The 144179-nt window shown below is 31.3% G+C and overlaps 1 long non-coding RNA gene across 1 annotated transcript; it reads right to left on the bottom strand.

The window, feature by feature from the left end:
- Positions 1–24289: 24289 nt before the first annotated feature.
- On the bottom strand, positions 24290–121774 carry LOC129908728 (uncharacterized). The gene is made up of 3 exons (XR_008771319.1): positions 120793–121774; positions 71810–72649; positions 24290–24424 (listed from the first exon to the last, which is right to left on the bottom strand). It is a non-coding gene; the product is annotated as an uncharacterized LOC129908728 (long non-coding RNA).
- Between the last annotated feature and the right edge of the window lie 22405 nt (positions 121775–144179).

Here is a 144179-nt window from a genome sequence, read left to right as displayed (position 1 = left end):
TCAGCATAAATGTGGATTGAAAATGGTAGATACGTTCCACAAGCAATAAAGGGTGGTATTCAGTTTTTTTTTTCTTCTTCAAATATGAATCATTATGTGAATCGGTGCAATAAAAATGATTTATACGTTTCACAATTCAATGATTTCCAGATTTTATGTAACAAAAATGTTAGATACGTTCCATAATGAATAAAAATTAAAATTTTTTCTTTCTCGAAAAATTAATTAATTTGTTAAATCTTAAAGACTTTTTCACTATTATATAAAATGTTCGTCCAAAGCGAATGCGTTTCATTAATATTTTTTTTTGTTTTGTAGAAGGATAGGAAATTCTCATAAAAAATCATAATTTTTACACCAATTTTAGATTTCATTGGTCGTATTTCAAAAACATAGTAAATGTGGAATGTATTTACTTATATGTGTCGTTAAGTTAAACAAGAACAAGAAGCAGATGTTTGAGTTGGTTTCTAAGAATTTTGTTGTAATAAGTAATATTAGATTTAAGACCCTGATAAAATGGTATGAGGTTTAAATAATAGTAAGAAGTTGTTCAAGATTTCACCTTTGCTGTGGAACGTAAATTTCAAAATTTCACTTTGGCTAATTTCTTTGAATTATTTACTTCAATTTGAACATTATCTGTCGGTCTTAGAAATGAGCTTAAATATTGACGCCTCCAATACGGACTGGAACAAAAAATGTGGAACCTATTGTATGATTTATTACGCGAGAAAGATATTAAAGATTTCTTAAGAAAAGTTTGAAAAAAAACTAAACATATTAAAAGTATAATTCAAAATTATTAATGTCTCTTGAAATAAAAACAAATACGTTCCACAGACCGTTAAATCTCATAAAAATATTTTTTTTTTTTTTTCAAATTCAATTCGTAGTTAGATAGGCAATAATGAAGTGAAAAGAACTTACTGTTTCTCAATCAAACAGTTTCAAACAAATCATTTTTTATAAACCTATCGAAAGTAAAAATTGATGGTGTTTCTTTTGGTATGAAAAACTATAAACAGATTTCTGATTTTTTTGACTGGCATTAGTCAGATACTAAAAACTACAAATTTACTGCCAATATCCAAGTTTATTCAATTCCAGATGCATGCGTCAATTTCTAGGAAATCATTTGCTATGATCGCTGATCAGAAGCCATTACAAGCACGGTGACCATCTCTTATGAAATTTGTTTACTCAATATAAAAATGTACCTATACTGCATATAATTGTAAATTCAAAAAATGGGTAAAAATAAAAAAGTCGATACACTCTAATCGACCTAAAACTAAATTTTGCCTACAAAAAAATCTATTCAAATTCTAAACATTCCAATCATGTACTTACTGATATTTTGAAAAGCCCACACTGTGTGTTTTTTTTTAAATGGTAACCTTAATAATAATTATAAATCTATAAATTGGCAATACCTTCCTTCATCTATGCGAGTCTAGTCATCATTTTTACGAAATTAAACTGAATCACGAGTTGCCCTTCCTGGCCATTAAAATTCCCAGGCAATTAAAAGAAAATATAACACAAAGGTAAAAAAAACATTTACTCTCCAGAGTTCAGACCAGCGTTGTGCAAATGTGCCCAATTGGGCCATTTGGCCCAAGAATTTATATTTTGACCCCGTGCTCAGGGCCAACAGCAAATGGCCCCATTTAATGAAATTCTTTACTTAATACATGCATTTTTACAAAATAAATTAGTTGAGTTAACAACTTGATGATTTTTTAAGTCGTTATCGACTAAAGATCGATTGTCAAAATATTTTGCGAATGCATTCACTGAAGAGAAAGGACGACAAATGATATTTCTTTTCCTTTATCTTTATATCTAGTTTAAACCTGATTGATAAAGGCTTCTGAAGTATTCAGTATTTTTATTTCATTGGGAAAAAGACTAAAATGATTTATAAAAGTTTATGGCCAAAAAAAAAACAAAAATATTTAATAAAATCCAAAATAAATTAGATATATTAGATTTTTAAGAACCAATTTTTCTGGCCTTGTTCGGTAGTTCGGAAGCCCCGGTTGTTCGATCTTCATTAAAAAAAATTTGGGGACTTTATTTATAAAGTTATATCTAACATAGAAGAAACAGTTTGGATTTGGATCAAATAACTTATTCGGTCAAACCAATAGACTGCGAGGTATAGATCAATTACAGTTTTCGAACATTGCGGGATTCGCCATTTGGTGATGAAATGATCCAAAGACCAGGGCTTAAGTTTTTCTATTACCTTCTTTTTATTAGACTATTATTATTTAGTGACCCTTTTTTGCGACCGTTTTGAGTTTCCCAACGGCAACACTGCTTATTTGTATCTATAGACTATAGTACCTACTTATGTATATCTTTAGTTTGTGTTTAACTTATCAGAAAAAATAATTAAATAAACAAAATATACCTAGTTTATGTGTTTTGGTATGTGTTTTAAAAAAAAAATTTTACATGAAAAATGAAATGGCCCCTAAAATGTTGAAATGGCCCCGAAAATGGCCCCTTATATTTATTTTCCAGGAACAACGCTGGTTCAGACATATCTTTTTCCTGGATGGAATATTTCAAGGTATTCGTAGGTACACATGCATGTTTCTACGTTCTTCAGTCCTGAGTCTCATCGTCGTCGTTGTCGTTGTTGCCGTCATCGAAGTCGTTCGATTGGAAATTAATTGACGCTTGTCTTTGTTTTTCACCTTTATTTTTCCTGTTTTAACAATTTTTTTTTATTTTATTATTTTGACTTGTGGTTGTTGAGGCCAATCGTTGGTTAACTCTTCTTTCCCAAGTAAAAGAAGAAGAATTTCAACAAAAACAGACAGACAAAATAAAAAAAAAAAAAATACTTCATGTTTCATTTCTGTTGAAGAACAGGGAGGTTCTCGAAATGTCATAAAACTCTTCAATAAGAAATGTGAAACGATTAATTTCGCACGAATGATGAAATTAAAATTGCACTCTCTCGATCGAAAGGTGTTGAGTAGTGAAAAGGATTTTTCTGCAAGTTTTATATCCTTTTTTTTCAATTTTTTCTTTCGATTTTCAACTCAAATGAAAATCGTTAAAAAAAGAAGAAATTAAAATAAATTGTGTCTGGAGGGGTTTTAAAAGGTCGATAATAAATTTTCAGTTTTATATCAATGATTACAGACATAACGCCGAGTATAGGTACTCTCATACGAAGATATCGGAAATTGGTTTTTAATATGGTGGTAATTTTCAGCACGTTTCTCGAAGGGAAATAATTATTGTTTTTTTTTCGATCCTTTAAATTTTTAAACGTTTTTATGGGGGAATGATATATTTGTAGGAAATCGTTAGAGTAAAATTTTCTTCTAACATTCTACAATCTTATTAATACCTATTTAAGTCTATTTTATTTTGGTTCAGATCGTCAGAAAAGGATTTTAAGGTCTTGTGGAACGTTCTTTGAATTCAGGAAAAGTTAGTTGAAAAATAACTTTTTATTATGTTTTAAAAAAATACATACGTTCCACATTTTTTCCATTCTCTGTTTGATGGTGTTAAAATTTAGAAAAGAAATCCAAGGATTAATAAATTGAATCATCTTTTGTGAAATGGAAATTGAATGAGTACCACAAAACGTATTGAGCCAAGAAAAAATATAATAAAGTGACGAAGAAATGTTAAAAAATACGTTCCACAAATAACTTTCATAAAACAAAACTGTGGAACACAAAATGTTTCTACATTTTTCGAAAACTTTGAATGAAACAGTGTGGAATGTATTCATTGAATTCATTCCACAATGTTTCATTCATTGTTCTCTTAACTTTTCACCTATAAATTAGTGTGTTGCTGACAACCGATTGATTCTATATTTTTTTCGAAAAAAAAATGAGCTGTGAAGCATAAAATTGGGTATGCTGACAATATTCTATGCAAATTTCAATTTCATTGCAACTGTTTTTATAAATTTCTCCAAAAAAAAGAAATTTTAATTTCTTCCAGCAAGTTCAAATCCATCGTTTTTCGATTTGATTAACCTTTTAAGTCATCTTTATACATTTTTCTTTGTCTTTGAACAACGACCCACCTTCCTTTTTAAAACTCAACATCAAATTGTAGTTTCTTTTTTTTTTGTAGCAAATTATACACAAATATTGAAATGTTCACAACCTGTTCGATCAGACCATGTGCGGCGGGAAATAAAACATTCAAAATGCAATAAAAAAAAGGAAACAAATCAAACAAACCAAATGTTAAACATATTTCCAACAAGACAACTAGAGAGAGAGAGAAATGAAGACGACGACGATGATGATGATGGAAGAAAAAAAATGAAAAAAAAAAAACTTAAAATTAAATAAAAAAGAAATAAAAATTTTTGCAATGAAGAGAATTTCTTGGTGGCAAAGGGTGAGCACCCAGAAGCCACATAGCTGATTGTGTGCGATGACGATGTGATGGTGCTTGTTGGGTTGTTGTTGGTGTTGTTGTCTCTTAAGTTTTTCTTATAACCAAATACACCCTTCAAAATTTTTATTTTAAGCAAGAACAGCAGCAGCTACATTCGTTGAATGCAAATGCAGCCTCCGCACCGTTTTGATTATGATAATGCAGGGGCGGATTTATTAATCTTTAAAAAATTAAGTTTTACTTTGCAAACCATGTTTTGAGATCATAATTTTGTATTCAAAGAACGAATATATACCATTGCTTCTACATAAAAGTTCAAATCGAATTTTAATCGAAAGTTTTGGAAACCAATAGTTTGGCAATGGAATTTCAAGAAGAAAAGTTTTGGAATACAGAAATTTAAAATTCAGTTATTAAAAGTTCATTAATTTTGCATAATGTGATTTTAACACACAAATATGGCTCTTTCTTGGCGGGGCCCTCTACAAAGTTGCGCCTTTCTTACCGGAACTATCCGTAACTCATTAACTCCGCCCCTGGAAAATGAAACTTTTATTACCAGGCCCGTGAAAACATTCTGCTGTAAATTGGACTGCAGCCAAGGCAAATACAAGGCAGGACATGTGTGTGCTGCTCGTCCTACAGACCCTACACATCCTTCTCTCCCATCCTCTCTCCTCTATATTTCTCTTCCATAAGAAAACGGATGCCAATGAAAAGCAAATACAAAAATAATAATAACAATGGGGATGCAGTTGTACACCACCTCTTTCCTGCATCTTTTAAGCGCGTGGAGTTGCATCATTTGGATAGTGGTATTTGGCTGCACCGCTGCTGCTGCTGTCGCCCATCACCGCCCGCCACCACAACACTGTTCAGGCCGCATCATCGCGTTCTTTTGTTTGTCTTTAGCTGCTGCTGCTGGTGTTGTGTATGGTTTGGTTGTGCGAATTCGCGGGAGAGGCGGCATCTTTTTTGTGCGCTGTTACAGTCATCGTCTTCGTTGCATGCAATTTCGGCTCTTGGGTTCCAAAGTTTCGCATCCATGAGGTACTCGTTGCCAGCCTACTCTTTCGCGCCAATCGAGGAATCGCATCCTCCTTCACTATAAAGGGAAATCCTTTGATGTCGTTTGTGTATTGCACAACTCAAAGTGATTAAAGTCGTTCGCGTTCTTTGGCAAGAATTTTATTTTCGATTTTTTTTTTTTGGTAAGTCTCAAGGGCAGGGTTGCCAATGTACAGAGTCTATTAAAAAATTATAGAATTTTAGTTTCTTTGAGTTTTTCTAAAATTTTAAGTATCTGGAATCTTTTGAAGGTTTAAAGTATTTAGTTCAAGGTGGCAACACTTTTGTTTAGTTTTGTCGTTCATACATCGTGTTTTCTTTTATTGTCGCTCAGCAACCAAGCAACGGTGCAATTGAAGACGTTTTATGTACGAACTAGTTTTGGTCTTCTTCGTGTCGTTTAACCAGTCCAAAGGGTTTCTTCGTTTCGTTTGGTTTCTTTCAAGAAAGGATGCATCCCATTACAGTATGCAATTGTTGTCGTCGTCGTCCCTTTTATTTTGTGTCCATCCATTCGGTGCAGTGGTGATGACAAAAATCTAAAAAAAAAATGTAAAACTAAGCACACCAAAAATCCAAAGGGACTTAACAAATCGATGACTCTTTTGTTTCACATATATAAATGTGCCAGAGTACAGAGTGTGTTGAGTTTGAAAAGATGCAATTTTATATATGCAACCAAGTGGCAAGGTTTTTTGCTGTGCAAACCACTTTGTGTGTCCTCACCTTGGGATTTCTTCAATTGCCAATTCGATTGCTCTCAAAAGTAGTTTTGTACTGCTGCTACTGGGACTGATGTACAGTACAATGAATGCACATAGTAAGCCAGAAGCATTTTTTTTTTTTTGGTGATTTTATTATATTTGAGCTTACTTTGGGGATTTTTGGAAATGGCCAAAAACGAGATCGTTATTATGTGTAATGTGAAGTTGGGCAGGCTCAAGGGAGACATGAAATAAAACTAAGAACCGTGTTATTAAATGGTAAATTTGGACCAAAAATTTTGCCGTCTTAAGTTGTCATTTAAAAATAGTGTTTTCTTGTTTTGCTTTTATTGGGAATTAGAAATAGATTGAATGAGAATTCAAAATTTGGGAATGGTAAGTAGGTAGCACATATAAAATAAAATTCAGGTTTGGAAATATTTATGTTTCAATACTGAAAGTTTTTTGTCCTTTAAATTTTCTGAAATGTGAGGTTTTTTTGTGTTTTATAATATCAATAATTTTATTATTTCATGATTATATACAAATTTTATTTTTTTTCGAAAATTATTCAATTTCGTACAAATCATAATATTTGGGGATTAGGTAATTTCGGTTTCAAAATTTAAATTTGTTGATTTTTTACGGTGTATATTTTTTTTTTTAAATATGAGTGCCGTTAGCACAAAAATTATTATTTTTTTAATGGATTTCTGGGATTTAGGGTTTTTGGAATTAAGTTTTGAGGACTCTAACAATCAGCTAAATTTATTGGACTTTTTTCCAAAAAATCTGACAAAATTTTTATTTTAACCAATTTTTCAAGAACCCAACACGTCAAATAGCTACTTGAACTACGGATTTTATGATTCTTACCTTAATCCCGTAATTTATTAAAATTAACACAAATTGATTAAATCGGTATTTTCGGGAAATTTGGGTTTCGGATTTTAGCTTTGCCACGTTTTGTAAAGAATTTTATTTATTGTTTGAACATAGACCCCAAATCCATTCTGGTTGCAAAGTTTTGTTTCCAAAAAGTTTGAAAGGTGAAAAATTAGATTTTTACCGTTTTTCAGGATGCTAATTTTGGCACTTTTATTTTAGATACTTTGGATTTTCTTGTTTACAAAAAAGTGCTTTCTAGATTTTGCGAATGAAATATTTCGTAATTATTGTTTTCGGAATTATTATCTGACAAGTAGTTAGTATTAATCGGAAGTATGCGTTTTCGTAATTTTGGTTTTCTGAATTTTCGATTGTTTTTATCAAAAGTTGATGTTTGGGTTTCTTTTCAAGTTTAAGAGTTATAGAAATTAAGGAACTATTTGTCAGCATTATTATTTTTGTTTTCCTCTTAAATATGAGATTTCGATACCTAAATATTCAAATGTCTGCATTTTACACATACTAATTATTCGAAATATTTAGTTTTTACGGTTTTGAATACAAACTTGTGTGAAATATCCAAGGATATTTGGTAGTTGGGTGTCTTGGGTTTTCAGTTTTTTTAATAATTTAATTTTTGTGATCCTAGAATTTTCAGAATGGTTTTGATAAAGTTTAATTTTGTTAAAATTTGCTACTTTTTCAAACTTTAAATTTAAGCAGTTTGGAATTTTTGTGTTTTTAAGATTTTTGGTAAAATTCATTTTTTGGTGTGAATGGCTCAAAATTATGAAACTATTATCGAAAATTTAGATCTTTGGGTACAGTACATAACGCTTATAAGAAACTCAAAAATTGCACAATATTTGTTTCTTATAACCGAGTGTTTCTTATATTCTTAGAACGGATATAAGAAACAAGTTTCTTATACGGATATAAGAAACAAGTTTCTTATACACATCTACTACCCAGTAGCATGGTATAAAAAGACAAGGTATGATCATTAGAGCCGCCATCTTACAAAATGGGGTAATAAGGTTTTGACGTTTTATACTTGGCAAAGTCAAAAGCAACAAATAATTTCCAAGACAAATTTGATTACAACAACAATTTCAATAGGCAGCTGTCAAAACCTTAAGTAGCCATTTTTAAGTTTTGACAGTTCTCGATACAGAGTTTGTTCTAATGATCATACCGTCTCTTTTTATACCATGACCCAGTAGTATTACAAACTTATCTTCGCCTAAATATTCAATCCAATTATATAACTACATAATTATGTAGCTATTTTATATTTTTCACAGATTTCTTTTCTATTTTTTCCCGATTTAATTTATTCAAGGATTATGTATCAATTTAGTTTTAAGTGAAATATTAGCTGTGTTCCTTTGGCCTGAAGTATCTACTGCTAAGTTGTTCTGCTTGTATTCAACTCCATTTCTTCAATAGAAAAAAATGTCTTTGAATGGATTCAGATGCACTAAAAAGTACTTTGCTGAGCAACATTTTTAGCAAAGGTAAACACAGCAGGGATATAAAGAACACAAACACAACAAATAACAAATTAACCACTGAACTGAAATTCTCTTCAAATAATGTCAAACGCAAATGACAGTTGCACAGGTTGCTTTGAAGTTTTCTTTAGGGCTCATGTTTTTTTAGTTTCGTAATTTTTTTGAAAGTTTCTTAAATCCAACCAACTTTATGTGTGTGCAAGAAAGTCCGTGGTTTGAAAATGTTTCTTTTATCAGTGTTTTTCTTATAAACGTGTTTCTTATAAACATATAATTCAACATTAAAATATATGGTAAAGTACACGGTGATTTTGTTCGAGTTTCTTTTAAGCGAGGTTTTCTTATAAGCGTGTTTCTTATAAGCGATAAATACTGTATTAAGTTTTCGGGATTCTGAATTTTCGATTTTTGACGCTTCTGATTTTCGAAATTCTAGATTGTTTGTTTCTTTATATAATGGGTTAAAGTATTTTTTTAATACTTTAATAATAAAAGAATAGTTCAAGCAAACAATTAACTTAATTGACTTAATAGACCACGCAAATAAGTTAATCATAATCCAAACGAACTCCACCTCTTCATTAACACCTCTATAAAGCACCCCAACAACACAACGCAACGCAATGATTTAATGAATACAACAAAGTATCTTTCTCATAGTTTTTTTTCCAAATGATAAATGCAAATAAATGATTCACTATGAATATGCGGCGCGCAAATATTATTAACTGCGAATGCTCAAACTCATCTTTACAAAAACCATCATCATTAATCATCAATTCGCATCGCTACTAGCAAAAAAAATTCCCTCAATATACCTACGAAAGCTTCTGTTGTTTATTTTTTGTTTTGTCTTCTTCCACTACAAATCGTCTTTACCAAATATTGTTTCTTTTTCTGTGCAAAGATTTTGAATTAATTTTACGAACTAAATTCGTTTTATCCTTGAATGTCCGCATCGAACGAATCGAAAAATCCAAGAGTATCTCTAAATTCGATATTCCAATTATGTTTATGGCATCATAAACCAAGCGAATAACATTCCAATGCAATTATCGCCTTTTGCCCAGTGTTAAGCTTTAGCACTTTAGCCTTTAACTGCCTCTTCGAGCCGAGCCCTTAAGCAATTGAGAGTGTTTTTGTAATTCATTGACTCCCGAGAAAAGTCGTTAAAAGTCCCTAAGCCAATAATAGTTTTTGGTTATTGTTGTTTTTTTTTGTTTCTTTGGTTCTTACAGAATTCAATGGAGTATTAATATTTTTTAAGTTGATGGCGATGGGCAATATATTTATATATTTCCAGTTCGAGAATTCGTTCAGTATCTCCACTTCATATTATGAATGTAATTTGCAATGAAATTCAATTTACAATCGCAAATACATCTTTTTAGTTTCGCATCTTCTCGGAGTAAAGATAAAGTATCTCTGCCATATGCCGTTTAAGTAGATATTTCACACCAAGAAAAAAAGATTATATTGGTTTTTTAACTGTGACTTTATAAAATTCTATTAAAGATGCCGTCTTAGAAATTTAATTAATTGCCGGACAGAACTTCTTTTTTTTTTTTTATTTAAAGAATATTTCACTTTGGATAAATTAGTTAGTTCATTTAAGTACATATAAGTATAAAATGCACGATGCAAACGCATGTAAAATTCTCATTTTTATCCAATGAGAGTCACGTCTTTCAATTTCACCAAATGGCTATCATAACAACAACACTGAAAATAATAAATTTCGTAAAATTACGAAAATAGTTTCATACACTACATTTTCGTTGGCCCAACGAAACTTTCGTTGGCTCAACGAAAATATGTAATTTTTCGTAATATGAAAACCTTCATCAATTAATGAAAACGTTTCATACACTTTTTCTCCCTTTTTAGTGCCAAAAAATCCAATTCAATGAAAAGATTCATCAATTAACGAAAAATTTCATACTCATTTTAAAGAACAAAAATACGATTTTTTTCCTTACTTAATCAAAGTTTTAATTAAGTAACGAAAAAATTCATTAACTTATGAAATTCAACATTAACTAACGAAAATCTTCATAAGCTTATGAAAATTCTTCATATACTAATGAAATATTACATTGGCTTATGAAAAAATACATCAGTTAACGAAAAAAATCGTTGCCTTGGGTGCATTTCTGTTTTAATGGTTAAAAATTGAATCTTGCTGGATATAGTTCACATTAGGTTTTTGTTTAAAAATCTATGTAAGTTGAGCTGAATATAAAAAATATTTGCATATTGACAAGGTGTCTCACGGATAAGTCAACTGATGAGTCCAAGTGAGCTCCACCGGGTCGAAACGCCATTTTTTTGTTTGGACTCTATTAAATTAATAATAATTTAATAAGTCCAATAAATAATTAACAATAAATCTACTAAAAAAAAATTAATACAACGAAAAGTTTCGTTAGCTAACGAATATTTTTTTCGTAATTTAATATTAAAATATTCATTAAATTTACGAAAAAATTCGTTAGCTAACGAAAGTTCTTTCATAAATTAATCAAAAAGTACATTGACTAACGAAAAATATGACCGTGGTTAATTAAATTTTACGTTAATCAATGAAAAAGTTTCGTAAAGTGATGTAAATATTCATTGATTCGCGATCAAAAATGTTTATGAAAAATTTCATTAAAATACGACAGTTTTCGTTAGTTGATGAAGTTCTTCATTAACGTATGAAAGCGATTTCGTTGAGCCAATTAAATTTTTCATCGGCTGAAAATTAATTAAATTTTCGTTGGCTCAACGAATTTTTTCGTTGTATTTACGTAAGGATTTGGTTCAGTGAAAATTAAGAGTTCCTTATGGCCAAGTTAGTTCAGTAATTTGGAGCACCTTACTTTGTATGATGGTTGCAGTTTAACGTGTCGGCAAAATTGACTTTTAAAATGTGTTCTTGTTAGAAAACAATCATATTAACTTGAATGGAAATTGCTTCCAAAAATCGTTTACTTTCAAATTGTCTATAATGATGGGAATAATGCAATGGAAGTGTATTTTGTTTCACTGTTATCTTGAGCGTGTGAATTCAATCATCAGTATCTTGCTTAGATACATCTTTCGTATACGATTTTCCAATGTTTAACTGAAGTAAAAACAAGTATAAACCAATTTCTATAACATAGCTAATAGACTGATTCAAAAAAATTTTTTTTTTTTTTGTTCAAAGCATTGTTGAAAATATTGTTGGAAATGACGAAAAAAAAAAATACTGTAAAAGTTTCAGCCCTTAATGTTAACATTTAGTACACCCGCATCGCAAATTTCTATTTCCCATACGATTTGTATGGGAAAGATTGTGTATTTGTGTTTAGAATTTTTTATCTATTTAATGGTTCATCCAAAAGGCTTGACAAAATCATTTTCTTTTATAAAATTGTCCGCTCTACAAAAAAGCTCTTATTAATTTTTTTTATTTACCCTCTCGTTTCGAAGTTATTCAACTTTAAAATATTAAAAGTAATTTTTTCTCATTTTTTTCCGATTTTTTGACGAAATATTTAAGTTTTTCAAAAAATTTGGCAAAATTTCCAAATATTTGTATTCTATGTTGTGTTTTGGTTTCACAGATCCTTTTATATAACTCTCAAACCCCTAATACTATCATATTAGATTTCTTCAGTAAATTCGAATTATTCATTTTTTCAACTAAAAATTATTTTAATTAATTTTTCGCGTCCGTTTTTTTTTTTAATTTTATAAATGCAATTTTGTAGAGCGTTCGATTTTATACAAGAAAATGATTAAATCTAGCCTTTTTTAAAAACCATTAAAAAGATAAAAAATTCTAAACACAAATACACAATCTTTCAAATACAAATCGTATGGGAAATAGAAATTTGCGATGCGGCGGTACTAAATGTTAACATTAAGGGCTGAAACTTTTACAGTATTTTTTTTTCGTCATTTCCAACAATATTTTCAACAATGCTTTGAACAAAAAAAAATTTTTTTTTTTAATCAGTCTAATAGCTAATCTTCCCAAGTATCGAATTTAAATTTGACTGCCTAATGCTTAATTTTTCGTAATAGATGCAAAATCATGTTCTTTGAAACCCTATTCAATCAGGGTTGTAAAAATATCAATTGAAAAAAATGTATTTAAAATTTAAAAAAAATATTCATTGCAAATACAAAAAATTGCACTAAGAAAAAATATTTATTGCAACTAAAAAATATTTGCATTGCAAAAAAAAATATTTATTTTACATTAAAAAAAATCGTATTGCAAATGAAAAAATTTGCATTGCAAATTAAATTTTCATTGCAAATAAAAAAATTTTGCATTAAAAAAAAAATTGTATAGCCAATAAAAAAATCTTTGCATGAAAAAAAAAAATCAATGCAAAGTGTGTGCTGTGCATTAAATATTTTTTTTAATATTCGTCGAATTTCCAATTTTGCATATATTACGGTAAAAGTTATAGTTGAAATAGCTAATAAATATATCGCACCCTCAGTACAAAAGAGCGATATGTCAAACAATGACATTTTTGAGATAATGATGAGGAAATGTTGCTTTTCAAATTACCTTTCTTTCGAAGGGCTTGTTGCTAACGTAAACGAAAAATTCGAAAGATTATGACTGTTTTTATCCAATTCCTACTATATTAAAAGTCAAACTCTTTCCTAATTTAAACAATTTTAAAAATAAATTTATTAAAACTACAAAATAAACATAATGGTTCTTGTAATAGAGCTTTGACATTATGGAAATTGCTGTCCCATGGAAAGTTATAAGGGAAAGTTTAGAGTCAGTATGTATTTTGCAGAAGCGTTTTCTCGAAATGAACTTTTTTGAGTTCTCGCTCTTTTGCACTGAGGGTGCGATATAGTCAAATATTCAAAATTGTAAGAAATTCGACGAATATTTAAAAAAAAATATTTAATGCACATATTTTGCATTGAATTTTTTTTCAATGCAGAAAATTTTTTATTTGCAATAAAATTTTTGTTTTTAATGCAAAATATTTTTAGTTGCAATAAATACTTTTTTTCAATGGAAATTTTTTTATTTGCAATAAACATTTTTTTTTTTTTAATTGTAAAGGAGAGCAAATGCATTAATAATAAAATGATTTTTGACAATTTTGAGTCAAAATAAAGTTTTTCTATGTTATTTTAACAAAATAGTAATAATTCGTAGTTTGATTAAATTTCTTCAACAATTGTTCGCATATAAAATATTCGTTCTTGTTGATTCTTATCAATGACCAAAATGATTTAATAAAATTATATATCATTTAACATTTACATATTTATTTTAAAAATGTACATATACATATTTGAACAAAAAAGTTGAGAATATAATTTTTATTTTTTTTTTGAAAATACAAAAAATTAGTTTCTACAAAACAAAAGCTTGTTATATTAGTTAATATGGAGAAACGAAGACACGATTGTAGGACTTACTCATCGAAAAGGAAATATGATCATAAAATCTCAAATTTTTTGTATTTTTTTAAGTTTGGAGGACATACTTGTATGTAATGTTACTGAACTACACTCCTGCTCAAATTTAACGCACATCATATTTATTTTACAAAAAAGTCCTACTATTACTTTATCTCACAGTATCGTGGTTATTTTCTCAAATAAGACAGGAATTAGCTTAAATTGAAGGTATTGAATAAAATGTTTGTGGGGAAGATTTGGAGAGGTATGCTGAAGTCTATCTGTCAACCCGCGAACCTTTTAGAGATGAGTCATAAATTTTCATGGAGTAAACTCTGCCTCACAACACCTACGGAGTTAGTGAGATCTCCTAGACCTAATTTAAGTACCCAAAGATACTTGGCTGATATTCTGGAACAGCATGCGGTTCCAATCACCCCTAGATTTGGTCCACAAATCAGTCTGATGCACGATAATGCATGCTAGAGTGGTTTGAGAATATCTTCATGATTAAAATGTGCCACCTTTGAATTGACCACACAGATATCCGGATGTAAATTCAATAGAACATGTCTAGGAAATGTTGAAAAAAATGCATTTGCTGCCGAAATCCACCTCCAAGCATTCTTGATTAACAGAAAACTGCAGTGAAAGAAAAGTTACAACAAAACCTTCAAAACTTAATTCGTGGAATGAATAGACGACTCCAAATTACCATATGCGCTAGAGGAGACAATGCCAAGTATTGAAAAAAATTATTGGAAAGAACTGTCACGCGTTTCCATTTTTTTAAATTTTTTTTCTTAAAAAACAAAAATTATTTTAATATCAGTTTTCAGACCTTGAATTGCTAAATTTGGTTTATCTTTTTTTTGGTTAATAATACTGTTGCAATTTAGCATTTTTCTGACTTGCTAAACAATAAGCAAACACAAAAAAATACAACAAATAATTTTAAAGCCATTTCAAACAAGATGCAGGGGTATAACTAAAGAAAAAAAAAGTGTGCGTTAATTTTGAGCAGGAGTTTAGTTCTAATTTTCTAGAAAACATTCAAAAAATTTTTAGGTCGAAATTGGAAATTCCATACGAATTAGGTATTTTCTATAGCTCTGAATTTTGAATAATAAAAAACAGCCGTAGTCGTATTGATTGCCAAAATATACAATATGGCAAGATTTTTTTTGACAACTGGACTCAAAAATTACAACATCACAGAGGTGTTTTTTGAATACATTTTTTGGACCAAAAATAACGCAATACCTGTCATATACTTATTTCAGAAAAGTTTAATTTTATCAAAAACGGCTCCAACAATTTTGTTAAAAAAATCAAATGTTAGCTTTTATCTTTTGATGAAATTTTGTTTTTGAAAACCATTATTAACGGTACCTGCCATAGAACAGCTTTTTTCAAATCTGATTTTCTGCCAAATCGCTCATTGTATTTCAACGAAATTTTTTATACCAAAGCATTTATATAATTAAAATATAGGTACCTAAGACAAAAATAATAAAATAATTTTTGGATTTTTAAAAAGATTTTGAATTTTTTTTTTTTTTTTTAAATCAAATTTTCGAAAACGGGACATTGTTCTTTTTTTTAAATTTTGGTTTTAGATGTTAATAAGTGATTTCTACAAAATGGCATACCAATTTTATTTTAAAACTTTTCTAAAAAACGGCTCCAACGATTTTGAACGATTTAATTATATGAAATAAAACTGCTTTAACTCTGTTTTGGAGGGCAATTTGATTTCAGATGTTGTTTTTTCGCTTTGAAAAACGAATTTTTTTTTAAATTTTTTTTTGTTGTTTCAATGCACATATATTACCCAAATTTCTATAAAAAAAAGTCTTAAAAATTTAAGCAGTTTGAACTCTAATAGCAAGTTCGTACGACCCAGTAGTCGTGCATTTTTTTAAATTTTAAATAACATTGTAATTTTCACTAAAGCGCTAATCATTATAAAAATTTGGTAGTTGCCATATTGACAACCGAAATTGTCACTTTAACAACCAAAATTTGTCAAAATTGTAAAATTGACTATGGTGGTTGTTAGTTGAAAATGGACTATTTAACTATCGACCATCAAAATAATTAATATGACAAGACTTTTACATCTATGTGTTATCACACATTTTTGAGCTGTCTGTCATCTTTAAGCACTGTGTTAAAAGCTTGAAAAAAATCCAAGTCTATAAAGGGGTTTGCTTGAAATACGAAATTGTTTCATTCTTCTTTCCAATTATCTAATACTCCATTCAATAATTTCAAAAGCCTCTAAAAATTCCTGCAAATGGAACGGAAGCAAGCTCCAAACTGGATTACAGCCTACCTTCGTTGGATCCCTAATACTAATTAATCAATACATACATTTTCAACCCAATTTATAATCCAATTACATGGAAATTTCTAAGAAAAAAACAAAAAAAAAAACTTCATGGAAGTCAATCAAATGTGCCACATCGTCACCCCGCCCACAAAAATCTCTAATTACGGCAATCATTCGCCAATACACCAATTAATTCCGTCAAACACGCCAAGCGGTCCCACAAAAATAAATAAATAAAAAAAAAAAATAACCTCAACCACTGCCCACATGTCAATAGTGTTCGTTACTTCAATTAAACCGGGCGCGATGTTTGGTGTAAGAAAAACGACACAGAAATTCCGCCTCTTTCTCGCTTTTACCAACTCAGACCGCTGCAGTTCCCAATGCTGTTGCGCCACTTTTATACTTCAAATGTCCAAAAGTCCAAAACATCACAACCTATAGCGACCAGAAGCTTGAAATTGAAAATTTAAATTTTTCTACCGTAGACCTTCGACCATTAGGCATACTTCAAAGTTGATTGATGGGCAACCAACAACAACAACAACAGCAACAGTCGCAACTGGTCGTGTACGTATATTAAGCGGACAAACCTGCTGCAACACCTCAAGGCCTTACACGCACTCTATATGCACTAAGAGCCCCGAAGTTTTGATTTCTTTCTTTTTTTTTTTTTGTATTTTTTTCGGGGGAAAACTGAAAACTGATTGAAGTGCAATCCTATTGTGATTATCTTTTGGGGCGCGCGTGAACAGAAAACAAGTGCGCTCACACGGAGAGAGAGATGACAAGCTGTAGGTCGATGTCGACATGAAACACATTTCTGCGGCAGCCGTGTGCCGTCCAATACGACCACCCAAAATGCTACAGTTTCCATTTCTAAAGTGCACTGCTGACTGACTGACGCTTTTGAAAAAAAAAGAAAAAATCACACAAAAACATCAAAAAAAGAAGAGAGAAGACTGGTGCTGACGCACTTGAGGCGGACCTGCCTGAAGGTTTGAAAAGTTGGAGGCACAACATCAACAAACACAAACAAAATACAAAAAAAAATTTTTCATCTCATCAATGTGAGAGTTTTTGCCTCCATTTGTGCTTCCGACCATGATAATGGATTGTCGGAATGACACTTTAGGAGTTTTTTTTTTTTTTTTTTTTTACTTTTTCGTTCCAATTCTATATTACTCCAGTCAAAGCGTCGGAAAAAAGGGCCTCACCTTGCGCAGAGAGGCACTGTCAGTTTTTATTTCATGGATCGATGGGGGTATATTTAAAAGGCTTAAACCCAATTTCTCACCACCTGATCATTCTTTTTAGCGGAGTTATTCACAAAAATGCATTTTTTGGGATATTTTACTTGAAAGCTAATATCTTTGCTCCAGATTGTCGTAGACCAAAAAATAAACATACATTCTCTTTCTAATAATATTTTCTATTGTTGTATGTAATTTCATTGTATTTGAGTGAGTAAATATAAAATGGCAGCCATTTAAAGTCAAATTCTTGTTGTTAAAAAACACATTTTTGTCATTATTTCGAAAAAAGCTTAAATCATGATTGACATTTTTCTAACCTATTTTGTAGTCCTGTTCATGTCCTGCATTTTAAAGAAAAAATGAGCTCTTTATCACCAAAGATGGCCGAGCTATTGATAAATGAACGCATGCAAAACCGGTGCGAAAACACCCAAAAATATCGTTTTTTGGGAATAACTCGACTTCAGAATGTCCTACGGCAAAAAATAAAGCAATGAATTGTTCGTTACAACATTTTCTATCAATTTAGTGCACAATCTTTCTGTTGAAACAAATAAAAAATAAGTAATATTAAGTCAAAGTCGTTTTTTTGTTTAGCAAACTCTTGCCTTATTATTTTGCAAACGGTGCGAGTATTGGCTAAGAAAATAAAATGTTATAGTAGTCCTTTAAATTATCTACAATTTAAAAAAAAAATTAGCTCTCTACGACCCACACGAGCCGAGAAATTAATTTTTTAAAAAAGGTCAAAATGACCAACGAAAAAACATAAGACAAATTCTCTTATAACAAGAAACAATGAAAACAACCCCTCTCACTGAGAACTAGTATTCGAATCATAAACAATGGAAATTTTTTTGAATTTTCGTACGGATTAATGCTTTCTTAAAATTATAATAACTCAGCTCCCGTGGGTCGTAGAAAGCTAAATTTTTTTTTTAATTGTAGATAATTTAAAGGACTACAATAATATTTTATTTTCTTAGCCAATACTCGCACCGTTTGCAAAATAATAAGGCAAGAGTTTGCTAAACAAAAAAACGACTTTGACTTAATATTACTTATTTTTTATTTGTTTCAACAGAAAGATTGTGCACTAAATTGATAGAAAATGTTGTAACGAACAATTCATTGCTTTATTTTTTGCCGTAGGACATTCTGAAGTCGAGTTATTCCCAAAAAACGATATTTTTGGGTGTTTTCGCACCGGTTTTGCATGCGTTCATTTATCAATAGCTCGGCCATCTTTGGTGATAAAGAGCTCATTTTTTCTTTAAAATGCAGGACATGAACAGGACTACAAAATAGGTTAGAAAAATGTCAATCATGATTTAAGCTTTTTTCGAAATAATGACAAAAATGTGTTTTTTAACAACAAGAATTTGACTTTAAATGGCTGCCATTTTATATTTACTCACTCAAATACAATGAAATTACATACAACAATAGAAAATATTATTAGGAAGAGAATGTATGTTTATTTTTTGGTCTACGACAATCTGGAGCAAAGATATTAGCTTTCAAGTAAAATATCCCAAAAAATGCATTTTTGTGAATAACTCCGCTAAAAAGAATGATCAGGTGGTGAGAAATTGGGTTTAAGCCTTTTAAATATACCCCCATCGATCCATGAAATAAAAACAGACAGTGCCTCTCATCGCAAGGTCAAATGACGCTTTGACTGGAGTATATCTCAATGCGATGATGATGATGATTTTGTAGAAATTCATCGGAAATGAATTAATATGTTGAGTGATGCTTGATGCGAGTAAGGAGATTCGAATAAGAGAGTGGCCATATGTTATTGGGGGGTCTTCAATTCGGTTTTTTTTTTTCGGTTGAAGTTTTTTATGAAGAAGTGTTTTTTTTTTTGAATTTTTTTTTAGGAGGCAGACAAAAAAGAACAAAATGGATATTTATGAAGAGCATTTACTTTAAATATGGATAAGATATGAATGGGTTTCATGAATTTTAAACTTTTTTTTGGACAATAATTTATGGAATTAGATTTACCCTCGAATACAATCAGTTTTTATAGTTAAATGAATTATTTCAAATCGATTCTTTGCTAATCAAAAATTAAAGAATGGGAAATCGGTCGTTTTGTTGAAGTTTTGGTACAAATATTTAATGGGTTAGAAACTTCTCATGAATTTGAATGTATTTCAATATTTTTCTAGGTCAACTTTTTCACCAGGAAAAACATTCCATCAGGAAACCAAGCTGCCTTTCACTCATGGAAACTTATGGATACTAAAGGTTTAGTCTTAGATCAAAGTCTGGTACTGATGTCGCCCAAAAGTGCGAGCAGAAATTCTTTAAATAGTTCTTCGAAATTAATGGTTCTTCGGTTTCCTCGATGCAAGGACATGCCATGGCTAAAGGCATATGAAGTAGGTTAATGATAGCTTAAAAAGATCTAAATGCCAAATCGCATCGAACTTGCAAAGTGGCTAGAGAGAAGGTTACTTTTGAACTAGAATTAAGACAGTACTCCCAGTATCCACTTTTAAACTACTATTAACTTTGAGACGAATTAGAATAGATGAGATTTCGTGGAACCCAGAAGTACGATCTCGAGCAGGTGTGATAAAAAAAAGTGTATCTGTTTTTCAATGTTCTCAAAAACTAGAAACCATTAAATCATACGAATTTCCGTATTTCATAAGTAATCAATTGACTTTGAGACGAATTAGTAATCAATTGTGTAAGTTTATTTTATCAGCCATTTTTGTATTGTAATCCACAATCTTGACAAAAATATTATTTAATGTTTTTTAAACGTTTTTCCACAATTTTTAACTTTTAAATCGATTATTTCAAAAACAATTGATTGAGATAACTTTATTTAAAAATTAGAATTAAGTGTATTTTTATTTATATTAAGTATTTTTTCAATATTTTTTTTTTATCATTTTAAGTAACTTTTTAGAAAATTGCACCTCCCGCCTAAACGAGAGGAGATATACCACCCCTCCGATAATAAAAAATAATTGTATTTAACTGTTCTACAAAATACTGTTATCAAATCTCGGCGCCCAAGATGTAGTATCTACTCTCCCTCGGTTTTCTTTCACTTTGGTTTGGTTAGATATTTAAAAAAAATTATTTTTATTTAATTTAAGAAGAATTGAGCAATATAAAACATCGGTTTTTAAAGTTAATTTAATGAAGAATACGATGAGAATAATTTTAACAGCTATAAAACACAGTAAAAAATAGTTTTAAGGCTTATCCAGCATTTATCACTAATTTCGAGTTCTAACATTTGGGAATAAATCAAAAATATTTTTTTTTTCGAAAAAAGGAAATTGAAATAAGTGGATCTATTTATACTCAAGACTTTTTTCTCAAACAGTTTTTCAATTAAAAAATTATTTAAGCTTTGAATAAATTAAAAACTAAAATACTTTTTTTCAATAAAGGGGTGCTCGCAACCCTTAAACATCATCGAAAAATTCTGAAATAATTATGGTAGCTTTATTTTGTGTCGAGAAAACAAGTTACCGGTAGAGCAAATCAAAATTATGAAAAATAATTTTTTGGTCCACTCTAATACTTCGTGTTTGGGCTATATCTTGAGTAATAAACGATAAATCTGAACAAAAGAACCGGCACACTGTGGGGCAACTTGTATGGGAGACCGGAAAAAACTCAATTAAAACTAAACTACTGAACCAATTTTCATGAAATTTGCAGGAAAGGTAGCTAATAGCAAGACAAATCTACACCAATGACCACCCATTGCCACGCCCACTCAGAAAAAAATTATATTAAAAAATCAGAAATCAAGTTTTTGCAGATGTAAATGACTTACTTCCAATCGCTTTTTTAGAAAAATCTAATTTTTTTGAGTTTATTTGAACATTTTATTAATAAATAACGTTTAAATTTTACCAAAATCAAAAAAAAAAATCAAAAATTTTCAAAAAAGGAAAAATATCCAAAAACGGTAGGTATGGCATTTTTTTCAAAATTTAACTTTCTTGGAAACTTTTTTTTTTTGGTTAGTTCTAAAATTTAAACGGCTACCAAGCCTAAACTTTTCCTTCAATTAGCGGAACATTCCATCAAATCATTCCATCCTTTTTTTGGAAACAAGTGGAACTAAAGATAAGAGAATCTTCAAATAACCAGTTTTACTGTATTCCGATTCCGATAGTTATAAATAAAGTCAAAAAAGTGGCTTAGTGAAAAAAACATTTGTTTTAATAGGTAAATGTGCAATGCAGGTTTCATTAACACAAACTCCTGATCCCAACAGCGACTAAATTGGGAAAAACTTTAAAATTGTGGGTTTAAAATTTTTTTTTGCAATCTTATCAAAAAATTTGGGCTGTTTAGCAAAACGGACTCAACATTCAGATTCAGCATACCAAAATACATTTAGAAAGATTTGTCTGCCGAAAATAGCTGCATATTTCTTTTTTGCCTTATTTTTTTTTTTTGGTTTTTTGAATGACTTTTTCAGATTGAAATTGCTATAAAAACCGAATACGGACGTCTTCGGGTGAGATTTTTTTTTTTAAACTATTGCTGAGATTTAATACTATCTAGGAAAACCTATCCGCCAACAGAGGCAGACGGAGGCAGTAGTTAAAACCTAATTTGAACCTAAAAAGTCACTAAAATTGAATGTTTTTTTGTCAAAAAAATTGTATTCAATTCTTTTTCGCTAAACTAATGTACCATATTGTTTGTCAATTTATTTTAAGCCTATTTACACAAAAAATTGGTTCAAACCTTTAAATTTTAAGGAAAATAGATCATTTTGAAACTACTTGTATTTTTATCAGTTTTCACTGTTTTTCAACTTTGAGCGATAATCTCCAGGACCACAATTTTTTTTTTGAAAAACAGTTTTCATTTTCTGATTCTTCAACTAATTTACTGTTAGAAACACGTGCAGTATCAAAATAAATCGTACTTCCGAAAGTTGGGTTTTTTCCGCCTTTTCCCCACTGTGCGGCACCTGAAAGCTGAATAAATAAGTAAGAAACACTTCAATAACTTTTTTTGGTAACTCCAGATGTTTGAGAGCAATTTATCATAACATTTTTAAAAATATCGATTTTTTAAAGAAAATTTTTAACAAAAAAAAAATTCTTGCTGGAAGAAAAAATCAAAATTTTTCGAGTCCCCATAATTTTAGTTTTTGCATGTGTTGTACACTTTAAGGCAAAGATAACAAGATACTTTTGTTGAAAATCCAAGATAAGTTACAAAGTTAAGTTTTTGTCTACCTATGTAGGTATAACTTGAAAAGCAAGCCGAATTTGAAAATTTTTATTAAGTAATTTTTTGTAGGTAATTAAATATCCTATCGATATGTATCGAAATTTTAAATTAAAATACTGTAAAAAACTTGTGAAAATCTATTCCAAAAAGAGAAAAAAAAACGACATTTTTTGATGTTTTTACTAAATAGTCTACTTTTATCCTTTGAGCATTTATAGATTCAACATTAAAATTTAAATTTTTTTATAGATTTCTCTTATTTCAGCTACGGGGAATATCTTTTTGAAAAGGTCATAGGCCAAATAATTCAGTTTCCTCATAAAACTTCCATTTCTATTGGTTTTTGTACTTTTCTAGATGGTTTACATTTTCCAAATATTTTGTATCCGTTGACACAATACCTTTTTCCTGATAGATTAACCATTCACTGATACCTTCGTGATGACTAAAATTTGATTTATACCCTAAGGCTTTCAAAAACAACAAAGATCATTAGATACCTACTTTTTTTTGTCTCGCACTATTCTCATTTAAAGATCATCGACCACAAACGCCTCGAAAAAATAAAAAAAAAACAATAAATCTACTCTGCAACAGAAGCTGAAAACTGATCAAATTACTTGAATTTTTGCTTTCTATTTTCTTCTTTTCTATTTATTGTTAAACAATAAACTATTTTCGAAGGTATGATTTATCACCAAAAACTGTTTTTGTCATAATTCTCACGAATATATTTGTATTTTTATGAATCTCGCACGCCATAGTTAATGCCACTGGCTACAATAATATAATTTTTTCTATTCACTCGATCGAAATGGAATTCCCTTCCAATTTCTTTTTACTTTCCATTTGATATTCAATTCTTTATAAAAAAACAATGCCTACAAAACAAAAAATCGACAATACCATTTTTGTTTTTGTATTTATTAAAAAAATAAAAAAAAAAATAAGAAATATATATCACCACATCTCTCCACAAGTTCTTTTGTGTTGCAAGTTTATTCGATTTTTTCTTTTATTTTGTTGTTTTTTTTTTTAATCTTTTTTGAAGCTTACTGCACGAAATTGTAATTAATGGCCAACATAATTGACTTCTTAATCATTTGCCTTGAGGGTGATTTATCAAAGCGGGTCAGCCGCAGCTTAACATTTTCGCAATCAATTATAAAATAAACTAAACACCCAACAAGCTTACCAAAGCCAAGCTATATAGAAATAGCCAGCAACAGCAAGCAACAAGCTATAGCAAAAGTAACTGCTGCCGTTGCACGCCACAATAAAGTTATAAACAAATCGATCAAACCGACAATTGAAAAAATGTCAGCGAAACTATCAATCGTCTCGTTGGGAGACGGACGGACTGTTGATGCGGACAGTTCGGTGGAGGGAATAGCTATATAAAGATTTAAACGGTATCCGAAATCTGTCAAATCCTTTCACCGATTAAATTGCTAGACAAAAATACAAAAAAAATATATATGTTTGTGGAATGTTCTACTTACAAAACGTTTCATTAATGTCAAACAATAGGTAAAGACCTAGTAACTGTATATTTATATGAGTGTTTGAAAAGAACCTCGAATTATATTCCAGTGGAATGTTTACCTTCTGAAAAGAAAAAGAAAAAAAAAACTATAGTCAGTACAAATCAGATACAAATTTAGATATGCAAAACATTTTTATAAAAATTTATGAGAAACTTGAAATTAGATAGGAGTTTGTTGAATTCAAGGGAATACAGTCAATCCCGTTTAAGTGGAACCTCTAATATGTACCTAAATTTATTTTTCAAAAATAGTCTGATGCTTTTTTATAAGAATTATTGATTAAGTTAACTATAATTAAAAAATCCTATACAATTTTGCACTTTGTTTGTTATAGTTTACATTCAATTGCACAAAATGTTTTTTTTTTTACTGCCCAAGGTGTGGAAAGAAAATCGATGATAAAGGTTGTTTTATTCAATCCTTTAAATGGTTATAATTAAAAAACCTATACAATTTTAACTTTATTTGTTATTGTTCACATTCAATTGCACAAAATGTCTTTTCACTAGGCACTGGTCAAGCTGTGTGGAGAAAATCGATGATAAAGGGTTTTTTATTCAATCCTCCAAATATGTAGTTGTAATAGGCCATAAAATCCTATACAATTTTAAACTTTATTTTTTATAGTTCACATTCAATTGCACAAAATGTCTTTTTACCGCCTAAGGTGTGTTGAAAAAATTGATGATAAAGGGTTTGTTATTCAATCTTCCAAATATGTAGTTGTAATCAAAAAATCCTATACAATTTTAAACTTTATTCGTTATAGTTCACATTCAATTGTACAAAATGTCTTTTTACTGCCAAAATTTTGTGGAGAAAATCGATGATAGAGGGTTTGTTATTCAATCTTCCAAATATGTAGTTGTAATCAAAAAATCCTATACAATTTTAAACTTTATTCGTTATAGTTCACATTCAATTGTACAAAATGTCTTTTTACTGCCAAAATTTTGTGGAGAAAATCGATGATAGAGGGTTTGTTATTCATTCCTCCAAACTGTTATAATTAAAAAATCCTATAGAATTTTAAACTTTATTTTTTATAGTTCACATTCAATTGCACAAAATGTCTTTTTACTGCTCAAGGTTTGTGGAAAAAATCGATAATAAAGGGTTTATTATTTATTCAATAATCCAAGTAGTTACAGTTTTAAACCTGTGTGTTTTAACTGCTTGAAAAATTTTGAGAGTTTTAAATACTGTTTTGAAAGAAAGTTGGCTTGTTTTTTCAAGCGAAAATCGAAAATATACTACTTCAATATTGTTCTTTAATTAAGGCTCAACAAAAATCTCTCAGACTCTGCAAGCATTTCGAAAAAAAAAAACAATTCATCATCATTCATAACATTGTTTGAGAGTCAGACAGCCAGACAGACAATTTCATTCATTTATTCGCACAAAAAAGTCTAATAATTAAATTTAAAGCTTTTTTTTCCAGAAAAAAAAAACCTTAAATCTCTGTAAACAGATTTAATGCACTGAGAAGTTAAACAAAAAAAAAAAAAAACGAAAATTAAAAAAAAAACTTTGTACAACAATTATCGTCTCTTATCCTTTTTCTCTTATTTTTGTTGCACCCTTAGGTTGCATGTATGTTTATATACAGTTACATTTTTACATATACCTTTGTTGTAGAAAAAAACCTATGCAGCACAGCAAAAGCCTTTATATGCCTTATCCTCGGCTGGCTGGTTGGCACCAACTCTTTTCCAAACGTAATTTTTACTTTATTATTACTTTTTTTTTTTTTGATTTTGTACAAAAAAAAAATTGTTTTTTTTTTTTTGTTGGTTATGTTTGTGTTTTATTATTATTATTTTTTTTGTATTTGTTTAAGTTAACATTTTTCAAACTTCCAGACGATGGCAGTTAACATGGTTACATAAGGATAAATCTGCCAACGACATGGTAAGGATAATATTGTGAGTAGGCAATTTTTTAGTTGCAGTTGTTTTTTGTTGTTGTTCTTGTTGTTATTTGGCTTGGTTGGTTTATTTTTTTCGTCATCCTCATCATCATCATCGTCGTAGTCTCAAATAATAATTGAGGAAAAATAAAATAGCGAGAAACGAACGAAAAATGCAGCCGAGTTGAATGGATTCAGAGAGTACATTTTTACAAAGAAGAATTTAATTTTTCGTAGAGAGAGAGTTCAAATTTCTTTTTGTTTTTATTTTTGTTGTTATTTTTGTGCAAAGAAACGTCAAAAGGACATTGACTGCTTTAAAACAGATTTTGATGCAGTTTAAAAATAACAAAAAAAAAAAGAAGTGAGTGGTTGAAAAATTGTGTTGATAGAGAAGTATACTCGTAGATGAAGTTTCCTCTGTGATTTAATGTTTTTTATTTTTTGTTTGAATGTGCTTTGGGCTATGCAAGATTTTTCTTTAGGCTCGGACAGTTTTGGTATTTAATCTCAAGTACCAAGGACTTTGTACTGGACAACTATTTTCCGGCTGAATAGACTTGTTTTGTGAATTAGGAAAATGACTTTGATGCTAAAATACTTTGAAATGGAACGAAAACAAAAAATGAATTAGAAGAATAATGGGATCCATGGTCTTGGAAAATTAAAATTTTCAATTTAATCAAATTAAAAATTTTGCCGGATTTGATGAGTGCCGTTAGTGAAAGATTCTTGAGAATGGTATCGTAAGGAATTGAAAAGAAGTTCAATTTAAAATTTCAAAATCCTAATCGTTGAAAACAAGGAGACACTTTTAATAGAAATTTTTGAATGAAACTTTGAAAACCATGTATCAATGTGTTCATAATTCTAAAAAAAAGTACAAAGACTAACATTTCAGCTGTTAAACTTCAACAAACCACTTCATTTGTTAATGTCAAAAATAGTCTATCAACTTAAACTGGTTTGCATATTTATCAAGCGGAAGGAAACATTTTCTTCATAAAAAAAAATATATGAAAAAAATGTTCCACATTCGCCACAGTGTCCCTTTAAGTATTAACTTAGAAAATTGTTCTTTTTACTGTTAATTTTTCCAGAATCTAATATCAATCGACAACATTTAACAAATAAACGCCCAAAAAACAAAGATTGTGACCAAATTTATAGGAAATAAGAATTTTGAAAAAAAATCTATTACTAAGTAATTATGGGAAATTCGGAAAAAAGACAGTTTTTTTTTTTCAAAATACCGATGTGAAAACTTATAAAGTGCCATTTTTCTACTATAAAATTACGACAGTTATGAGCAGACTTTTTTTTCGATTTTAAGCTCATATATTAACATTTTCGAAAGGTGCCATCTTGAGTGTCTAGTTAGCACTACCAGGGTTTTTACTTGCGATATAGGTACTATAGGGCAAGTTTAGGATTCCTAAAAAAAATCGAACTCGAGATAACAATTTTACATGACATTACGATGATGGAGAATGCCAAAAAAGTGGGTCCGGCAATTCTGTCTGTCTATCTGTCTGTCTGTCTGTGTGTCTGTCTCTATCTGGAGCTGCAGCCTAAACGAGTGAAGTGATTTTCTTCAAACTTGGTGGTTAGCAGTTTTTGGTGATTCCCTAGAGGGGAAATTGAAATTTTTTTTTTATGACCAAAACTAACGGTACCTGCCATATAACGGAAATAGAAAAGTTAATTTTTTTCAAAAACGGCTCTAACGACTTTGATTAAAATTTTTGTGTGTAGTACTACACATAATAGCCAACTTTTTAAATAAAAAAAATATTTTTTGTACCGTTATTAACGGTACCTGTCATAGAACGGTTTTTTTCGTTTCTGAATATCTCGTACAACATTAACCCGATTTAAATGAAAATTTTTATACAAAAGTGTGTAAGTAAAGATAATATTAAAATTTTAGAAAATTTTCAAAAAACGCATTTTTGGTTTTTTTAAAAATATTTCAAAATTATTTTTTAAAAAATCAATTTTTTGAAAACGAATCAATGAAAAATTTTGAAATTTAGTTTTTATGTGTAAATTAATTATTTCTTCGAAATGGCATACCAACTTTTTTTTTGAAAAATGTTAAAAAATTTTTATATATAAAAAATTATTTTTTTAAAAAACGGCTCCTACAATTTTCGAAAATTTTTTTCTAAAAATACCTTTTTATACAAGAAATAAAATGGCATATTTTTTATTTTTTTTTAAGATAATTTAAAACGGAGTTTAATTAATTATAAAAACAGATTTAATTTTTTTATACTACTTATGAAATTTCTTCAAAATATCAAATTTTAAATTTCTTGAATGAAAAGCTTTAACATTATAGTTACTTTAAGCATAAGAGCAAGTACGTGCGACCCCAGTCGTGCAATTTATTTTTTAATAAAATGCATGACCGCACGTACTTGTTTTTTATGGTAATTTTTTTGTAAATAATAAGGCTTTTTTAAAATTCATAAACGATTTTTTTAATTTAATCTTATAGGTAAGAAATTTACGAAAAACAAAAAAAAGTTTAGTTTTTAAAATTACAAAAAAATCTGTTTGAATAGTGTCTTCCTTCAAAGGAACTAGAGCTGTAGAACGAAAAACATTAATTTTTTTTTTTTTTGAAAATCATATGCCAATATAAATGATATATATGATATCGTCGGTCCCAAGGAAAAACTCACTAACTACATACGATTTCAGTAGCAGTTAGTGAGTTGAACCGACGATATTAAAATTCTGCGTGGAACGAAAAACTTAAATTTTTTTTTTTTGAAATTCTGTAGAACGAAAAACTTTATTATTTTTTTTTTTTTTTTGAAAACCATATGCCAATATAAAGGACATATTAATCCAAACATAAAAATAATGCTTCACAAAAATTTTTTGATAAAAAATTCATTTATAAAAATTATTTATTTAAAAATGTTTCCTAATATTATCAGTAAAGTTACTAAAACATTCTTGTACAAAAATTTTTCAACAAAAAATTTCAAAATAAATTTTAAAGTTCCTCTCAAGGGAATCACTAAAAACTCTTATTTTCGATGTTTTAAGTAATTCGCTTAAGTGGCATATGCTGCAGTTTCAGATATTCACAGGCAGACAATCGGATAGAGAGCCAATTTTCCGCATTTTTCCGCAATTTCCCATTGTTATCTCGAGTTTTTTTTTATAAATCCTTAACATATCCTATATCACAAGTTAAAATTGAAAAAAATGTTCCACATACGCCACAGTGACCATTTAAGTTAAAAATTGCGAAGAATTTCGCTTTCGCTTTAATAAAACTTGTAATCAATTGGGGTTTGTTGTGTCTCCTAGGTTTTTTTAGTGAAAAAAAAATGTTTGTTTGGCTTCAGCAAACTGTCAACTCAATAACTGGAATCTATAATTTGTATATCATTAAAAACAACCAGATTTGATTTTTGCAACTTATCATTTCTAAGAGCTTATCAATCGAGAGAAGTTCTGCTCAATTTTATTCCCCAGCAATATCCTTGTTACAAAAAACCAACAACTTCACAACACACAAAGCACATTCACACAAAAACATTGACCATAATCTTTTGCTTGTTAATATGTCAATCATTACAATTTTACATCTTTTGCTGCTAATTAAATTGTACTTCACGCAACGTTTGCTGCTGATAGTTACGCAAGCAAAACTTATTTGTACCTCCTTGTGTCCATTGGATCGACTTGATGCGTTTCGTTCGCAAAGTAAATGCCTGCTGTTGCTTGCGTTCAATTTCCACAAAACAAAACAAAAAAACAACTCATCGAGTTATGCATATTTTTAGCAAAAACATACACAAACTCTGGACTAAAAAAAAAACTAAAACAAAAACCAAGTTAAACATAAACACAAAATAAAAAAAAAACATCACATAAACTGAAGTCACTCACAATGCGCTGATGTTTTAACTGACATGCATAACATATCGTGCCCATCAAAAGTCGTCAAATGTCAATCAACATGGTTAGCAGCACATTAGCAGACAGCACGAACCCTTCTGAACCCGTCCATCCGTCGTCAGGATGTTGTTTACCTCATATGTTGCAATTTTGTATTCCTGACCTTCCTGTTGATGTTTATATGTTCTTTTTTTTTGTTTTTAATTTTACTTGTCAGACTACTCTCTTTCATTCTTGACATACCTTCTTTCATATATATAAAATTGTAGATATATTTTTTGCGATTGGTTTTGACAACTCTTATCGGCTAATTTACCAGCAGCTGTCATCAACAAGAAAAGTTCTTCCAGTCAACTTGCTTCAAAGTCAAATGAAAGTTGACACATTAAGAGTGATGGCAGAGCAGAATTGTGGGGATATGATATTTAAATTAGTGTAACTTCCTATTAAACATTGAGATCAGAGAGATGCAACTAATAGGGGGCGAAGTTTAAATGCAGATTCTTCATTTTATATAGAAGAAGGGTTCCCAGTGAATTTTCTTTCATTAAAAAAAATGCTTTTTAAAGCATTAAATAAACTTCCTATATCTAGAAGTAACCCAGTCTTCGAGTACCTGAACACGGTTAACTTTGAAGAGAACCTCTTTCTTAGCTTAATTTGTTGTGTTATGGTGGAAAATATTTTCCAGATATCACCTCCTTAAGTTGGATTATGAATATTCAAAACACACCGCTGCATGTAATTTCATTAATTTTCTACTTCCCTTTCCACTAAACCAATAGTATAGTGCATCCTTGGTTATAGGGAAAGTTAGCGCAAGATTTAAGTTGCCATTAACACCCACCTGGAATAGCAAAGGTATATCCTTTATCCTTTGAACTTTTTTTCTTATTCTTTTTTGTGCTTCGGTACACATACTGGAAACAAGCTGTGTGTGAAGTGATTTTATAACGTTGTTGGCGTTTGCTAGACTGTGTTATTTCTTCGTTTTTTTTTTTTTCTTTCTGTGTCGTTGTCAGAAAACGTTGCAGGAAAGCAGAGCAAAATTTTCAAGAAAAGGAAGCGCTCACACGTGTGAGTGAATGCAGTTAAAACATCCGTCAGTAAAAACAACAAAAAACTAACAAGTAATTCCTTGAAAATAAAAACAAGAAAGTAAAATCTAAGAAGACAGATGAGCGAACTCTGCTGGCTACGTCTAGAAAAGTGTCAAAAAGGGTTGTGTTTATAGCTCCAAACGCTATAAGGACTTATGCAATACTAAAGAATCTATATGAAAGTTGTTCGTTGATAAAAAATATAAATATAAACAAGACACAAGAAAAGTGTAAAACAAAATTTTGTTGCAGTTAAATGTTTATTTCTTCATGTGGAAAATTCTCTGCAAGAAGGCCATGTTGAAGGAGCTTTTCTTGACAGCTATAAAACCAACAGCAGCAGCAGTTTTCTTCTTTTATATTAAGAAAAAAAAAAGGGAAATAGTTGTAAATGAAAATCTCCAGCATAAATTAGGGGACTGCAGAAAACAGAAAAATTTTTAAGCAAAGCAAATTGCTTTTGAAACTTAATGAGTATAGAATTGAATTCTGTTATGGACTGGTGCCTTATTTATTCTTATATAATTGACATAAGGACGTTTTATGTTGGTAGCAATTAAGAAACAAAGAAATACGTTCGACACAAACAAAGCAGCACTCCGCTTTGTTTGGAAGAAAAATGTATAAATAAAATAGTTATTTTAAGAAATTAACGACTCGAAAACGATTCTCGAAAATTCTATTTTATTTCTAAAATTTCTTGTGAAAATTATTCTATTTTAACTCATTATACTGGTTTACAGCCAAAATGGACACTCAATCACACTATTTTTCTCTTACAAACTTTCACCTCAGGAACTTCACTTTTAAAAAAATTACGATGGATACGTTTTCAAGATACAACTTTTCAAAAAAAAAGTTAAAGAAAAATGGCTCAAAAATGCCAAAAACAGTAGATTTTGAAAGTCCATATTTTATCCAATTTTAGCCGTATTCAATTTTTGTGACCACAATGTTGAAAGATAAAGTATTTTCTTTTCTCCGTAACATGTTCAATATCTATAAATGCTCAAAGGATAAAAATAGATAATTTAGTAAAAACATCAAAAATGTCTTTTATTTCTGTTTTTTAATAGTTTTTCTCTAGTTTTTTACAATATTTTAATTTTAGAATTATTTAAAGGGATACATATCGATGGGAAATTTAATTATCTACAAAAAAATACTTAATTTTTCAAGTTATAGACCAAAACACAAAAAGTAACAAAAAGAGTTGAAAATATTGATAGTTAGGGGGATGTGGTCACCCTTCGTACAGTGAGCATAAAACAAAAACTAAACGGTATTCAAACACGTGCTTACTAGTGTGCATAGTAGGGCTGTACCCGCATGTATACGTTACTTTTGATACTAGTACCCGCATCAGTAATATCGTTACTCGTTACTTTAGTATGCTTCGTATATTTCGTACGCTTCGTGTGTTTCGTATGTTTCGCATGTTTCGTATGTTTCGTTACTTTCGTTACTTTCGCATGCTTCGTACTTTTCGTATATTTCATGTATTTGATACGTTTCGTATGTTTGGTATTTTAAGTATGTTTCGTACGTTGGTATAAGAGTGAAAAAAATTTTTTTTTTTGAAAAAAACCAAAAACAATTTGTATAATCTAAGCTACATTTTAAAGCCATAAACATAAATTTAAGTTGCGGCGTTCTCATGTTATAAGAGTTTGAAGGTAGCTATACTGATTTTTTTTCGATTTTTTTTTTAATCAAACGTGGAAACTTTTTTTTATTTTTTTCTATTTTTTCGACAAAACTTTGGTAATTTTTTGTTTATATCCGTTCAGTAATCTTATCACAATTCTTAAGAGACCTTTATTTCAAAAGTACATCGCGCAGATCTCGGAATATTAACACTTCAATACAACCATGTCGAACAATTTTTCATTTTTTTTTCTATTGACAGTAACTTTCAAACCGGCTTTTTTTTTAGTTGAAATTTTTGCACTGAAAATTAACAAATTTTTTCAAAAACCAAAACACTTTTGTACATTTTTAAGCTACATTTCAAGACCATTAAGAAAAAGGTCATAAACACATTGGTTTCGGCATGGGTATATTTCGGCCACATAGAGAAAATACAAAAACGTCTCTTTTGATATTTCTGTATAAAAATTATTATCGATAACTCAAATATACCTTGGCACTACTGTTATTATCGAGACAAAAGTAAACTCCAGATAATTATCTGGAGTTAGCATTCCGACTACGGTAATGATATCGATACGAGATGCTAAATACGCCAAATTGAGTGTATCACTTCGTTTCGTATCTCATATATCGGATGATTTAGTATTGAAATTGGAATGGGGTCGTTACTCGTATGTTTCGTATCTCGTATGTTTCGTTACTTCAGTACCCAGTAACGAAACATGCGAGTAACGATACTGTTTAGAAAGTAACGTTTCGTTACTCGTTACTGAAGCAAATACCCGCATTTTAGTAACGAATACATACGATTTGCTACGGCTCTAGTGCATAGACATAGTAGGCGCCGAGCTGCTAGATAAATTTTGAATCCTAAGTGCAACGGATTCGGTCGCCACAAGACTTTTAGTGTTTTTTAGTGCTCTGAGTAATTTTTGTATGTATACATTTAATGTCATGTTGTGTTTAAGTTAAGTATGTTTTTGGCTAAACAGTAATCAAGAATTGTTGATTAAAGTGTTAAATTTGTGTTTTAATTATAAATATTGCAAAATCTCAGTACATTTTTTCAAAAATCGATTTTTCTGCATTATGTACAGCTTGGGGATCATTCGTACAGTCAAACATGGGGCACATTCGTACGCATACGTATGCCCGCCAGTAAATTTTCTTGAGCAGATAACAATCAAAACACGGAGTTACAGTTTTATTGAAATGAAATTTAAACCTCTATAATAAGTTTTTCGCATTCTATAGTTAATTAAGGTTGGTATATTTATATATGTAAATAATAGTTTGTTTCAGAATCGTCGAATCGCGAAAAATTAAGTTTTTTATTTGTTTTTTTTTTCTGAGTCAAGTTCAATTAATTAATAAATTAATAAGTAATTAAATGTTTTAAAACTCATATTTGGCATTTGACAAATCAAAAGTTAATCAAATTAACATTTTAAATATCCTGTACGAATGTACCCCACGGGTGGGGAGGATTCGTACAAAAATCTAATCCCAGTAAAATGGCTATAACTATTTAAGTTTTTGACTTAGAAGTGTCAAATTTTTTTGTAAAGTGTAATAATATAGGTACATATTACAAATAAAGTCCATTTCCTCGAAGCTGGAGTGAGTAAATAAATAACTAAAAAAAAATAAGTAAAAACTGTACGAAGGGTGACCACTTCCCCCTAATATTTTTATAACCTACTCATAGATTTTAAAGAAAATTATCTTGTTACCTAGGAAGTGAACTACACATACAAAATATAATAATATAATATAATGTTGGAGTGACCCAACAAAGTTATTCCAGTGTTGATTTATTTATTCAGATTCAGGTGCCGGTTTTTCGGTTCAGATTGATTATTTATTACTCAAGATATAGCCCGAATATTAAGTATAGTGAAAAAAAAACGACAAAAACTTTGAAAAATTATATCTCGAAAACATATTCATACACATTTTTTAGATAAGATTTTCGAATTTTTTGTTCTCAAATCTATTTGAAAAGTATTGTATAACGGCATTTGGTGTCTAAAAAAATTTTATGTTTTTGTAAACTAGTGTTATTGGACTTCAATCTTTGTCAAGAAAATAAGTAATTTCTTAAATAAATGAACAATGAATACGTTCGTTCTTGTTGATTCTCATAGATTAGTGTGACTAAAATAGTGAGTATTATTCTTCGAAATACAATTTCGTTGTTATGTTATCTTCAAGATTCATGAATGCAAGTGATCAATAATATAAGGAATAAAATCATTTAAATCCACAATTTTCGTATGGTTTTTTTTTTTTTTTTAACCCTCTACTGCATACGAAGCCAAATATGGTTTTGTCAGTTTGAAAGCACTTTTCTCTTCTCTGTCACAAAAAAATGGTAAAGATTCAATACAATCCTCTTCTTTGTGTTTCTGAGAACCCATAGAGATAGTTTTTTTCGTGTGTCCGACACAAAATATAGGTGTATTTTATGATCACAGGTGAGTCGATCAGTCGTGTGCATTGAAATCGAAAGTGCAGAATATATTCATACTTTAAGTGTTAATTACTGCGTTTCTTTGGAAAGTAAAGTGGAATTAAAAATTTATTTAGGATCGATTGTCTAATTGTGTATGCTATGAACCAATTTTTATTGAAAAAAAGTTATTGGCCTGGTCTTGGGAGGGCAAAAAGTAAGGAAGCCATATTTGGCTTCGTATGCATTCAGGGGTTGTAAATCTACACAAAATGTAAAACTTTTTTTTTGGTAAATTTTGTTCCTTTACATTGTTATTTTGCTTGGAAGCTATGTTTTATTCAGAAATGGAGTCCCTTCGCTTTTAGAGACATTTTTCACATGTTAGCCCCATTTCCGGCGGCGTAACCACACAAATTTCAGGGAAAGGGGGGCTCACCTATAATATTTTTCAATAATTTTATTACTTCTTAGCTTTTGTAAGATCTGGGAGTGGGTGAAAATGTTGGAGCAAGACCTACTTCGACAGTGGAAAGAATGTGAACCAGAAAAAAATATATTCAACGGAAAAAACAAATTGCTTTTCTCGGTTCCATGGCTTAAAATGAGCCAAATTTGAATTAATTCTTAACTTTTTGTAATGCAATGTATTTATTTTAAATTATTTTGTTTTTAAATGATAAATATTTATCTTTTGATATTTTTAATTGTATTCTTTACATAATCTGAATAAATAAAATTAGTAAAATTTCTTACCCCTTAATGCATACGAAGCCAAATTTGGCTTATAAACAAATTTTTTAAACAAATTAATTAAAAAAAAAAATTTTAATGAAAACCGTTTTGAAACAACCCAAAGAACCCATGTAAAGCATTTTTTAATTTTTTCGTCCGCTAATATTAATTCATGCAGTAGAGGGTTAACCATGTAACAATCTTAGGAACATACAAATGAGGCTTTAAGTTTTATATACGACGATTATTAAGCAATACTCCAAATCTTGTCTTCTTCTTCTTCTTCTCCATTGTCGACGACAGTCATGATCTCGAATGGGATCACAGCTCTCCCAGTAAAAAAATACTATAAATCTTGTAAGGCTTCTATTCCTGGAAGAAAGGTAAACAGCGTGAAACTACTTTTGTGTGTACCTTTATTTCTCTTCCAATATTTGGGGACTACCTAAAACAGAAGCAGCTTTTATATTGATTTCGGTAGTCGGTATTAATTTTCTACCTCTCTGCACTATTTTGCGAGTTAATTGAGTGCTTATTCTTTTGTAGGTATACAGATTTTTCATGTGTGTGGTTTGTTATGAAAAAGGGCTTTTCGATTGGAAGAAATTCGTAAGAATTAACAAGCAAACAAATTAAAACCATTTACAATATTATGGAATTATTGAACGAAATTTTATTTAACACAATAAAATCAAACAGAATTTCCTTTTTATCACTCAAAAAAGCTACCTTTTAACTCTCAATTCTCGAACTCGACCGAATTTTCCTTTATTTTTATTGTATCCCAATTTCCATATAAAATATAAATCCCCATTTGCCTTTATTTGAAAAGTTGCATCGCTTGGCAAATATTTTGTAGTAGCTTCATTTTGACATCATCTATCGATTTATTATTGCATTGGCCCTCTGCTATAATAAAAAGTTTCTATACTCATATTCTCATCTCTCTTCTATATCTTCTCCAAATAACACAAAAAAACAAAAATAGAAAATTGAACGATGTCCTCCTTCCGCATGGCTTCCCTAGAGTTATCATCGCATTAAATCTATTTATTGTCCATGTCCTTTGAAAGGCATTCAAAATAAATGACAACTCTTCGCCATTACTCTTAACACCAGCGCACCACCATCACACCGCACCATTGTACATATAGATCCAGAAACAAAGAGATGGAGAGAGAGAGACGAAGTGAGAGAGAGATAGGTTGTGTTGGAAATTGGTTGCATCTTTCATTGCAATGCATTGCTCCATAAAATTTCATACATCGTTGAGCAATTGGTATAACATTGAACAAGCAACAACAACAACAATAACATCACACATCCTCACAATATACATTCTCCATAACTTTTATACCTCGTCTATCTCTCATCCCGTTTCATTCTTCCTTGATTTCAGAGTATGTCTGGCTGAATTTCCTGAAGAGATTTCTCGAATAGATCTTCGCATTGCATATGGATATGTATGTTTGTATGTTTATTTGTATGGACGACGACGATGATGACGACAGAGTCCACACACCAGTACTGCTGCACTTGTTATCAATTAGAAGAGCTCTTAAAGAGGATTATATCCTGTCATTCATCATCCTGGTTGCGCCAGTCATCTACCAACCATACCGCACCGCACGACGGACCAGACCAGGAGGCATCAGGAGCAACCAGGAGGACCACGTTTTTGTTAAATGTGTCTGTTTCAAGTGCCACTCTTCATATTTCACGACCCGATCTGAACCAAACCCGATCTGGCCGGGTCATGGTTTAAGGCTCAGACAGGCTAAAGTGCATTCGGTATAGTCCTGAATTTTCTTTGCTTTCTCTATATGTGAACGAGTAGGTACAATATTGTTTGGTTGGTTGGTAGAAGGAAGTCGTCCTCCATCGTCATCGCTCCTGTTATGTCTCGTTTATACTCTATTCTCATCCTAGAATTTTTGTTTTGTTTTATATCGTTTTCGTAACGTCCATGCCAAGGATTAAGCTTTGTCTTTGCTGAGTAATAATAAAACAAGACAAAAAACGAGATGGTAAGAAATTTTTACCCAAAAATACAAAAAAAAAAAAACATTTAAAAAAGGACAATCGTTAGTTTTTGTAAGGGAGTGGCGCAAAAATGGGCAATTTTAAAGACAAGATATTAATGTGGAAACTTGTTCGCTGTGACCCTACATCATTTCCCTAGCTCCCAAGTAAAAGAGTCATGAGTGACGTAGAAGAAGCTACACTTGACCATAGAAAATTATACCTTGCAACAATATAGTTCACAATAAGCCTTGTCGGAAGAAACAATGATTGTTACTAACTAACCTAACCTAACCTAACCTAACCTAACCTAACCTAACCTAACCTAACCTAACCTAACCTAACCTAACCTAACCTAACCTAACCTAACCTAACCTAACCTAACCTAACCTAACCTAACCTAACCTAACCTAACCTAACCTAACCTAACCTAACCTAACCTAACCTAACCTAACCTAACCTAACCTAACCTAACCTAACCTAACCTAACCTAACCTAACCTAACCTAACCTAACCTAACCTAACCTAACCTAACCTAACCTAACCTAACCTAACCTAACCTAACCTAACCTAACCTAACCTAACCTAACCTAACCTAACCTAACCTAACCTAACCTAACCTAACCTAACCTAACCTAACCTAACCTAACCTAACCTAACCTAACCTAACCTAACCTAACCTAACCTAACCTAACCTAACCTAACCTAACCTAACCTAACCTAACCTAACCTAACCTAACCTAACCTAACCTAACCTAACCTAACCTAACCTAACCTAACCTAACCTAACCTAACCTAACCTAACCTAACCTAACCTAACCTAACCTAACCTAACCTAACCTAACCTAACCTAACCTAACCTAACCTAACCTAACCTAACCTAACCTAACCTAACCTAACCTAACCTAACCTAACCTAACCTAACCTAACCTAACCTAACCTAACCTAACCTAACCTAACCTAACCTAACCTAACCTAACCTAACCTAACCTAACCTAACCTAACCTAACCTAACCTAACCTAACCTAACCTAACCTAACCTAACCTAACCTAACCTAACCTAACCTAACCTAACCTAACCTAACCTAACCTAACCTAACCTAACCTAACCTAACCTAACCTAACCAAACTATACGGTGAAGAATCAGTTTGACAATTGGCACCCAAGCATTGCCTTTCTTCATACAAAATTCTTCACAAAATAGTGCTCAAGTTTTATTTTATAAATTTACTTCATAAAATGGCACCCGGACTAGAATCTGCCTAGACGCCTAGTTACTTCAGAATTTAAAAAAATAAGGTATTGCTTGACCTGACACTTTTCAAAAAAAAAAAAATGCCAAAAATTACTAGATTCAGAAAAAAAAATTATTAAATTGGCGCCCAAGTGAGGACATTTTTGTTTAAGATTTCAGAAAAACTCAAAAATATAACAGGCTTCGCATAAGACTTTAAAATCTGCCACCTAGACAACCACTTTTCTTTAGATTTTCTAAAAAGGGCTGGCACGAATATCGTAAACTGGCGCCCAACTGAGGATACAGAATTTAACAAAAAACAAAATAACTGAACAAGGACTATTCATTAAAATCTCAAGAAATAAAAAATATTATTTTTAATTGTACAAAAATCATTAAATAAATCTTCCGCTCAATTATTTTAACAAAAATCTAAGAACAAGAGGCGTCAAAAAAGCTTTCGAATTTCATTCATGCCCCATTTTACTCCCTTTTCCCATACAAATATGTATTATTCTTCAACGAACCGAAATATTTTTTCCACTTGGGATATGGGAATTCCTTTTTTTTTTCCTTGCAATTCCTTTTAACGCCAGACGTATACATGGATTTCATCGTCATCATCATAGTCCTTAATAAAAATAGAAAGACAACTTTGTATAGTGTCTAAGCGTGCATTACCTCCTCCATAATTCGTACGCTTTTTCACACGTTTTCTTTTATATTTTTTATTTTATTTTTTTTTTTTTGTATATTATTTCAAAACTTGGAGTCCCTGGCTCTTTACAAAAAAGGAGTACGGTACTGACGTCTTATTTAGGATCTCACATGGTCCTGTGCATCTCATTTATTTTTTTCTTTAAAAATGTAATTCCTAATGCGAACGAATAGCTTGATGTTCAACCACCATCACCGCCATAATATTACCTACCCTCTTTCCCTCCCCTCCCCTAAACAACATCACTCGTTTCTCCAATTGTTTTTATCTTCAAAACAAAAGACACATGAGTTTTTTTTTCGTATTTTTTTCGGCGGGGCTTTGTTTTTTGTGTGTATTTTTTTGGTTCTTGGCAAATCCTTTGAACCGCATGTAAATTTAACAAGTTAAGGAGCATTTCTTCTTATAAATGTGCACCACAATCATCCTGATCCTCTCTGTGTGAAGCGGTGCGCTGCTGGAGAACACAAAACAGTGTGGTGGTACACCTTGTAAACAAAACTCATACGAAAAATAGACCAGGATTTGCTCAGGAAGAGGATTGTTTACATAGTCTTTTGTACTAACTTTATATAAAACAAAACACAAAAAAAAAAAAAATGGGGACGAAGGGAAGAAGAAAAAAATTATTAAATGTCCGTGGTGTGGAAAAGCAGGATGGATGAGCGCTTGTGTATGCATTACTCTCTCATTGCATTACTGGAATTATTATACTCTGGATGCGAGATGGGGACACAGACAATAATGTGCCAGAAAGCAAACATACATTACACATATACACAACATGTGGGGAGCTATTTTCTTTTTTTTGTATCCTCACAAATGTGTACACATACAGAAACTCACAGGATGAGAATGACTATATGGGTTTCCTTATTACTTGTTTTAGGGATTAGTGAATTGGTGCATGAAATATTCGACATACATGGCAGCGTGTATACTTTGCTTATATCCCTTTGCACTTTCGTCGTTTTGCACAAATTCACAACTTAGCTGTTGTCCAATGTCCATAGGGGATAAAATATGCATCATATAGGTACATTTGTGTATGTTTGATAAAGGTACATGAGAGCGAGATGAAATTGTTAAGCATTAAGTCCTTACTTGTTAGTTTAAAAAAAAAGCTGAGTATTAATTCTTTTTTTTTTTAATATTTTTGTTTAAATATGTTTAGAATTAAGGAGCGTGAAATCGTTGTATGTAAAAGAGTCTTTACAATCATAATCTCTTCACAAAGGGCTAAACCACAAAATTTCGAAGGTATAAGCTTTTCTATAAAACCACCAAAAAATATTTAAATATTTTTTTAGGTCACAGTTAGAAGGTTTAGAGGATTTGTAAGGGAGGACATTATCTTTTTTTTCCAGTTACTTTTTTGGTAAAAGCTTTAGAATTATAAAAAAAAAACAACGTCAAGTTAATGACAAGGTACTTAAGGTAAACCATCAAGTTGTGGTGTGTAGGTAAACATTATTTTGGATTTTTTTTTTATAAAAAGAAAGCTTATAATTTATTTATGACCACTTAAGAGTTTCTTTCAACTTCATAGCTTTGAAGGTTTTAATTTTTTTTTAAGAAGTATCAACCATCTTGTATCCTTTCTACGTTCAGGAGATATTCAAAAAAATCGAGTTGGACAATTGATTGTAAGAATTTTTTTATAGTTCTATCTATAATTTTGAGCGTTTTAGAGGATTTTTAGTGTTTCAGACTTCCATTAAAAAAAAAATATTGTGTCCAATTCGCACTTGGTTGAAGTGAAACCTCAAAAAATTATTTTTCTTGAAAACGAAAATTACTCCATTTAAAAGCTGAAGAATGAAGTCATACTTAAATTTTTACAATTTTACAATGCACAAAAAGTATAAAAATAATTTATTCAAAACAATCATTTTTCAATATTAAATCCTAAGCATGGGCGTAGCTAGAGATTTTATCTAGGGTGGGCCAGATGTTATCATCGACCTGAAGCCATAACCATGAGTGTGCAATTTTTTTTTACTAGGTCTATATAAGGCAAGTATTGGTTTCGTGTCGAAAAAAAAATTTGAGGTGTTAATCAAAATCAACATTACGATGGTGGAGAATTAAGAAAAAGTGGATCTAGGAATTCTGTCCGTGCGTCTGTACTTTCATGTACACATTTCCACAAACATAAACCAGTGATTTTGAAAGTTGTTTTTTTTTTGTTCTTTTTCTACCTTAATTAGAAAGTTTACCCCCATACAAATTCTTCAAGTTATACCAAATAACTGGAAAACGGCTCTAACGATTTTGATTAAACTTTGCAAGCGTAAAACTGCATTTTTAGTTTTTCTCAAAAAGTCTAATAACAAAAATAAATTATTTAACAAAACTTTGCCCTGAATGTCGGCTCTTCCTCAACATCGACAAAATTTCTTTGAAATTTATATAAAGGAAGCCCTTAAAATCTGTAAACTAACATAAGTGTTAGTTTACAGCAACTACGTGACACAGTCGTGCATTTTATTTACTTTGCTCCTTTAATTGGCAAATAATTCGCCACGCTCTGTTGTTTTTAATAACTTAAAATTAGCAAAAAGTTTATTTTTAATAATATATTCGATCGGTATTTTACTTGCGATATAGGTACTATAGGGCAAGTTTAGGATTCGTAAAAAAAATCGAACTCGAGATAACAATTTTACATGACATTACGATGATGGAGAATGCCAAAAAAGTGGGTCCGGCAATTCTGTCTGTCTGTCTGTCTGTCTGTCTCTATCTGGAGCTGCAGCCTAAACGAGTGAAGTGATTTTCTTCAAACTTGGTAGTTAGCAGTTTTTGGTGATTCCCTAGAGGGAAAATTGAAATTTTTTTTTTATGACCAAAACTAACGGTACCTGCCATATAACGGAAATAGAAAAGTTAATTTTTTTCAAAAACGGCTCTAACGATTTTGATTAAAATTTTTGTGTGTAGTACTACACATAAGAGCCAACTTTTTAAATAAAAAAAATATTTTTTGTACCGTTATTAACGGTACCTGTCATAGAACGTTTTTTTTCGTTTCTGAATATCTCGTACAGCATTAACCCGATTTAAATGAAAATTTTTATACAAAAGTGTGTAAGTAAAGATAATATTAAAATTTTAGAAAATTTTCAAAAAACGAATTTTTGGTTTTTTAAAAAATATTTCAAAATTTTTTTTTGAAAAATCAATTTTTTGAAAACGGATCAATGAAAAATTTTGAAATTTAGTTTTTATGTGTAAATTAATTATTTCTTCAATATGGCATACCAACTTTTTTTTTGAAAAATGTTAAAAAAATTTTATATATATAAAACTATTTTTTTAAAAAACGGCTCCTACAATTTTCGAAAATTTTTTTCTAAAAATACCTTTTTTTACGAGAAATAAAATGTTTTTTTTTTTAAGATAATTTAAAACGGAGTTTAATTAATTATAAAAACAGATTTAATTTTTTTATACTACTTATGAAATTTCTTCAAAATATCAAATTTTAAATTTTTTGAATAAAAAGCTTTAACATTATAGTTACATTAAGCATAATATAATAATATATTCGATCGGTAATGTAATCGGCAACTCATTTTTTTTTTTAAATGTGTGTTTTTTGTTCAATGGTATCGTATTTTGTTAATATCTTTCAATATAAAAAGGAATCAACTCCAAATACGCAATATACTTTTGATAGTTACTGGTTTTTCTTTTTATATTGTTTAGTGTTATATGGTATTCCGTTTTTTTAAAGTTTGTTATATCAAAATGCAATTGGATGGAGTTACATCACTTTTATTTTGAGCGACACAAAAGTTGAATTCAGTCGCAATTTATGACAGCGATTGGCTTTAAAAACTGACCTTTCCAAGTTTTCAATTTTATTTGCTTTATTTTTTTTGTTTAAGGTGCTCTTGAAACTTAAGCCAGAAGTGTAGGTACATATAAAAATAAAAATTTGTAATTAAAAGTTGTTGTATGCGGGTGACTATATGACTCTAAAGCCATATTTTAAATATTTAGCAGAGGATACATTTTTGACATTTGAATGTCTGGTGAATAAAACATTATCTTTAGCTCAATTTAGCTGTGTGAATTTGGATACATTTTTAACGTAGATAAATATTTTTTTTCTGCAAATCGAAAGAAATAATGATTTTAAAAAAAAGTATAAATATTAACAATTTACAAACTTCCAACACGCGTTGTCATGTGAATTTTATTTCTGTGTTGCCGTTAATGGGTAACTAACAATTTTTTTCATCATCAATAAAATGAAATATACCTATTGAAAAATATAAATTTTTCCTAATATACACTCATAATTTTGTACTACTTTTTCAATTTTCTTTCTTTATTTTCAGTTTTTGATTAGTTATTGAAAAAAATACTCAAAAAATTTTGCAAAAAATGTATTCTCTGAAAATAAAAATTAAACCGGCTCTTAGAGCAGGATAAATTTTTGACAACTGAAATTATCCTTTCACCTCAAAAGTGTCAAAAATATATTCTCGGCTTAGTATTTAACCCGATTCACACACAATCTAAGGCCCAATAAATTTTTAACAGCTGAAAATTTTTTATTAACCTCAATAGTGTCAAAAATTGTACATGCTGTTAACTATTTAACACAATTCACACATTGAAAAAGCTAATTATTGAATCCGACCTTTTAGACTGCTCATATAAACGGGGTATTTATACATATCGCTGACTAAGAAAAATATACATAAACACAAGGCTGGTTCAAAAAAATCGATTTTTTTTTTGATTTTATACTCCGATAGATTGCCAGACATCTGTAGAATATACTCACCAATTATGAAATCTTTGTATTAACGGAAAGGTCCTTCGCTTCGCAATTTTCCATTTTTTATATTATCCTCCTACTAAAAAAAATCATGTTTTTATAAATCGGCTTTTTAGCAGGTTTCTTTACATATTCTTGTAGGAAATTGAACGCTCTACAAAAAAGGCCTTTGACACCATTTTCGTTTATCTAACCGTTTAAAAGATATTTGACGTCCAAAAATCTTAATTTTGTAAAAAATTAAATTAAATTAAAAAATTAATTTTAGTTAAAAAATTAATTTAATTATTAAACTACATACAGCCCTATAATTCTCAGCAAGCGGTATTAAAAAAAAAAAAGGTAGTGGGAGCTAAAACCAGACTAAAAGTTCCGTAGAACTGTCGGTTTTTCTAGGGTGGGCCATTGATTTTCTAGGGTGGGCCTGGCCCACCCAGGTCCCCCATTTCCTACGCGCATGATCCTAAGCGTTTTTAGGATTTAATATTTTAAGAAAAACGTCACGAAGATAGAAATTTACAATGGTTTTTCATGAAAAAAGCTACTTATAATAAATTTTAAATCATCTGAAAGCTTATTGTTTCAGCTTAAAATATTTATACCGACCATGTCTATACAACATTTACAAAAAGAGGTAGAATTTTTTGAACCCAATCACTTTTCATCAAAAAAAGCAACAAAATCAATCTTTTTTCACTTCAAACACCAATAAATCCATTTTCTTAAATAACAATCTATACAGGGCCGTCTTTAACTATCCTGGGGCCCTTGGGCACACAAGAATTTGGGGCCCTTTGGAAAAGTAAAATAAGTACAATGGTTGGCTAAAAGGCAATAGTTGGTTAAAAAGGGCTGCCAATATATCGTTCCATATAAAGTACCTACTGTCTTTATTATTGGCAGGGGATGCCAATAATACGTGCATTGAGACATCAAACCTTGCCACTGCTAATAATTGTAAGTTTTATACTGCCAATTAAATGAAAATTTTGACATGAAAAGGTTTATAGTGATATTAAAATTAAGAAAACTTTAAAAAAAAATTATTTTTGGATTAAAAAAAAAAATTAATTGTTTTTTTTTTTTACAATTTTTTATTAATGCATTTAATGAATTTTATGAGTCAATCTTTAAATACGATAGCGATTCGAAATTCAAATTAAAAAATGTTTGGGGGTGTCAACCATTGTACCATGGCGGGCGTTTTCCATTGAACCAAAAGCCAAAATATTGATGTACCGTCGCACATAGATTAATTGTCATCAAAAACCTGGCCATAATTATTTTTAGTGGTTTTTGTTATTATTTCTGTTTAAAATGAGTATCCCTACAAGAAAATACAATATAAACCTAGTTTTTGTTATTTTTATTTTTTTTTAACAAAAACTAAAAAAAATGATTAATGGCCTGTACGCCGCGCCGCCTGTCGACATTATTTTTCTCAATTTTTTTTCCTCATCCCTAATACGCAATTCTCAGTTTCTTTTCTCCCTTCCCCAACCTTAACTAAGATCACCCAAAATAAAATACACTAATAACATCAGTAAATTTAAATAAAAAATAAAAAACGTTGCATAAAGTAAGGAGTATTTTCTATCAGAAAGTGAAAAATAATTGACCTTCGATTCTCTAAAGAGCACCTAAGAGCACCCAATTTTTGTTGCATTGTGTTAAAGAATATATAAACTAACTCATAATTTTCAATTCATGGCAGAATAACGGGGTATACTAAAACAAAATCATTAAAGTTCAAATAAAAACTTATCAAAAATAGCAAGTTTTTAGATACTAGTTCTAAGCCCGAATTAAAATAGAAAAAAATATCTAACATTTTCAAAACTTTATTAATATCGTTGATAAATAACTGAAGAAGAATTCTCCATTTTAATTTTTTTAGACTTCTATCACAACACTTCGATATCGCATTTTGAATAACACTTACCAAAATACTTCGCATTCAAATAATTGAGGTAGATGTAACACTTAACTTTGAACTCATTTTTTAACAAGACACGATCGAAAAACAAAAAAATGAGTGCAGCATATTGACACATGTTTATTTTGCACCAACTTTGCCAAACTTTTTGGTGTCAATTTTGACTTTCAGAAAATCGACTTATGACCAGGACAGTGGAAAAAAAAGATATTTTTCTTGTTTTTTGAAAATGTTATTGTCTTATTTTTTGGAAAATTGAATTTGGGTTTGGTTGTTCAGATTTAAAATTTTGTCCGCATACAACGCCACATAATTTGTTTTCATTTTGAAAACATTTATTTTCCGTAAAGGAGTAGAAAAAACTTTATTTGATTGTTTGGTTGTCATATAAAAACTAAAATTTTTTGGTAGATAGTCTGCCCGACAAAAATGTTTTGAGGATAAATATGTGAGAGAAATTTTCGTTCCTTTGGGGCCCCTTGAGAATGGGGGCCCTGGGCACGGGCCCCTTGTGCCCTTATGGTAAAGACGGCATTGAATCTATAATAAATTTTATATCATCTGAAAGCTTATTATTTCACCTTTTATGTGACGCTTCAATCATGTTTCTACGATGCCTACAAAAATGGTCTTATGGAAAAGATCTATACAGGTTTTTTGACGTATTTTTCAAGTTCTTGGGTTTCAATCAAAATATATAACGTGTTTAGAAAAGGAACATCTTTTCACCGTTATCTCAGATTTTTCAGAATGAAATTAATTGAAATTTTGTAGTTTAATCTATTACCTATCTACACTATAAATTTCATTCATTTATCTATTAAAGCATATTTCTTGAGTTTAGAGGGCGTCGCATAAGAGATCGTAATATAGCCCATAACCAGCCGACATTCAAGACGCTTTAAAAAATTTCTCATTTTTCAAATTATGACAATTAGTTTAGAAGTTTTGAGGGAACATACATGCTAACCTACACAAAGTCTGTTGCTACGCTATATTCAAGTAAGAAAAAAGATCAAAATACTGATTGATATGCATATGATGATATACTAAGACTTCAAATCTCTCAAATTTAAACTCAGCAAAAACGACAAAACAATATTATACTTGCCTATACCGTGTCAAATATTGAGTTCATTCATGCAAGTGGCACCAAAAAAAGTTGTGGTTTTCGCTGATTGTAAGTTAAACAATCTACAATAATTGGATTATGAGGTTTTCATTTCTTCTTTTTATTATGCTAACAAAATTATCCAAATTGGCAAGGTGCAAAACATAAAAACCTAATTGCAGAAACTATTCTTGATTCTTTGTATTTTTTTTTTGTGTTTACAATCATTCTTGAACAAATAAAACTTGAAAAACCAACAAAAAAAAGTCTCATAACTTTCCTAAAAAAACCTGAGCTACCTCAGTAAAATATTAAGTACAGAAAACTAGCTACTAACTAATGAGAGAAAAATAAACACACACAAAAAGCCACCTCAAAAAAAAAAAAAGTATGATGATGATGATGCTTAAAAACGCAAAACGCGATTTTTCTCATTTCACAGATGGATAACTTTTCATCTACAATATACACGAAGTGTGTACATATTTTTGTAGAGAATTATAGTTTTTTTTTTCAACCAGATGTATATTTTGTTTCTGTGTATAATCCACATCCATTTTTACCTTTACACAAAAAAAAAAAAAAATATTGTGTGAGGTAAGAAAAGCTAGAAAAATTCCTTTCGACTAAATTCTGCGGTTATTTTTCACCAGTTTTATTCTATTTTTTTTTTTTTTTTTTTTGTTAAATTTATTTCTTCCTCTGTCTCTCTTTCTATATTCTTCCTGAGGTAAGTTTTGTTTCCATTTTCTACTTCCACTTAGAGATTCAGAGTCTTTTGCCTCATTTCCTCATTTACCAAAGTGCTCAGCTTAACAACAAACAAAATACAACAAAAAAAAAAACTCAAACTTGTAAAAAAAAGTGCAAAGAATCCAGCTAAAGACAACTAAATAATGACCAAAGTAAATTGAGTTCTTAAGTTGAGATTTGCATTTTTTGTACTTTTTTTTGTGCATGGAGTTTGTTAAGTTTGTAGGGTTGCCATTATTTTTTTTTTCAGTTGAATAACGTTCAGTTTAATGAGATTCTTGTATTGTGTTTAAATTGCATTCTATTAAGCTAGTCTGATTAGATTTAGACCAGTTTATACCAGTTAAGAGGACATTTATAAATTGTCCCGTTTATTAATTAACTGGTATAATGATGGGTATAAAGGCACACTGAATAGTTTCAAATTGGAATTAGACCAGTTTATACCAATAATCTCCTATATGATTTCTGTAGAAATTCACTCCAAATACAAATTTTCCTTCTGTACACAGCGTTTTAGACTAAATAATTAGTCACGACTTTTAATAATGATAATTTTTTTAAATGGTATAATTATTTGTATAATAACGCATTCAATGGTCTGATATGTGATTGAGACCATTTTATACCAATAAATGAGTGAAATCAAATCTAGGAAATATTTTTCTTATTTTCATAACGTCTTATAATTTAAATGGTATAGTGAAAGGTACATTGATAGGTATAGCAAATGTATGATAAAATGATTGGTATAATTTAAATAGAATTCTTAAAAACATAGTGGAAATGTAATGAGGTTTCAAATTTTACATGCTTCGTATAATTGCGGATGTAATGAATGGTATAATTGCTATAATGACTGGTATAAACACTTAAACCTAGTTTTTATTAATATGTAAATTTGGTTTAAATGTATAATGACTGGTATAAATAAACAAAGTTTTAATGATTAGCCAAATGGCTGAATGACGGAACCCCTAAGTGACTGGTATAATTACAGCTTACTTAGTAAAAGTGTAAATAATGGTAGTCACAAATATATGGTTGGATTGCTTTGAATTTGAAAAAACTGGTATAATTATTATACTGGGGATTTAAAGGGTTCGTATAATATTCGGAAGAATTTATTGGTATAATGACCGATAGCTGGTTACGCTTAGGATACAGAAGTTAAGGAATTTTAAAAATTTTATTCCAGTTTGAAGCTATTTGCATAACGATTGCTGTATTAAAATACATAGGTATAAGGACTGGTATAATAAACGATAAATGATTTTGAATACAAAATTTTACAAAGTTAAGTTTGAAAAGCAAGGATATTTAATGTAGAAAAAAAAAACATTTTGGCAACTCTGTTTTTTCTCATTGAAACTGCTGATTACTACTTCTACTGCTGCTGTTTCTGCCGATGCAGCAGCTATTGCAGAGAGTAGTTGTCAGTTATTTGTTGGTAAACAATCTGTCTGTCTGTGTTGTATCAACGCGTTTTATTGGAATTTCACTTTTTTTCATTCTTTCCATCGATAAATTTAAGTTTTAATTTTCTGCAATGCATTAAAGATGATGGTGGCGATGCTGCTCGTTAGTTACCATGTGACGATGTTGTGGTTTGATGTAATTTTATGCACACCTCGCTAAAAGGAAGTGACCCAAAGAATTCTGACAATTTGAGAAATTCAATTGCTTTTTATCGGGATTTGTTGCGTATAGTGACACATTTTTGCCAATAATGACAATCAGTTTTTTTTTTTCGTTGGAATGTACGTCGCGACGAGATGTACGTATCTACTTTTGGTCTTCCTACGTGTTATGCTTTCGAAAGTAAAAATACAAATAAATAAATTGTACAATGCTCAAGGGATTAATCTCGAGAGCTTGTATATGTTTTTTTAAAAATTTTTTTTTTTTGTATAACAGGAACTTAAGGTTGACATTAAATTAATTAATAGCATTTGTGGTTCGCATTTAAAGGGGAATAATCTTATGAGGGCATTACCAACCAACATTTATTATGCGAGTACGAGTATAATGGAGATGGTGAAAGCTGCTTTGTATCAATTTGTAAAATTAATGATTTGCAGCCAATCAGGCAAAGTGCGGTTGTAATGGTTTATAATTTGATTTAATAATAATTTTCGAATTGGGACAATTTGTGGAAATTGAATGTTGGTATTTAGAGTATTTACAATAAGCTTAGGTTAGTTAATTAATATTATATCACAAAAGATGAAAGATGTCGACTGCATTTTACTTCGACAGAAAAAAAAGTTAAACATTTCACTTGATTTTGTTTCTGTGCTTAAAATGTAAAAATCAAAGCAAATGAGCTATTAGTTTGATAAAAATCGACAATTATTCATAGATTCAGTAAGTACTCAAAATGATGAGAATCAACAAGAACGAACCGTTGAATCTGAATTTTCAATTTTTCCATGGTGAAAAGGCGAATATCAACTTAAACGAGCTATTAATTTGACAAAAACAATCAGATTTTCAAAGATTCAGCAGTCACTCGAAATTGTGAGAATCAACAAGAACGAATGATGAAAGAATAAATAAATAAATAGTTTTAGTTGTAAGGTTGAAAATCATTTTCAAATTTCCTTTATTTATAAAGTTTATTAAAGTTAATTTATCGATAAGTTGTTAAAGGGTGAATTTGGTTTGCAAAGTATTATTAATTTCATTTGTAAAAGAGCAACAAAATCTAAAAATACTGTATTAATCATATTTGAGACACCTGGAAATTTACAAATTTTGCAAAAAATAGATATTTTGTGCTCTGAATATTTTATGCAAATATCTTCTTTTTCATTAAAGATAGCTATGTCCAAAGACTAAAGGTACATGCTCTATTAAAATTTACCAAGCAAAATATTTATATCATGAGTGTGCTTGTGCATGGGCATGTGCTCTTATAGCCTTTTCCACATTTTCAAAAATAAATATAGAAATAGAAATATTTGCATTCTGCCCACCGATATATGATGCAGCAGGCAGGCCGGCATCTACATTGGCATCGGCATATTTGTAGCCATTGAAGCATTACAACATTTCAATATGTATACAATATACTCCTGCAGCATGCATCTTTCCGAATGATAACCTAAAAATAAGCCCAAAGGTTGCCATTTTCATAAATGCTAACCAATTGTTTCAACTCTTAAAGAATTCACTATATATACCCTCATTGCTCATATAAGATAAGCAAAAAAAATAAAATATTGTATTAAATTATATTTCATAACAAAAAAAAAAAAAAAAAAAAACAACCTCATGACTACAAGACTAAAAAAAACTAAAAAGAAGAAAAAAAAAAGATTGAAAAAGCGGAAAATAATAATAGGAGAGGAAATAATATGATGTTATACCAAGCGATAAATTTTCACAATGGAATTCTAATGCAGGAGCAACTCTCTGTGAGCAGAATAGGATGCCGAGATGAAAATATTGAGAAAAAAAGCAAAAAAAATAAAAAACAGCCAGGAGCAGGAGGATCTCTCGCTAGATGTGGTTATTCTTTATTTTTTTTGTCTTCTTATTTTTCTGCTAGGACCCTATGACGTTGCCACTTCTCTTACTTCTTTTTAGAATTTCCATCTTTTTTTTTTCGTTCATTACCTTATAAGAAAGATGCCGACAAAAATAGCGAAAAAGTTTTTTTTAAATTTATCTCTCGTTTTTTTTTTTCTTCATTTTTTTTTAAGTGAAGGAGTTGTCGGGATGAGTTGAGATAAAACACAATTTAAAATGCACACAGATGGTTTTTTGTGTAAAAAGCATTGTTCTAGGGTGTTGTCCTTTTTTTTCTTTCTTTTCTTTTTATTCATTCAATCTGAGAGAGTGTTTTTGTTGCAATAAAGACACAGGAAAAAAGAAATCCCTTGCATTCTTTGTCTTTGGTTTTTTTTTATAATGAATTTTTTACTGCGACATTCAAATCGAATTCAGAATAGGAAATTTAATAAAATAGAAATCAATGATGGCCTTAATTTAACCATCGCTGCTACTTTAAGTAATTTTGAAAAATAAATTGGTCGGGAAAATAGGTAGAAATTTATATTTTTCACAATTTCATTATTTTTGTTTAGGTAAGTTGCAAAATTTTTAGTTTAATTGTATTTTAGATTTTCGAGGTTTAAGATGGCAATGAGTTTTCAAAGTTGTGTCTGTTCCGTTTTTTTTTAATTTACTATGGTATACTTTTTTCAGAGATAGGATATTTTGTATCAGTATTTAAATTTATATGGTCACTGTGGCGTATGTGTAACATTTTTTTTGTTTAATTTAAAATAATTTAGTTAAGTACAAAATAGGCTGAACTAGATGCCTTTGCTATCCATTCGTAAAATTAAAGACCTTGTCAATTAAGGTATTGTGTCTGTTCCACTTAAACTCGTGAACTACTCAAGTGATTAAAAAAAAACTTGGTGAAAAGACGAAATTAACTTTGATGATGAACATAGGCTGAAAATAAAGTTGTACAAATTACTTTTTCATTCGAAAATTCTCAAGCCCAAGGCTTTGGAGATAAAATTGATAACATCTGCTATGGAATCTGACAATTTTATAGGTATTTAACTTCGTTTTGTAAGGCACCACAATAAGCTTCTAATAGCGAAGGCTTCTGACACAAATGGGTCGATCCATAATGAAGAGTCTACGAGTGGGCCATGTTAATGACATATTGTCTTCCATAGATTTGTTTATAACAAACACACTAATTATAATAAAGATGCTTCTATTCTAAAAAGCTGAAAACGTTATGATCTTGAATTCGTTAATTCCTTAGAACTACTAAACCTAACAAGCATAAACAATAGAGGCACGTGCCGTCTTGTAAACATATTATTTAAATAAGCTTAAACGTTTCATCTTATTTTTAATGATAATGATAATTCTCTCAATCACAATAAATTTAAAAAAAATCTCAAAACAAAACCCGATACAGTTATAACCTACTCAACTTTAACTAACATCACATCAAAAATTAGTGGCACTTATTCAAAACTAACTCATTTCCTACGCATCCAACTCCAAAGCATCCCACTGAGTTTCCATGCATATGCATAAATATCATTTTCTACATTTGGATAGCAAATATTGAAAAACAGAAAAAAAAATTGTCCCAATTACATATCATCATATTGAATTGATACAATTAAGTCTCAAAACAAATTGTGCTTCAAATGGAAATTTAAAAATGTTAAAAAAAAAAACAACAAACAAACAAACAGAAAAAAAAATATTAAAATAACCACTTTATTCGAGATGTTTGCATTCGTGTAGCAAAAATCGATTTGCATCACAAAATACCGCCCGCTGATTGCAAGAGTATATGTCTTATAGGTCTGTTTATGCGACCCGCTGTGAGACTTACAACTGTTTGCAAGCTGACATGCGCCTTAATAATATAACTATACGCAAATCCAGTTTGGATTCTGTTTTTTTTTCATCTTATTTTTGGTCTTTCTTCTTCATTCAGCAGGATCCTTTCATATCTTTATAGCTTTCATTTCATTAAAAAATAGTTTATAGAAGTTGTATTTATAGAATTTATATTCTCTATGGTTGTTGCCAATTTCTTTTTGCACAGCAAAAACAAGATACAAAAGTCTAGTAGAATTTCATAACTTTTTTAAAGTTACCAATCTTGACGAGCTTATAACTTTTAAACTATAAAAGATTCATGAAAAATTATTAAGTTCATTTTGATAGGAAATTTAATGGTCTTCAAATTGTCTTGCAAAAGTTTAACTCTAAAGTTAACTGTTTCTGAAATACCAAAGCAAAACATAGAGGTTTTTAAATTTTAATTCCATTCTTCTTATTCCAATCATCATTGATTGTTACGACCATTTTATCGGCTTAATCTAGATTAAAGGTCACAAGACAATGGTTTTCGAATGAGGAAATAAAAGATGGTTTCCAAAATACTGATGAAAGAAAGAAATTTAAACGTTTTTTTTTTATGTGTGATAACTTTTATCCTTTTTTTGATTTCTCTTTCCTTATTTTCACAGCAGACCAGTGAACGCAGACAAAAATACGCTTGCAGGAAAAAGAGGACTTCGATTAAGGTCTATTAAATTTTATGAGACCGCCTTTTTTCTTCATTTTTTTTTTTTATTATTTTCTGTTTTGATGAAGATGCAAGAAGAAGAAGAAAAATAAAAAAAACCTAAATGCATATTCAGAGTGAATTTAATTTTATGAAATTACCATCAACAGCAAGGAGCAAAAAAAAAAAATAAAAACCCTGGCGCTACAAATGGATGGTTTATTCAAAATATCAGAAACAACAAAAAAAAAAAATTAATGCAAGTTTCATGAAGGTATTAAAAAATAAACGATTGTAAATTAAAGAGTCTATATACGCAGATTTTTTTTTTCAAGGTAAAAAAGGAAAAGTAATTAAAATGGTTGCTTCTGGTTGGAAATTTTGTGTTTTAAGGCCTTTTTGATGGTTTAAGGTTTAAAGGGTTCTTTGAGTGAGTTTTTTTTTTGTGGCGAAGGAACGACCATTCATTTTTCTTCACCTGAACTTCACTTAATAATCCAGAAAAATTTCGAGCAGTCAAATTTAAGTTGGTTAAGAAAAGTAGTTTAAAAAAAAAACAAGAATTCATTGCTCCCTTCCTAACGGTACTGTGACTATAAAAAATATTAATACACAAACAGACTTTAAGTTTGAGAGGTTGTTAAAGAAGTATGTATGAATTGTACTTAAAAAATAAATTTTAGATGTCAAAACGCTAACGGAGCCAACTTATGGGTTTCTAAGTCTTTCAACCAGCGTTACCGTTGAAAATTTTTGAAAGATCGCTAAAAAAGCCGCTTTCAGAAAAAAAAGGTCGTTAATCTAAAAAATTGAAAAAAAGTCGCTTTTTTGTCGAAAATGTCGCTATATGAGAAAAAAAAGGTCGCTAAACCGTTTTCATATGTTTTTAAATAGAAAAATAAACACAAGTTGTCTTGAAACAAAGTTTTTATTAACAATAAAAAAATAACAAAATAAGAAACTAAAAAGTGGTTGTCTGTAAAGTTGGTTTACGGACGATGATTTTGCGTGATAACGTCATAAGAAAACAGGTCGTGTGCTTTTGTTAAAAAAATGATCTAAAAATCATTTATTTGTCAACTTTCTTGTAAGAAAAATTATAAGATATAATAAATCTTATAGTAAAGTACCTACTTAAACTAAAAATTAAGACCTAATATATGTGTATAACTGTATGATTTGTGGAAAAACGGAATAACTTTTTGAATCCTATCATAATTTACAAGAAAAAGTTAAATCAAATACCTTTTTTTCTTTTCTCATAATATCAATTTTTGTAACTATGAAAAACTTACAAAAAAATTACGCCATTAAAAAGTTTAATATTTTTTCTAAGGAAAAGGTAAAAAATCCATTTTTATTATATAAATTTTATACCATCTGAAAGCCTATTGTTTCCGCTGTAAATATTCATATCATGTCTGCACGACATCTACGAAAAGAGCTAGAATTTTTTGAACCCAATCAGTTTTCATAAAAAAAAGCAAAAATATCAATCTTTTTTATCTTCTCAAGCCCTTAAATAAATTTTTTAAAATTAAAATAAAAAAACTAGACCGACTACTGCACTCTTGTACCATTATTTTATTTGTTTGAAATTTTTTTCTATTTGCTAAATGCTTGTTCAGCATTCAACTCGGTCTGCTCAGAGAGCGATAACTTATTCTGAGTCCATCGATCGCGCTCTGAACAAGCTCAGAATACGTTCAGAACGAAAAAAGAAATTGAAGCTCTAAATGTTGAGAGGTAAAAAAGAAATACAATTTTTAGAAAAAAAGTCGATATAAAGAAATTGGTGAAAAGGTCGCTTGGAATAAAAAGTCGTCGGTTGGTCGCTAAGGCTTCAAAAAAGTCGCTTAGCGGTAACGCTGCTTTCAACCGTCTAATTTACGACTATCAACAATAAGCTCTATGCATTTAGTAGAAATAAGGTATTTTTTCTGTGTCTTATAATTCACATTCGGTTATAACAGAAATATGTATACGTGATGAGCGTATCAAATTCAGAACAAATTGAGTTGTGCTTGAGTTAGGAAAGTACAAATCTTGAAGTGCTTCTCCACTTTTTATAAAGGACTTAGGTTCCAGAAGTGAAGTCCTACGTTTTAAGGAGGAGTGAGGTCTGCTATCTTAGACTGTGGTTTATAGTGAATCAACCTCAATGATGTCTCTGCTCAGGCGCCATTTTTTTAATTATTTGATAACACTGTTTGACAAAAACAAGGTTGAGGTAGCAGGTTTTGAGAAAATTGAAAAATAAAAAAAAAAATAAATTGGAGAAAGTAAAATCTTTGGAAAAAAAGTAGTTTATTTGTTCGATAAGGATAAGGAATGAGTTGAGGAAGTTTTCTAAAAATCAGTCAATTTTTGTATTAAAATTCACAGTCTGCACAAAAAAATTACCTATTCAATGAGTTTTTCTTAATATTAAATTTATATAATATTAAAAAAAAAAAAACATTAAAAATAAAAATTAAGTGTACAATTCTGCCTTTCGGAGATGGTATCACTTACCTATGTAAGTGTTGCCGTTGTTTTTTAATAATTTTTTTTTATTATATTTTATCTCCCTCCTAAAGGGGGGGGGTGGGAGATAGACCCCTCCCATAGTAAAAAATGATTGTATTAAATTTTTCCACAAAAAAACTATTATCAAATCCTGGCGCCCAAGTAAGCATTATACTGGAAATAAATACTATTTTAAAATATATTTTTAAAAAAGCATGTTGTTTTGAAAACATATACTTTAAATTGATGTCGAAGTTGGGTAAATGACGAAAAAACTTGTATTTTTACTTGCGATATAGGTACTATAGGGCAAGTTTAGGATTCGTAAAAAAAATCGAACTCGAGATAACAATTTTACATGACATTACGATGATGGAGAATGCCAAAAAAGTGGGTCCGGCAATTCTGTCTGTCTGTCTGTCTGTCTGTCCGTCTGTCTGTCTGTAAGAACCTCGAGCTACATCCTAAACTACTGAAGGGATTTTCTTTAAACTTGGTAGTTAACAGTTTTGAGTGATTCCCTAGAGGAGAAATTGAAGTTTTTTTTTTAGGACCAAAACTAACGGTACCTGTCATATAACGGAAACAGAAAAGTTGATTTATTTCAAAAACGGCTCTAACGATTTTGATTAAAATTTTTCTGCTTACTGTTACATATAATAGCCTTCTTTGACAATAAAAAAAATATTTTTTGTACCGTTATCAACGGTACCTGCCATAGAACGGTTTTTTTGATTTATGAATTTCTCATAAACGACATAACAGATTTCGACCAAATTTTTAATACAGAAACGTTTAATCAATCATTATTTAAAAAAATTTAAAATTTTTCAAAAACCACATTTTTGGATTTTTAAAAAATATTTCAAAATTTTTTTTTGAAAAATCAATTTTTTGGAAACGAGTTGGTGAAAAAATTTGAAATTTTGTTTTTATGTGTAAATTAATTATTTATTCAAAATTGCATATCAACTTTTTTTTTGAAAAATGTTAGAAAATTTTTATATATAAAAAATTATTTTTTTAAAAAACGGCTCTAACGATTTTCGAAAATTTTTTTCTAAAAATTCCTTTTTATACTAGAAATAAAATGGCATACTTTGTTTTTTGTAAAAGATCATTTAAAACGGTATTTTATTATTTATAAAAACGGATTTTATTTTTTTTGTACCACTAACGAAATTTCGTGAAAATGTCAAATTTTCCCTAATTTTGTTCAATAAAAAACTTTAACATTAGAGTAACTTTTACCATAAGAGCAAGTACGTGCGACCCCAGTCGTGCAATTTATTTAACTTCGTCTGCTTATAAGTTCTAGGTGCTTTAGCTGAACTAAATGTTTTATATATTGTTGGAAAGGCCTAAATGTCTTCTATCTAAAACTGTCAAGAAAATCTAAAATGGGTACCTACAAATTTGACTAAGTTAGATTTTTTTCAATGGGTGAAGATCAAAAAAAAAAAAACTTTTTTTGTCAATAACTCCAGATTTTGTGGGTGTTACGAAAATTTTAAACAACATTTCGTAATCAGTGAAATTAGCTCTACAAAACGTGATAAGTATCCGCCCTTGTATATTTTGCGTGTAACTCAGTGCAATTAGTACATTCGAGAAGATCAAAATTTTTCTACTGGATAAAAATTAACCTTATCAATTTACTATTGAATCCTTAAAAAAATTTATTCTGTGGATTAAAAAAACCATTTCAGTTCGAAGATTTGAATACTAATACAAAAGTCTATTAAAAAAATGATTGCCCTTTCCCACCATCAACAACGTTTGACTTACCTACTACAAAGTATTAAACTGCATCTATAGGCAGTTGTGTCGTTAAAAAAAAAGTGACACCTAATAAAATCACTTCAAGCGATACAATTACAATTCATTCTGCAACACAAATCCTTTTTCCCCTCCATAAAAACCAACAAAAAATCCTCCTCCAAACCCTTCGCAAAACTTTAAGCCATTTGAATATTCATATAGACGCGAAGCGAGTATGAAATGAAATATTTTTCCATCGATAGTCGCAGACATTTAGTTCTGTTTTCAGAACAGAACCACAGAAAGGGAGCTGTTCTGCTGCTTTTGCTTACCGATTGAATGCAAATGACAGAGTGAAATTTGATACGTTGCTTTTGCTGCGATCCTTGCAATTCACTTCTCTGCATAACATTATAAAATATATATAAGGGCAGCCGTGCGGTGTGGCATCATCACCATGACATCCGTTCTGTCCAGTCCAAGTATCAGCCAAACCAAACCAAACCAAACCAACAGCAGAAGCAACATACAGAACTGTGGTCTAAAACCACGCATTTCATATATGAAATTGTATTCCTCTCTGGGGTATAACATCGTCGTCGTCCTGTCCTCGTCTGTCCTCCGTGTCGTCTGTTGTCGTCAGTGTCATCATCATCACCAACATCATCCTTATTTCGTATTCCATCGTCGTCGTCCTCGTACTCATCGTCGTTGTTGTTTTATATAAGTTCGTTAGGAATTCGTTCGTTTTTCAAGACCATCAGCAACAGAGAATTGGGATTGGACTTAAAAAAACCAACAAAAAACAAAAAAACTTAAAATTTACTCTCGATTGAAAATGTAAGGTTGTAAGGCTTCGCGGTGGTGTTTCCCTTTGCCCTGCCTTGAGAATGCAATGAAGTGCAACGTGCGACAGTCACAGTATAGTGGGGTGTTTTAGTGGTTAGAAGATTAATTACTTACAACTTTCACTACACACCCCTGCTTGTTTGTAATATCGCATTTGCATTTACCATTGCCATTACCATCGACAGTTGTTGTAGAAGTTGCCAGTTGACTGCTACACATTTTTTCGAAAAAATGCAGAGTTTAAGTTATTTTAATTACAAATTCACCTCAGGCAGGTGTCAATGCATCATGATCCTCGTGTCGATGTATAAAGAGGAGAGAATTAGATTTCAAGGTTTTAAAGTCGACTTCTAATTCCCGACGCTCGAGTTATTCGAGGAATTTGCTATATAAAATATTCCTTCGTGACTAATTGAAAGCTCAATCGAGCTTCTATTCACGAAAAATGACAATATGACTGAGTGTCTGTGTGTATTTGGTAAATACAAGTCCAATTTGTTAAGAATACAGTTCACACTTGGTTGCAGCAGCTTCGAACTGCTGCGCTATAGCTGCTGTATCCTGTACTCACCGAGGTGTCAGTTACCATTGCCATTTTTTATGTTTATTTTTTTTTTTTTTAGTTCAACGGTTTGCAACTGAAATTCGTCTATAATATTTCGAAAAATTGAAAAATCGAAGGAATGAGAGGAGGGAATATAACCGTCATGTACATGTGGTTTAAGTTCACACTTCGTCGCCCAATATTTTTCTTCAACAATGCAAATTAAAAAAAAAAAAAAAATAATAAATAAACAGGCGAGGGTTATTTGTCTGCATATATGGAGTCACGTCAGTGAGGAAATTAATCCACACACCTCCAGGGCTTTCCATCACACATCTTGACAATGACATTTCATTGAGTGTTTTGTGTTGGGTTTGAGTTGCGAAGTTGAATTGTGGAGTGGGTTACTCAGAACTGGCATTGGTAATGGATTAATGGGTCTCTCTTTAGATTTGAATTTAACTGACATCAAGTGATTATATTCGATGAACTTATGACTAATACAATTTTTGAGAAATATTTTATTTGACAGGAATTGGAATTATATTAAGTGGACCATGTATGAGAGATTTTGTTTAAAAGTCTGTTCTAAACAAATGGTTCTTAATTGAATGGCGTTGAATAACTTGAAATTGATGGGTTGGTGTGGTTAAAGTGTGATGTGAGGTGAGAAATATTTAGATAAAGTAAATACAAACGGATTTTATTTATTTTCATTGTATAATCTTCATAACGTAACAATGCTTAAATGCCAAAATCTAGCCAGAAACCTTATACCTATTAAAGAGCATACTAATTTTGAATAAAAAAAAATTATGAATTCTGATTAAATTCGGGTATTATGGCCCAGTGAATATTATGACCCATTGAGTATTATGGCTCTATGACGTATGAAAAGGAGTGTCATTATTTATTATTTCAAACACTTCACGAGTCTGCAAAATGTATCTCTTTTTTCTCCTTCAAATAAATTTTTGAAATTATGAAAGATTTAACTTTCCTGAATCTAAATCTGGGTTTTAGATAAATTCTAGAACGTACCATTTTTTAAAAAATGATTTTTGAAAAATATCAGTAGTTTGTAGAAAATCACCCTTTTCGATTCGGTTGACCTTGTACAAAAATAAAACTATTATTCTAAAGTTTTAAGTAAATATCACATGAAGAAAAACACCTTAATTAAGGAAAATTTAAGATCTCAACGCCCGTTATATTTAAAAAGTCAAATATGTAAAGAAAACTATGATATTATGTACTATTTTTCTATTTAGAAATATCTTATTTGTCATAAGCCATTCGATAAACTGCATTGGAAGACTTCAGATTTGTTTCTCCTACACGGAGAAAAAAGTGTCAATTTAAAATAAGATGATGAGCACATTAAATTTCACCACACCTTAAAATAAGGTGATATCCGCTTAAAATAAGGTGATTCCACTTAAACTCAGTTAAATTTAATGTGAACTTAATCTTATTTTAATGTGAATGTTCATCTTAAAAAAACCGACCAAAAATAAAAATTTTAAAATTATAGTCAAACTCTAGCTTTACTAGCAGTTTATCAAACTCATTTCCAACAGTGAGTCGACGGGGCCCCGGGGTAAGACTAAATTTTGGGGCCCCTTTGATATTTGGGGGCCCCTTAGTTACAAAAAAAAAAAAATTACGTATACGCCATACGTTTTTTTTTTGTATGGCTTATTTATTTTTAGGTTTATTTTAATGTTTTAATATGTTCGTAATGCACTTTGCTATACTTACTTAAAATGTCTCTCATAAAAGAAGTAAACACTTGTACTAGGGGCCTGAACATTAAATATTTAGAGACCTCTAAAATAAAAAATTTTTAGCTAAGAATTGATAGTTCTTGGGGCCTCTGTTCTGAAGTAATAAATACATATTTTATTTTCCATCATCAGACATAATTTTTTTTATTTTGGGGCCTCAAAATTAAGTGCTTAGAGGCCCCTAAAATATAATATAATTTTTTTGGAGCCAAGAATTAATAGGTATTGGGCCCTCTGTTCTGAAGTAATATTCGGAATGCCACCAATAACGTAATGTTTTTATTTTGGGCCCTGATGTATTTATGTTGGGGCCCCTGAATTTATATTTAATTTTCCATTTGATTGTTTTGAACCACTTTTGAGGATCCTCAAATAATATTTTTTTGTTTTTTTTGGGGCCCCTAATGTATTATTTGTGGTGGCAAAGATTTTTCAAGTAATATTTATTGGGGCCCTAAGATAAAATTATAATTTTTCTTTTAAAAAAGCAGTTTATTTTTTTTGAGGCCCCTGGGGTAACCTTTTTTTAAAATCAATATACATAAATATTGTGTGGCTACCAATGAATTATACATTACACTGAATGACATAATTTGTCTCCCTGGTTACTTCGTAACTCAATTTATGCTAACAGTTTCCTTCTCTGCATTGTCTCCAGTGGGGGCCCTGGGGTCGGTCGGGGGACCCGGGGCACCGCCCCGCTTGCCCCAAGGGAGTGTACGCCCCTGGGTAAGACACTGGCCTAGTAACCCAACAGTTGTAGGTTTGATCCCCGGTGGCTGCCAGTTTTTTTTTTTAATTTGCGCATTCAAGACTTGTCACCTTTATTTAAGGTGAAAGTTATCTTAGCAAAAAACCATGCAGAAATCCGCTTATATTAAGGTGCGATCCGCTTAATTCTATGTGGTCTGTTTTCTCCGTGTAGGAATGGTTTTTGCTGTGCTGAGTACAAATCCAAAGTCAAATAAATTTTATCTAGTCAGAATTTTGAGATAAACGCGAATCACAAAATCAAGTTTTTTTTAGAAAACTTAAAAAAAAAACTACCATATCTCAAAAACGAGAGCTTGCCGAAATTTTTTGTATTCGGATTCAAAATCAGCGCACTAAAATCTATTAGAAAAGTACACTTTTGTTCTTCGGAGAAAGAAATATGAATTTTTAAAGATCAGTTTCTTTATCGTAAGATATGCCAAACCTACAAAACTTACTTAAATTGAGATAACTCGGAGAAGAAAAAAGTTAAGAAGATTGAAACTGAATTTGAAAGAAAACAATTCATTAACCGCAACAAAATTAGTTGAAAAAGATTACATTATGCCAAAATATTGCTTCGAAAACAGCAAAAAATGGGTTTTTGAGATTTTCTAACAGGATTATCTAAAAAACGTGACGTGCTAGGAACATTCGGGCTTTGGATTCGGAAGAAAAAGATTGCATTATGCCAAAATATTGCTTCGAAAACAGCGAAAAATGGGTTTTTGAGATTTTCTAACAGAATTATCTAAAAAACGTGACGTGCTAGGAAAATTCTGGATTCGGAAGCAGAATACAAAAATCCTGTAGAAAAAAGGGAGAATTTTTTTGCAGACCAGTGAATTATCATAAACGTACAAAAAATCCATTTTACACAAATACAATAAAATTCACCAACATTTAAATAAACATTGTCCATACGAATAACGAAACAATTATTTATTCAGTTTATACAAAAACTTACAAAAAAACTGGCTTATTGTTTAATTTTCTACATAAATTCCCAATTTATTTTAACCTCTAGGACAGTTGGTTTAAGCTTTTTCTGTTATTTTAATTTCATTTACCTTTATTATTTTTTTTTCTTTATAATAAAAAAACCTCTACCAATTTACACGATGTTTGAATTTCAAATTTTAATATTAAATGTACATTCGTTACAAAAAAAAATATATATATAAAAATAAAAAAAAAATCAATTACCACGCAGTTGGTTTACACAGAACAGAGCAGCGGTGGCGATTATTTTAATAAAATAGTTTTATGAAAAACCAACACAAGAGCATCCATTGAATCCGACGGAAACTTTCAAAAGTGCATATATAACGGTCTATACATATAATATTAGGATTTAACTTTTTTACCGGTGGTGCCGGAGGAGGTGAGAGAGTTGCGGCGGCATTTTTGTTAGCATAGTGGCGCCCGAGCCGCATAGCATCGCACCGCACACAGAATATTCTCTAACTAGTGCTAATTTATTAGTTTACTCGGTTTGTTAATTACTTCAGAGGAAAATTGTATTACTTTATGTTTTTTTTTTTGTGTGTGTGTAGTTTCAATATTTATGTATGCAGCTTTTTTTAAATTTTTTGTTTCTCTTTGGATTTTTATTTTAACGTATGCAATTACTAGAAGTGTGTTTTTGAACTTTTTTTTTCCTAGGTAAGGGATGGGTAATAAACATTGGGTTTTTTGTAATATATTCAAGCATACAAACAAACAGATAGAAATTTCATTGAAAGTTTTGTACTTTCAGTTTATTTAACTCAAAAATTAAACTCAACATAAATCTGTAAAGTAAACATTGAATGTAAAACAATATCTCTTAATCGAATAATATAATTAAGTAAGAGTTAAGTTGAGGAGTTTTGAAAATATTTTATGCATTCATAAATAAAATAGATATGACCTTCTATAAGGTATTACAAAAGCAAAATTTCAACTTCTGTAAAGCTTCGCTAGTGTTTCAAAAGCAAAACGAAAGCAGAACATGATGCAATTTATAGACCATTACACATATATCTGCATACAAGTTTTTTAAAGAAGTCCATTTAGAAGTTCATCTCTCATTTAATTTCTATAAGAACTTTTATCGAAGTCTTACCGAAGTTCACTTTGATTTATTGAAATATTTTGAAGCAAATTTAATAAAACTAATGAAGAAGTTTAAACTTCAAGAGAAATTTTATCTTATAGAAGTCTTAAAGAAGAAATTATATGTGATTTAAAGAGATAACTTTTAACCACAAATTTTACTATGCGATCCAAGAACATTTAATTGTGGCCTTAAATCACAAACTCTTTGTCCTATTCTTAAAAATACAAAAACCCTTAAATTTCTATTCAGAATTTCAATGTTGGAAAGAAAAATAACAAAAAAAAATCTTTCTTCCTTCCACAATAACTTCAACAATTTTCATCTAGATTTACTGAATTCTGTTGAAAAACATGTGCTATTCACTAATTGAAAATTCTTTGTTAAGTAAAACTCACATGATTTTGGTAGGAGAGGAGGAAGGTATCTAATATTCCTATTCCTGGTTTGAGGAATATAAAACCGTTGTTTGAGAGTATTTCTCCATTTATAAGCGCGCACTAAGCAGACACAAAAATACTATACTCTCTGGCAGTGGCGTAGATAGCTTTTTGCTAAGGGGGGGGATAGATCTAGTTTGCAATTTTTTTTTTAAGTTTTAATAATGCTTCTTTGTATTGTTTTTATTCTCTTTAAATTGGAGAAAGTTCTTTCGGTAGTTGACGTAGAAACCAGCAGTGTAGCTAATATCTTTAATAAAATATAAATACCAGGACAACTTTTTTCCGTTCAGCTTTCGAGCGCTTTCAATGAGTTCATAGAGGAAGTATTTTTCCTGCTGATCAAATATCTTTTCTGAGTTTATAATTCTTCACACAGAGACAAATATGACCAGGACCACCAACAGATTTCCTTATTGAACTGTTTTATGAAAAAACCTTATTAATATCAACAATTAATAAGGTTTTTCCAAAGAGATTTCTTATTATTTTCATGTACAAAATCTTTCAAAATTTTTTGTAAAAATTTCATATTTTTTCCAACTTGGCACTAGAAAAAAAATTGTGACCAATATTTCTATAGTAAGTTGGAATAGGTGATCCCGTACATGATCGTATTTTTTTTATTAAAAAAACAAAACCGACTTCCATGGATCAAAACTGGGTTTTATGGTTTTTCTAATGGTACTGAACAGGCACCAGCTTTTCAATACCTACAAAAAGAATTATCAAAATTGGTTCACTCGGTCCAAAGTTATGAGGTGACAAACACAAAAAAAAAAGTACAGACGAATTGAATAATTCTTCCTTTTTGGAAGTCGGTAAAACAATTAGGACCCGATTGTTTAAATAATATTTCCTTCTTGGATGAAAACTATAAGGAAATATTATTGTTTTTGTTCTATTTTATGTGGTCTAATTTTTGGTAGAACTCAACAGTTTCATTAAATTTTTTAGCTGCTTTGTCTATTTCAGACGAAGAATCCTTAGAAAGAACCGGAAACCCTTCTAATGTGTTTTCATGGTTTGTACATTTTTCTCTAAGTCTAAATTCACTCTTTGAAATACCGACTTAATGGCAACGAAAGTTGGTAAACCATATTTATAACCTTTAAGCTAATCAAGAACTCGAAATCCATAGCGTTTTTTTCAAAGTGCGCTTCTTCAACTTATTTATTCATGACTGATTATACTGCACAATTATCGATCCCAATGGGGGGGGGATATATCCCCCTGATCCCCCCCCTATCTACGCCACTGCTCTCTGGACTCTGTTTTGCTTTAAAAATCCCAAATCAGAATTATTCACCGGTGAACAAAGGAATTCCTAAATCATGTTGCAAACCAGCACTATATTCCCGGTTGGTCGGTGTGGTTCTAGTCCTGGTGGTTCTCTAGCTAGAGCTAACAAAACCATTTTAAAAATTGAGGACAACTGCACTTATCCATTGTCCATTTAGGGAATACCCACTTGGGGCGAATACATATACAGGAAAAGCAGATCATTTGTATCACGAAATGAAATCTAAAAATCAGTTCGAGCTGATTGTGTGTTCTGTTTGAGGGGGGAAATAGGTACTATATAGAAGCACACGGCACGGAATGGTTCTATACTCTGCACTTAGAACGAATGCATCGCCATTTGAATATGTAACTTTTCTGTGGTCAAGCAAAAGTAATATAATGTACAACCACAGATACAAGTCCAACAAAGATAGCCTAGTCTTCCATATTTGTGGCAGGTTGATTGTATTGCGACGACCCAACGAGTGGTGTAGTTAGTTAGTTTGTAAGCGAATATAAAGGAAATCCAGAAAGCTTATAAGAGCAAAAATGGGAAAAATAGAATTATACAAGTTACACAACCCGACGATCATCATCATCATCATCATATCGTCTTGTTGGGGCTGGCATTGTTAAGAGCTTCATTGTTAACGGACATTTTCCTCATTTTACGTTTATTTTAGTTTTTTTTTATCTTTTTTTTATATGAATAAATTTTGCTTGAAATTTATTCCTGAGTTTACATATAGAATTGTACTCGTTGTACCCCAGCCAGGAATACACTCCACACATGCAATGTCGGATGTATCTTTATGGGAATATAAAATAATTAAAAAGCTGCAGCTCATTAGACATGAAAGACAGAAGAATCATCATAATGCAAAATTTTTGCCTGCGTTTGCTATAAAACGAAAATCCCCAGAATAACGGGGCACAGTAAAATAAAAAATAAAAAAATGAATAAATGTTTCCCAAAAATATAATATGTACGAAGTTTCTCTCTCATAATGAAGACATCAAATCATATTAAATGCATCGTAAATTAATGCTTTCATGCAGAAAAGTGGAACGAAAGACTTTTGGCATTTTGTATGCGCGGTCGGTGCCGTTGGAGATATATGTCGGTCGGTATACTGCAGACATGCTGCTGCAAGGTTCTCTCAAAGATGCGGCATGTAGCATATACAAATGTGATGCATAACGTGATCCATAGCCGTAGCTAGGATTTCATTTCGGGGGGGGTTAGCTCAGACCAAACAACATTTTTTTTTTTTTTTCATACTTTGTATCAATTATAATACGTAACTGCACTCGATTTTCCCGATAATCCCGCTAAAGCAAATGGTCATTAGAACTTTGTCGAAGCGAAAAACTTGCCAATTTCATTTTAAAGTATTTTTTAGGAGAGGAATTCGTAGTTAAAAGTTTAAAATAGCTCTGCTTACCGTTATCGAATTTAAATTGCCAGCGTTAACGAGCAAGAAAATTTTTTTGAAGAAACAAATTTTTACCATTCTTAGGCTTTATACAAAATATTATTTCGTACAATTTTATATATAAAACATTGAAAAATGGACTTTTTTTCGCACCGTAATTTTGTAGCGGAAAATTTTTAGGTACATTCTATCTATTGAGTTCTAAATTAAATTGGCAATATTTAAAAACAAAAATTTTAGGGCCAGTTGTACAAATATTTAATCCGTGATGCAAAAACTTTTATGTTCTGAAATCACTGGTAATGTTCCGGTTTAGCACTGGTACAAGGTCCACATATCGCCGGCGTATAGCAAAATTGTTCTAAATCCACTTTTTACCGATTTACCACTTTCCGGATTTAAAAACCGTTTTTGTCGAGAAAATTTCATTTCGCACATAATATAATTTAATGGGACATAGAACAATAAAAACAGGGAAGTCCCATCATATTTTGTTCTAAGTCCACTTTTTATTTAAGGAAAAAACGTACTTGTATAGGAATTGTTCTATGTCCAATGTTGGGGTTTTTTGTTTCAAAAAATATTTAAAAGTAGTATGCACCTACTAATGAGGTAAACTTATATATTTTATTAAAGAGAGAAGAACAAATTTTATTTAAAACATAACTTGAATGTCAAACGAGCAAAAAATTGTCACTTAAACTAATTTGAAACTTAAAAATCGTCCAATGTAAAATTTTCTTTTTGTGACTTAGAACAATTTTCCTTTACGACGACACGATATGTTAAAACAGCCACATCCATGGTTCAACCGAAGTTGACCCCCTGCTAATCCTCCAAAATCGGTGTGTTAAATTCCTGATCCGAGACTGAACCATGTTTATACAACTGGCCCTTAAATAATCCAAGTTGTTTGGCATGAGCTAGTTGTTCTTCACTTTTAAATTTAACAATAAACTGAAATTGTTTAGTTTTATAATTTGAAACAAAAAAATAACGAAATGTTGTACATAGGTACTACACTCTCTGAAGAAATGGATGTATTTATTTTCGCTTATATACTGGATTTAAGGTACACATAGAACAAAAGTGATGAAAAGATGTCGGAAAGATTTAGGCTAGGCGCACACATGCGATTTTGATCGCCCGATTATTCAGTAGCAAATTCGATGACAAGAATTTCAATGACTGTTCAAATTTTTAATCGCGGGAAGCGTGTGTGTTAACTAGGGTGGTCCTTATTTTACTCTTTTGAGAAAATTGAGTGCGACGCCCCCTAGATCGGTTCCAAATCAGCAAAAAAATACCATATTTTTTTTTTCATATTTTTATCTCTCACCCTTCCTGGCAATATTTTGATAAGAAGTTACTATAGAAGGAGCGATATTCAGTGTCCAATATTGGGTAAATTGCGGATGTTTGATCATTTATACATATAAACTTCTTAATCAAATAGGGTCAGTGGGGGTCAGGAATAAAAATTTGAAAAAATTAGGGCATTTTTTTTCCTGATTTGGAACCATTCTAGGGAGCGTCCCCAATTTTTTTCCCCTAAGGACCACCCTAGTGTTCACAGGCATTGAAATCCTTGTGATTCATTTTTGCGACTGAATAATCGCGCGACTAAAATCGCATGTGTGCGCCTAGCCATAACGGTGATATTTCTTTGGATTCGAGTTTGGCACACCGAAACCCTTTGAAAAAGTATACTTTATTCTCGGCACCAAAAACCATGCATAAATACTTGTGGTGTTTAAAGGGTTCTTAAATGAGCATTTTAAGGTGTTAACATGGTGCTTAAGAAAATAGGCACAGAGGCAAAAACTCATTTTTTAGAAAATCCCTTACCAAACGTTTTAATGGACTAAAATTTTTTTGTTTTCCCTTATAAAAACTTCATCGACAGCTTCTTTAACGATACAAAATTGGTAGAGACTTTAAAGAAGATTTCCAGATAGTTAATCAAATCACTAAAATACAAAAACAAACCATTTAGTGCCACACGTATTAGACTTGTTCTTGTTAATAATATATCATTTGATTTTCTGAAAAAAAATTTCGGGGGGGGTTTAACCCCCAAAACCCCCCCCCCCCCTAAATACGGCTATGACGTGATCCTTAATGACCGAATACAAGGTATTTAAACTCAAAGGAATTGTTTGGCATACTTATTTTTGGAAAAACGAATATTGTTTTTCTCTTCTTTTTTTAACCATAAATTCAAACTTTAGTACCTGAATGCAAAAACAAAAAAAATACGAAATCTACCTCAAAATGATTCATTCAATAACAAAACAACTTTTGCAGATTAAGAGTCTTAATTAACTGCGTCTTAACCTTACCTAACTGCATCTTGCATCTAGAAAACTTAATTTGGTTGCTATTTCTTTGTTGGAAAAGAAATTACCTACTTTTTTATGTTTTTCAATTTCGAAAATTCTTTCACGATCATTCGTAATACGATCGATAGAATTTATTGACAGTAAATAAAGTCTTGTATTGTAGTGGAATAATACCTCTGGAATTTCGAATCAGCCCACAGCACATATCATCATATGACAACTTATCATGGGCAACCCATCATGAGACAGGTCATCACAAATTTTGATTGCAACAAATTTATTTTTAGTTCAATACATTTAAAGAGTTTGGTTTTATTTTTCTTTCATGGAAGATGATTTTTTGGATTTTAATGGTCAGTACTCGCTTGGAAACTTTTCGTTTCTGAATTCCAATGCTTCTGCCTGTCTTTTTTCGGCTCTATCTTATTTCTGTTGACTGGTTAGTTCTTTCTGATTCTCACCATTTTGAGTGCCTATTTGAATTATGAAAATCTGACTATTTTTTCCACAACGGAATACCACGTTCACTTTGATTTTCACATTGATTTCAACATTGAAAATTCAGATTTATTCTTCAATAGTTCGTTCTTGTTGATTCTCATCCATTTGAGTATCCACTGTGCTAAGAAAATCTGGCTGTTTTTATCAAATTAATGGCTTTTGTGCCTTGGATTTCACCCTTTTAAGCCTTGAAACAATGAAAAATCAGATTAAGTCTTCAACAGTTCTCCTTTTTTATTAGCGTTTTCTAAAAAATAAAATAAATGCAATTGTTTCTTACTTCTCATCAATTTTGTTCGGGTTAAAGTCCAATTTGGGTTTTCATGAAAACAATGCCTTTCCTTAAGCACAAATTAATAAAATAAAATAATAAAAACTTTTAAAGTAAAGCTAAAAGACGAATATTTATTCTGCTTTGCTTTTTTATTTCTGTAAACTTGATTGATATTCACACTGGACGATATCGTAAAATTGACCATTTTCGCATTTGTTTTTAGATTAAGATTTATTTTTAGTTTTGCTTATGTTTTATATACAATTGACTTAAAACTAGGCTAATACAAAAAAAAGACAATTTTCTTAAAATATTTGCTTTTTCGTATGATACTTTTGGGTAAGACACAATGTGAATTATAAGAAATTAAAAGTGAAAATAGTTTGGGAATGAAATGTCTGTTTTAAACTATTTAATGTAGTGGTTTTGCATAAGGAAGAGGTAGTTTAAGAAAATACATACCTTTAAGTCCGTTTGCAAGATCTTTAGCTCTCCAAAATCACCAATACTTTTTCGTTAGAAGATTTTATTTAAGATTTTAATTTATTTTTTTTTTTTAACAAAACTAAAACACTATTTTTAACTATTTCCAATTACAAACACAATTTTTCCAATTTCCTGTATAGGCACTTATAATTGTTTACAAAAAAATAAAAGAAGCGATTTTCTTTTCAATTTTATTATTTATACTCTTTTTTTATACATACATCGACGATGATTGCTTTAAAGAAATACACAGAATTTACCCAATCGACCGAAGACGAAACGTAAAACGATGAACAGAGGGACACGCATGTAATATACTCTCACTAACACGGAATTTCAATAAACGTAAAATTCGCATTTAACGTATTTGTGGGCTGTTAAATTTGTCACATAAATTCTGTAGTTGCAACGTCCGGCGTTCTGAATTTTAATTACGTCGCCGAGTTTGTTTTTTTTTTTTTGTATTTTTTGTTAATATTGAAAGGATGATTTTATGACCGACGACGACGAGACGAAAACGTAAGGAAACGACGACAACGAAGTATTAATTGTACAGCACCAATCCCTGGATTAGATCGAGTTTTATTAATAAACGTATTGCGATAAAAATAATAATTATTATTGTTCATCGCATTTGCTGAGAATTTTGCAACATCTTCTGCAAAAAGTGTGACATTTATGTCATAATTAAATTGAGAAGTTGATGTTTTGCTGAAGAACTTGGTTGTTGGTAATTTGGTTTGTTGAAGAAGTGCAGAGATCATAAACTGACCATCGTTTGACATCTTAATTGATGCGATGAGACCGGAAAGTAATCTGCAAAAATGGAAAAAAGAGTTAGTCAATAATTATCAAGACTTAATTGAATTAGACTTTTAAAATAATAGTAAGATAAAAAGTGTTCTTTTAAGGTCATAAAAATTTCTATTTTTAGGTTAAGTAATTCTATTTTCCCAAAAAAAGAACAGGAACCTAAACCGCGGCTGTTGCAATTGAGCCCCTTTTTAAAATTCATTGTTACCACGATTTCAGTATCTTATCCACTTATCTCTCTCGCCTCTTAACTCTTTATTCCGCACAAAACAACCAAAAGCGATCTCATGCTTTAGCTAAATATACAACTTTACCATTATTTTCCGATTTAATTTGCTATAATTCAGACATTTACTTCTATAGAGTTGAGGTTGTTGTTTTTTTTTTTTTACCTTCTTGAGAGCTAACGTGGAAAATTGTTTGCCTTCTTTTGCAAGGGGCGCCCTAAATATGTCTGTCTATCTGTCTGCGGCAGCTATATGTTACCAACGACAACGACGACGCGGCTTTTGGTTTTTGAGCTGAGCTCGCAGTTCGCGCGGTGTTGTGTTGATGTCGGGTGGCGGCGTCAAAATGTTTAATAATATACACTAGATGGTGTTGATCTCAACGTCGACCATTTAAAAAGCCACTTGCATGCATGCGAGGTTCCATGCGCGGTTGTTCAAGATTTATGGTTGATTTTTTGTATAAGAAAAATTATATCCGAACAAATTTTTATATTCCAAGCTTAGCTAGCAGAAAGATAATTCTCAGCTATAGGCTGAATTTTTTTGTTTTTGTAGTTTTTGGTATACAAAGACGATAATGGTGGTTGTTATAGTAGAAATCAAACGATTTATGTTACTTGTTTTTTTTTTACTTTTTTGGTTTTTTTAATCCACAAAAGGTGAACCGATAAAAATCAAAAAGCTTCAATTGGTCTTAAAGATACGTGTATCTTTTGTGTATATCAAGCTACTTTGTGTGTGAACATTTTACAAATCAGATTATACAAGCCCAAAACAACAAGTTCTGTGGGTTGGTTTTAAGCTACTTTTTAATTAAATCCATGTATTTGTCGCATGTTTTCGGTCTGAGGCCTTAATGTTTTTTATGTATTATCTTAAAATTGGAAAGAAGTCTACGTTTAATGAAAGTAAATTATTGACTTATAAACTAAACCAATCAAGTACCTTTAACTAGACAGAAGACTTCTTACAAATGAAAATCGCATCACATTATGTAAAAATAAATAGTAGTGGATTGAAACGGCTCCCTTGAGGGACACCAAAATTTGATGAAAAAGAGACAAACTGACAAGGTGTAGCAAAAAATTTATTTTTTGTTTGATAAAAAGACTTGATTGAAAACAGTTACTTGAGAACTTATAAATATTTTATGTCTGGAAGGGTAAGGAGGCGTTTAATGCACTTTGACTTAGTATTAAGTTGTTGAGTCTTCTAACATCTGGACTAAGTAAGTTTTAAAAACCAAACGCAGACCTACTCACCATTTTCAGATTAAATTTGTTCATTTGCAAATCAAATTCATCCTTTTGTAGTTCTAATTAACCTCCTTAAAGTACAAGGCTTTATCTATTTTTGAGCAAAGACTACCTTTTTGTTAAATTGAGTTCACACGAGTATTTTTTATGAAAAAGAATCACTTTTTTGAAGGTATATACTCGTAAATACATAATTTATAGATTATCTAATTTTTCAAAGAATTGTCCTTTCGGCTTCTCACCCTTTCAAGTGCCTAATAGAATTATAAAAATCTGACTATTTTTATCAAAATAAAATCTGACTATTTTTATCAAAAAATAAAATCTGGTTGTTTTTACGAAATTCATGTCTAATTTGGGTTTTGAGCACAGTATTTTTGTAAATTTAAATTCATTCTTGAATGGTTATTTCTTGTGAAAACCCGACTGTTTTTCTTAAATAGCTCGTTTGCGCTGATATTAACCTTTTAAAAATTAAAAAATTAAAATTTCGGATTTTAATTTTTCAATGGTTCGTTCTTGTTGATTCTCATTCATTTGAGTACCTACCCACTGTGCTAAGAAAATTTTGATGTTTTTATCAAATTAATGGCTAAAAAGCCTTGGATTTCACCCTTTTTAGCCATGAAACAATGAAAAATCTTCTTTTTCACATTTTAATTGCTCGAACTATACAGAATAATAGGGTTTTCGGAAAAACATACATAACTCCAATTGGTCCTTAGTTTGTTTGTTTGTCCAATTTGGGTTTTCACGAAAACAATACCTTTCCTTTAACACAAATATAAATAAAATAAAATAATAAAAAACTTTTAAAGTAGGTACAGCTATTGGCACGAAACAATAAATTAAAAATGCAAATGCGATAAATTTCAATTACACGAATTACACAAAAGTCGCATAGACGACACACCAAAGCTTGTCTCTTAAAAGACGAATATTTATTCTTTTTTTTTTCAAATACTATTTCTTGAATAGGGGGACCCAATGAAAAAAGAAATAAAAAAACTTACAACAAAGATACAGTTACAACTTGCAGGTAGCAGCCAGCAAATCTATTCACAAAAGTCGCACCTGTGTTTTTTTGTTTTCAAGTTTTCACTTCAAGTAAACAAATACAAAGAAAAAAAAGCAAAAAAAAAATATTATCACTTTCTGTGCTTGATTAATATCCTCAGTTGATCATTTTTATTATTCTTTCATCTTTTCAAATAACTTTTATATACCAGAAGCTGCATATACATACTCTAAACAAAAAATCCAGGAATTCAATTAGGTAGTCAGATAACATCATGAATACGAATACGAATAAAACTTGATAGTAATTAATCAAGCTTGTAACCACTTTCGCAGCCAATTACTCAAATGAGTTTGATGATATGCATCGAAGTTGTTATAATATACGAGTAACACTCGGATATGAAAATATATCTTTCTTCAATATGCTTTTTCCTCGTATCCGTACGATTCGTATACGTAAGCTGTGTCTACTCTTATCTAGACAGACAGACAATCTTCACATGATTTCCCCGACAGAAGTCACGATTAGTTGGTTTTAAATCGAGAAGCAAGGAGACGTATATAAACGCACGATAGTTTTCGATTTGTTTTCGATATTGTTGGGGGCGCACAACAACTCAACATGCTCTCAGAAGTAGATACTCAGTCTCTGGTGGAATCGAATGGGCGCACAAACGTCTACTAACCAAACACTCGCCATGTGTATAATGAATTCAAATTTTCCAAATCAATCAATCGCAAGAAGTAATCACAAGCGGCACTTAACAAATATGGAATTGCTGAGTTGTTAAAAAGCTTGTTGATGCTGCCGTACGAGTACGTACGCCGAGACTTACTGTATGGCGGAGAGAAACTAAACGCATTTGTAAGTAGCGTTGGTACACCGCAAAAAAAAGAAACAACATCCATAATGGATATTGAGGCAAATTGAATGATATTTACTTTGACCATTTTGGAAATTGTGAACATTTCTATTGTTGTTGGAGTATTGGGAAAGTTTTTCGCTCTTTGCGACTTCAGATTTTCCTTTTAAATCAGAGAGAAAGAAAAAAATTGCAAGTAAGAAAGAATAACGAAAATTTTTTATTTATTCCTCCATGGTTCGTTCTTGTTGATTCTCATCATTTTGATTGACTACTGAAACTTTGAAAATTTGACTGTTTTTATTAAATTAATGGTTTGTTTGTTTTGATTTTTCTTTTTTAAGCACAGAAACATTGAAAATTCAGATTTATTCTGGAATGCTTCGTTCTTGTTGATTCTCACCATTTCGAGGGCCTACTAGAACCACTGTTTTTATCAAATTAATATATCGTTTTGGGGTACATTGACCTTTTAAGCACAGAAACTTTTAAAATTGAGATTCATTCTTGAATGGTTCGTTCTTGTTGATTCTCATCATTTCGAGGGCCTACTGGAACTATGAAAATCAGACTGTTTTTATCAAATTAATAGCTCGTTTTCGGGTACATTGACCTTTTAAGCACGGAAACATTGAAAATTCATATTTATTCTTCAATAGCTCGTTCTTGTTCATTCTCATCAATTTGAGTGCCTACAGAAACTATGAATATCTGACTTTTTCTCTGAAATAATTAGCTCGTTTGTTTGTTTGATATTTACCTTCTCTTGTCAGTGCATTGTGGAGGAATGAAAATCTGATTGATTTTCAATACATTAGATCAGTTTGGTTCATTTTCACGCTTTTGATTGAGTCGTTTAACAATAAAAATCCGATTATACAAATCGGATATATGTATTTAATGTCAACATTTAAACTTAAACCAAAATATTTGTTGTCTGCATTCAAAATACGTTTCTATCTACGCGACATGTCGTTATTGGCTTCAAATGGCGCCACAATATTATTCATTATAAATCTAAACGAGACATTTCAAAACCTCGGTTCTATGTTCCTTCCTCATGAACTATTCTCTCTCTCTCAATCAATCCTCGTTGTACAAATGTCAAATAATTATCCTTCCGTCTCTATCTCAAATAAAGTGGATTCAAATCGATTTGCGACAACAAACCGAACATGACATAGACAAGCTAATTAATTTACCTCTCCCTTCAACCTTCCTCTCTGTATATCCTTTTGAAACGTATAAAGCAGTTTCTAATAAAAACAAAAGCCCTTTTACTACATACGTACTTATCAACAAAATGAACGTTTCCTTCCTTAATGCAATATTGTATCTCATTTAACATCAACATGCGTATAGGTACTATATGGATTTCAGCACAGTTCAAAAGTACATTAGTCAAAATGAGGTTTAAATAAATTACAAACACTAATGGCTGATAGGTCTCATTTCCTTTAACATATTTGGCTTCGTTCGTCGTCGTCAATGGGCATAGAATGAATGAATGGATTTTTCCCAACTCTTTTCAATCCTCTTACTCCTCCTCCAAACTCTCCTGATCCAATATTTTCCCTAACATTCGTGTCAACATTTTGACAGTAAATGCAAGCAAATACAACATGTCAGGTATATCCTGCTTGCTAATAACACAGCTAACACAGCTTTGCAAAGGCACAAGCACATATATAATAACAAAGTTATACTCTTGCCTCTTTTCTGATTCGAACCGAAGTCGTGTCTCTAATTTTAAATAATTTAAATAAATGCCACAGAGTGTCAAAGTCAAAGTGTGTTTTCATAAAGGGCTGCATCATTCCTGTGGCTAAATGTGCACTTAGTATAGATATGAAGACAAATGGCGCGAGTGCTATTAATTTTAAATGCTCTCTCTCGGATACAACTGTCAAAAAGTTTTTAATATTTGACATTTTGGGGAATATAATGGAAAGTACCTACTTTGCAAGTGTCAAAGCCAAAGTGATTGTTGGAAGATTGCCTCGTGACGAGAGACTATAATTTTTTGGCACATCTCGATGGCTCTCGATGAGTAAGCACACCAGGAAATAGTCCCGATCAATTAGTATATGGGGGAAGCCTCTTTCCACATGCGAAGCACATTTCTGTTTTTGTTTTTACAAAATAAACAAAACAAAAAACAGACAAACGCAGAAAGAACAACTATGAAATGCTATGACAGCAAATAATTAAATTATTCAGAGAAGTTTTGCGCGCAGCAAGACGCTCCCGCAATGTCTTTTTCTCAAGACAAATTCTTAAATAGCCGCATAGCTTTGCGTGCGAATAGCCAGCAGCAGCAAAACCACCAACAACAGTGGCTACTCACTGTCTCGCTCTGTCGTCCAATTTAACTAACGACAAGCGATCCGCGCAAATCTTTTGTTTTTAAATGCGTACACAGTCGGACAGTATTTGCGCTTGGGGATTATCATAGAGGGCTGGCATGTTGTGTGTTGTGTGCCTGCATGTGTCGGGAATGCAATCTACCGCAATTTGACTTATGCCACACGAACGAAGAAGAACTATGTGTTGCGTGCGAATAGTTAGTATAGCTTCTTTCGGGAGCGTGCATGCAATTATGAGACTAATTTAACTGCGCGGAATGTCCATTAGCTTAAGTTTACATCACGGAAATGGTATATATTTGCCTGCGTTAGACAACAAATATGTACATCTGTGGCCTTTGCCTAAGCCGAATGTGTGCGCGACAACCCATATGTGAACTAATTTGACGAATTGAGATGACTTTGTATAAATAATAATATTAAAGCAAATGTCTGGGCTTTTGTGTGATGATGATGACGAGCATCCAATTAATGGATGGCACTCATACATTTTTATGAGTTTTTTGTTTATCTAGTTGATGTAAGGCAACTAAAGATGACAAGGCTTATTTTTAATTCATAAACATTCTTTTGATGATGGCCTATTATATTTTCGTTTTAAACTCAAATAGGGTGAACTAGATAGGGTATCTATACACAATTTTCTAATTTAACAAATTTATGTAAGGTATTTTCTGTCTGATTTTAAAAACATAAAAATGGTACCTATGCAATCGAAATGAAACTTAATTGCAATTAGTAGGTATGAGTCATCGAAGTGAAAAACAATCAAATTTTCAATTTTCAGGTAGGCCCTCAAAATGGTGAGAATCAACAAGAACGAACCATCAAAGGAAATTAAGAATTTTCAATATTTCCGTGCTCAAAAAGTGAAAATCAAAGTAATGAGCCATTAGTTTGATTAAAATAACCAGATTTTCATAGATTTAGTAGTCATTCAAAATGATGAGAATCAACAAGAACGAACCATTAAAGAATAATAAAGAATTTTCAACATTTCCGTGGTGATAAACAAAGTAATGAGCTTAGTAGATATGATTAAAATAACCAGATTTTCATATATTTTTTAGTCATTTAAAATGATGAGAATTAACAAGAACGAACTGTCCAAATTTAAAATAAGGAAAAATCTATTTTTGCATTGAAAACATAGTTCTAGGAAGCATTCAAAATGGTGAGAATCAACAAGAACGAATCATCAAAGAAAATTAAGAATTTTCAATATTTCCGTGCTCACAAAGTGAAAATCAAAGTAATGAGCCATTAGTTTGATTAAAATAACCAGATTTTCATAGATTTAGTAGTCATTAAAAATGATGAGAATCAACAAGAACGAACCATTAAAGAATAATAATGAGCCTAGTAGATACGATTAAAATAACCAGATTTTCATATACTTTTTAGTCATTTAAAATGATGAGAATCAACAAGAACAAACTGTTCAGATTCAAAATCATCAAAAACCTATTTTTGCATTGAAAAACATAGTTCTATTAAGCATTCAAAATGATGAGTAGATATGATTAAAATAACCAGATTTTCATATATTTTTTAGTCATTTAAAAAGATGAGAATCAACAAGAACGAACCATTAAAGAATAATAATGAGCCTAGTAGATATGATTAAAATAACCAGATTTTCATATACTTTTTAGTCATTTAAAATGATGAGAATCAACAAGAACGAACTGTTCAAATTTAAAATAAAGAAAAACCTATTATTGCATTAAAAAACATAGTTCTAGGAAGCATTCAAAATGGTAAGAATCAACAAGAACGAACCATCAAAGAAAATTAAGAATTTTCAATATTTCCGTGCTCACAAAGTGAAAATCAAAGTAATGAGCCATTAGTTTGATTAAAATAACCAGATTTTCATAGATTTAGTAGTCATTCAAAATGATGAGAATCAACAAGAACGAATTGTTCAAATTCAAAATCAGCGAAAACCAATTTTAACATGCAAAAACATTTCCAAAGTTAAAATGTGCATTCAAAATGGTGAAAATGAACAAGAACGAATCATATAAGAATACAATTTTGCGTGCTCAAAAGGTGAAAACCAAAATTCACAAGATCAACATTATAAGAAAAGACGAAATTTGTATCATCGTATTTCTCTGATAAACATTGTTTTTGAATATACAATTTTTAACTTTTACTAATATCTTTGGAGTTCCACAGGGTTCCATTTCAGGTCCATCATTTTTCTTTATTTCTGGTTTTTTTTTATTTTCGCAAACACCTAAGAAAATGTCTGCAACCAACAAACATGTGTGTTTACCAACAAAATCATCATATTAAAATGTATCCCATTTAGTTTCAACTAATATTTACGACATAAGCTTCTATTTGATAGCAATCAACTTAAGTATTTAAAGGAGATTTGAAATTATCAAATCCTAATAGAGTCTTCTGTCTTCCTAATTGATATGTGGAAGCAAAAGAAATAAACTGTATTTTACGATCTACCAATAATATTTAATGTTAAATAGTGTTTCTCTATTTATTTATCATTTATTTCAATGAGCTATAAATTTTCAAAAAAAAACTAAATTCAAATCATTCCAAATTAAGCAAAAATGTTTAAAGTTTCTAAATTAACACAAACTCAACAACAAATTCAAAAAAATAACATAAAATATAAGCTGACATTTTTATTGAAGTCATTTCAAACGATTGATGAGAATCTAGTTGGTATTATTTTCACTCACTCATTCTCCCTGTGATCATGATAATCACTTTGGGATTCCACCATAACCACTTAATCTGGATTTCATTAATTTTTTTTCTAGAGAAATATTGCAGCTATAGCTACTATATACGGCTGCTGCTGCTTATTGGAATGGCTGGCACCCACTTTAAGGAATACCTAATAATAAAAAAGAAAGACGAAAAAAAAACAAAATAAATATTATGTCGAACTAATTTATGAACAAGTCCAGAAATAAAACCGAAACTAATGGCTCTCTAGCGCTGTGAAATTTCTATGGGAGTGCGTCTGCCTTAGAATACAGTGGGGCATTTAAATCTGAAATTGGAATTATCTCACCGAAAAGTGTTTTTAATTTTTTTTATGGATTTATTATAGAAAATTTAAAATTTATATCAAAAAGAATTTTGGACAAAATGTTATAAATATTTCAATTTTAGTAAACTTTTTAACTTCAAAAACACGCATTTTTGCTTGTAGCACCGCGTGCATAATCTTTTTATATTTGATTTAGTTAGTGAAGAATGCAGATGGAAGTTTTTGGATAGATTGACTTCAGTTTCTATAGAATTTGTTAAGTTAAATATTATTTTATCCAATTTTTACACACTATTGTACCACTGTTACGTGATGCTCCTTTTAACCCTATGCTAATTTAATTGCGGAAATTTGTTAATTTGTTTCTGCTTTAAACATTTTTTTTTGTTTTTTTTTTTTATTTTATTTTATTTGGATCAAAAATCGAAACACTATTTTATTTATTCGAATACCTTTAATCGCAGAATGTAAATATTTTATTAATGGATTAGCATTTATAAGATGAATTGAGACGTTTTGACTAAAAAGCCAATCGCGGCAGATTTAGTCTTTGAAGTTTTTAAATGAAATTTGAGGCAATGCGATGGCGTCGTCATCATCATCGTTGGTAGTCATGAATTTTCAGATCGTTTAGTTGAGAATCTTGTCATGGGTATAATATTATAGGGATGTGTCATAAAGCTGATTCTATAGTTTTTGAGATGGGAGATGGAGGAGTTTGGTGGAGGAATGGAAGCAGAGATGAAAGGTATTCACTTTATTATAGAGAGGTTTTTGAAATTTGAATTTCAAATATACATAGTTTTCGATGGAGGAGCAATCAAAATTCCACCGAAAATAATTTTTAACGAAAATCTTATCAAGAAAAATGTAAACGCGTTTGGGGTACTTCTTGTAGTTAGTTACAGATACACCTACTCCCTACTACACAGTCAGTCAAGTTATGAAGATAATAACTATTGTGGATGAACTTTTTAACTTAAAGAATAGAAATGTAAATTTTCAGGTGGATAAGTTAGTGTACTAAAAGTTTTTCCTATACCAACCAAGCACAAGCCAAATCCTAGAAATGCATAAAGATTATTATTATGAAGACAAAGAAAGTGACGCATCGCGCAAAGAAGAAAACTTTTATATTATTCAGAGCGATGGAAATTTATAAGATTTTTTTTTTTTTTTTTGTTACTGAAAAAACTTTTTTTGCCGCAAAATGCAAAAGTAATTCTGTAAATTTTGAATGAAGAAGTTATTATCTAATTTTAATATCAAAAGTTTGACTGAGTTTTTATTTTCTATTTTTATTGTTGCTGGTTTGTTTGAAAATTTTATGAATTGTTTGTGTGTCGAAAGAAAGAAAATGCAGTGATTTTTTTAATGAAGAAGAGTTGAAAGAAAATAAAGTTTAAGAAAATGCCGGTGGCATAATGACTGTTTTTTGAGAGGAACTTTTGTGAGCGAAAAGATTTCTTTAGAATTGCAACTTTAGTGACAAATAAAGATTACTTAACATGGGAAAGAATTTTATGGAAAAAAAATATTTTTACTGCGAAATGTTTGGTTAGGCGAAATTTCTACAAAAAAAAAAAAAAAAGTTTGTCTCCCTAAAAAATTGCATTGAAAAAAAAAAATGAAATGGTTTCAATTGAACCATGCTAATTTTCACATGATGAGTTGTCCTATGATGAGTTGTCTTATGATGAGTTGTTTTATAATGAATTTTACTATGATGATATGTCTGTAAAATGTTGGTTGAACCTTCAAGGCACTTACTTAGATCATTCAAAGTTAGATCGCATTGAATTGAAAAATGATTAAAAGATGAGTGTTCATCAGTGATTACATCAAAACAACTACTCTCAAACATGTCAAGACGACAACTTTAAAATAGACAAATGCAATGACATCATTTAAAAAGTAAAAAAAAAAATATGGGACCTTATATGGAACCCTGTGGAACACTGCTAGATACTGGAAATGCTAATACTTTCCAGAACAACTGATTGCAATTTCACGGAAAGAGAATAGATAAGATTAATTTTTAAAAATGATCATGAAAAAGGTCGAAGTTGTTTATTATTTTTCTTTGATACATTGCAAACTGATGTTGCAAGGTTTCTCTTTTAGCATAATGATTTTTGTAATTAAACATTCCGTGCTCTAAAAATTACACCACTGATACTGTTTTTACGTACGTTTTATTCCAAAAAACAATTAAAAATAGCAAAACCTAACGAGCTAAACATCATATTTCTGTTTGCAGACTTAAAAAATAAGAAAAAAAAAATACAATTCCTTAACGAGCCTCGTTTGCGTTGTAAACATTTTTTGATTCTACAAAAAAAAACTGAAGTTATAACAAAATTCCTTGAGAAAGGACTTTAAGCAAAAAAAAAATACAACATTAAAAACCACACATCACTCTGTGGGTGGGCAGTGCATTTTTATTGATAATGTAATTCAGTCATAATAAATTTGTTCGATCATGCCAAAGCTAGAAAATATACCTTTTGAATGCCAACATTGTGTATAGAATATGTAATGTGTGTTCGCATTCGCCCAGCTGGATGTTGCATATTTTTTTTTTTTCATTCTTCTTCTTTTTCTTCTCTCTTGACTTCAAGACTCTTTAGCAAACGTCATACCTATATTTATCTATACTATACAATTGAGTCTATAGATGGGGCGACTATGGACATGACTTTGTGGCTACCTAATAGGAATTCTTCGACAGTAGGTAACCAAGTATCTATCTATTTGTTTGCAACCTGTAATTATTAAAACTCATCTAATTAAATTACACATAAAGAAAAGAAGCTAAGACTAGACTAAGTCTGCGCACAGCACTCCATAAACTAAGTTAGAAAGAAAGAAAGAAAAAAATGCCATTAGCTGTACACATCTCAAGGCCTACAACGGAGTTACTCGCACGTCTATAACAACATAAAAACACATTAAACTGATGCGATGCCTTGTTGGATTGTTGTTTTGATTTGAATTTTTAATCATAGCTCAGTGTTTTAGTTTTTTATATCTAATTCTGGTGAATTTATTGCCTGGTCAATGCTTAGATTGTTTATAGGGTCGGTTGGGAGGTATTTAATGGGGCGCACATTGCTAGGCCTTTCTCTCAATAAACTTCCAAGCAAATGATCCATTTTCTTGTTGTTGTTGTGTGTTGTTTGTTTTGATTGTTCGTGGCAGGTGTAAAAGGTGTAAAGAAACACGAGTTGGACACGTTCTTGGGAATCTTTTCTCCACATCATGTTGCGAGAACTATACCTGGTCTGGTCATTTGTTTTAATGTTTAGCTGTCAAGTGACCTCTTTTGTGCAGTTTGACCGACAATAACGAAAACGTGTGAGATAGTAGGGAAAGTTTTTTTCTATGACTTGTAATACAACTCATTAACCTTTTAGAGCAATCCCTCCCCCAACGGTCTTCTATATAGAGTTTGATTTTATACCTGCATTCTTTTAAAAGAGGTTTAGATCTGTATCAGGAGACATTAAACCACGTTTTACTTTTTAGAGACCTCAAATTCTGCAAGCGATATTGTGCTTCTTTTTTGAAGCCATCAGCATTGGATCAGATATAATCATCATAACTCTTTAACCACAGCACAGTCGACCTTATTTTTTTTTTTTTTTGTATCAACTTCTCTTGTGGGTAACTGAACGACTGATTTTGTGCGCATTTATTGCCTCTTTGAGCGCGCGCCCTGAGATCAAATTCAATTTCTCCTCCTTAAGAGTTGTAATGCGCCGCGTCGCGTCGCTCTGATCATTGATTTGAGATAGCTATAAGTTTTCATGTTTTACGAGCGCGTTAACAAGAAAACTTGTCTCCGTATACGTAACGCGCGCCTATAATCCATTTTGCGATATCTAAAACGAATTCTCTGATAGATAGAGTTAAAGGTATGTCATAGAAACACACACAGTGAGTCGCGATATTGCCGATATATTTTTGCAAGGAGAGTGGCAACTTGTCAATACGCAATTAATTGTGTGTCCTTACTAGTAGTTTTGGCTGCAGTAAAACGGCCATAAGTGGTGTTTGCGGCTGATGGTGAAAGTGTATCAATATCAATCAAAAGATACATTTCAAAGATTAAGAGGGCTTGTTACGATTATTGTGTTTTGTTAAGAGTTGTTATGGAGGGTGGGGGGAATTTTGTGTTGATGTTTGAAGTTAGGTATATTTTAGCTCAGATGCACTGAACAAAAATAGTTTTCAATTTTGGATTAAAACATGTTTTTAAAGGTTTTAGCTTTATTTACCTAACAGTAGAACATGAGCAATCTGAGTTTTATTATTTTTGAAGTCACGCGAAGCGCATAGCACATTCAGTGCCTTAAAAGGAACGATGTTTCGTTTATTTATATCTTTTTTTTTCAATTGAACGACGAATTGCTTCCACGTTTTTCTCGCTTATTAGCATAATATTTTACAGTAAAAATATAGAACATAACTCCTTAATTCAATAGCAACATTTGAAGACCATAATCTCTAAAATCTATGCAGTAGTTTCGAAATGACAAGAATTTTAACGCCACTACCTCTATTAAAAAAAAATTTTTTAGCTACTTTCTTGTAAGATATATTGATACATATATTGCTACGGAAAAACTCTCAAAATGATATATTATCTCTATAAAAACAAAAAAAAAAAATGGAAAGAACAGCTTCGCCGACGAATCACTACCACAAACTAAAATTTTTATATAATCTTGCCTTGAATCCACCAAAAACTAGAAAAATATTCAAAAATAAACAAAAAGCTTGAGATTGTTAAACGAAGAGTTCATTTTATACAACCTACTTTCCTAGTTTTGTTTAATCATTACCAAAAAAATAAAAACAACCAAACAGTGAAAATAGCGCTGCCTCTTAAAAATAAAATAATAAAAAAAACTTCGTTCTTGTTGATTCTCATGAATTTGTGTCACCTATTTTATGAACAGAAGAAACATTGAAAGTCATGTCGTTTTTATATTTATTTGGCGATATTTCGTACGATAGAGTTTTGTGATGGAGGTTTTTTTTTAACTAAAATTAATAAAAATTTGGAAAAAATAATTCAAAAATTCAAATAAATGTCTCTAAGTTACAATTCCATGGTAAATACTGATAAGACGTCTTATAACTAATAGCTGCGTTCCTTTGGAAATATTTATCTACTTTTTTGTACTTAAAACTACTTTGAACTACTTTGCTATATTGAAAAAGTAGTTCAAAGCAGCTTTAAGTACCAAAAAGTAGATAAATATTTCCAAAGGAAAGCAGCTAATATTTTCCAGGCATCTATAATCTAATATGTATCGTTAATATCGATTATTTAGTTATAGTTTTAATCGATACATAACCCATCACTATTATCAAGTTATCGAAATATCACCCATCACTATTTCGTACAAAATTAAAATTTATCATAAAAAACGTGCACTTTAAAGCGCCTACCTCAATTGCACCATAAAAGGGCAAAGTACTCTCTAAAGACAGAAATCTTTCCCACGATGAGTAAGATCAAATTTTTGTGTAAAACTCAAAAAACAGACATAAAAACCAACAAAAACTAAACATGATTTTGTGAAAAACCAACATAGTGTCATATTTTCTGAACTCATGCCATGTAGCAAACCACTTCACCACCTGAAGCTATTCGAGACTTTATGTTGTTCACAAATTAAAACAAAAAAAAAAATAAAAATTGGGTTCAATTGCATTTGAATGTAAGTTTTTTTCGTTTAACCTAAAGAATATGTAACTTGATCCAAGCGACAAATTTAAAATAAATGCCAATTCAATGTTCAGCAATAAAATAACACACACACAAACATAAGATTCAAGTCAAATAATAAAAACATATTGGCAAAAGTAAAAAACACATTTAATAGAAAATTGCTAACCTATGCGGTCGTCACAAATAAAAGCCTCATATAGCCCCGAGGGGGGTAGGCATGTTGTATAGATATATCGTAAACCGCAGTTTTAAACGCGCGAGCGCTTTGCAACGCACAATAACCTCCTTTCTTGTCCTAACCTCAAAACAGCTTAACAACACATGAAACGAAAAAAAAAAAACATACAAATAAACAGAAAATGCAAACATTGGAGAAATCTGCACAGTCAGAGATCTTTAATTACAGTTACAATGAACTTTACGATTCGCCATTAGTGGGCAATTTCGCAACTCCTCGACTGCGTGCATCAAATGCGCGCAACACCAATATCCGTTCGATAGAAGCTATTTTACCGCGCGATCGGAAAAGAGGAAAACCGCACAACCAAGCCATCTTTTTGTTAGGTTTTAGTCTGTTTTCTTGAATAAATCCACAATGGATTGTCGTCGCAATAGAAGCTGCTGCAGCAGCACTAAAAGATACATTTTGCGAACGCGCATTGCGAATCTCGATCAAATTGTTTCGCATTTCAATCTTGACCTAGACCTGCGAGTCGTCGCCGCGCCGCCGGCTGCGGTGAAGACTCCAACTCCAATAACAAACACTGTCACACAATAGAAGAGATGGAAATAGAAAACACGCTGCTGTGGTCATGGGGTGGAGTACTCGCGCAAGTACTCATAATTAAATTCCAACTTCTTGCGCGAGAGAGCTTGCTCGCGGCGGTAATTTAACTCGCGGTTCGGATCAGGTATCATCATCGTCGTCGTTTTAAGACATATCGAGGTGAATGTCAGTAGCAAGTAGTTGAGGTAATGCAATGCTGCAAGACTAAATTACTGAATTACATAACCAAGAGCAGAGTAATTGCGCGCCAGGTGTGCTCTGGAAGTTGTTGTCTCCTTCTAACATTGATCTAAGCAATTCGATACCCGATACCAAACGGAAACTCCTCATTGCCCAGAACCGAGAGACTGACAATTTGGTGTTTGCCGTTTGGTGTTTTTTTTTTTGTCAAATTGTATTTTATTTAATTGGACACTTTGACATTTGCACACTGAATACCACTTTGCTGCACTGTCACCACTCAATTGCTTGGCAATTCTATATCGCTGAGTATTCAGTCGGCCGTATAAGGTTATGATTTCATTCCATCGTCGAGCTGGTGGCGGCTGTGAGTATTCAAAAATTTCCATTCCACTCGTATCTTTTCCTGGTTTTCATTCATTCATCCCAATGGAATAGAGGAATAGAGTTGGCAAAGTTTTAAGCCATGCCAACGGATGCGAACCGGGCAGTGGTCTTTCTAAAACAACATGCTCCCATTTACGAAGGAATGTTGCGCGATTCCTGAATCCAAGTCCGCAGGTCGTCTGATGATGATGGTCTTCTGGTCTTCTATAGGCTTTTTTCTGAGTTTAGAGCTGTGCCCTGGAATAGTTTAAATTTGATTGGCTTCCAAATTTGGCTACGAGTATAAACTTCTCCTGGACTGAGAGTTGAAACATGTGTGCTTTAGAGAGAGGTCGTGTTGTGTCGTCCTCATCGGTCTTCAGTCTTCTTCTTCATCGATCTTGTCGTATAGTCATCGCTATCGTCATATCGTCAGGTCTACTTATGGAGTTGTACTGATTGGTTTAGTGTCGACGACAATCGACATGGACACAACTCTTCTTCTTCTTTCTAAAAAGTTTTGCACAGAGTTCTCATATAAGAAGAATGACCATCTGCCATTGGGACAGTTTATCGAGTGATGTTCATGACAGAAGAAAATGTTGTGCAACAACATTGCTTACAACTTGAGGCCATTTGACATCAACAAAATACAACAAACGAGTGTGTATATATTTTTCCATCATGACAATCATGTCTGTCTGTCATGATTGGACACATTTTATGCAGAAATATGTTTGTGTAAAATTTTATGATTTTTAAGGTGTGGTTTGGTTTTTTCTTAAATTTTTTTAAAAGACAAATTTTTCGCTTTTTAACAACAGTTAGAAGAAGCTGCTTGAAGTAAGAAGTTTATTTACCCTTAACCCCTAGTTTTATTTTAAGACAAACGATAGGTAAACGGTTGTATGCAGGCAAAAATAATAGAATATTTCAAAGAAACCAGATTTCTAAGAAAAAAATATTCTCGCCCGGGCGCCATTTGGGGATCTTTTTTCAATTTGTTTTTGTTTTATGTGGAAATTTAAATTATTACGATTATTTAAACAATTTAAAAGTCCAGTCTTGGCAAAAGATACGAATTTTTAACTATTTTCTAGTTAAAAATAGCAAAGCAGGAGCTTTTTAACTCTCGCCCGGGCGCCAGTTTTTTTTTTTTTAATGTATTAATTGACAAAAATAGTATACAAACTAAGTTTAAATGATGTATCTTATAAGGAAAGCGGCATAAACGATTCAAAAGGCAGAAAACTAGGATTTGGTCGCTACCCGGGCGCCAGTTTTGTTTGAATTTGTATCAAGAAGCCTTTAAATTGCATCATTCAGCTTTTTTTTCGCAAATTTTAAAAATAGTTATATTCTTACATTACACAACCCGAAAATCCATTTAAATGGATATATGAAAATGGCGCCCGGGCGAAATCCTTAATTTTTTTTTCGGAAAAAAATCTTTCTAACAGCAAAGACTTCTTATTAAGGTGACAAAGAGTGACCTCATTAAGTATCTAGCTTTTCCCTTTTCTAAACTCAATTTGGCTATAATTTCGAAAATGGCGCCCGAGAAGAAACCTACATTTGTTCCATTTTTGACATAAAATTGTTTCTAAACCTAATTTCTTTTGCTTTTAGCATTACTTCCATAAAAAAAACAACCATTCCGCACTTTGTAAGCAAAAAATCGCTATCACCTAAAAAAGTTCGCTTCTGGACAGCAAAACGCCACTAATGACACGAAATCAATACTCCTGCCATGGCTATCGACCATTTAAGATTGTTACTAAATTTATTTGAAATTCTATTGATTCACACACAGAGACACTCATTGCCAATTCTCCAAAACAAACTAAACGTAATATTATCCAGGAAATGGCAAACAAAATGGTCAACCTTAAGGCTCCTATTACATTTATAGCAACTATTTACAATCTTCAGTGTGTACACATTCCAACTTATTATTATTCTTCGTACAAATTAGATGCACCTTTGCATTAAATTCAATTTTATTTCACCATTCTTTTTGTTGATGCAATTTTCTATTAACCAGCACGATGCCGTCGATGACGATGACGACAACGACGCACTACGACACCACCAACGAACGTTGCAATCGCAAGGCTTGTTGCACGAGAAATGCAACACAACAGTGTAAGTTTTGGTTGTTTTGTGGTTGCGTACAAGTGGTCGTACAAGTCTATCTTAATGTCCATCAATTTCTTACGGCCGGCACCGCAAGGAAGAAAGGTCGGATGCATCAGCTGCAGCAGCGTCATCCGGGAATCAGCAGCAAAGAAGAAGTCTAGAGTCTATACTTGGCCATTTAATTGTTTTCATCTATGTGGGATGGAGACGTTAAGAGGAGGCTGAGATTGTCTCCCAAGCGCAACATTTTATATAGGTTTCCAAGCTATGAGCATTCCTTGCCTTTCCGACTATATAGCTGCATGCGCCGTAAGGCTGAACTTAGAAAACAAACGCACAGAGAGGAAGATGCGCCTTTGCGATAAGCCTATTTGTTGCGTTACGATAAAAATCCTTTTTCAATTGGCTATTGAAGTAAAAAACCAACAACAAAAACAGAAAAAAAAAGAAGAAAGGACTATAAAATGCGTAGCTGCCTTGACGGAAACCAGATTTCGCGCAAAATATCGCCTTTGGGACTTTTTCATCGGGACATAATAGTGGTGTAAACCTTAAAGTTTCTATTGCTCTGTGTTTTGTTAACTTTGTATTTGTTGTGTTGTGGCATGCAACATACGGAGTGTTTGTTTATTTTTGTCGTCTCATCGTGCCATGTGAATTAAATACGATTGGGGGATGGGAACACACAAAATAGGGATTCACGTTCTTCATGCAGAGTTGGAAAGTGTTATCTATTGCTTCCTGGGGAGAAGTAGCTTTTAAGTGCATGCAAATTAAATGGTTCTACATGTGTGTTTATAAGGAAATAATGTTGATGCAATATGCTGCTGGTACTTATGATTGTATAAATAAATATAAACGGACTCATAGTTAAAGTTTTGAAACAGAATGGTGAAGTATTAAGAAATGGCGCCCGGGAACAAACCACACTGCTTTTATTTTGTCCAGAAGTGTTGCATGCCTTTTATAAATAACTTCAGCCTTCAGAGTTTCACTTTTTGCTTTTAAATCAAGAAAAAATGGCGCCCGGGTACAAACTAAAAAGACCTCAATTCGATCCTAGATATTTCTCCTCTTAAAATTAACTTTCATCAGAACTAAATTCTCTTCTGTTGCGACTCTATATCATTTTATAGGAGAAATATGAAAAATGGCGCCCGGGAACAGGCTTAACAGTTCTCATTTCGATCTTAGGCGTTTTGAATTTGTATTTTGAGTTAAATAAAATCAATTTTTGAAGAAAATGAACACAAAATGGCGCCCGGGTAGTGACCAACCTTATTGTTTTTACTTCTATAAGGTTGTTCTCTACCCGGGCGCCATTCTGTGTTAATTCTTCTCTCTAATTTTTCCAAATAATTCCCATTTTTACAACATGGGTGTCCTATTTAATAAGAAAAAAAATAAGGCTCTATAACATTAGCAACTCAAAGATCGACCTTTTAACACCTGTTTATCTCATTCTCACACTTAACACCTTTCTATCATTTCATTTTTTTTTATAAATCCGCTATTAAAATCCCATTCACTTAACCGAATAAATAAAATTATCTCCATCGAATGTATCAGTAATTAGCAATATTCTGTTAATTAAGTGATTGGGTAGATATCCCACATCTCACACTCTCTCAACTATAATGACCACAATCCCATTAACACCTTTTGTTGTTGGCCATTCGACACCTTTCCTAAAAGCCTCAATAAAAGTTTTCCATTTCCATTCAAATACAACCGCGGCGAGTTTCTGCGTGATAAAAAAAAAAAAATAATACTGAGAGAGAGAAAGATATGTAAACTTACGCAAAACAGCAAGACCCCTTGCATACCTATTAAACTTTAATCCGATTAGGTGACACTTAAGCTTTATGAATGGCAAAAACGTACAAAAGGAATTTCAAGAATGAAGTCATTATCGCTGCTCACGGAACATTTACTTGATGATGACGACGACGATGTGACACACATTTGTTCTGTTCTGGTGTTCCAGAGTTCCTTACAACTTATATCTGTGAGATATTCAAATAAATGTCGTGGATTTTTGTTTGTATTTTTTGTGGGACTTTTGGAATCTCTCCGACGACAAACACACGATGTGTGGTCAGGAAGACATTGGCGAATTTCATAATCGCAGATCACCATTACGCGAGCACAAAGCGTCATAAATAAGACATGGCGATCCAGAGATTAGAGCCATGCACATGCTGGATGTTGCAAGTTGTGGAATGCGCATTCAAGAAGTGCCATCTGCTGCGCCGCGAAATATGATTAATCTCCTTAGTGAACTTGGACCTTGGCCAGCAATTATTCACCCAGGCCCAGTTTCAGGATTCAAACTTCTCTCTTAAGTGAGAATGTGTGAGAGAGAGATAGTGATAGATAAATAGCCGGAAGAATGACCAACGGATCAGGTGTTCCAGACTGATGGTTTGCGATACACCTTGGTCGTCGTCATCATCATCATCAGGTGTTATTGCCCTCTGGCTGTATTCTGTTATAATCAGGAATTAAACCACGAACATAATTTAACTTTTTTTTTTGTTCCTTCTTTCGTTTTTTTTAATTAAGAAACCAAATTACCATACAGAACTTATGTTTGGGTCATTAAATCATTGGAATCAGTCCGCGCATCTTGCGAGGTCGTTTACATGGTAATAATATTCGAGGCTGCATGGTTGAACATTATTTGGAACATATGTCTCTCACATTCATTATGGGACTATGAATTAATTTATTTGATAGAATTGTGACCGCCAACGGACCGCTGTTGGATGCTAATTGATTTTTTCGAAATGAAAACGCATTTTTAGGCAAATTTAAGTGAGTGATGGTGGGGTGTGTAGATGTGTGTGGTGTGTTTTTTTGGTGTGTTTTGGTGGGGACGACGCGACGTGTAAACGTGATAAGGAGGGTCCCAACCGATAAGTGGAGAAATTTATTAGATAATTTTTGGAATTGGGTGGGGCTTCCCAGACACAATACTAATGTGCTTGTCACAGTTATTTATTTACATAATTTTTCATAAATTTTGTATTTTTTTTATTTAAATAAAAATAAAAAAAAAGGAGGTGAATGAAATAGTAGTTTAAGTTTTTTTTGGGTCTAAGAATTTTATTAAAAATTTAGCTTCATCATAAACTAATATAAGTTAAATTAATTAGAAAAGTCATCTATGTCATAAAAATCAACAAACGGTTTTATTTTAAATTGATTTTTGAAAGATATTGTATCGGCCCACTTTTATTTTTAAATATTTTTTTTTATTATTTATTTATTCGGACGACTTTCATTTTGATTTCTGCTTTGTAAAGATTGGAAGTAAATTCTAATTTTTTAAGAAAATATGTGTTCAGAAACGCCTACTTATTTTAAATTCGATTTTATGTGTTTATGTTGCTTTTGTAAAAATTACTTTCACTTTCGAGATATATCACATACCTATATTTTCAAAAAAAAATTCAACAATAAGTCAAAAAGTTTATACCATTTAGAGGTGATTTAAGAAAATGCTTAATTTCATTCGTGAAAAAATAGAAAAATTACCCAAATGTTATTAAATCGTCGAATTTATGGACTGTTATTCATATTTTATTAAAAACGCATCCACCTTAATTGTATTTTTGAGACATTTTTTAAGTGTTGCTTTTTTCTCTCACAGATGAAAAGCCTATTCCAACTAACACATCCTTAACAATAGAAAAATTGAAATATCACAGTTTATTGCTTCTATAAAGATTGTATAAAGCTTTACCGAATAGCAATTTTCTTATATATAAAGTATGAATTCGTTTAATGTGATCTCTAAAGTTCCTTAGAAGTGATTCAAGTGGTCAAAGCTAATTTGGGTATGATTTCGATAATTGAGCTTAGAGAAGTTAGATAAAGCAGGGATTTTGGAAAAACTACTTTAACAGCTTCCTTGTTGTTTCATAGAGAAATTCCTCCAGAAGCTAGGTCAGTTGAAATTTCAATAAAAAAATAGCATAGATTTTGTTCCTCCTTCGCTAAAAATAATGAAAATTGCTAAACAGTTTTATCTGCAAAAATTTTTCTTCGATGCTTTTCTCTTTTTATTCATATTATGTAATTTTCTTATTTTCAATTTTCTCGAAAACTATAAGGCATAGAAGCATATGGTTTTCAGTATGTGATAAGACATTGATTGAGGCAGTTTATTTTATTGATTAATTTAATATTTAAATTCACAGTCTTGGTAGAAAAAGTATTTAATGTTTTTTTTTTAACTTTTTTCCCCAAATTTTGACTTTAAAGTTGATTATTAATTGAAATAATTTGATTTAAAAACTAGAATTAAGTGTACAATTCTGACTTTTGAAAAAGGTATCATTCATAATTGTAAGTGTTGCCGTTGTTTTTTAATAATTTTTTTTGTATTTTACGTTATATTTTAGAAAATTGCCCCTTCCGCCTAAACGGGGGGAGATAGACCAACCCCCCATAGTAAAAAATACCGTTATCAATTCTTGTCGCCTCAGTCATCGTACTCGTGCCTTGTTCTGTTATGTATTTCACTTTTCTTAGCAAATTTGTAAAAAAAAATAATTTCAATTTAAACAAACTTCTCAAACATTGACCCTTAAGTACATGATTTACAACTTAATACCTACTCCATTTAAAAAGTGTCTTGTCATTTTCCATAACAAAAAAAAATAATAAATATTTTATTGCCAGTCAAAGTTTCATTTTACCATTAAACTTGACACCTAACATCATGTTTTATAAATACAAGTATACTCTGGTTCAGAAAATATAATCTTCTTCCTCAAATAGAGAAGTAGGGATAGATAGGGGATATAAGTGAGGTACTTCCCCCTAAACTAAACGTTCTCGCAATCAGATTTCCACCAAAGCCTAAGAAGTTAAAAACCAATCCACAAAGATATTATGACTGTCAGTTATCAGACAGAATGTGTCATGTTACTTGTCGTCAAGTAGTGACACAAAAGCTGTTCTTTCTACTTACGCCATTAATATCCACAATTTATCTTTTTTTTTTTTATATTTTTTTCTATACTCTACCTACTCCATGTTTAATGTTGACCACGAGTTTTATGTTGTTGTTGTGTTTTTTTTTTTTGTTTTTTTTTTTTTTGTGATGACGACTTTTCCAGCGCAAAACATGTATTTTTTTTTTTGTCTCTGTGTTTGACAAGAATCATTTGCTATGGAATCTCGCGCGCGTTCCAACAAGGATTATCTTCTCTTCCTCATCACTCTATCTAAGGGTGATGGAGTGATAGCTGCCGCTGTTGCTACTGCCACTATGATTTAATGGACAAAGATCTCGCATCAGGCTTCTTATTTAACAGAAACAGAATATGAAACTGCTTAGGTGTAGATATCTTTTCTGCTCAGGATAACGATGAAGATAGAAGATGATGACTCCAAGTTGGAATATTATTTTTATGGAGGTGCTGTGAGAGGTGTAGAATGATGGTGGGGCTGCTGCTGCTGACCAAGCCAGATGATGATAATGAGTTCGATTCGATTCGTTCGGGAATGTTCAAGATGAACATTAGTCGACCACGACTAAGAAGACCAAGACGACAATGACGACGACGACGGATTGCCATTCGAAACCGTAGGAAAAAAAAACACACACATCAACAAAAAGAAAATGAAAAAAAAAACTGGATGAAAAACTAGAACAGAAATAAAGAGCCTTGTTTTCGCCATGCTGTTGCTTTTGTTCATGCCACTGCTTGCGGTTAGTTTAGTTTTCTAGGCTTTTTAGTTGTTGTTACTTTTGGAACAAAAAAATTTCCCTTAAGGAAGAAAAAAAATGTAGAAAAATAGGTGCCTCCTATCTATCCTATTGGCGAACGGACAACCGACCAACATAAAAGTTGACTGATTCCATAAAAAGAAAACAAGGAATCTAGAATTGCTTTTCTGATATGCTGTTGCCTAAGTTAAGATTTTTCTTTGATTTAACTCTTTTTTTACTAACTCTTTTTTTATGTATTGCCAATCTACCTAACCCACTCATTTCTCTAGCTTATATGTTCTAATACTTCTAATCTGAGTTACTTTTTTTGGTTCTTCGCAGTGAAAAAAACTTACAGATTACTAAACTACCCTAAACCAAGCATCAATAAAAGACTCTTCTTGCAAATGGCAATGGTTGCCAAATGAGTACATGTTAGCCCCATAGCTTCATTGAACTTTTTATTTCAAGAAAAATGGTCTTTTTTAATACAAAAACATTATTTTGTAATACTGTCTTATTTTTAAAAGCCATTTCGCAGTTCAACTATCAGTTCGCATTTTTCCTAATAGTCTAAATTCTCAAACTAAATGCAATACAAAATGCAACACTTGAGTTATATTTATATTTTTTTCAAGATATCTTGCAAACGATTATTGGCTATAAAAGAAAAACTGCGCTACAAGATAATTTCGCACTATTCAGTTCTTCTTCTTTTTTCTAGTTTCTGTTCGCAAAGAGCTCCCTTCGCCATAGGTACTTATTTTAATACAAAAATTTAGATGAAAAAAATATTTGCGACCCGTGAGCATATTTTGCAAAATCGCAATGTTAGTTTTAGGTAACTAAAAACTGATGTGTATAATAATTATGAAATATTTTCTCATCGTGTTGAGTATACAAATATAAGTACTTTCTTAAATACTTTCTTAGGGAAAATCTTGCAAAATGAAATAAGCATAAATATGACACCCTTTGCGAAGTGATCGCAATTTCTATATGGCCTTTTGCATTTTAAGCAATTTTTTGTTAGTATAAGTTCGCAATGAGCTCACTTCGCAAAACATTTTGATTGATAAATTTGTATGTAAAACAATAAATAAGCAAGATGTAAACACCATTTGCGAAGTGATCGCAATTTGAATTTTAAGTGAAAATCGTTTTTTTGTATTCTTACTTTGCTAAACTATTGAAAAAGACAGTATTCGTATTATTCTTAGGGTGAAATTTGCAAAATTTAATAATCGCAAAATATCCTAATTTTGCGATTGAATTTTCACTATTTCTATACTTCCTTCTGTTTTTGTTCTATTTTCATGTTTCAGTTAACAATATTATTGCTTCGCAAAATATATTACAAAAAAAAAAAAATTTTTGTAGGAGAATGATTTGCGAATTGTAAACATATTTTGCGAAGTGGTCGCAACACCAAATATAAGCTGAAAATTGGTCTAGAAAATATTTAAGTTTGATTCCAACTTTGATAACGTGTGAAAAAACTAGCTTATAGAAGTGCAAAAGAGATTGCAGATTCATAAATAGGAACAAAAACGTTTGTTTTATATTTATTTAAAACTAAATTAATATTTTTGGTTTTAATCGAACTTGCGATATTCGATATACCAAAAACTTATGTATAATAAGTTCGAAAAAATGAAACAAAAATTTGTAGTTTTGTTTGAAGTTTCCGAAAAAAATCAATTCAATTCCTTGAATACAAGATAAGAGCAAAATGCATTAACAAGTGCAAAATGAAAAAATCGAAATAAAGCTTTCGAAATTGCCAAGTATTAATATTTAACAAAATTCACATTATTTCAAGCCAAATATATCCGTCATCAAATAAACTTTTATATACATAATAATGCGAAATGATCAATTTTGCGAACTAAAATATTTTTGATCAATTTCTGCGAAACGAATTTAACCTGGCAACAATACTTAAAAAAATCCTGATGAAGCAGATGCTTTTTCAGTTAAAAAACATGAACACATACAAAAAATACGAAAAATAAAAGAAAGAAAAAAAGCATTCATTTGTGTCAATTGAAACGTTAGGAAAACTATAGACACCAGACAAAGGCATCAAGGCTAGAGGATGAGAATTGAGAGAATATTCTTCTTCTATCTATTCCAAAGTAGACACTGCAACACACAGGTGCATATACAAAATTAATGCTTAGCTTACAGTTGCAACAGCAATGATGAAGAAGAGTGAAATGAAAAAAAAAAAAAAAACAAAAAAAAAAAAAACGGTACAGACAGCAAGCAACAGTGTAGAAGAGAAGTGGTTCTTATATCATTTTTACACAGACATCATAGCAGCAGCAGAATCATTCCATACAAAAGATTCAAAGATCTAGAAATTCATAGAGATTCAGAGTGATGCTTATGTTAACGGCTTGGCACTACTTGGCTACTTATTGTGCTTACCAGAGTGAAGTTACAAATACAGTTTTCCTGCTTTCTAAGTTTATTTTTTTATTTTAATTTTTTTTTTATGGAAAAAGTCCTTAAAGGGAAGAAGGGAACATTCCGTAACAACAGAACTTGTTTTCTTTTATTTTTTTCTGTTTTTGTTTTATTGCAAAATTGCTAGAAGGTATTTCTCTGTTTGAGATAGAAAAAAGAGTAGAGAAAAATGATGGAAACACCGGTAGGTTAGCATCCTTATAAAAATGTTAATGAAGAACAAGTCTATACAGTGACTGGCTATGATACTGTCTTACTTGAGATGTAATTTGTAAGTAAAGACTTAGATGAGCCAGGCATAATAAATAAGTTTGAGTGGTCTTTTTTCTGTTTGTTGCCTCTTATGTTTTTTGTTTTTTGAAATAAATGAAACCAGAATAATTGAGATCTTGGTATTTTTTTTTGAAACAGAAAAAATGTTAAATATGAATCGTTTTAACCATAAACATAAATATATCAAGTTGACAGATCCGGTTTTTCTAATATTTTTGCTAAGTTGCATATTTATTTTGTGTTGAACTATACAAGGATTGTGAATAACTGACAATTTTTTTTTAATTTTCTGCAACAAGTTAGTTCAATTTTTTAGTTCAAACACCAAAAACAATCTTAGAATATGCAGTAATTCGAAAAATGTATCATAAAATGGCGCCGGGGAATGGATTATTTATGTTTTATACCTTTCTTATTTAAATAAAATTAATTTATGGCACGAAACCCAATGAAGAAGTTAGGCTTAGTAAATAGCAACTCTCAAACGGGAAACCAACGAAGTTACGAATACCAGAGATACGGGTGACAGAGTTACGAGAGTCAAAGTTACGCGAAACCGAAGTTACGAAAAACTAGAGTTACGAATTCTAAAGTTATGTTAAGCTATGACATGTGATTTTTGGGTTGGCAACAGTTGCTAGGAATGATATGGAATTATGGAAATACAAACAAGAGATTAACATTTTTCTCATTGGTCAGAACTAAATAAGTAAAGCGAAAATGGGTGTTATTTAATCTTGTAAAATTTTGATTGGATAGGTATAGATATACATATATGGTTTTGTTTTTGTGAGAAGATCGCAAAAACGTTGAGATAGAAAAAAAACATAAGTATACTTATGTAAGTTTGGGGGACATAATTGAAATTAACTTCTTATTTGTCCAACTAATATTGTAGCTACGTATCGATATTCTCTTATTTATGTTTCCATAATTCCATATCGTTCCTAGCAATTTTTGCCAACCCGAAAATTACATGTCATAGCTTAACATAACCTTAGAATTCGTAACTCTAGTTTTTCGTAACTTCGGTTTCGCGTAACTTTGACGGCCGTAACTCTGTCGCGCGTAACTCTGTTATTCGTAACTCCGTTACCATTTCCTCTCAAACATATTTGTATTCATGTAATTATTCAAAGTCCCCTGAAATTGTAAAACTAATGAACATGACACAAAAGAGAACAAAAATATTCAGAAATGTGTACAGAACTCTTTAGACAAATTTACATGAATTCAAAGGAGTAAAAGTTCTTAAATCCAGGGGCGTACACACCATTGGTGCAAGCGGGGTTGTGCCCCGGGCAGAGCCCCGACTCGAGACAAAGCAAAGAAGAAAACATATCATAAAAAAAGTAGGTACGACGCAAAAAGATAAGATATTTGACATTTATACCTAATATTGGACACAAGCGACAAAAAATTATATTCTTATAGGTTTATTCAAAAAAATACTTTAGGGGCCCAAAAAAAATAAATTACTTTTTTAAAAGAAAAATTAAGTATTATTTTAAGGCCCAAAAACCTATTACTTATTTGAATAGGTAATCCTACCGACCAACAATTAATATATCAGGACCCCGTTCTCAAACAAAAAAGGAGGCTCCGCGAAATTAGGCCCCAGGAAATAAGGCCCCAATAAAAGGATGAAATAAGACCCCCAAAAAAATACACACAAAACAACAACAACGAAATTTCTCAAATTTTGGGGTGTTATTTCATTTTTTGGGGCCTTTTTTAATTTTGTTTTTGGGGCATAATTTCATTACGAAATAAGGCCCCCATGAAATTAGACCCCAACACTTATTTTGGGGCTTACTTTAATTTTATTTTAAAAACAATTTGGGACTTTATTTAATATTTCATAATTTACATAAAAATGCTAGGTACACTAAATTATCTTTCAAAAAAACTGTTGTAAAATTCCGCTTATCAAGGACCCAGAATTGGCAAAGTATCGCATATTGTGGACTCCCTGTTGGTTTGCAGCAATATCTTTACATTGAAAAGCATTAGTAAGTAGCAGAAAAGCTGAAAAAATCGCGCGATTTTTTAGCTATTCTGTTACCTACTAATGCTTTACAATGTAAAGTTTTGCTGCAAACCAACAGGGAGTAACAGAAAAGCAGCAAGAAATTGAAAGGCATTAGTTTGCAGCACGATCTTAACATTGAAAAGCATTATTAAATAACAGAATAGCTGAAAAAATCGCGCGATTTTTTCAGCTATTCTGTTACTTTCTAATGATTTTCAATGTAAACATTGTGCTGCACTACAAGCAAATGCCTTTCAATGTAAAAAACCATCAGGGATCATTGAAAAAAGCATTAATAAGTAACAGAATAACCGAAAAAAACCACAACAACAGTTTAAAACATCCTTGAGGAACAATTTTAAAAGTTCCGTCCATAAAGATGGTTCTGTTGGTTTGGGGTGATATTTCATTACCAAAAATAAATTAATTATGAAAAAGAAAAATTGGGGCCTTATTTCATTTTTCTAAAAAAGTTCAAAACAAGTTGGGGCTTTATTTCACTTATTTTTGGGGCATTTTTTCATTTCGATGGGGCCTTGCTTCACTGGAGCATATTTTCATTATGAAAAAATACCCCAATTTGGGGCCTTATTTCATTTTTTCTTTTGGGGCGTTATTTCCTGGGGCAAAATTTCGCGGAGCCAAAAAAGAATGGCGTAAACGTACTTTTTTTTATTTTTTCTTATTTTCAAAGGGCCCATAAAAATCATTTTGGGCACCAAAATTTATTCTTGCCCCGGGGCCCCGGCAATTCAACGTACGCATCTGCTTCAAAGCTTTAAATACATAAATCAAAAGGTCACATATTTTTGGTAACTTCGTTAAAATAAACTAATAAACCTCCACGCACAATTTTAATGTATCAAGGCTAAATTTGTGCTTTATTTGTTTTGTTTCAAACTTATTGATATGATTTCTTGTTGATTACATTTAACTTGTAAAATTCCGACACCTTTGTATTTACATAATATCTATCATTTATCTAATTTTTTTTTTTATTTTTTATTTCAAATTACAAACCGCACCAAAAAATTCAATAAAAAAAAAACCTGCTCCGCTTAGAGCAATAGATAATGTTCATCATAATCATCATCAAAGTCCCAAGTCTATTGAAATGAAATAGAGAGACCCGAGATGATGTAAATAAGAAAAAAAAAAAAAGTCAAGGCTATATACAATTAATATGTTGGACATCATTTTCCATGTTTGGATTTCTTGTACTGGCTCATTTAATTTCGTATAATTATTCATTGAGGATTCCTAATCATGATTAATTCAGTCTCTCAATCATTAAAAAAAACGAAAAAAAAAGTATCTACTCGTATCTACAACCAAACTAACGATATGTCTACTTAACTTTATCACTTGATAAAGCGATTCTTCGTTATTCTTACAAACCGGTCATTAACACCCACCTTTTTTGTTGTTGTTTAAGTCGAGCGGGAGAGCGAGGAGGAGTCTTCCAATATAAATCAAACAATTAATCCCGCCACAGACCTTTGAATTCGCATTAATTTGTAAATTCCTTTGCCGTATACCGGACAAGGTTGTCAACCGCCAAAAATTCACAAAACTAAGAACTTAATTAGCCAGGGAGAAGTTGTTGGTGAGTAAGCTTGTGTGATGCGAAAGCTAAAACAAAAACCCGCGAAGCACAAAAAAAATGTAAGCCTCCAACAATGTTTCCAAATTAAGTCATGCATCATTTTTGTTTGTTAATTTTTTTTTTTTGTTTCTTAAATCTTTGCTTTTTTTTTTTTTGTTATTTTTGTGGTTAAATTCGAAAACCACACCAAACGCGGCAAAAAAGACAAAAGCTAGGTCTTAACACAAGCGCCTGTCAGCGCCCTGAAATTTATTTGAAAAACAACCAAATAAAATCACAACAAAATTTCGACTTCTTCTCCAAAATTTCTACAAATAACAATTTTTTTTTTTTTTTTGGTTTGGGGGAAGATGAAACAGACAGACGGAACAAAAAATAAAACAACGAAAAACGACACGCTGCTGTGTTTCTGTTGCTTCTGCTGTTGATGTTACTGCTGCTGCTGATGTCTGATTTATGCCTGCAGATAAATTTGAAATTCCAATTTTTTGGATTCGTTATATCGAAAGTCTTGTTGTTATTCGCCTGCAAAACATGTTAATTTCCTGCCTGATGGTTTCCTGGATTTAAACAATTGATGAGTAGGTAAGGTAAACTTTGCCAAATGACTGTGATGAAGGGGTTATTCGAAATATTAGGATTACAATGGTACACAATGTACTGCTTTGCACTGGAGGCTTTTACATATTTTGATATTTTTTAAATTGGTCAAAGCTAAACATGGTTTTTGTCCTTTAATTAAGTAAATTCAGATCTTTGCAGGGTGAATTCAGTTCGATTGCCCATTTTGTATTATCAGGTCACGTTTTCGAGATAATTCAATTTAAAATGTTAAATAAGACATTTTTCATGCTTAAAAAATACGAAAAATCTGGAGAACTGATTCCTGGCTTCGTCTTCACAGGTTTAAGTTCTAGGTTAATAACCTTGAGAAGTTTGAAACGTTGTGGTTAAACCTCCACCAGACGATGTATATGTATTACCTATCTTGCTAGAACATATTTTTTAGAAGCGATTCTAAGGAAAAGATAAAATGGCGCCCAGGAAAAGATGGGAATAACAAATAATCAATTGATACTTTTAGTTTAGATTTCAAAACCCTTTTAAAATTTGAAAAAAGTGGTTGTCTGTAAGGTCGGTTTAGGTACGATGATTTTACGTGATAACGTCATAAGAAAAAAGGTTGTTTGCTTTTGTTTAAAAAAAAGTTATCTAAAAATTATTCATTTGTCAATATTCTTGTAAAAAAATTTATAAGATATAAATTTATAGTAAAGAACCTAAGCTAAAGATTAAAACCTTTCATATTTATATCTGTATGTTTTATGTTTTGTAGAAAAACGGAATAACATTTCGAATCCTATAATAATTTACAAGAAAAACCTAAAAAATATACCTTTTTTTTTTCTTTTCTCACTATATCAATTTTTTTATATGAAAAGCTTTCAAAAAAATTACACCATTTAAAAGGTAATTTTTTTTCTAAAGAATAAGGTCATACTTAAATTTTTACAATGCGTAAAAGTTATAAAATAATTTATTGAAAACAATCATTTTTCATGAAAAAAAAGAGAAAAAATCAAACTTTTTTTCTTCTAACACCATTAAATCCTTTTTTTTTATATAAATTTTATACCATGTTTCAGCTCAAAATATTCATATCAAACATGTCTGCACGACATCTACAAAAAGAGCTAGAATATTTTGAACCCAATCAATTTTCATCAAAAAAAGCAAGAAAATCAATCTTCTCTTTCTCCAATTACCTTAAAGTCAATTTTTTTAAATCAAAACCTAAATCAAGGGGCACGGTAGTGCCCAGCCAAGTTCTCTAGCAATTTTGGCACTACACCCTTATTTACAGGAAACAACTCAGGCCATTTTCGACCCCCCTCTAACTTCCACACCAAAGATGCTAGAAATTTCAAACTCACTACATTTGTTGAGCTCGTAAAAACCAAACTCCTCACAAAATTTCAGCCTCCTACGATGAGTAGTTTCTGAGATATAGGGCTTCAAAAATCGCAAAAACCGTAACTGACTCACTGACTCACTGACAGATCATCAAAATTATGGAGAACTTCCCGATATCGTAGAAACTTGAAATTTTACACGGTGATAGGACTTGTGGTGTATACTTGTGGTGAAACTGTTAGTTAAATGGCTTATGGAATAAAAAATATTTTGATTAATTAATTGTTCCTAATTATTTGTCAATGTCTTAGTAAAAGAATTGTAAAAAACAAAAATCAATAATGGTAGCAGGAAGCAAAATACTGTTGCAAAGTCGAGATTTTTCGAAATTTCACAAGAATTGCATTAAATCGAAAACCGTAGGGATTTGGGATGAACAAGTTACCAAATTCTGAGAGCCCTTAAGATCCCCTATTAGCATACTTCGTTTGATCCATTACTTTTGGGACACCCTGTATAAGTTTGAGATTTTTTGAACGCTTTGCTAAAAATAAAAACCCACCCAAAAAAACCCTTAAAAAGTTGGTGTTTTTCAAAAATTCATATTTCAAAACCCAGAGACTAGAAAAAAAATCTTGAAAAGTACTTAAATGATAGAAGCGAAATGGTAACGGAGTTACGAATAACAGAGTTACGCGCGACAGAGTTACGGCCGTCAAAGTTACGCGAAAGCGAAGTTACGAAAAACTAGAGTTACGAATTCTAAAGTTATGTTAAGCTATGACATGTGATTTTTGGGTTGGCAACAATTGCGAGGAACGATATGGAATTATGGAAACATAAATAAGAGAATATCGATACGTAGGTTAGTTGGACAAATAAGAAGTTAATTTCAATTATGTCCCCCAAACTTACATAAGAATACTTATGTTTTTTTTTCTATTTCAACGTTTTTGCGATCTTCTCATAAAAACAAAACCATTATGTATAAATATACCTATCCAATCAAAATTTTACAAGATTAAATAACACCCATTTTCGCTTTACTCATTTAGTTCTGACCAATGAGAAAAATGTTAATCTCTTGTTTGTATTTCCAAAATTCTATATCGTTCTTCGCAATTGTTGCCAACCCAAAAATCACATGTCATAGCTTAACATAACTTTAGAATTCGTAACTCTAGTTTTTCGTAACTTCGCTTTCGCGTAACTTTGACGGCCGTAACTCTGACGCCCGTAACTCTGGTATTCGTAACTTCGTCGGTTTCCCGATAGAAGCAAATTAATGCAACAATCAACAAAGTCATTTATATTTAAATTTCGTACGAATATTAACAAGATAATAAAATGTTTCTTTGAAAATTAAAATGTCTTCTTACCATTCATTTACTCCATTTCGGACCTGACTTGATTGTAAAATTTGTTCAACCTAAAAACCTTAAAAACTTAAACAAAATTGTAAAGAGTCATAAAAATAAAATTCCAAAATATAGTAATTTGATGTTGTAATATTACAAAACCACTCCATTTCATGTAAATTTAACCCAAATAGCCCATAAAACTCTATACTTACCCTATTTACAACACCAAACCAACCTACACCTTCTTAACGATTTTAACTTTTATTATTTGTTTTTTAAAGTTAATGGCTAAATTTTGTCAATTAAATTATATCTAGTCCGCACAAAGCTGTAAAAAGTTATGTCTTTTGGGGGAAATCTAAAAAAAAAAAAAAGTTGAAAAAAAAAATAGATACCCTCATCTCAACACTCTTATAAAAAGATACAACCCATTAAGCAATTACGTGATCGATCAAAATGAAGAACACAATTTTGGTCAGGTTCGATTCACATTCACCCTTTTTTTTATGTTTTATTGAATTCACGTAATGAATTTTAAATCAAATCATAAAAAAAAACCTCAAATTCACGAATTCAACCAAAAAAATTCACTTCGTAAACTACTTAGATTGGAAAAAAGAAGAAAAAAAAAGAAACAAATTCCCACACAATTCTTCAATCTTCAATATTACCTACTTAAATTGAACTTCTTCTTTCCTTAAGTCCACCTACTCACAGATTCCACACTCGATCAACAACAACAACAAAATAAAAAAAAGCAAACAGAACTTCAAAAGAAGCTGTTACAATTTCTGATTATACATTTGGTCTGTCTTCTTCCTTCCCCCTTTTCCTCGTTATCAACCCGTTTGCCAACTCAACTGACAAGAATCGATTTTAATTAGATTTCAAGATACAAGTTGTCAGCTGGGAACCATCATTTGAAGAAAAGGTCTCCATCTGGATCTGGGGGCATGTGTTTACCAAAAAAAAAAACATCTACACTTCGTAGAGCTATAACTACTATCTCGTACACACTTGGAGCTGTCAAGTTGGTTCACAGTTGTATAGTTTGTAAAGTTGTTATGGGCTTTTGGTGAGATGCTGAGAGTTTGAGTTTTGAGTCAGTCGACAACGACGAAGAGTAGAAGTTCCTAAGGAAGACGACCGACTCCGACGACGAATGAAATTAATTTGCATACGAAGCATTTTCGGTAGTAATTCAATCAGAATGAATTAATTCCGCACACTGCAAAGAGAAGAAACAGCAGACGAAGAAGTCGAACGGTCGTTCGGTAGGTCGTCTGTTTGGTCGGCCGGTAGCCTTTTGTGCGCTCTGTTGGTCAAAACAACAACGAACTGAACCGAACCGAAAAGAAGAAGAAATGCTGTTTTCTGTTTTCCAAATGCTGACACTCTGTGACAGTAAACAGTAAACAATTCAGCAAACTCTCCCTTGACACATCACCATCACAAGATACTCTCCGAAGTTCGTTCCTGATGATGAAGATGATGGAGACGATATGGCGATTGAAGACGAAAGACTGTCACTATCCCAAACACACCAGTACGAAATGCAAATGTAAACAAATCTTTATTTCGCAAACAAACTCCTTCCAAGTCCATCAGCAGAACTATATTCAACTTCTGCTGAAGCCTGCGATGCTGATTCTGTTTCTGATTCTGGTGCAATATGTGAGTAAACAGTTAGATAGAGAGTTGTTATTCTTCTTGGAAATATTCGTCGCAATGGCAAAATCTTTCAACGAAACCCATCATCGATTGTAGAGGGTTTTCTCTTTAATTTTTCAACTGATGACGATGAGGTTTCTTAGAAATTTTATGTTGCTCCTTCTTATTCAAATAATACAAAGTCTGTTTTGGTAATTTGTCAAATTTTATAGTCTGACTCATTAAAATGCTGAATTTATTAGCAAAAGGTTAAAGTGTGATAGTCATTAACTTATTTACTTTATAATTTATTTCTGTATTTACATTTCCAGGTAGGTATAGTTTCAAGACTAAACATTATTTTTAGTTTGATTTAGTGGCTCACCGCACACAATAAAAGTGGAGAGAAATAGGATTTGTTGTTTCTACCTCAAAATATTGTCACCATGTGTCAAAATAATGATTTAAAGAATCGTTAGTGGAGAAGAAAGGTTGACATCATAAATTTAATATAATGTCTTTGAGCTTAGATTTGAAGTCATACCAAATGAACCCATAAAAATGTTGAACGAATAAATTTTAAAGAACATTAACTAATCCAGTCAATGAATGGAGAAAAGGTAAAGCGGGACTTTGACCGACATTTTTGTACGACGAATTTAGGACTTTTTATTGGCAGATTTTTCGAGGAAAAACTCGGGGCTAGAGCCCTCGACATCGAGATTTGAACAGTGTCAAACAGAAGAAGAAGAAGAAATTGTAGCAGAAGTTAAATAAATTAAAAGAAGTTGTCAGAAAGAGTTTCATTGATTTTGGCGAACTTGGTTTTAAAATTTCTCTCGATTAAAATTCTAGAATGACTGCTTCTTTGGATAGCCACATAAACTTTCTATCATCTCTAGGCTAACAGAAAATGATTAGGTTCTGTTTTTCAGAAGTTACAATTATCAATTCAAAAAAAATCTTAAAAAATGTGAAAATTATGAAGTAATTTCGAAGAAATGCTCCGAAATGTTAAATGATGCTATTAGATTACACTGGTCGGCAACGAAAATGGAGCTTGATTCCGAACCTGAAGTCAAAATTTCACTGGCACGTCAAGTTTTCGAAATATTTAAATATTAACAGGTCAAAAACGCGTTTTTGTAATACTTTTGGCGTTGAATTTCATCACCGTTAAATTTTTTTTCGCAAAACTACATATGAAATATTCAAAAGCCATATTTGATCGTGTTAAATACGTTTATTTTTATTCTCAAAACTTTTTTTTTCTAAAAGATATTTGGTATAGAAAGGTATGATATCTCAAAATCTTGGTGGTTAAGGTAACTTATGGTTTTTGAAGCAGATTTGAAGTAAATTTCAGTTTTCGACTCCTGATTCCTTTGAAAAAATAGCAAAATATTACGGAAAAACAATATTTTTTGATCAAACGTCCAAAAAAATTTCATTTAAAATCAGTTTTTTTGACTTTATAGCTAAAATTGTGATGAGCAGAGCTCAAAAACTAGACGTGATGGAAAAAATCTGTAAAATGTTTTGAATTCAGCACACTCACCTTACAGAGTTCTTGCTCCCGACTTTTTTTGTTTTTTTTTTTGCCGACCAGTGTTATTAAACCTTATGCTGGAAAGCTTGTAAATGAAACAAACTTTGCTGACAGGTAAACATTGTTTAAATATTAACCTGAAATCTAAAGTTTTTTCACATAAAGCCTATTTGGTAAATTTTCTTTTGCAATCATGAGATTAGATTACTGTTACTTAACTGTGGCCGCCTTAACGCGCTGGTCACTGGACAATCATATGGAAAAAAGGTGGACAAACGAATTAGGCTTGTTTGGTAAAAAAAATGGAAGGTCGCAGTTGAGGATTCACGTAGATCAATTTTTCAATTCCGTTAACAAGGTATTACGATTTTGATTTTCTGGATTTTTGGGTTCCACATTTTTCGAATTTCCAAATTTTGGATTTTGGGATTCCTTAGTAGGAAATAAAATCAGCAGCTACGACATCCTTACCTTCGAATCCTGTCTGAAAAAATTTAAATTTGTGAAACCATTTTTGAAGTGAAAACTTCTTTAGTATCGTAGTGATTTAAAACAAGATGAAACGAAAACTCGACACATTGTTATAACTTTTTTCCTTTAATAGATAGATGAATGAAATTTGTACTGTAGATAGGTAATTAAATAAACTATAAATGTAAAAAATTTCAATTAATTTCATATGCAAAATTCTGAGATAACGGTAAAAAGATGTTCTTTTTCTACACACGTTATATCTTTTGATCTAGTGCACATACAAATTTTTTAACTTTAATACGCATGCTGATAACATAACCTTTCATTTGATATATCACAATTAACTGTACAAGCTCTACAAGTTACACAATCTTAAATTGAAAAACTTGAAAAATACCTCAAAACACCTGTGGAGATCTTCTGACGATGACCAGTGTAGCAAGTACATATCATATGATTCATACGTCATTAAAAAGGTGAAATAACCTTTCAGATGATATAAAATTTACTATAGGTTGTCATTTAAAAAAAAATATATTTAATGGTGTTAAAAGGGAAAAAAATTGATTTTTTTGGCTTTTTTGATGAAAAGTGATTTGGTTTGAAAAAAATAAGCTTTTTTTGTAGATGTTTTATAGACATGAATGATATAAAAATTTTGAGCTGAAACAATAAACTTTCAGAGAATATAAAATTAATATAGGTTGTCATATAAAAAACATGTATTTAAAGGAAATTGAATGAAAAATAGGTAGATTTTTTCTTTTTTTAAGGTTTCACTTCTACCACGTGCGAATTGCTCACATGACTTTTTTTTCTATAGGATGTTAAACTAAGAAAAAATTATATTGACTTTCTTGGTTAGACTTTGTTTTTATCAAAAATTAATATTTTGAGAGTTAAAATCGCAACTTTTTAAATTGAGGCAAATATATTTTGATAAAACCCTAAATTTGATATTTTGAAATAGCTTCAAAAGAACTCACTCAGATGAAAGAGGGTCTTAAAGTTTTTTTTCTACAAATAACCATTTAACTCGCCTTCATCGATGAGTAGGAGGACAAATTAAACATTTTTCATGACACATTTTTAATTCGATCCTCGTCTACCAACCTACTAAATTTCACGTTTTTATACACTTGACCTTGGTCCTAAATCTTCAATATATGGATCGATTAACTTTCTCTTATAATAAAAACATCACTCACGATTCACGATAATTACATACCATTAACCACATACCATAGGTATCTTTTTTAGAGACCTCCTTTGTTTTGTTTAGTATAGGAACTTTTGTTCGACTTTGGATCGACAACAACAAAAATCCAAGTCCAACAACAAAAGGAAACAAAAAACAAAAACAAAATTCGTTAATTATCACGAAATCGCAACATGAAGTAGTACATCAGCTAAACACAGCATCACCTGTCTCATCGACGCTGCTGCTAGCTTAAGGCTGCGCCACCATTTACCTACTTTGGCATTCACCGGCGGCGGCGGCAGCAGCAGTGGCGGCGGCGACGGCACATCCTCGACCGACAAGGTGGTCCTCTCTCTGCCACCGCGTGTGCACATGAGAAAACTTATTTCTGCATCAGACACCGTGCAGTCAAGGGGGGTTCTTGTAGAGCCAAGTTAATGCACTGTAGCAGCAGCCTCGATTTTCCTACGCTTTTTTTTTTTGTGTTATTAAATGCCTCGAAGAAGACGACTATATGTAAACGACTGACGAACGATTCTACTGTTGTTTCGACGCTCTTCCTGCACCTTGCCGCCATGCGTCGTCGTCGTCGTTGTTGTCAACTACTGTTGTTTTGATTATTTATGAAAATTAAAAAAACAAAAAGACGACCCTTAATAGGAACACCGTAGTCGTCATATGGGCCCATCGTAGAGGAAAAAGAGATGAAATTCCATAATATGGTCAATTAGGGTAACCAGCTTGAACTTTTAACCTTATGAATAAGTTCTTCAAGTTAATCAAAAATAACATAAAAATCTGGTAATCCAAGAACTCATTTTTTAAAAGTTGTAATGAAAGAATTATTATTAGTACTATTACTTTTCTTTCAAAGATCATCGAAGAACATATCGGAGTACAGTACTGTTTTAGAGTACAGTTTTCTTTTAGAGATCATGGAAGAAAATTAAAGAGTATTTAACAGTACACAGTATTGTATCAACTTGAATTTCTTATTGAAATAATGGAATTAGATTTTAGAGTACTTTATTGTGTAGATACCAACCAATTTGTTTTAAAAAAAGAAGAAGATTTAAGATTACAGTACTACACTGTACTCTTTTCCTTAAAAGATTGAAGAAGAAGATATTAGAAAACCACAATGTAAATCGACTCATTTCAATTTCCAAGTCTTAAGAGTACAATACTATATTGTGTACACTTATCTTTTTCTTTTCAGGATCATGGGAAAAGATTTTACAGTACAGTTGTACATTGTGAACTAACTTATTTCTTTAAAAGAAGCAGAAGATTTTAGAGCTTTATATTGTGTAAAACTTATTTCTTGGAAAGATCATGAGAGAACATTTTTAGAGTACAGTACATTATTGTACAAACTAATTTCTTTTAAGGAACAAATTTGAAGATCTTAGATCTTGTGTAGCAACTCATTTCGTTTAAAGATCATGAAAAAAGTACAATAGAAATTAAGAGTACAATATTACTTCGTGTAGATTTATAGGTAACTAAGTACTTTATTGTGTACCAACTCATTTTATCAAGAGACACTGAAGCACATTTAAGTGTACAGTATAGTATTGTAATAAGTATGTTATTTCTTTGGAAAAAACACACTTATGTTAGAGATAAATGTACTCTTAGTACATTACATCATTATGTTTATATATTTTTTCAGAGAAGATGATTTCAGAAAAGAGAACTTGTATGTGTACTCAAAAAAATTAAGATTATAGAGTACAGTACTTTATTGAATATCAACCCATTTTTCTCAAAGATGAAATAAGAAGATTTTACAATACTTAATTGTTTACCAGCTTCTTACTTTTAGAGATCATTAAAGAATGATTTTAGAATACAGTACACCATAGTGAATCAGCTCATTTCTTTGAGTGTTTAAAAGAGGAGGTTTTTCATAAAAATCTGGTAACCCTAATTAACAAACGAGACAGTCATTCATTCTTCTTCTTTTGCATTTGATTTGCAATGCAACCATCAACAACAGAAACTCTCAAGGAATACCTCTGCTGGCATAAAGGGAATATTGTGCGATGGAAAAATATAAAAATTTCATTCCATATAGGTAAGCGGCTTTTGGGTTGGTGCGCATTTAGTCTTCTTACGTAGACGTGATCACTATAAATCGAAACCGCGTCTCGTCGCATCTTCCGTCCCCAAACAACAAACCCATCGAAGACCGACTAGGTACGACCGCATGCAGTGCAGTGAAGTATGCACGACCAAAAGAAGTATCTCGTGCAACAGAAGTACTCCAACAGCAGCACCATTACCACTTCCATCATGGAGGAGGCGCTCAACATTAGCAACAGCAAAAAGCAGCCACAAACTCACAGCACTATACCTATTGTCGTCGTGGTTTTGTTATTCTCTTCTGATGCCAAAAACAAAACACCAAACCACTCGAGAGGTTTTTCAGAAAGCAGCATCGGAAGCAGAAGCACCAGTGCACAGAGTATACAGGAGAGGAGGGTGCTGCTATTGAGCAGATTGCAAAGGCAACAGCAACGGCAGCATTTTTATTAATGAGAGAATAATTAATTAATTAAAAGCCACATCCATAAAGATAACTTAAGTACGCAATTCAACTGTCGAATAAAAATAATAACAATAATAATCATAATATTGGCGATGTTGCTGCCGATGGATGCTGGATGTTGCAGCAGCAGATTGCCCCGGTCGGTGGTAATGGTTCGTGGCTTTGCTGCATACAAAAACAACAAAAGTGGAAGAAGAAGAAGTACACAGAGGTTCACGATATGCTAGCTGTGTGACCAACCGCTCTCAGGCAGTTGTCGTGTAGCTAGTTGAAGACTGTCGCGTCGTCAATCGTCCGTCTGGTTAATTTGCACTGCCAAAGGATCCATCAGTATTTTATTTGATTTTTATGCATTTCAATTAATGACATTCGCCGATTTGTCGCTCGGTGTTTTTTAAAAACTTTTTTTTTTTCAAGTTCCCTTGTCAAAACCTTTTTGGTGACTTCTCTGGCGGTTTGGCTTTGTGTGACGTCTTTTTTGTTATTTTTTGTTTGCTAACTGAATTTATTTCTCACATCACAGAGAGATACTAATTGAAAAGGTCTTCTCCACACACAGAGCACAAAACAGGGAGATCGGTTTTTAGAAGTCTTGTTTTGTCTACGAGTACGAGATAGGAATGTGGATTGTGAAGCTATTCGAGAGCGCCCTTGTTTTTTTTTTCTTGCCTGCTTTGGCTTTGCACGCAAGGCGGTACTTAAGTTTAATCATTTTTTTTTGTTTAAATTTATTTTAGACTAAGCGACTAATTGAGTTTTGGCGGTAAACTTAAACGATGTCATCCGTCGTTGTAGGGAAAGTTAATTGTTTTGGAATTTTAAAAAATTGACAAAGGTAAAATGATTAAATAAGACTCAATGAGGGGGACAATTATTTTATTTTTTTGTCAAGAGGCTACAAATTTGAAACTTTGAATAACAACTTAATTTTTTCTTTAAATGAAAAGTATGTTTTTTTGGCAAATTGATCAATTTTAATAGAATGTAGGTATAATTATTTAGGGTTAATAAATACGTTCCACATTTTTTTAACGCATAACAAATAGTTTTTTTTTTCACCAAATTATATGAAAATGCTAAATAAAAGCCTAGTTCTTACTAACATTTGACGTTCATAACTTAATCACATTTGTATTAGCTGTAACTTTTTGTGGAACGTATGTTTCTACATTTTACTCTATTCAAAAGTGTCTTACTTAAAAATTTCAAAAAGAGAAAAATCAAATTTACTAAAAGTAAATTTAATAGTTAAAAACCTACGTTCCACAACTTATATTTCGATGGATTTTCTACGTAATTCTACTCAGTTTTTATAAAATGCAACATTCAAGCGTTCCACAATTTGATGCGGCTCATGACTTAAATTTATGAGAATTCGCTGTGGAAGGTATCGTGGAAAACTTTAACATTTATCAATAAAATAGATGGTGTGGAACGTATTGCTAAAAATTTCACGTTAATTTCGAATGCTTCTTCCAGAAACATCATAAACTATAATAAGGGAAAGCTTGGATAAAAAATTAAGTTTTCACCGAAAAATTGTGGAAGTGAAATTTATAATTCATTCATGTTCCACAAATTCCATTTCAAAAGAAACTAAACGAATATATTCTAAATCAAAACTTTCTTTAGTTTAATTAAATGTGCACCCTGGCTGATATCTTATTGAAAACTCAAGTTATTGAATATAAGGTGCTGTGGAACGTATTTATTCAGTTACAAATTTCGAGTAGAAAATAATATTTCGTACAAAATTTAGAACGAAAAGGTAATAACTTGAGTTCCACAACTTGTATTCCAAGTGGGTTCAATTTTTAGAGTCATACTTCTCTGAAATGAAACCTGAACACGTTCCACATAATGTTTCGACCACAAAACCAATTACTAAGGAATTGATCCAAAGACAAAATGGCTTAGAAATTATAAAAGGACTTAAGATCGACTTAAGATCGAAAAACAGATGCTATGGAATGTATTGCTAAAAATCTAACATAATCAATTTTTTAGGAATATTTTACTTTTTATTGAACTGAATACTAAGTCTAAATTATTTTATTTAAACTTAATTTTCAATAAAAATGATCGAAGTGAAATTTTCTCAACTAAAAATTTCAAAAGAAAAAAACATTCAAATGTGTAGGCATTGTGATTATTGTGAACCAACATTTTTTTCACTAACTTAGGCCCTCGAGATAAAATTAAATTTCAAGGTACAATTTGTTGTGGAACGTACAAATTTTTTCACTTCACTCGAAGTCGTAGGAAAGCCTTCAAATTTCAAGTGGAAAATTAAACGTGAAAAATCAAAGCTACAATCCACAACCCCTTTTTTAAATAAATACGTTCCACAAAATATTTTTAAATCAAATTTGAACAAGTTGCACATTGAATTTGTTTTGTATAATGAACAATTTATTTTCAATATATTTAGTTATATTTAAATTCTTAAGAATTAATTTTCTTAGTATAATTTTTGTTTTTCAAGCTTGAATACATACAAAATCATAAGATACTTTATGTGTGTGTAGCGTAGTTGAATAACTTGATTGCATATAAAAAACTCTCTATGAAGACAAAAAAAAGTTTCAAAACTATTTATACATCATAGTTTGCCTTTTCATAAAGGTCCTTTAAAAAACTTTCACAATCAAATTATTAATAACGTAACTATGAGAAAACTATCCTCCGGCATTGTATGACATCCTTCAAAGATTTTATCTCTTTTTCTTCATAGAGTAAAAATCTTCTTTTTTTTATTTTTTATTATATGTATTTCTATCTCTTAAGGAAGAAGAAAACCTGAAATGCAATAAACCTAAAAATACCCTTAATTAGATCAAAGTCTAGTTATTTAGTTGCAAAGAGAGAAAATGTAGACGAAAAGAAAGATGTCTTTTGCCCATTCTTTGTGCACGTTTTATGCCGGGATAATGTATTTAGCATTTTATAGAATAAGAAAAAAGAAAGAGGGAAGAATTATTATTATTTTTTTTTTTTATTTTTAGTTCATTCAACTTTTATAAGTTTTTGTTTTGATTAGGTTTTTTTCATTCTCTTAGACATAATAATGTTATTAGATTTTTTTTTATTTTTTTCTTTATCATCTCGACCTGATGTTGAACTTATATATAGTTTTTAACAATCTTTTTTAAAGGTCTAGAAGAGGTTTGGTAGGAGTCTCAATGGGTTTTCTTTTAAATCATCTTGAAATGGAAGTTTTTTTAGGGAAAATCTTTAAATATTCAAGATAATTTCTGAACTAGTAATTTTTTTTGGAAAAACATATTCGCGGTTATCAAAATGAAGTAAAATGAAAATTCTCGTTATTTTATATAATCCTTGAAATTGAAAGTAGTGTTCTTGTAAATAAGTAATCAAATTGAATTTGTTCATTATTTTTAAGGGTTCAAGTTTATGCACTAAAAAATGTTTCGCAATTAAAAGTTTAACTAACATTAAATACTAAGTACGTACATGCATTTTAAAGTTTACCTTAACCCTTTTTTAATTATGAGATAATTAAATATGTTGTTTAATTTTTTCACTGAAGCAATTGACAGCCCTTTTCAGAGATTTACATTAATAAAGTAATTTTTATGAAGTACCTTTCCAATTATAAAGTTAAGAATTGCTTTTTTAAGAGATTACAAATGTAATAACAGTACGTTACATATTATTTCATATGCATACTACAAATACTGAGACCTGAGAGTCAGTTTTGCAGTCTTTTTGTGAACTTAGAAGAGTTAAACTGGGTTAGGTACAGTGCATAGTAATTTGGTTTAAGTTAGTACTATCATCACCAGTGAACAAAATTGAGTTCTGATTTATACACAGAGATCCTATATACAGGGTGCCCCAAAGCCCAAAAGTAATGGATCAAACGAAATATGCTGATAGGTCAATTTAAGGTCTCTCAGAATTTGGTAACTTGTTCATACCAAATCTTTACGGTTTTCGATTAAATGCAGTTCTTGTGAAATTTCGGAAAATCCGTACTTTGCACAATTCTTTCACTTAAACATTGCCTAATAACAATTAATCAATCAAAATATTTTTTATTTCATTCGTAATTTCGCCGCTTAATAATTTACAGTTCCAAGTTTTATAAAAACTTAATTTCTTACTTTTGACACTGGTTTATTATTATAAAAACTTTTCCCGATTTTACAGTTTTCAAAAAAGTTAAATTTAGATCGAAAGATATTACAAAAATTTGAGTTTTTTTGAAAAAAAGTAATTTTTGGGGATTTTGAAATTTTCAGTATAGATACACTGTGGTGTATGCGTAACTTTTGTTGCGATTTTTCAGTACAAAATTTTGTTTTTTGATTAAATGTAGGGTAGACAAACGATGATTTTTGGTATGCAAAATAGAACTCAAGGTGGGAAAACGACAGAAATTTGAATTTTTGAAAAAAAAAATATAATTTTTGGGCATTTTATTGGACTTTGAATTTTTAAGTACAAATTTTGTTTTTTAAATATCTCCTAATAATTTTATTTGTATACATTTCTCGAGGTGGACAAACGATTGCCGTTTGAATTTTGAAAAAAAAAAAAAAATAATTTCTGGGGATTTTAGAAAAAATAATATTTCGTATGAGAGTTGCTAAATAAGATTTGTTTTTGAATTCCTCCTAAGCGGTGAGTGAAAAAACGATAATATTTGGTATGTATATAGAACTCAAGGTAGACAAACGATTGTAGTAGGTTTTATACGTCTATCTCAAGAGTTTAAGAGCATTTAAGACGATTTTTCAGACTTTATATAAAAAAAAAAAATTGCTCTAAAATTTTTTTAAAATTTTGGGTGGACAAACATGGGCAAACAAATTAGACAAGTTTGGTTAAAACATTTTGAGGTCGCAGTTGTGGCTTCACGGAGCTCCTTTTTAAACAAAAATTAAAAATACCTAAGATTTATTTCACCAAATTTTGAGAAAAAACTTTAACAGTATGAAATCAAGCTAATAGGACTTTAAGTTTGTTGCAAACAATGTTTTTGATAAAATTTCACATGGATATTTCATTTTTCACGAAATTCAAAAGTTTGACCGGTGTAACCTAATTTATGCTGTCAAAGAAGTGTTTCCTTAAAATTTTCTGAAATCCACTTTGTTGGCATTTTTAATTTAAAATGGCGGATCCTGAACAAGTTTGCTGTTAAAACATGTTCTAGGTTTCTAGAAATCACCTTTCGAAGGAGTAGGCATAGTACCCATAATCAACTGGACTACTGTATACTAAAAAATAAAATGAAAAAAACAAAAACTCGTCAATTTTGACAGAATTGACGATAATTGAAATTTATTGAATTTTAGATCATGTCTGCTATTGGTACCAAAAAACTGAAAATCATAATGTTTCTTCTTTTTTTTTTTTGAAAATATTTTGAAATTTTGTATACCAATTTTCTTTTTTTAAATATGTACATACTTATAAGTATTTTTCTGCTTTTGTTCGGCACTGTAATGATCTTTATGTTGAGGGGATCATAAATCACATACGAATAGGTAGGTACTGATATTTTTGAAATAGCTCTAAGGTTAAATGGAGTTTGAAGGTCTAACTTACTCTTTAGTTCACGATCATGTCTAACGGAATATTGTATGATATTGCCTCGGATCTTCATGTTTCTAATTCAATCAAACTTTATTACTCGTGATTTTTTTTTTTTAAATTGCCTAGGTAGGTAAAAATAAATAAAAACTATCGAATAAACTATCGGATAAAAACTATTCAAATGAAAAAACTATCGTTTAAGAATACTTTTCGAATGAATAAACTATCGAATAAAAAAACTATTCGAATGAATAAACTATCGAATATAAAAAAAACTATTCGAATGAAAAAACTATCGAATATAAAACTATCGAATGAAAAAACTATTCGAATGAATAAACTATCGAATATAAAAAAAACTATTCGAATGAAAAAACTATCGAATATAAAACTATCGAATAAAAAAAACTATTTGAATGAATAAACTATCGAATATAAAAAAAAACTATTCGAATGAAAAAACTATCGAATATAAAACTATCGAATGAAAAAAACTATTCGAATGAATAAACTATTCGAATGAATAAACTATCAAATAAAAAACTATCGAATAAAAAAAACTATCGAATAAAAAACTATTCAAATGAAAAAACTATCGAATAAAAAACAATCGAATGAAAAAAACTATCGAATAAAAAAACTATTTTAATGAAAATAGTAACTAAATGAATGATTTGATGCTATCGAATGAATGAATATTTTACAACTATCGATATTTTGATAGTTTTTATTCGATAGTTCACATCACTACCTAAAATACATTCAAGGTTAGCTATGAGCCTTAACATCACAGGTATTATTTTCTAAGTTTAATTGCGTTGAAGGAATTAGAGAAAATACTACGTAGTTAACTACTTGTAAATTATTATCCCCAAAAGCTGTGGATAAAATCATGGTAATCCTCTAAATTCTTTCATTAAATTTAAATAGACTGAACGAAACACACACCGCCATAAAGTAATCATTTTTTTTTCTTTTTTTCTTCTTATTTTCAAGCTTCCCAAACCAATTTAAGTTCCCAGACGTTCTACATTACTTCCTTCATTATCTTGCCATCTTCATCTCAATCACGCGAGGAAAATCCTTTCCAGCTGAGCTAAAACAAAAACTGAACTGAAACATTTTCCTGTGTTTTTTTTTTCCTTGTTTTTCATTCATTCTTTTTTTCAATGTCACATGCAATCACTTGAGACGACTGTCATAAGCATTCCCTTGAACCCTAAAGGGATATATGCACGTACTATAGGAGGTACTAGGTATTATTTGTAAATTTCCCCCCAAACCCATTCCAGAATGCAGCCAACAACATTGCTCTGGTAGGTGGTAGCTATCTCTGATGGTTGTAAAACCAGAAAAGGAAAGGATATTATTAAACATGTGGTAGCCCCCTAATTGCACACAGCTCTACTACATAATATTGCAATATCACACCCTTCGGTATGTCATTTGTGTGTAGGGGATGTTATCAGCGCCCCCTACTTTGTTTTTTTTTCTTGCAACAGGAGAACCATATAAATACTCTGTTGGTATTCTGCAACATAACACAACACAAAAAACACACTCCCTCACACCCAAATCAGAATTTCCCTATTTTCCGGAATAAATAATAGCAAGACTTGACATATCCCTATAACACCGTTATGTGTGAGGGAAATATTGTAATTATACAGAAAAGCAAATTGTAGGGGGTCGCACATAAGTGGTTTTGCGGGTCTCTTGAGAAGTCTTCGTCTAGACTGTGGTGTAGACACAAAAGGGTAAAAAAGAGGTGGGTAGGGGTACAACTCACCTGTTTCTCTGCAAAAGAGGCTTTTGTGATATCCGGTTTTATGTTTGTCCTCTTGGTCAATGGTCATTCATAAAAGAAAATAAATTTAAAAGAAACAACAAAAACAATTTTTTTATCCTTTATCGTATTTTTTAAATTCACTTTTGAATTTGTAATTTTTAGCGCCAAATTAGAGCGCACTCAAACACAATTTTCCAATCCGGATATCCGGTAGTTGAACACAGAAAAAAAGGGCCCAATCGCCACTCACTCAATCACACGAGCACTATTTTTCACCATTAAAAATACTTTGCATAAAAATGGCAGCTAGCAATAACGGTATAATATTTGTGTTAGAATAGAAATTAGCGGTAAATTAACCGAATGCTAATACGGCCATTTCTTCAAAACAAACAGGGTGTTTTGTTTATAACAACGACAATGACAGTAGTTCTTTTCAAAATCAAACTTTCAAGGATGACAAAAATGTTCATCATCCATCTACTCGAAGGACAATCTAAGAACTAGTAACCGGCGAAATGCAGAAAAAAACAACAGACAAAATTACGACAAAAACATCTGAAAACCATCGACTTTGAGAATTACGATAAATGACAGCTCTCAAACACGCACGCTTTTTCCTACTTCGAACGAACGAACGTTGACACACTCGAATTGTGTGTGGTTTGTAGCTTCTTTAACTGCTGTAGTGGAACAACAGAAAGTGCTCAACTTCGACTGAACCTGAAGCGGAGCCACGGAAAATGCGAACGCGGCAAACGGCGACGACAACGATGTTGGATGAAGGCGACACAAAATCCAATCCAAAACAACCCTACACTCCAGTTGTTGTTGGAGTTGAGTTGAATTTTTTGAATTGAGTGAGTGTTTTAATATGACAACAACTGGTTTGAGTGTGTTTTGTTTGCATCTGGGTTCTGTTTTTGTCCCCCCACAATATTTCACCATTCCAATTGCTTTTACCGGTTGTTTGGATATTTCTATGCCTTCCAGGAAGCAAGCCGACGACGAAAAACAACAAAAGGAACAAAACAAACAAAATATGGTGAACAAGTTTGTTTTTATTTTTAATTGGAAAACACAAATATTGGAAGTGTTGAGTGGGATTTTGTATATGGGAATAGTTGTTTTGTTGGATTTCTTCTATTTTGGTATCTCTTTTACTCGTTTGTATAACAACTTTTGTTCCCTTTTCCCCTTTTGACAAATGGAAATATATTATTTTCCATCTGAACTTCCCCTCTTTTTCCTACTCAGAGTAAAGTGTTTCTATTCCGTTCCTATAACTCCAATTTCAATTTCCAGTTTTTTGTTTCCACAGTTAATGTTAATGGTGTTCTCCTTCACATTGAGAGAGAACGACCAGTTTTTATTTTCTTATTGGATTTTTATTTTTCTTCTTCGATTGAGTGCATTTATGCAAAACAAGAAAAGAGGGGGAATTAATATGGGAATGTTTCAGTTTCGTTTGTTTCTAGTTTAAATGGGAAAACACTCAAGAGAATTATTATTTATGTTGATGGATGAGAGAGGTGTTTTTAAAGAGATTTTTAATCTCTTGTTTTGGCCAATTTTATTTTTAGAATATTGCATAGGTAAATGCAGAAGTAGATGATTGTTTATGTTTTTATTTTTAATTTTAATTACTTCAATCATCAACTAAATTAAACTTTTTTATTTTGTTACATAAACCAAATTTAACGTTTCTAAGGGCCAGTTGTACAAATATTTGATCCGTGGATCAGCAACTTTTATCTTCTGAAATCGGTGGTAAGGTTCCGGCTTTAGTACCCGTGCAAGGTCCACATATGTAAAAATAGCCACATCCATGCTTGAACCGAAGTTTACCCGCAGGTAATCCGCCGAAATCGGTGGGTTAAATTCCTGATCCGAGGCTGAAGCACGTTTGTACAACTGACCCTAAAGGATTTTGTTGCCCTGAGCTTGAATCCGAAGTCCGAAAAATTCTTACACGTCACGTTTTTGAGATATTCAAGTTAGAAAATCGAAAATTCCGCTTTTTACCAGTTTTTGAGGTTATTTCTTAACGTTTGGTTATTTGTTTTAATGTAAATGGAATGTGGTCAGAAAAACTGTCACAAAATTAGTTTGAAAATGTTCACTTTTTGACTTTATGGCCGTTGTAGTTATTCCTTTAGAAAGACAAAATTTAGATTTTTTAGAAACCATTACAAATTTAATTAAAACAAATAACAGAACGCTAAAAAATTACTTCGAAAACTGATATAAAATGGAATATTTAAAAAACTTAAAGTAATATGTACATGTTTTCTAACTTCAGATTCGAGCTCAGCACACAAAAAAACCTATAGAAAAGTATATCTTGGTACTTGGTTACTGTAACAAAAACCTTGTTGGTCAGTGTTATTAAATAAATTAGTAGTCCATTTATGTAAGTAATTCTTGGAGCACTTCATAAAAGAAAATTATTTATAGTAGGTATAGTTGGTATCTACGATTATATTAGGCTTTGTAGGTGTTGCGGTATGTCAATAAAGCCAAATCGTAAAAAAACTAAAAAATCAGAATTGTGAAAAGCATAATTTATTTGAAAATGTCACGGGTGGGACAATTGTAGAATGAGTTTATAATTTTACAAAATTTACATAGACTTTGATAACACCAAGAGTAAAGCTTGTTGATTTAGTAAACTGGGACAAAGAAAAAATGTTAATTCGATTATTTTTGAAAATGAGGAGGATAATCTTGACTGGTGGGACAATAAAGAAGAGAGATTGAGTCTCTCTAGCCTACCGAATTTCAGCGAATCTATTTCAAATTTTGTATTAAAATTTTTTGACCTAGTTCACGAAATATACTCGTAGCTTCTATAACCTAAAAAGCGAACTAATATAATACCTAATACAATATTTTAATATTTAAGAAAAATGAGTGATAAATGTCACGGGTTGTACAACTTCTTGTCACGGGTGGGACAATTGTGAAAAACCAATAATGGCAATAATAAATACATTTGCTTTAAGTATAAGAGATTAAAGATTAAATAAAATGCTGTACTGGGCCGCACGTATGTAGGTACCTACTTCCTCTTATGGGGAAAAGTTGCTTACATTATTAGGGCTTTTTAAATTCATGTAAAAATTTGTTTAAAAGTATTTCTTAGGTATTTAATTATATGACTATAGCCGTGTTTTATTGGTAACTCAGTACTTAGCTCAGTAAAATTTTACACGGGAAACAACAACAAATGATTGCTAAGGATAAACAAATGTTTTGTATTTGTTGGTTTACAGAGAAAATGTTTTTATAGACTTATACATTTTTGACCCTTCAACAATATAGGATTATAAAAAATAAATAAAAGTTATCGTTTTTTGTTGTTTGCAGCATAAAATATTTACTTAGTAAAATACTGAGTACCAATAAAACACGGCTTATACTATATTTACAAAAACTTAAAAAATAATATAAAATCTGTTTTTAAAATTACAAAAACATCTTTTTACACAATTTTTTAGAAAATAAAAACTTTACAAAAAATAGTTTAAGCCTACCTACAAAATTTAAAAAATAAAAAACAACATTTATCGACACAAAAATAAACAATGTACCTATGATAGTGGAGTAACTAAAGCTCAAAAAATGGCAATATTAGGGAACCCGGCCGAACGGCTTTGATTTTGATGATCTTTATTTTCAAACGTCGGTAATTAAAAATACTTTAAAATATATAAATACAAAATTGCAGGTGTTGACGTTTTGAATTTTTAAATTTAATTGAAGATTTTTGTGAACAAAAAAATTTTTATTTTTCCAAAAATTTTTCTTAAATTTCATAAATTAATTGATGCCAAAAGATTGTCTAGAAAATTCAAGGGAAAAAAATCTATCTTTCATCGTTCAAGCGATATATGCAATTTTCTTATTAATTGACTTCAAACACAAAAACAAAAATATTTGAACACAACGGCAACACCTACAATATTAAAACATACATTTTTAAAAAGCTATAAGCTTAGGCACATTTGTAAAATTAAAATTAAGTTAATTGAAAGAACGGCTTTTGAAAGAATGGTACCTAATTGAACTCATATTTTTGAAAAAAAAAAAAATTATTGAAAAAATTTTAACATGTCGTTTTTAAAACTTTTTCGTAATATAAAATGCATTTATTTTTCAAATTTTCTTAGGCCACATTTATTATGATTTAAAATTATAAAGGGAAATGTCAATATGTATTAAAGTTTATGAAAAAAATTAAAAAGTATTTCATTTTTGAAGAACTTTTTTTAATAGAAGTTTTGAAAAAGAATTTAACTTATTTTTTTTTAAGTTCAACATTTAAATATAAAGTTATTTGTTATTTATTCAATAACCCTAATTGTTGAAAGTTAAATAGCACAAGTTTAAAGTTCTTATTTGCCAATATCTTTGAGAAAATCAATTATTTCAATGCAAAAATTCAGTTTTTATCAAAAAAACCCATTGAAATTAAAGTAATTTGTATTAATTTTTTTTTTCAAAAGTGTGATATATATTACCTATTCTGCTTCGCAATTCAACTGATAATATTTATGGTCAAAAATTTTTAATAAATTTATATTTTATTAGACAAAGTTTGGAAAAAAGTCATTTTAAATTTTTTAAATAACATTTTTATTTGAAATTCTGATTTTGAGGACCATTTTTTTCAAAAACTCTTGATTAAATTTAGTGGATTTAAATTTAAGAGATAAGAATGAGCTTCTGGATTTTTAAAAATGTATTTTAAAATATTTAAGGTGTTGCCGTTGTTTTCAAAATATTTTTTTTTTTTGTGTTTGAAGTCAGATTGTGAGAAAATTGCATTTATCGCTTAAACGATGGAAGATTGTCCCTTACTCCCTTCTTTAAAGTATTTTAATTAATAAATACCGACGTTTGAAAAAAAAAATCGTCAAAATCAGAGCTGTTCGGCCGGGTTCCCTTATAATTTGCTTTAGTTACTATACTATGAAATTGATCCGTACTCGAAAAATTGATTTTCCAATAAAAAATTTGAGATTTGTTTTAAAATTTCAGAAAATTTCCAGAATCGTCCAAAATTTCAATAAGTATTGATTTTTACTTAGGAAAAGATCTTGTCATTCTAAGTTTCATGACAGAATCAATACTTTCTCAAGCTCTTTTATTGTGTTTTATTGTATTTTTTTGATTTTTGGAATAATGTAAGTACACTTTTTTGTTCAGCTCAATCTTCTTCGCTTGAATTTTATTAGTTCTTTGTGTGTGTGTGTGTTTTTTTTTATATACTAAATTTCCCTCGAAAATTTAAAAATTCAAAACTACGAGCTACGAATGGTTAAATATTTTCTTATTTAAAGCCGTTTTTTTTTAATCTATCCGCTTTTTCAACGGTGATGAATGGGTCACATACCTTGTAATCATTTTAAAAAATGTATGCTTTTGGATGTGAATAAATTTTCTTTTGAAAAAGGGCAGGATCTCTTCTCGCCATATTTGGAAAGCTGAGTCCACCTTCACACTTTTTGTTCATCAATCATTAGCCTCAATTTGCAGTTTAAGATTTTTTTTTTCTTTCGCCCGCATGTTCGACGCTTTCGACTAATATTCTTGGACTTTTCTTGACACATTCTCGTGATCCATAAAAGTCAATTTGTTTTGACTGGTGGTGTACTTATATGAATTGATTGAACGCGTTTTTTTTTCTCCTCTGTTCAATGATTGGTCTCTGAATTTCGCAAAGGTGCGAATTTAAAAGACCAAAACGAAAAACAAAAGAAAAGTTGACTTAATCCAAAATTATGCCTTCAACTTGTTGCGCGCGATGGAAATTACCTTGTGCCATCATCAAATGAAGTAGAAGGTAGGTATACATCGAGGTGCATCCACATAACCAAACTACAACAGCAAGCAACTCGAACTCTTGTGTCTTGACAATATAGCAATTACCGAATTCCAAAAATGAAGGAAATTTTCGCGCAAAATCTTTCGCCAAACCATCCAAACCAATGATTTACCAGTAAATCATGAGCTCCTCGAGAGTTGTTTCATTGGAATTTCACTCCTCGACTTGATGGCGAGGACGAGTGCTCGAGCGGGCTGCTGATCTGTGGTTCGCATGTGCATGTGTGTTTGGGAGATGGGTTATTTTTTCTCAAGACTCTTAATTTTTTTTGTTTTACTCTGTCGAATGAAGGAATACCTAGCATTACCGGCAGGTCGCTGCAAATCGGCGCGGCGGCGCAGTGATGGCGGTGGTGGTGGTGTATAGCAGCAATTTACTTGTCAAGCTCGAGTAAGAATTATCGCTGTACTACGTAACGTTTCAAAGCAACATTTAAGACTTCCTTCTCCAAAATACCAAACAAAAATCAGAAACGAACAAAAAAAGAAACAAAACAGGTCCTAAGAGTTCATCATGTGTCTTTGCTAATCGAAGACACATCTACTGGCCAATCGAACGTGACAAATTGAGTAATGAACTGAGTCATCGCCGTTCACCACCGATGAACCTCATCAAATGCTAATTCATAATGAAATCATTAATAAACCGCGCGCGAGCGCCCCAGCAATGATGCGATGATGATGACGATGGGGCGGGCGGCGGCTAGACAGTGTTCCTTAAGCGGGAAACACAATAAACTTCGCATCAGAAATCCTTGCAACATGAAGATGAAACTGCGAAACCAAACCTGCGAATCTGAATCTCTTTGGATGAGGCTGAAGTGGAAATTAATTAAAAGATCATTTATTCGGAAATCGTAATTAATATTCCGAGCACACGAAGACATCGGTCGCCTGAGACTCAAAAACACAGACTTGATGCTGTGTGTCTTCTAGTGGCGCACGGCGGCGGCGGCGGCGGCGGTGGTGGTGGTGGCAAAACGTGTTTAAACTGACCGCATGCAAATCTCGATATCCCCAGCCCAAGTATCCCAACCTGTCCATAAGTGTATTCAGCTGCCTGAGCTCGGATGAGAGATGGACGATGAAATTGTTTTTGAATGCTGAACAACCTCCCCTATGAGCTGTGTGTGTTACGTCTGTGCCCCTGCCTTGCGCCTTGCTGCCAGCTGGGCGCTGCCTGGCCATGTTCGCAACTTGCAAGTCTGAAATAACTACAAGAATATCCTGATCTAGGAGAGAGGAATCAATTTGTTTCTGCCCAGAATGAGTTGCTGCTGCTTTTGTTACGAGTTCAGAAGAGATATTGTACTACTATTTACTGGGAGGGGGGAACTATGATGCTGTGCAAGTTCTTTGCAAGTAGCAAAGAAACAGGTAATTTACATTGATGGAGTCGCATGCTGAAATTGAGATTATGAGCAAGCGTTGATTATTATTTGAGATGACACTTTGTCTTTTCTGTTTATAAAGTTGCATTGCAGTTTGAAAGTATTTAATTAGAACGTTTTATGAGCTGGAAGAATGACGGCTTTTGACTGGGAAATTGAATATTTAAAAGGTTTTTTGGAGTATTTTCGAATAATCTATGGGTTTTCAAAAGTGTTATTACAAAAAAAAAAAAACACGTTCAAATACATTAAGCTCAATATACAAAAGGATATTTTTAATGACTTTTGTAAGGCTTCTATAAGGGTTTATTTCACATCTAAGGGCGTGTATGTTGCAGTTAATTCGTCGCACATAGGAGTATTGTCATCAAAAACCTGGCCATAATTATTTTTCGTGGTTTTTGTTATTATTTCTGTTTAAAATGAGTATTCCTACAAGAAAATACAATATAAACCTAGTTTTTGTTATTTTTATTTTTTTTACCAAAACTAAAAAAATTGATTAATGGCCTGTACCTGTACTCCGGCTGTCGACATTATTTTTCTCAAATTTTTTTCTGAGTTTCTTTTCTCTCTTCTCCTTAATTAAGATCACCGAAAATAAAATACACTAATAACATCAGTAAATTTAATTTAAAAATAAAAAACGTTGCATAAAGTAATTAGTATTTTCTATCATAAAGTGAAAAACTAATTGACCCTCGATTCTCTAAAGAGCACCTAAGAGCACCCAATTTTTGTTGCATTGTGTTAAAGAATATATAAACTAACTCATAAGTTTCAATTCATCGCAGAATAACGGGGTATAATAAAACAAAATCATTAAAGTTCAAATAATAACTTACCAAATACACTTCAATATCGCATATAGAATAACTCTTACCAAAATACTTCGCATTCAAATAAAAAAATGAAGTACCTAGATGTAACAGTTAACTTTGAACTCATTTTTTAACAAGACACGATCGAAAAACAAAAAAAAAGAGTGCAGCATATTAACACATGATTATTTTGCACCCACTTTGCCAAACTTTTTGGTGTCAATTTTGATTTTCAGAAAATCGACTTATGACCAGGTTTTTACTGCAAATACTCCTTTTTGCGTTGCAGTAAAGCAAAATTGTTCTAAGTCACAAAAGCTGATGAGCTGATTACATAAAATCGTAATAGAAACTGCCTGAAGATAAAAGCTTTTATAGATCAAACCTATATTAATTGGACTATGCCGAAATATATTTGAAAACACATGTCACCGAGTCAAATTATATAAATATTGACTTATTTTCAAAATACAATCAGCTGGTAATAACTCCCATTTTATTTGTTCCTCTAACCAAAGTGAAAAATTTCTCCATATTAAATGAGGCTTCCAAGGGCATAGATCTCGGTAGTGGAGGAATAAACACTTTGCATTTTACATTCCCATTTTTAACATTTTTTATGATTCATTCACTTATAATCAGAATACGTTCATAGGTATTGGATCCTAATTTTTGGTGAGAAAACTATTTAGATTAAAAAAAGGACAATTTTTACTCTGACAAAAAAAAATGAAATTTTGATTTTTAAGTGATTGGTAATTTGAAAAAAAATTTTTTGTTATAATTTTTTAACTATGGTGGGCAAATAAAAAAAGTGATATTTTGTTGGAATTACCAAAGTTAGTTCAGAAAGTTTTAAAAAGTACTATTCGTGTACTGAAAAAGAAATCAACTCGCAAACCATTTTATATTTATTGTTACTTTTGAAATAATTTTTGTATAGATTTTACTAAGCATGTAGCTTTTCTAGGTGCTTATATGGCAAACCAAAAAAAAAAATCAATGATTTTTACACTTGAAAAAATATTTGTGTGTTGTGGTTTTTAAGGTGAAGTGAATCAAATCAACTTAAACTTCTTAACAGATGTTAAGTGGACTACTTTCAATCACGTGAAAATTTTAAGTCAAATATATAACATTTGAGGCGCAAACACCAGTGGATTTAATTTTTCTTAATTATAAATTTTAAAAAAGTCACTGTGGCGTATGTGTATTTTTTTTTTTTTTTTTTTTGGTGTGGTGAATAAAATCTAATTGTTCTATTCTGGGCTTACCTTGGGCAAGCAAACCACGATTTTAAACTAACGACTTTTTCACAGGAAAAAAAAATCGCAATTTTTTCGGGTTTTGATATGAAAAAATAGTGGAATAAAAAAAGAGTTCGGCTATCCTGGACTAACGTTGGGCAAACTAACCACAGTGCAAAACCAACAATTTTTACACTCAATACAAAAAATTACTTTTTGTGATTTTTGAGGTGAAAAAAATTAATTCCGTTATAATTTTAGAACTAATTGTGGGTTAACGAAAAAATAATCTTGGGATATTCTGGGCTAACCTTGGGCAAACGATCCAGGCAGGTTTGAAAAAAAAAAAAACATTAGCATTTGGGGAAGCTAATTTCACATAGCCTCTTTGGACTCTTTTTGCTTTCACATTATATTTTTACTTGCTCTATAGGGCAAGTATTGGTTTCGTGTCGAAAAAAAAATTTGAGGTTTTAATCAAAACCAACATTACGATGATGGAGAATTCCAAAAAAGTGGGTCCCGCAATTCCGTCCGTGGGTCTGTACGCCTGTGCGTCGGTGCGGTTGTGCGTCCATCTGTACACATTTCCACAGCCTAAACGGGTGGACGGATTTTCTTCAAATTTGGTACAGATGATTTTTATGGAATTCTGAAAGTTTGTTTTTTTTTTGTTTTTTTATATCTCGCTTAGAAAGTGTACCTCCCATACAAATTTTTCAATTCAAACCAAATAACTCGAAAACGGCTCTAACGATTTTGATTAAACTTTGCAAACGTAATATTCAAAGCAATTACAATAAAACTGCATTCTTATTTTTTTTCATTTAACAAAATTTTGCCCTAAATGTCGGCTCTTCCCGAACATCAACAAAATTTCTTTAATTGATTTATACAGAGGCAGCTCTAAAAATCTACAAGTAAACTAACATCACAACAAAAACATTACTGTTAAAAAAAGAGCCAAGTTCTCCTATGTTGAAATTATGCAAGCACAAAAAGTACTGAAATGTAAAAGTGTACAAAGTTCTAAAGCTTGGCTTTAAATTTAATAAATAAAATTTTGGTTGTTCCCTTTGCAATTTAACTTTAAATTACCGATTTTTAAAGCTATTTGAAAAATTGCCAAGTAAACAACCAAAATTTTATTTATACAAATTTAAAGCCAAGCTTTAGAACTTTGTACACTTTTACATTTCAGTACTTTTTGTGCTTGCATAATTTCAACATAGGAGAACTTGGCTCTTTTTTTAACAGTAATGTTTTTGTTGTGATTTCACTTCTTTTTGCAAGGTTTTGCTGTGGAAATTAAAATCTCTATAATTGATGAAAATTCAGATAAAATAGGCGGTTACCACGCCCCTTGTCTAAAATTCTCAAATTTTAAATTTTTTCTTTTGTAATAACTACCAGATCTACCATTTTAACAAGTTTCAAGATTCTACGATAATCAGAAGTGCTCTAAAATATTTGATGTAAATTAAGCGAAAATGGGCGGTTACCACGCCGCACAGTGGATCGTCTAGTACAAAATTCCGGTCATGGGGTGATTTTTTTTTTTTAGTTTATGGAACGATTTTTTTTTTGGATTGCACAGATAAGTGTCCCTTCTTTCATAATCCGCAAGTTGTTTTTATCAAAACGCTGTGGTTTCCAAGATACAGAGTCTCAAGTGGGGACTATTTCAGAAGAAAAAAAATGATGTTTTTCTTAGCAATTTTCATACTCTTATATCTTTCTCATTTTTTAAGATATCTTCTTGAAGTAAATTTTTTTGATAAGATACTGATATCTAAAATATATATTTAAGAAAAAAATCTTAAAATTATATTTCTAAATAATTCTAAAACACGTTTTTCTATAACCCTTTTTGAAAATTTCTCTCAACTTTAAAAACGCTTTTAAAAAAATGCTTACATATGCAAGCTTTCTAAGTAGTCTAGAATGAAAGCTTAATAGTTTGTGTGTAATATTTTTAAAATTTTGGATCCGACCGAATCCGACCCCGTTTTTTAGAGCACCATCTTTGTAAATTTTAATCTTTAGGTAGTATTTTTTTCCAATCTGCAAAGGGGAATGTTGGTGTTATTTGGCTAGCTGAAAGTGGCATGGGGTAGTTTAAAGCAATATAACTAGTGAATACATAACGTTAAGGAGCTTGACCAAAAAATTCAAAAACAAAATAGTAAATTAAATTTTTAGGTTTTCTTAAAGTTAAAGGTAGTAAGTATCAAATTATGATTTTCATGAAAGATATAAGAACTATTTGATTTAACATCATTCAGATTTTCCCCTGGGGGATATTATTATACCTAGTCCATACAATAATCTATAAAAATTATTTAAAGATGACATACAAAAAAGAAATGTATTTGAAATACTACATATGAAGCTAGTATTCATCTCTGATTTAAAGATGGAAGATGAGGGTAAAAGGGGGATGGGGAGAAAGGAGCACGCTTTGTTATTAGTTATTGTCTTTTAGAAAGTTTTACATACATGTTTTCTCCTTATCTCATATGTAACTGTTCTAACAAGAAATTTAAATGAGAAAGAAAAGATTTTGCTTTCTATATAACTGTTATTTTTTGCTCTCTTTGTTAGTTAGTGAAGATTTACTAAACACTTAGTCTAGATCATTTTTATTTAAGTGAAAAAACCCAAACCGGAAAAGTGTGTGAAAATGGTGCAACATAGTTTCGAAGATTTTTTTAACGTGTTAAAAGAAAACGGTCGGGATCTAAGTGATCATAAATATTTGATTGATTATGTTTTATCGAAAAGCAATACAAAATTTGTGGGCAGCAAACTTCACTTGAGTGAATTTTTCCGTAAGTTTTGCGTTAATTTGAGAACAAAATTTTTAGAATGTAGCTATAACAAAGTAAGGTTTCTTAAAAGAAACAAAAAATGGCTTGAGACTAAATTCAACCAAGAAGATTTTAGAACTGGGACTGACCCATCAACCTCTTCAATTATATCTACGGATTTCAACAGCTTAAGTGAACGCCAAAAAAGAAAAAGAACGCAATCAATTCGGGAAAGTCTTGGCAGTAACGAGCTGCTTTATGCCTCAAAAATGAAGCTCAAAGCGGAAGGAAACCTTGATGCTTCAAAGGTAATCGATTTTTTAATTAAAAATCCAGAAAATTCAAAGCAAATATATGAGTTCTGCATTAACAAAAATCCTAAAGGTTCTATTATTTCGAACGAAAAAGCGCTAGCACTGTTTGTAACACTAGGCCTTAGTAAAGCGCAATATATTGAATTAAAAAAATGTGCACAAGAACATGGAGTGGATTTATATCCATCTTATTACGCATTACAGAAAACAAAACAGGAATATTATCCACCTAAATCCAGTATTTTAATCGATGAGATTAGTGCTACAGTTGATATGCAGGCTCTACTAAACCAAACAACAAAAAGTTTATTTAAATGCATTCAAATTTCAAATATGCAAACCAATGACCTTTGTTTAATCACTAAATGGGGGTTCGATGGAGCATCGGGCCAAAGTCTTTATAAACAGAAGTTTTCTTCTGAAAATTCTAATGATTCATCAGTTTTTATGACTAGTTTGGTGCCGATAAAACTTTACAGTGAAGAAGATAAAACTGTTCTATGGGAAAATCCTAAACCCTCTTCAACCCGCTACTGTAGGCCAGTAAGGTTTCGATTTGAAAAAGAGACAGAAAGCTTGATTCAAAAAGAAAATAGAGAGATTCAAAATTTAATTGATAATCTTTTGCCAACATTAGTTGATTCTTTTAAAATTAAACACAAAATGCTGCTAACCATGATTGACGGTAAAATCTGTAACAGTATTGCCAATAATTCATCATCTCAGCGCTGTTACATTTGTCAAGCTAAGTCAAGTGAGATGAACGACTTGAAAATTGCATGCAAAAAAGAAAAAAATGAAGAATTTTTCAAATTTGGTATTTCGCCCTTACATGCATGGATAAGGTGCATGGAATGGCTTCTGCATGTTTCTTATAATTTAGGATTTAAAAATTGGTGTGCAAAAACTGAAGAGCACAAAGCGATGAAAGCTATTCAGAAAAAAGATATTCAAGAAAAACTGCGATCAAGGCTTGGGCTACTTGTGGATGTTGTGAAGCAAGGCAAAGGAACGACAAATGATGGCAATACCGCCAGAAAATTTTTTTGCAACGCAGACATAGTTTCGAACATCACTGGTTTAAATATTATTCTTATTCAAAGAATTAATATACTTTTGATAACAATGGCATCTGGCGAAGATATAAATGCAGATGAGTTTCAAACTTTTGCTTATGAAACAGCTGAAATGTATGTATCCGAATACCCTTGGTATTTTATGCCTCCCACAGTCCACAAAATTCTAGTCCATGGAGCCGACATAATCAGGCATGCTTTGCTTCCCATCGGAAAGCTTTCAGAAGAAGCTTCAGAAGCAAAACATAAAGAATTTCGTAGAATTCGTGAGAATTCTACTCGAAAAATGAACAGGATTGTTACCAACGAAGACTTATTAAACAATTTACTTATACTTTCTGATCCTTACATTACATTCTTATCACCTTGCCTTACAAGTAGTAAAAAAAATGAACTTCCAGACGAGGTTTTGAAATTACTTTGTGTTCCCGTTGAAATCGTGGAAAATAATATTTAGTTTTCTTTGAAGAAAGCTTAACTTAATTTCTGAAAAATACCTTTGTTTATTTCATATTCTGTTTTTTTTTTTTTCTTATTTTTTATTGAATTCATAATTTACTTTTTTATTGAATTTTTTTATATCTTAATTTACCATTGAATTACTTTTTTTTTTTAATTTTTTAAATTATGATTTTTTTTTAAATATTTATGTTGATATTTTTAATAATAATTCCAAATAAAACATACTTTTACAGGAAAATCAATTTTTAACTATTTTTTGTTCAGAAGAATTTTTTTGTAGAAGTTTTCAGAACTTTGAATGAATCTTAAAGTAAGTAAACGTTTTTTGGAATTAAGGAATGAGTCAACAAAGTAAAATCATACTTTTCTTCGTGATTAAATAAGGATTTGGTATTTTTTTTTTTCTTATCAGATATTTCAGGTCAAAATTTTGAAGAATTAAGAAAATTTTGGCCTTTTTTCCGGCTGAATTTAATTGTATGATTTTCAAGAAGCAAAACAGCGAAAACCGTTTTAAAATCCCTCCATTAAATCAAAAGTTACAGCCCCATGACCACTTTTTCACAGTTTCGATCCACTGTGCGCCGCCCGCCCTGGTTGAAATTCTCAGATTTTAAATTTTTTCCTTTGTATAAACTACCAGCTCTACCATTCTACTAAATTTCAAGATTCTACGATAGTCAGAAGTGCTTTATAATAATTGATCAAAATTCGGCGAAAATGGGCGGTTACCACGCCCCCTGAATTGAAAATCTTACGGTTTTCGTGATTTTTGAAGTCCTATATCTCAGAAACTACTCATCGTAAGAAGCTGAAATTTTGTGAGGAATTTGGGTTCGGCCAGCTCAACAAATGTGACGAAATTTCTGGCATATTTGGTGTGGAAGTTAGAGGGGGTCAAAAATGGCCTGAGTTGTTTCCTGTAAATAAGGGTGTAGTGCCAAAGTTGCTAGAGAACTTGGCTGGGCACTACCGTGCCTCTTGATAAAAGAGTTTTAAACTGCAAGAGCAAGTACGTGCGACCCCAGTCGTGCATTTTATTTATTATGCAACTTTTTAGGTATCTTTTTAATTTTTGACTACGACTGACTTAGCAAAGGGGATGGTTGTCTATTTAAGCAGTTTTTATGTATGTTCCTTCATAACTTCTAAACTATTTAATATTATTCGGCAAATGAGGTATAACCAGAAGCATCTTGCTTGTCCGTTGGCTATGAACAATGAAACATTTTCTAATAGGGGTTTTATGGAAGATTATGAAATCTGATAAAATACAAAGAACAGCAAATTATGAAAAAGGTCACTTTTATCGACCAATCTTGAGCAATTTTCAAATGTATGATGATATTTATACAGGGTGTCCCACAGTCACCTTCCCAAACGAAAACCATGGATTCCTGAGGTCATTTTACGTCGAAAAACTTAAGAGGTAATTTTCTCGTTTTTGTCCCGTTTTCGAGTTACCACAGTTTTTATGATTTTTGTTCTCCTTTCTCTTATCTGGCCTTATCTTTGCCAAACTACGTTTGATCTGAAAGATTATTTTTAAACCAATCAAGAATTTATTACAGTTTTAGTTGGTCTCAAAACTTTTTCTTCTGCGGACAACCGTTTCTCCACAATTTTGCATCAAACACAATTTTCTTCGTTTTTAAGTTGTTTTTTACACTTTCATATCATTTAAGTAAAAAAAAAACACGTTAATGAGTATTAATTTTTTGTGCTTTTTATTAAAGCCCAGTTTATTGTTATTTATTTATAGCTATTGTGGTTAAGAAAAGAACAAATAGATAAAGCTCAGAAAAAGTTTTAATTCATTTAAATTAATTTTGTATTTAAAAATTTTTTTTTTTTTTAATTCACTCAGTTTGTTTATTTTTTATTTAATTACTTTCAGTAGCCCTTTTTATGAAACAAAACTTATTTTTTTTTATGAAAATAAACTGGGCTTTAATAAAAAGCACAAAAAATTAATACTCATTAACGTGTTTTTTTTTACTTAAATGATATGAAAGTGTAAAAAACAACTTAAAAACGAAGAAAATTGTGTTTGATGCAAAATTGTGGAGAAACGGTTGTCCGCAGAAGAAAAAGTTTTGAGACCAACTAAAACTGTAATAAATTCTTGATTGGTTGTAAAATAAATCTTTCGAATAAACCGTAGTTTGGCAAAGTTAAGGCCAGTTAAAGGACAAGAGAGCAAAAATCATAAAAACCGTAATAACTCGAAAACGGGACGAAAACGAGAAAATTGCCTCTTAAGTTTTTCGACTTAAAATGACCTCAGAAATCCATGGTTTTCATTTGGGGCGGTGACTGTGGGACACCCTGTATGTTATTTCTTAACTCCAAAATGGCGTTTTCAAACACAAATTGAAATGTTGTTCCCAATAATTAAATTAGATAGTTATGAATTTCCGTACATCATTCTATAACAAGAGGTCATTTCAATACATCGTACAGCGTACACATTTTGACCTATTCCCTTTATCGAATAAGCCGGCTTTTCCTAACCAACTAATCTCTGCATGTTGCAGAATATTGCACTATGGAAACTCCTTCACTTCCTTACCACACAACGAAAACCATACCACAACCTAGCACACATCTTCTGCGCTGCGCTGGGAAACTTGTGTTAAATAATAATTGAATCTGCCGAATGCAAGCAAAACCTCTACTTCGTCACAAGGAAGCAATTTCAACAACCAAATCCAAAACACACTGAAGAGTGACTGCGATGGATGATGGTCAAGCACATAGATTAATTGCGGAATCCTTTGTCAGGGCAGGTATGTGGCGGCTTATCGGTTCGGTATGTGTTTTGTGTGCCTTAAGCCTACCGCCTTCCTGCATTGGTTATACGAGATACGACGATGATGATGACGATGATGCTTTAGCTTAGAGAAAATTCCATGAACACCATAGCATAAGTCTGGCGCAAAAGGTAATTAAATGTGCAGATGCGTTCCAGGTGTGGCTGCAGCCCAAAACTGCAAGCAGAAAATAAAAAACTATAAGAATATCAGCTATTTTCCACCCCGCGCAATCACTGCAACCAGCTCGCAGCATCGCAGCGGTGTCACCATTCCAATGGAATTCTTAACGACCCTTGCCGCCAGTAACGATCATCCGTTCGTCCCCTGTTTGTCAATGCGTTCTGCTGGGCTTGCTGCATGCAGCAAGCAATAATGAAGGCGAAATTCTTCTCATTCCTGTCCATCGTGGTCGTTCGTTTTGTGTTGTCGTCGGTCGTTGTTGTCCAGCGTGTCATTCTCATTCTCAGCTCTCTTGCTATATGGACTCTGTGCAATGCAGTGCCGCATCCACCTTGCGGAAAGTCGCACCAAACCATCAAGGATTTACGCGCTCAATTCTAAGAGCAATTGAAATGGTCATGGACATGGTCATCCACACACACATACCTACTAACTCACACAATGACACACAAAAGCCGGCTAAAGCTGATCATAAATTAACGAGGCGTTACTGCGAATAATGTGTTCTCGCACGAACATCCCTGAAGGTGGTGTTCCTCCCAGAGAGCCATAGAGACCATTTCAGCAACTCGCTGGTCGCATCCCATCTCAGAGACACGTTTTATTACGGCAGCTTGTCCATCATCATCAGTGGCAGTGGTATAACAGAGAGGTCTCTGTTTCGGTTGAGAGTCCTATGAAACGTAACCATGGAATTGGCAGTGCCAATTTTGATGAGAAGCTGTCTCTGATGCTTAGGTTTATTTTCGGTCTTTTTAATTGCCCTCTGGGGCTGGCTGGGTGATTCCTTTCGCGCGAAACGATATTCTCAAATATTTACAACAATCTCCTCAAGCATGGTTATGGTTATATATGATTTGGAAGTAAACAACAAAAGAAAACATCTCCCTCTGTCTAACCAGCTTTTTTGCTAAGGTAATAAAAATCACCTTTACCACACTAAAAATCACGGTAATGAGGAGAGGGTTGCCAAGGTGTCATTATTTTGTAACTTTCATTAAATTTCTCTGCGAGCTGGTTTCAAAATTCATATTCAGCTAAATTGCCTGTTAGTTTCTTTGTGAGAAATTTGGTTTAGGCCTCAAAATGTTTTTGTTCACAAAAACAGCTTATAAATGAAATTTTAAATTTTGAAGAAGAAAAAATGCATCTTTTATTTGAATAATCTTGAATTGAATTTGGCAATCCTGCCAATAAAGGCCCTTAGGGGTTGTAAAGACCAAAGACGCCTACAAATCACCAACTCACTCGCAAACTGTAATATAATTTGGAGAGAAAAAGAAGATGGCAAAAATGTGAATGCTCAACGCACCACAGTGCCATATAATCACTTTAAAGACCACTAAAAGTTGAAGAACCATTCGTAACTACAAACCGTATCCGTAATGGCTTTTTGTTCGACATATCTTTGTAGTTTTCTGTTTTGATTAATGGGTAACGAGCTTCAATATTAAAGATATAACTTAGTTTTGCTTATTTTATTTTTTTTTATATATGTAGGTACTTGTTTGATTTCAAGGCGGTTTTTTGCCAAGGGTATACCTATAGTTTTTTGTAAGCTGATTGCTGGTAGAATCAAATGCATGATTGTATGTTTCCAGGTTTATTTCAATCTTATTTTTCTGTAAGGAGAAATTCACTTGAATTTCAAGAGACCAATGAGTCTGTTTGAAATATAATTTGAAGGAAAACTACTCTTTCAACTTTAAATCGAAAAAATGGCGCCCGGGTATGAAATCACCTTTCCGGGAATATCAGCTTTTCCGAGATTGCCATAGAGAACTTATTATTTTTTAAAGTCCCTTGAATCAACGCAAGAAGATTTTATAAAAACAAATTTAAACTGGCGCCCGAGCAAGGACATTTCGAAAGCGTGTTAATTTAAAAACCTTTCCTGCAACTGATCGAAAAAAGGACAAAATGGCACTCAACGCAGACTGTTTTTATTTGTAAATTAGTAAAAAAAAGTAATAAGCTGAGGTTGAATTCTGGTAACACCCTTTCTATTTATGAAACTATTTTAATTTAGGAACATTAATATTTCCTCACAAAATTGCGTTTAACTGCCTTTTCAAACCAATTCCTGAGTTTGAAATTTACTTAGAATTCTTTCTTTTTCTTTTTATTTTAAATATAACGTCATAAAATGGCGCCCGAGTAGTAGTAGTAAGTATACTCATGTTTTTTTTTTCTATTTCAATGTTTTTGCGATCTTCTCACAAAAACAAAACCATATATGTATATCTATACCTATCCAATCAAAATTTTACAAGATTAAATAACACCCATTTTCGCTTTAGTTCTGACCAATGAGAAAAATGTTAATCTCTTGTTGTATTTCCATAATTCCATGTCGTTCCTCGCAATTGTTGCCAACCCAAAAATCACATGTCATAGCTTAAAATAACTTTAGAATTCGTAACTCTAGTTTTTCGTAACTTCGGTTTCGCGTAACTTTGACGCTCGTAACTCTGTCGCCCGTAACTCTGGTATTCGTAACTTCGTCGGTTTCCCCTTTTTTTTATGATTTGCACTACAATTTTCTTTCAGATTATGAAAGCTTTTAAAATTTCTAATCGAATATAAGAAATATTGTTTTCCTACATACTATAGAAATAAAAATTTCAATTGTTTATAACAAAATAAATTATTTATAAATAATTTGTTGTTTATTTGAAAATTTTGTTTTAGTAAATTTCATTAATTTCTATTTTTTCATAACTGAGATACAGTAATTTTAAAAAGTATGTAGTACAAAATTTCATTTGTTTATAATTTTTGACAGAATTGAAATTTTTTAAAAATACTTTGGAATATTATTTTTAACATTTATTAAACTTCCAATATCAGCAAAAAAAAAAATTATGAAATTCGAAAAGTCAATAATAGGTGGCAAACTTGAGTAAATTTGAGTCTGTACAAACGAGCGTCTTGAAATGGTTTTATTTAACCTTTAATTTAACCTTTTAAAGAACGGTATTTTAAAAATATTTTGTTGCAAAATGAGGTACCTTTGGGCCCAAAGGTTTAACTCAATACAAATATTACCTTAAAAATGTATCATTTTCTCCAACTCACGAAAAAGAAAATAAATGGCGCCCGGGTAAAAACTTTTTTTTTTTTAAACGAGGTTTTATGAACGTTTTTGTTAATAAAATAAATTCCTTATAATATATTTACAATCAATATTGTATTCAATTGGCATTGAAACCCAGCAGGCTATTATTTACCATATAAAAGTTTCTTTACATAATTTTCCATCGCACTGAACAAAAAAAAATAAACCTTTTCTGCATTAAAACACCGGATAATGTACAAGTTAAATGATCTGGAGAAACAAACTCCATCCAGCCAGTGCCAGCAGCGCCCAGCTTCTGTTTAACTTTCCGCAATTCATTATTTAAATTTATTTACCAACTTGTAGACGCACTCGCCTTTCAGCATTTTAATAATAAAAAAAATGTGCGCAAAATAAAATAATTTAAAAAGCCGATACGCGAAGCTTATCTGATTTCGATGAAGCTCTCTTTTTTGCGTATCTTTATCGTATATCGGTTCGGTTCGACTTGGCGTTTCGACTATATAGTGAATCGCATCCTGTTCCTGCTCTCCTCAGCTTGTGTAGGTTGGAGGTATATATTAATCTGATCGTATTGCACTTGTATTAATTACCAAGTGCTTATATTTTTATAAAAGATAATATGTCTGTGTACTCGCATGGTGCACTCTGAGAGCAGTGAGCAGAGCACACAAGCTTTTCATTCCAGAGTTGCACTTGGGGTAAAATTAATCCGAATACCATGTTAAACGACACTTTAATGGCCACTTTATCTCAATTAATTCAAATTTGTGACCATAAAATATAATTCACCAAAGCCATCACATTAATGGCCACAATAAAAATGGGCCATGCACCAAGAGAAAGAGAGGACATCCAGCCCAGTCCCAGAATGAAGGTGAGGTGAACATCTCGTTTTATGAAAAGCATGCAGTCTATATCCCATATGTGGACTGGAGATGCAACAAGAGAGTATTAAACTGGCATTTTTCTACGAGGAATAAAATAAAGGAAGATGTCGAGGAAGCTGGACCTCTCTGAAAACATAAAGCCAGACACTCTCATTCGTTGAAATGGCCAAATGCACTTATCCAAGTTGACAGTTTTGTGTGATTAAAAGACAAAAAAAAAAAAAAATGAAAAAAAAAAAATAATTGAATGGCCAGGCAGCAACCTTTCCCTACTGGTTCTGGTTCTGGCCATTGAATTGGATTGGATTGGATTCCCGCTGGTGATGAGTTCCATCACCTGGTACCGAACCTGTATACACTCACTCCACAATCGGCTGCATCCGATATTGGAAATAATAAAACTGATTAAGTTTGCTGATAGCCATGCTGATTTTTAGTGTGGCTTGCAATGTATTAAGGATTGGCGAGCAGATTGCAGAGTGCAAATGATGGGAGGAGATTTTGAGAGGAGAGAGGAAGTCTCATTTTGATATTAAAATGAAAATTATTCAGCGATAAAGCTAAATCTGTCGAGAAGATGCGCGGCAATGCAACTCAACGGGTGTTTTTTTGTGATATTCCAAAGAGGATGTATAGGACGATGCATCAGTTGTTGCTTTGTGCCTTATGTGGCGCTTGGTTATAGTGAATGGATGACACTGCTATATGCTCCAAATTTGGTTGGTACGATATGGAGTAAATTTGCATATTGTCCAATTGCAATGGTTCAAACAAGGAGGGCAAATTAGTTCGATAGTTTAATAGTGAATTGGAATAATCCTGTTTTTCCAAATAAATGATTGCAATTTTCAAAATGAAATGTGATTTTGAAATACAATTTGAGTGAAGATAAAATTTTAATGATACAAATGACTGCAAGGTAATTCAAAACCAAATAGTTAAGAGGATTCTTATTGACGAATGTCAGTTTATATTCCATTAATCCTTTTTTTTCGGCGTGATTGCACGTACAGATTTACCACCATTTTCTATGGACAATCTTGTGGAATAATATAGTAAATTGTGATACTCCATTGGCATAATTAAAATTTCTGTAAAAAATTTGCCATACCTTTAATTAACCCCTTTGTCGAAGGTCTATCCTTTGTATTATTTTCTAGGAAACCGTTCATAACTCAGTATTAATTTTTTTTTAGAATTTTTTCAGCACTTTTGTCATTCTTTAAGCTAATTTTTCTATCGATTATTAATAAAAAAAAAACTCACAAATCCTAGGTCATTTAAAAAAAATCCTTACCCGGGCGCCATTTTCTATCATTTTTTTTTATTTTTGAAGTGTGCAAAAGTTTCGTTTTTTAACAACTTTTAAAATTAAATAACTGTGATAAAACGCCCCAGCTACTTGAAAGAGAGAAAAATAAATAGCTAAACAAAAGAGCTGAGATGCGAACTTGATAAATTTTTGTTTTGGCGGCCTTATAAAGTGAATCCCATAGCTATTCGAATTTAAATAATATAGACTTAATAACGATAGAATAGGTTCATTGCAATGTAAAACAATCTAAAGTGATTTAGGTTTTTCGAGAAGTTTTTATTAAATTCCTTTCCCGGGCGCCAATTAGTGATTGTGTTTTAGATATAATAGAATTTGAAGTAATAGAACTAGTGAACATAAAGTTTCATTAGAAACAAGTCTAGATGCTAATTTGTACAATCTTTAATTTGAAGAACTATTTTTGGAACAAAGCGTTAACAGGAGATAGTTTTTCCAAGAAATTCAAAGAGTACGACCTTACCTGGCGAAATTTTTTCTTTTGGGAGCGTATCGGAATCGCGCTTTTTAAAATCCCGTTTTTCGAAAATCCCGAAAAAAAGTTTTAAAAACCCGTCTTCTGAAATTCCGATAAATAGACAAAAAGTTAGTAAAACTGATTTTTTGCGTAGTAAAGCATAAAGAATATGTACCTTTAACACATTATGAAAACGGCATTTCTTTTATAAAAACATAAAATGATTAATACCTTAAATTGAGTTCACAAGTAAAAGAAATTTCATTTATTTAAATATCAAAATTGTTGAAATGCATCCAAATATATGTAAGTTGAAATATATTTAAATGAAATTTCTTTTGATTGTGATTGTGTACTTGATTTAAAGTATTGTGATCATTTTATGTTAGCTGACCCGGCGGACTTCGTTCCGCCATTTTTTGTATTTATTTTTAATTTTCGACACTATAATTAGTTAACATTTTAAATAAAAAAGGGAATCAAAACTTGAAAAGTTCGTAAAATGAGTTTAAAAATATTCCTTTTAAACTTTTAGCAAAAGTGGCCTATGTAAAATATGGCCTATGTTAAAAACGGCCAAAAAACTTGGGACAAAAAAACTTGTTTTCCCGTTATTCGGTCA

Source organism: Episyrphus balteatus, chromosome 2 (assembly GCF_945859705.1).
Source record: "Episyrphus balteatus chromosome 2, idEpiBalt1.1, whole genome shotgun sequence".
NCBI classification, from domain to species: domain Eukaryota; kingdom Metazoa; phylum Arthropoda; class Insecta; order Diptera; family Syrphidae; genus Episyrphus; species Episyrphus balteatus.
The sequence above is the reverse complement of the archived record's forward strand: the minus strand, read 5'-3'. Positions and strand labels throughout refer to the sequence as shown.